At 40.8% G+C, this 144,179-nt stretch overlaps 1 protein-coding gene across 2 annotated transcripts; it reads right to left on the reverse strand.

Moving 5' to 3' along the window:
* Nucleotides 1–27,308: 27,308 nt before the first annotated feature.
* mrps30 (mitochondrial ribosomal protein S30) lies at nucleotides 27,309–85,045 on the reverse strand. Of its 2 annotated transcripts, XR_011960771.1 has the most exons (7): nucleotides 84,443–85,045; nucleotides 74,481–74,626; nucleotides 71,854–71,959; nucleotides 71,493–71,669; nucleotides 67,961–68,264; nucleotides 43,600–43,781; nucleotides 27,309–34,385 (listed from the first exon to the last, which is right to left on the reverse strand). XR_011960771.1 is itself a non-coding variant. In XM_072571645.1 (5 exons), the coding sequence occupies exons 1-5, from the start codon at nucleotides 85,008–85,010 to the stop codon at nucleotides 67,975–67,977; spliced, it is 1,287 nt and encodes a 428-aa protein (XP_072427746.1). In that variant the 5' UTR covers nucleotides 85,011–85,045; the 3' UTR covers nucleotides 64,260–67,974. The 2 variants fall into 2 exon arrangements, 1 of the variants encoding a protein (XP_072427746.1); XM_072571645.1 differs by lacking the exons at nucleotides 27,309–34,385; nucleotides 43,600–43,781 and having other exon boundaries at nucleotides 64,260–68,264.
* Between the last annotated feature and the right edge of the window lie 59,134 nt (nucleotides 85,046–144,179).

The raw sequence follows: 144,179 nt of genomic DNA on the forward strand, positions 1-144,179 counted from the left end.
AACCGGGCAGTGCGGGGTTCCCGGACTATGAGGTTGGAAGCTGTGGGTGGGAGATCTCCTGAGGTGATGAGGTTAACTTGTTGGAAGGAATCCTGAGGGACAGGCAAGGACTGATTAGGGATAGTCAATGTGGCTTTGTGTGTGGGAAATCATGTCTCACAAACTTGATTGCGTTTTTTGAAGAAGTAATAAAGAGAATTGATGAGGGCAGAGCGGTGGACATGATCTATATGGACTTCAGTAAGGCGTTCAACAAGTTCCCCATGTGAGACTGGTTAGCACAGTTAGGTCTCATGGAATAAAAGGAGAACTAGCCATTTGGATACAGAACTGGCTCAATGGTAGAAGACAGAGGGTGGTAGCGGAGGGTTGTTTTTCAGACTGGAGGCCCATGACCAGTGGGAGTACCACAAGGATTGCTGCTGGGTCCACTACTTTTCATCATTTATATAAATGATTTGGATATGAGCATAAGGGGTATAGTTAGTAAGTTTGCAGATGACACCAAAATTATAGGTGTAGTGGACAGTGAAGAAGGTTACCTCAGATTACAACAGGATCTTGATCAGATATGCCAACAGGCTGAGAAGTGGCAGATGGAGTTTAATTTAGCTAAATGTGAGGTGCTACATTTTGGGAAAGCAAATCTTAGCAGGACTTATACATTTAATGGTAAGGTCCTCGGGAGGGTTGCTGAACAAAGAGACATTGGAGTGCAGGTTCACAGCTCCTTGAAAGGAAAGTCACATGTTGATAGGGTAGTGAAGAAGGTGTTTAGTAAGCTTTTCTTTATTGGTCAGGGTATTGAGTACAGGAGTTGGCAGGTCATGTTGTGGCTGTACAGGATATTGGTTAGGCCAGTTTTGGAATATTGTATGCAATTCTGGTCTCCTCCCTATAGGAAGGATGTTATAAAACTTGATAGAGTTCAGAAAAGATTTACAATTATGTTGCCAGGGTTGGAGGATCTGAGCTACAGGGAGAGGTTGAATAGGCTGGGGCTGTTTTCCCTGGAACATCGGAGGCTGAGGGGTGACCTTATAGCAGTTTATAAAATCATGAGAGGCATGGTTTGGATAAATAGATAAAGTATTTTCCCTGGGGTGGGGGAGTCCAGAATTAGAGGGTATAGGCTTAGGGTAAGAGGGCAAAGCTATAGAAGAGGCCCAAGGGGCAAACTTTTCATGCAGAGGGTGGTACGTTTATGGAATGAGCTGTCAAAGGAAGTCGTGGAGGCTAGTACATTGGCAACTTTTAAAAGGCGTATAGATGGGTATATGGGATGAATGAGTTGGACCAAAGAGTCTGTTTCCATGCTGTACATCCCTATGACTCTGTGACTCTTTCATAAATGTTTCAGGCATAAGTTCCCTTTTTTGAAGCCATGGTGACTCTGCTTGATTATATTATTCATGTTTAAATGAACTATTATTACATCCTTTATAATTAACTCTAATATTTTCCCAATGACAGATGTTAAGCTAACTGGTTAATAGCTATCTGTTTTTTGTATCTCCACCTTTTTGAATGAGTGTTACCCTGACAGTTTTCCAAGTGTCTAGGACTTTTCCAGAATCCATGTATTCTTAGAAGATTACTACCAGTGCTACATCCTTTAAAATCCTCACAGGCAAGCCAGTTGATTCAGGGGACTTATCAATCTTTAACCCCATTCGCTTCTCTAGTATTTTGTGTGATGGATATTGCATTCATTCTGGTTTATTCACTTCCTAGAATCCTCTTTCCTCAGTGGGATATATCCTTGCTGTGTGTCATGAACAATTTTCTTAAATCTCTGCCATTGTTCCTCACCTGTCTTTTCTGTTGAACTCCTTTCCCACTCAACCTTGCCATCATCCCTAATTAATTACTCCTTATTTAGTTTTAGCAGAATGATTTCTAATCCAAGTAGCTACCTCCCAAACTGAATATCAAATTCTAGCTTGTTACAGTCACTGTTTTCAAGAGAACCTTTTAGTCTGAGATCATTTATTAAACATACCACATAAACTGCTCACTGTTTAGATCCAAAACATACTGTTCTTGGAAGCTCTGCACTCCAAGAATATTTCCTCTTAGTTATCTCTGCCAACTTTTTTCCAAAGCCTACATGAAGATTAATGTCATCAATGATTAATGCATTGTCTTTTTAATATGTCACAATTAACTCTCAATTTATCCTCTGTCCTTCAGAATAGCTACTGTTTGGAAGCCTATCATTATTCCCATCAGGGTCTTTTTCCCTTTCTATTTCTTACCTCCATGCATATGAATTCTCTTTCATCTGATCCAAGATAATTTCTTGCTGTTATATATATTTTATCTCATACTAACAAAGCTACCCCACCACACTTTCTCATCCTTTTGAAAAAATAACATACCCCTGAATACTTAGTTCCCAGTTTCAATCTTCTTGTAACCAGGATGCCATAATGGCTGTAGGATCAGATCTATTTACCTCAATTTGTGACATTAATTCATTTATTTTGTCCCAAATACAATATGCATTGAAGTAAAGAGCCATTAATTTTGCTTTATCATCATCTTTCTTATAAGGACCCTACTTGATTCTTTTTTTAAAAGAAAGTCTGTATACCCTGTCCCTTCCTAGTTAAAAATCACACAACACTAGGTTATAGTCCAACAAGTTTATTTGGAAGCATTACCTTTCAGAGCGCTGCTCCTTCATCAGGTGTTTGTGGAGAATAAGATTGTAAGACACAGAAATTATAGCAAAAGTTTATAGTATTACACAACTGAAATTATATTTGAAAAAGACCTGGATTGTTTGTTAAGTCTCTCATTTTTTGGAATGACCATATTGGTTTCAGAATGACCCCAGTCAAACACCGGCAATTCCAAATCATGACTGTCCCTTCCTGTCACACTCTGGGTATCATTATCAAAATCTTTGCCCTGCAATGATATCAAATCCTTTTGCTTCATAATATTATGTATTCCCTCTCCTAAAGCCTCACTCCTCCCTAATTAATTTAAAGACCTAGTTATTCAATTCAGTAGGATGCTGGTCACAGCATAGTTCAGGAAAAGCCTGCCCCACCAAAATAGCTCCTTTCTACCCTAGTTCCCAACACCTGAATGTCATGGGTAATGGCGAGAAAGTTGGGACAACCACATGGGATGTCCAGCAAGGAGCTTCCTGACATTGAGGTCAAAAAGTCCCAATTTCCAATGAACACTGAACAGCGAGACAAGTTTGTCATGAGTGAGCAACAAGGGACCTACCGTTTGAAGAGAAAACGTGACGGGACACAATTCCTGATTTGAACGTCAGTGCAGTAACCTGGTCACTCCAGCTCACCATTTGATCCTCTAGCCACCAACATTTCAGGGCACATTCATTGAGCAGTGACTGCCTGCACCTTCAACGTTCCAGAACCTCCGAGTCCCCGAATGGCAAAGCAAGGTCCTAAATTCCCTTTGCTTGACATGTCTGGGGCAATTGGCAGGAACCGTGCAGCGCAGCAGCAGGCCATTTTGAATGAGTGCACAGCTAGACTTCAAAGATGGCATTGGTGCCAGTAATCCTGGGACATCCCAGCAGTGGCCAATATATCCACTGTGGTGTCATACTGACGTGCTGTATAGGTAGTAAGTGAACTTCAGGAAATGAGCATCAGAAAACATTCTGGGGCTTGTAGGCTTCCATAAAACTCACCAAAACTGACACTGCCAATTTCTGATAAAATACAGTCCCAAGACATCACAATTTCATAAATCTTATCCTGATAACAGTACCCCGTGGAAGCTCATTGTGGAAGGTGCATTTTAGATGTAATTGATGTCAGGACCCTGAAGTGGTCCCAACCTCCAAGTGTTTTACAACTGATTCCACCCTGTAGCTCTGATTATTGCCTCTTATCAGCAGATCAGGAGAATTAGGTGGCAAGCATCATTAATTGAGATCATATTATTTGTTCAAATTAAGATGCTTATTTGTTTCTTTCTCACCACTGCACTGCATAACATAAGTGCACACTATGAGCCAGCCTTTTGTTTGAAACGATAGCTGTCTGAGTCAGAGAAATCCAATAATGGTGATGCAAAATCTTTACACAGCTGAAACATTTTGTGAAATCTCCTGCACACAAGTGAAGCTGTGCTCCTTATTTTATTTCACAGGCAGCAGATAGGAATGAAGACATGCAAATGTAAGTCTTCCCCTCAGCTTTCCTTCCCCTTTAATGATAGTGTTCAATGTGGAGAACCATTTATTTTGGCATTATTTGTACTACATAGCTTTTATTTCATTGCTTCATCACATCAACCATTTTAAATTTCCAAAACATGAATAAAGCAGAGAATAAATTATAGTAGAGCATATATATTCTCAGAATGCCTTACCATGTTTTAAGTGAACCGTGACCATTACGTTTGATAATCAAAATCTTTCCAAATAGTTGCAAACAGCAGAAAAAAAGAAATGGTTCTTGTAGTGATCATAATAAGGTCAGTCAGGTGTACTTCAGAGAGTATGAGTTCCCTAATCTGGGCTGTTAATCTGGTCCAAGCAGGGAGCCCTGGCTGACAGGTAAGAATAGGAGAGTCAGACATTCTGTTTGCTCTGAGAGCTGCTTCTGAGGGATCTGGATCAGTGTCAAGGACTCTCCACATGTAAATAAAGGGTGACTTGGTGATGGGATACTGGCCTCTGTGGAGTTATTTCAGTTCTGATCATCTTGGACCTGTGCTCCCTGCAATTGTTCCAGTATTGTACCTGCCAGGAAACTCTGCAGCTGACTCTGGGTGACTGTCTGATTTGGGGAAGTTGCTTATTTTGCATGAAATTGTGGAGTGCACATCTTCAACTACTTTATCCAATGCTATATCTAATTGATTCCTTTGTTGAGAATAAAGCATAAAGCTGGTTTCCAGGTGTCAAAACTGCAACACCATCAGTGAGCTAACAGCAATTTATCCTGATGTATTCAGACACAAGAACAGGAAATAGTGAGGTTGAAAAGAAGTACTGGATGCAGTACTGACCACAACTGAGTATGTGGGAAAGGGAAAATACAGATCTTAGTTGCTTGTATGGATAAATTAATATCTCCAGTGCATGAACAAATGTCTGCAATCCTACTCATTTAAAATGAAAATTTATTGAAGGTATCGCTCTGATAGAAGTTTAATTCAATGTCCCAGTGAGTTTCCTTCACTTTGGCTCCTAATCCTTCAGTTACATTATGGTTACTGTGTGATGAGCAACATCATGTAACTTGCAGCAAGTGGTTATAATATTGTACACCTTATATGCACCATCCAACAGAATCATACTGGGCCAGTCGAATGGATCATTGGTTCAGTCTATAGAATGTTAGCAAACATTCAGTCATTCTAAGGCCCTCTCTCCTTATACTCTACCACATTGTTGAAGTTTCCAACTAGAATCTCTGAAGGACAATCAATTCATTCTCTTGCTATCTTTAGATAACCCAGACAGTGCTATTTCACAACAGAAAAACCGATAATAAACACTAACATGTAGTGCTGACTCAATGGTCATAAATGTCATTTGTATTTCATATAGTAACCTCTATTGTTCATGCATGTCTGGGACTTAGCAGATGGATTTTGTCTATAATTTCCTAGACTTATGGAATCATGCCTATTGCCTCTCCAATTGGTGTCTCTTCTCTCACTGGACAAGAGACAAAGAGGTTTCATTTGGCGTACATCATACCATTCAATATTTCCTGCAGGAATTAACTTCAGGCTAGTTTATCAGGAAGATGGCCTGTTAGGTGGCCTAAAGGCTTAAAAGTTTACTTTCCACAGAAGATTTATGTTGTGGTGACCTTGACAACAACAGGAAAAAGCTTCCCCAACTCTATCTGAAAATCAGACTGCAGCAAATGGTAAACCTTAGTTGCAATAATTAAAGGATCCAAAAAACAGGTCTTTCCTCATCTATTTATCCAGGGTATGGTGGCTTTAGTACATAGGTACTGAGTAATATCAAAAATCTTCCAAGTGCTCAAGGCACCCAACAAGAATGATTTATGCTCATCCATGCCATTTTATAATTCGGACGTGAACAGTTCTACAACCTCATGTCTTTCTGCATTGCCCTTTTGACGGAGCTCGGTCCTGCTCTAAGTAGAGGTACACATTCCAAAAATAATGATGGCAGGAAATGGTAGCTCTAGAGAACAAAAAGCTTTGCAAATTATTCAATATTTCAGAATTGCACCCAGTCAAAAGCAAAAGATAATGGGCCTGATCTAACTCCACATAATTTCCCATGTGCTTCCATTCTAAGAAGCCACATACAGGAAAAAGGAACTTGGTGGGGTTCTGCCCAATCTGCTCCAATGCATCAGACATGCTCTTAATGCGCCTAGCAGGAGGCGGAGCTTAGAATTCCTGAAAGAAATGGCAGATACAAATCTTAATAGCCTAGAAACTGCTTTGATTCACAGAGGAACATTTTCTTCAAAGATACCAATTCAACGGGCAAGGATGAAGAAGCTTAGCTCGCCCCATCCCCCTCCATCATCACCGCCATTAATTCTGTCTATCAGCTCAGATTCAATGAAAAGTGTAAGAGAACATGAGACCATGAGAAAGAGTCAGAGTCTATGTATTCTTTTGTAAGTGATGGCAGTGTGCAGAAATACTCTCCACTCATCTTGGTGGGACAGCTGCAGGTTGACTGGATCAGCAATTCATCCACTCGGAAATACACAGTTCTGCGGTTAGACAAAACTGTGTTGTACTGCACATGTATTTTCTCAGGGGACAGATAGATGGATCGCCAATTGCATTGTAGCATTTCCATCAGCTAAAAAATTCATGTCACCAAAAATAGCTAGACATATGGTGCTTGCTTCAAGCATTAATAACAACGATTTTCTTTGTCTTTTTAGTATTTATTTGATTTAAAAATATCGCTACTCTTCTTAATACTAGAATAAAGAAGATCAGTTGTCATGATGCCAGTACTCCAGTACTCCTATAACAGCTGTGGAAAAGTTTGGGAGATAAAGCTGAAAATGTGAGGATGACAACCCCAGTACCTCATGACGCCATGAAAAATGTACATTAAAATCTCCATTGTAGAAGTGCCAAAGCGAAAGGTAACTGAATGGGTGAATGCATGCGTGAGTAGGTGAGTGAGTTGCTCTTCTTTAACATGTTTAAATTGTATTCCAATAATGCATTGAGAAACACATCAAACCCCAAGAATGTAGGTTAAAAGGTCTCTTAGCAGTGTCAGGGAGACAGGAACTGTTGACTCCAGAAGGTAAATGTCTTCTATAGCGTTGTGTGTGGGCCAGGAAGAGCAGGAATATTTCCTTACTGCCAAATCCATTGGCCCCTAGCCCTTCAAGGAATATTTTGACGTTCTCTCTGTCCATCACTGTCTCTTTTTCCAATTGTTATGATTAACACAACCACCATGTCCCCTCTGATCTTTGATTGTTGTTTCTACAAGCCCCATTCATGATTATCAAAACATTTGTGACTGACCAAGGAGAGGATGAGGAGGAAAACAGCTGAGAATTGGAATAATACTCAGAGGGCCTGTTTATCACCTGGTGCCCAGGCCCCATCAGCTTAAATTCAAGCTGCTGGCTAAATGGAGGAATGTCTAGCAGAGCCATCAAGGACTCCAAACACAAAGGGTGTTATGTCAAAAACACGTCAGCAGTTAGGGCAGGGATTTGAGTTGCCTGTCTCTACACCAACTGAACTCACAAAGGTGGAAGTGTATGTTCAAGAAACAGTAAATCACCAAGGGTACACACATATGAATTTATCAAAATGATCATAGAATCACACAGAACAGTTGAGGCTCATCAATCCATTCAGTCTGCAACGACAAAGAAATCTACTCTAGATCCACACTTGTTCCACTTTAAAGCACTCAGAATCATGTATCCCCACAACATGGAAGCAGGCAATTTGGTTCATCATCTACACTGAACTCCTGAAGAGCATTCCACTCAGACTCTGACCCTAATCCCAGAACTTCATGGTTCCCCGGCTAATCCACTAACCTGCACATCTTTGGACAGTGAGAAGAAACTGGAGCACCCAGAGGAAATCCATGCAGATACAGGGAGAATGTACACATTTCACACAGATGTGTCACCCAAGTCTGAAATTGAACCCGAATCCCTACCACTGTGAGGTACTGAGCCACCATGCCACCCATTGTTCTAGCATTGAAAGTGCTTGTCCAAGTACTTTTTAAAGATTGTGAGGTCACATGTCTCAAACAGAGTCGAACGTGTGGTGCTGCAAAAGCACAGCAGGTCAGGTAGCATCCGAGGAGCAGGAGAATCAATGTTTTGGGCATAAGCCCTTCATCAGGATGCTGCCTGACCTGCTGTATTTTTCCAGCACTACACCCTTGACTCTGATCTCCATCATCTGCAGTCCTCACTTTCTCCTACCAGCCTCTCGGGCAGTGCCTTCCAGATTCACATCTTCTGGGTGATAAAAATTGTTTCCCTCAATTCCCTTCAATCTTCCTGCCTTTCACCTTCATTATGACCCCCTCTCTTTATTGACACTTCAACTAAAGGGAACAGCTGCTTTCTATCCACTCTGTCCATACCCCTCATAATCTTATTCCCCTCTACCAGGTCCCCTCTCAACCTTCTCTGCACCAAAGAAAACAATGTGAGCTCATCCAACCTTTCTTCATAGCTAAACTGCTGCATCCTAGACAACATGCTGTGAATCTCCTTTGCACCTCCTCCAGTGCAATCACATTCTTCCTATAGTGTGATGACTAGAACTGCTCACAGTACTCCACCTAATCAAGGTCTTATAATCTAACCTCCCCGCTCTGATAAACTATATCATGACTGATAAAAACAAAGGTCCTGTATGCCTTCTTAACCATCTTTAACCTGCCCTGCTGCCTAAATGGATCTGTTGTCAATTATTCCAAGATCCCTATATTCCTCTGAGCTTCCTCGTGTCTTGCCATTCATTGAGTACTTCCTTGTCTTGTTACCTCTTCCAAAGTGTATCACCTCACACTTCTCAAGATTAAATTTCACCTGCCACTGATATGTCTGTCTGACCAATCTATTTATATCCTTCTTCTTAACTAATCTAATACTTTCTTCCTCACTGTCAACCACCCCAGCCAATCTTCGTGTCATCTACAAGCTTATTTATCATGCCCCCATATTTTCTTCTATATCATTTATATATATCATGAATGAGAACCAGTGTTGATCTCTGTGGTATGCCATTGGACACCAGCCTCCACTCACATAAGTAGTCTTTTACTTTTCTTTCTGCAGATGCTCCCAGGGATGCTGAGGTTCTCCAGCAATTACGGTTTTTGTTCAATTCTGCTACGACCTCCTGTCTCCTGCCTCTCAGCCAATTTTTGATCTAACTTGCCAAGTTACCCTGAATCCCACATGTTTTTATCTTCTTTGCTGAAATCCATATAAACTACCTCAACTGCCCTTCACTCATCTATACATCTAGTCACCTCCTCAAAAACTTAAATCAAATTCGTTAGGCATGACCGGCCTCTGACAAAGCCATGCTGATCACCTCTCCAAGTGGAGATTAATTATCTCCTTCATTGTTTTCCCCAATAGTTTCCTGATCACTGATTTGAACCTCATTTGTCTGTAATTCCCTGGTTTATCCCTACCAACCTTTTTGAAAGGTAGAACTACAATACCTGCCCTCTACTGCTTTGGTACCTTCCCTGTGGCGACAGAGAAATTAAAAATTGGACAGAACCCTTGCAATTTCCTCCCTCCCCTCCCGCAGCAGCCTGTGATACAACTCATCTAGACCTGATGATTTGACCAAGTGTAATCCTGGCGAAACAATTGGAGCAAATCAGAGATTGAAGAAAATTGATGGTGGAGATGGCAAGTGAGAACCACAATGAGTTGAAGGCCAAGCAGAAGAGCAGAGTTCAGGATAGCAGGAAGAGAAAACTACAAATAAATCTGAGACCAAAGTATAGTGGCATGGAATAAACAACATGGTGCACAATGAAACATAGAACATAAATGGACTCGTGAAAACTGAAGCAGAGCAAACATAACAGCTGGGTAGATGTGAAGGGATATGGATCAATTGCAGGCAAGCTGAATTAGATTAATTGTGAAAACTGGGTGGCATGGACAAATTGGGCCAACGAGTCAGGTTCTATACTGTAAACCTCTTTGACTCTATGAGCTGGAAAGCAGAGTCCGGAGCCAGGAAAGTAGTTTGATCGGGTATTCATTGTTATAATATAGGAGACACAACATTTACTTCACACACAGAAAGCATCCACAAACAATTATGGAATAATGATCCTACAATCATTTTTCAGTGATTATGGTTGTTAAATAAACTGTGTCAAAGAAAACTGAGACAAGTAATCGCTCTTTTATCTCTTCCCGAGAGGCTAGATAAGACCTTGGCTTAATGTTTTATCCAAAAGACAATAATTCTGGCCATGCAGCACCCACCCCCACCCCACCAACCCTCCCCCACCCCTCCCAATCCCCACCCCCTCCAATGCTGGACTGTCAGCCTAACTTTGAACTAAAGAGGCTCAAAGTGAAGCATTAGTTTGCAGTCACAGACACCCAAGGAGCAGACACGGTCTGGTGGTGAAACAAAAACTTGGACCAGCAATCTCCCACAATGCCATCTCCATATGCAGTTGCTGATTAGGTCATTGTGAACTCAATGCCAAACTTGTAGAAGCAGGAACTTATTGTTCAGCATCACCCTCAAACGTAGATGTTAGTCATGGCAACAGCTGCCACTGGCTTATAATAGATCAGAGGGCCAGCAAACACAATACATAGAGAAACAGCCAACCTGCCAATAAAAAGGTACTGAATGTACTTTAAGACAGGAGTTCTGATTTCTAACACACATTTTACAGAGAAAATCTTACTTCCTGTCGGAAGAATAACGCCTGAAGACATAATGTCTGAGATCTGAACAAGACTCATACCGAACTTAAAATAAGCAACTTATTTTTCCTTCTCCATAGATGGTGCCAGACCTGCTGAGTTTCTCCAGCATTCTTTGTATTTGTTTCAGATTTCCAGCATCCACAGTTTTTTGATTTCATTTTTACTTAATAACTCTCTGCAATGCACTTAGTTGTTCATGTTTGATGAACCATAATTTGAAAATTACTTTCTAGCCTTCCTCAACATGTTAACAAGCTCCTCAAGGAATTTTAAAGGCTGTTACTTAGAAACAAGTAGTTTCCTGGCTCTACCCTCACATGCTCACTTTACAACAGCAATTTATCACTGGCTGAGGTTATCATGAAGGGCTATCTTTCTTAACTTCTCCCCTCACCTGAAGCGTGGTGATCCAGTCATTTCTCACTCTCTAATGAGAGAACAGCACAATGTCTGGTAGGACCACAGCGATTTCAGCTTTACATCCTGAAGGCATTGGGATGCTGACACAGCATTTGAGTGCTATTTCCAAAATACGCTCCCTCTCATTCTCACTCCAATCAAAGAAGACCAAAAGACATAGAACCAGCATGAAACCATTCAGGTTACTGAATCTGCTCTGCCACTCAGTTAGTTCATTGCTGATCTAATAACCCTCAACTCCACTTTCCTGCCTTTACTCCTTAACCCTGCATTCCCATGATAATTAAAAATCTGCCAATCACAGATTGTATGTATTTAATGTATTAAATAGCCTTTATAGCCTTCTGTGGTAAAGAACTCCACCAGATGCACTAGACTTTAAGAGAAGAAATTCTGTAGTTTAATGGAAAGGTGGAGTAGACTCGATAGGGCAGAATGGCCTACTTCTACTCCTGCATCGTATAGTCTCACCTTTTGTGATTTGTGTGTAATGCATGAGTTGAAAAGCCGCAGATAAATTTAGATTTCTCAACTGGCTGCTGTCAGCTTCAGGTGCAGACCTCAGTTGGCACCTGAGACCAGTATGACAAACAATTAGCAGGTGCTTTATTCCACTGAGGAAGCAGTCCTGTGCTGATAAATTAAACCGCTGACACTGTCATGTTTTTCTGTGCTTGTTAAAACATGACCTAAAGGAAAGCATTTCTATTCCATGCAGGTGAAAAATGCTACCAAAGACTTTGATGTAAGGAATAGTAGAGTACAGGACATCAAGAGGTCCTGCCTGTTAAATACAGTTTGAACTGGCATTCACATTTAGTTGCCATCTTCAGCCAATTTTACTTTCTAGCATTGGACAGCTGTAGTTCTGCACATGGAAAATGAGATCATGTTAGCAAATGACTTGCCTCATTTTAAAGGCTGTAGAATTTGGAGAATTCAAAAGGACAGTTTGCCCTGATCTTGTAGAACAACACAAAGAGGCAAGGCATAAGAATAAGCAAATGAAGAAAATTGCTCCATCCTTTCTATTCTTCAAGTTTCATTCAAAAGATAGTTTGTCGATGATATTTGAACTAATATGTTCTTTAAAATAATGAAGAGTCAACCTTTGGATAAAAACATTCAGCTTTTATATCCTTTACCCCCGGCATAATTTTAAGATCGCAGACTTTCTCTTAATGATGCGCTACAGTAAGCTGTACATGTTAACTAATATTCCATTCACACAGAAAGAAAAAAGTGACAATTTACAATGAAATTAAAGGTTTATTAAAACAGTCGCAAACAAAGTTAAGCAAGCTAAAGGCAAGATTATATTTCTCAAGTGGGTTTCTGTTTCCTGTATTACATGATTGATTGTGTAAGCTGCAGTAAAGACATCCAGTTCCACCAGATTTAATGAAAATTGCCTTCATGCCTATGAATACAAAGATACAACAATCACTGAGTGGCACATCATTCAGTTGTATCTCAACACTGGAGGCTTATTGCAACCTTAATTTTTCCAGATTTAAAGAATAATGGTTAAAGCCACTAGCAAGTCTGTCTTGATAAAAGGCTTTAAGTAACAGTTGTATGGATGGATCAGAATTCCTCAAGAATTCCAATCAGAAAGCCATAAACAATCTCAATCATGTTTGACAAGGCAAAGCTGATTTTAAAATAAAGAAGCAGCCAGCCCAGCCACCAATCCAGCACCACAAAATAGAAAAGGTAACTTGGGCACTTGCCTTGTCTATTGGTAACTTTAAGGATTGACTGATAGCAAGTGTAAATTTATGTTCTGCACACAAAGGACACTTTTAGTGGTCTACTATTTTGATTTGGACTTAAGACAGTGATGTATTTATTCCTGAAACCACATTTTTATGTCGGGGTGGGGGGGTATTATGAGACAGTACTAACTGTGGTCACCCAGCCTATTTGTCTTGTCTGCCAAGCAGGGGAATCTTCTGGGTTCCAAGTATTAAATGGCCTGAAGGTGGACCAGCAATCCTTGGTGGTGACAGAGACAGAACAAAACTAGAACTCATAGGTTAAAAGGCCTCATCCCAAAGTCATCAGCTTGATGCCTCCAAACAGTCAGTGGTTCTGCTGCACCACATTTCATCACATCGCTCTCACAATTCTCACCTTCATCCTGTTATCATCCTTTCCCTCACCATTCCAGTCCAACAACCCATTTCCCCTGACCTACCTCATGCATACTTACTTAACTCACACCTGTTACATCCTCAAACTCTCATCCTCACTCTCACATATTATCCAAATTCTGGCACAAACAATCAGACTTTCCAAAACCACTGTGTACTCAGAAAGACATGTATAAAACAATGAGGAAAGTTGAAATCAGCTGACAGCCCATAAAACTCCTTTCGCAAACAAGCAGACTCCAGAACTACTATCTCAATGAATATATAGATCAAGTAAATGAATACATTGGAAAAAGATTAAATGTTTACACTTTGTTATCATTCTAGACTGTCCTTTCAATAGTGTAAAATACAGTTTACTTTGGGTTGTTGGGAAAATAAAAGATATATCTGTGAAACTCAGAAGTAGTGATTGAAACATATGTTATAAAGCAAAAACCTATGAGTTTAAAAACTTGTGGCAAATCAGTATCTAACTTTATAGTTAGTAAAGTTGAAGCAAACAAACAACTCTACTTTTCTCTTTGTTTGTTTTCCTTGAACAATTCAATAATATTGACTAAATTTAGCATGAATCCACTCCTGACAGCATTCTAATCCACCATTTGTTTCACTAGAAATTTAAAAAGTTTATCCTTTCTATACTTTTTCAGGGGTGGACCTGATGTTGATTATTGGAAAAACACACAAAAGTTTCTTTTGGTACTGTGTCCAATGGCATGTCGAGTTCTTTGACAAAACCATGATGGAAAAGTTCACTCATATGTTAACTTTCACTATCAACTTACCTCAGTGACCAGTCTCAGTTGCTTATGCTCATTCATCATTATTCATCCGTCCAACAGTCCAGCCTGTTTTCTTTACCATTCCAATGAATCATAGGACAAATCATTCTGTTCAAAAAGGTAGCACCTATTCTCCTGCAGATTAAGTTATGAATCCAACAAATCACTTTCATAAACAATGGTAAATTAAACTCCTAATATTGCTTTATATTATAGTTAGCGATTTATTCATTGACCCATTTATGGCCCCTCTCCTGTCACGATTCAATAAATTAGTTTTGAGTGAAGGAAGCAAAACTTGCAACATTACATACAATCAGTGTGGAATAGAATTATATATGGGAAACTAGTCATAATAGTCATTTGCAGGCATTGGATGAAAATATGAGCTTTGGTCCTTCAGAAATTTGGTTTATCAATCCCTTTTAGTAAAAGACTATAAGTTGCAAGAGAGAGAGAGGAAAGGGACTGAAATAACCTGCCTCAAATTGTGCAAGTTATGGACATCAGGAGTTTCTAAAAATAAAAATGGCACTTCTGTGTGTGTCTCTCTCTCAATCAGAGCTGGAGGTACTGGGTATTCCCAGGTGACTGGTGACAGAATTAAAAATAATTCTGACATACAAGTTGACTATATTTCATCATAGTTAAACGATTTGGAGACAAATTATAGTGTTGAAAAGATTGCTTTTTTCGTGACTAATATGTATTTTTTTCTCTTGTCTTGCATGGTCTTCATTCATAATTCATAACTGGAGAGGTATAAGAATGATTCTCAGATGAAGTCATTCCTTCTGAGGAAATCCATCATACGATGTACAGTCATTCACCAATACAACAAACTAGGTAGGGAATTGGTTTTCACCTCATGGTTCATAAAATAGAGTCGCAGGTAGGCAGAGTGGTGAAGAAGTTTGTAATGCTTGCCCTCATTGGTCAGAACATTGAAAATAGGAATTGGGAGGTCATGTTGCAGCTGTACAGGACATATGATGAAGCCACATTTAGAATACTGCATACAATTCTGGTCGCCCTTCTATAGAAAGGATATTGTTAAACTCGAGAGTGTCCAATAAAAGGTTTACAAGGGCATTACCAGAGTTGGAGGGTTTGAGTTATGTAGGGAGAGGCTGAATAGACTGAGGCCTTTTTCTCTCAAGTAGAGTCATAGAATCCCTACCGTGTGGAAACAGGCCATTTGGCCCAACAATTCCCAACAAGTCAGCTGAAGGGTGGCCCTATAGAGATTTATAAAATAATGAGGAGCACGGATAGGGTGAATATGCAAGGTTTTTTTTCCCTAGAATGGGAAAATCCAAAAATTGGAGGGTACCGGTTTAAGGTGAGAGGGGAAAGATTTAAAACGGACCTGAGGGGTAACGTTTTCACACTCAGGTCTGAAGTGAGCTGCCAGAGGAAGTGGTGGAGGTGGGTACAATTTCAACATTTAAAAGGCATCTGAATGGTTATATGAATGAGGGGTTTATAGGTATGTGGACCAAATGCTGGCAAATGGAACTAGGTTAGATTGAGATGTCTGATCAGCATGGATGAGTTGGACCGAAGGGTCTATTTCCATTCTGTATGACTCTATGATTCTTTGAACAACAGTGATGATAGGGAGAAATGTTGAAATTCGACACTGGAGCATGCAACTGTCTCCAAGCTGTGATTAGCTAGATACTGATGCTGAATTCTGGAGATAGTGATTGAGAAGGAAACTGATAGGTCAACATAACTATGCCTGCCATTCACAATCTCCACAATATGGCTAGGATGGAATAGCTCAACTTAAAATTAGTGCATTAATGGCTTAGGTAATTATGGCAATGGCGTCCAAGAAGACTGACTGTGTCTGTGTACCTTTACACACTACTTAGGCTTTGAAGGCAGCCAGACAGACTTTGGATGTCCTTTTCAAAGAAAATTGAAAGTTACAATATCCATGCATGTCATTGATCTTCACTGAGCTTTGGGGAACATGTTCTGTAGGCATTAAATCCAAAATAAAATTTCAATCAATTGAGAATCCCTCGATTTACATGTAATTATGATGTTAAATCCTTTGCTAATTGCTGAATCACCTCTGTAAATGATCATCCCAACTCCTGCAATCAAATTACTTACATGCAGCCAAGCATCATTTAAACCTAGAAGTGAGTGCATTGGAGCAGATTAACCCTTCCATTTTTTTCTCTTCTTGCTTCCCACCTGACCCTAATCTACCTGTCTTTAGATGTTATGCATCCTGCCCCTTCCAATGCTGACTTCTAAATTGTTATTTTCTACCTACAGTATTATATACATATTAATTTACATCAGGTAATTAGTTTATTTCCTTCTTAAAGTGATACAATTTGATAATTTAACATAAAGTCTTACTGGATGGTTTAACTTATAAATCATACATATTAAGAAAAGATTACTGTTGGTGAGTTAACAGCATCACTGCTGAACTTAGTAATTTCAACACATGATCCCCAGACCTTTAAGGAATTTTACTTGGTAGATATTAGTTGCAAAGTCAAGAAGACTAAGAAAGAGGTTATGTGCTCTTGCTACAGTACCTTTTACAATTTCATTTTATTATGTAATGTCCTTATAAGAAAACTTTGATTATTTTACAAGTTTGATCTTGACCATTAAGAGAGTTTTATTTTGTTTGTTTCAAAATTGAATAAACGAATTAATTAATAAGATAAATGTGTAAGATATAAAGAATGTGTCAGTCACCGACAGTAATTGCTCATTTTTGTAGCATTGAGTGTGATTTGTAATCTTTATCTTTGACTCTAAAGCACAAACTTCGCCATGGGTTGCCAGAGGAACGCAGCACACACCAGATTCAGAAAATTCTTATTTGATGAAATGTTCTTACCCTGGGACTTACACATATTAAATGTTTGTTGCAACTTTAGCCCATTTTTGATGATCACAATAGCAAGCTCCTTCTACATTAGAAATATTATGTTCTACATTTGCAAAACATTTATAAGATGCAGTGAATTTTCATTTTTCAACCTGTACTTCAAGGAACATTAACAAATATTTTTAAGTATTTTAAAATATTTTCAAATGTCCAGTGATATCCCTGTGCAAGCTTATTCCAACTCTTATACCATGTTATGTTCAAAACATATTTTGTACTTAAATCACAGTTATGAAACAAAATGAGATAAATTGAGTGCAAGTTATAAATGGCTCCAGTGTTCAGAAAGGTAGAAATAATAAAGTGTGCACTTTAACTTTTAGTCTAATCCTTCTGTTTTCATAGAAGAGGGATGAACAATGATTAGAGCAAATAATTTGATTCAGCTTAGGAACCAAAGAGAACTAATGTAACATATACCTTTCTCCTCTCATGTAATTTTCTGCCTGAGATAAACATTTTAGCATGAAAATCTTCAGCAAGAAATGAAATATTAAAGGACTTTGTCAATGTATGTGTGATAATGCATCATTTGGGGTGACACGGTGGCACAGTGGTTAGCACTGCTGCCTCACAGCACCAGAGACCTGGGTTCAATTCTCGCCTCGGGCAACTGTCTGTGTGGAGTTTGCACATTCTCCCCGTGTCTGCATGGGTTTCCTCCGGGTGTTCCGGTTTCCTCCCACAGTCCAAAGATGTGCAGGTCAGGTGAATTGGCCATGGTAAATTGCCCATAGTGTTAGGTGAAGGGGTAAATGTAGGGGAATGGGTCTGGGTGGGTTCCTCTTCGTAGGGTCGGTTGGACTTGATGGGCCGAAGGGCCTGTTTCCACACTGTAAGTAATCTAATCTAAATAACTTTCCCTAACCACCTGGAAAAAGCAAATATCAAGCCATCTGCACAAACTGATTTTCTCTTGGTACAATTACCAGATGGCTTAATTAAGAATGCTTGGCAGAGCTCCAAGACTGTATGCTTTATTCTCCCCTATGGAACAGCTGTTTATTAAATTAACTCCAAAGTGGAATGGTAACTAAGTTTGTTGGTATTTTATTACCATGCAATAATCTGATCTTTCCTTCAAAGTTTATTCTTCAATGCCTGAGTGTTTATCTGAACAAGACTAAGAATTGTGAAGAGATCCACAGGTCTCCTCAATGGGACATTCAATGTTTGTATTGCATTGACAGTTTTATGAGAAGGTAATAGAGGCATTGTTTTGTCAAAGGGAAATATGTATGTCTCCTTATTTTGAAGGTTCCTAACTACAAGTTAGAGCTCGGAGAAAGTGAGTTTGGCAGATGCTGGCGATCAGTGTCAAAAAGTGTGGTGCTGAAAAAGCACAGCTGATCAGATAGCATCCGAGGAACAGGATAGTGAACGCTTTGTGCATGAGTTCTTCATCAGGAATGAGGTGTTCTTTACAGCTAGAACTCCCTTATATTGCACAATTTCTCCGAGGAGTCATTACCCACATTTTCTACTAAAGTCAGCCCAACATCATGAAAGTAGTGGAGTCTGGAATTTCAACTCTTTCAATGAAGCCAGCAAAGAAGAGATGCACTGTGCAGGGTCGCTACCTGTAATGCAAAAAAAAAGCCTCTGGAAATGATATTAGGGACAGGAAGCCTGGAAGAGGCTCCTATCCATCATTTTAAAAACTCTTCTACCTTCACTTTGACACAGATGAAGGCATGAAAATCTGGATCTTGGTCTTTTGGAGATAGCAAGGAATTCATTCCCAATCATCACCAAAAGAAAAACCAACCAGTTTGTCATTTCACTCATGGTGTTTACAGAATTGAGCAGTGTCGAGATCAGTTGCCATCTTTCTCTACATAATAATGGTCAATTCCTGCTCTTTAATAAGAGATTAATTGTGAATGAATTCAAACAAGATAACACAGCAATGCAACATTTACTACCTGTTAGTTATCTAAATTAAACAAATGTGAGTGCTTCTGCAGAACAGAACAAAAGACAAACATGAACATGGGGAACTTTAGTGTTCCGGCCAAAACAGGTGCAAAGTCAGTGCCGCAAGCATTCTGTTCAACCAAAACCAGAATTTTGGATTTGAGGCACAAACTAATTTTGGTTTTGGACCTCCATTAAACAACACAAATAAGCCTTGGGCTCCAAATAGGCAACAACAACTGGAGCTCCCAGTTGTGAGACAGCAGGAAGCTGGTCAACTATTGTGCTGACTCAGTTAGTAAGTTCAGTCTAAGATGGTCACAGGCTGACTATATTTCTTTGGAAAGAGAAAAAGCAGCCCTTATCTTCTTGGCTGCCCGAAAACAAAAACAAGGAAAAATTTCCATGGCTGCTGGCAGCCTGTTTAAGGATCTCTGAATAGGCCTCCCAATCATCAGTGTAAATTAGTGTCCCATCCAATTATCTAAGAAGATTGCAAACAGCTTGGATTTGCAGCTGTCTTTTTAAAGCAACCTGCCACCAGAATCAGGCAGGTGTACTGCCAACCAGTCTGGAACAGCATCAGGCAGGCTTTGAGTATCAACAGGATGGCTTGACATTCACAACCCTCCCACAACCCTCAAAGTCTTGACTGACAGTCATCTGTTTATAGAAATAGACAACAGCAGGTGAACGATTCTCCATAACTCACCCAACGCACCATGTCAGAGACATTTCATTTGTTACTTGCAGGGATTATCTTAAAATTTTATTTTTAATCCCTCCTGGCTATGTGGTTGTCACTGGCTGGGCCAGCACTGTTTCCCAATCCTTATTGCCCTTGAACTGAGTGGTTTGCCAGGCCATTTCAGAAGGCAATTGAGAGTCAACCACATTGATGTGGCTCTGGATATACATGTAGGCCAGACATAAAGTGAATTAGTCAGTCAGAGGAGCACTTATTATAAATGGCAGCCGTTACCATTAGAGTAGCTTTTAATAGCAGATTTTTATTGAATTTAACTTTCACCATCTGCTGTGCGGGCATTCAAATTCACATTCCCAGATGCACATTAGTTAAAGCCTCTGGATTATCTTAATAGTGACATTACCACTATTCCAAAGTCTCCCTAATATAGGAGATCAAGAAATATATAAGTTAAACTTTGCATTCGAGTTGTAAGGGCAATACAGACAGGATTGAGTGACATATAAATGCACAGGCAGTACGGTGGCTCAGTGCCAGGGACCTGGGTTTGATTCCAGCATCAGGTAATTGTCTGTGTGGAGTTTACACATTCTCCCTGTGTCTGTGTGGGTTTCCTCCCACAATCCAAAGATGTGCACATTAGGTGAATAGGCCTTGCTAAATTGCCCACAGTGTTCAGGGATGTGTAGGCTAGGTGCATTAGTCAGGGGTAAATGCTGAGTATTAGGAGAATGGGTCTGGGGAGGTTACTCTTCGGAGGTTCGGTGTGGACATGTTGGGCTGAAAGGTCTGTTTCCACACTGTAGGAATTCTAATAAACACAAAACAATTGCCATGGTAATTCAGAGAGACTACAGATCTTTACAAATTTGTCTTTAAATCTAGCAAGTCAATAATCCTTTGGAAAGATTCTATGAAATCACCACAATTTCCATAAAAGTTGAGGATAAACAGTTCAGAGAAAAAGGCTGAACTGGCATTTTTTTAATTTGGAAGGAGTTGTTTGCCTGGTTCACCTTTTTACATTGAAGAAAATCTGAGATTCCAGCATCTCCAGATAGCTGGATTAATCTATACTTTTCTCTCTTTCTATCTGTTTACATGCTTTTTAAGGGTACTGTACAAGTGGGAAAAACAGTAATTGTGCAGATTACAATATATCCAGCTGACATAGAAAGGAAAAGGTCAAGTCAGCAAAAGTAGCTTCCTGCAAAAGAGGAACAAGATGAAAATCCATTTTTCTGTAAAGATTGGAGAGACCAGAATACTCAGATATTTTAAGTCATCTGTTGAAATGTAATACAGAATAATTTGTCAGGAAGTAATAAGTGCGTAAGGATTTATGGATTTAATTTGTCCCAACTGAATTTAAATCTCAGGAAATCTCACAAAATCCAGTAGGTAAAGAGTACCAGATGTTATGGCTCAAAGGTAAGGGAGAATATCATGTGGCTCCTATTTTCTGCTCCAATGGTGCTCTGATGTAAATGACTAAAGATTCTAAAGTTATGATAAATATTAACATTGTAGGGAATTAACATTTGGGCCCCTTTTCATATCAGAAACATCATCTTCAGTCTCTTTGAATTGATTATTTTTGGAGATGATTTTTTTGGATCTCCAACATTGTCCTGAACATCATTGAAAACTACCTTTTGATCCTGCTGGTACTAGCAGAGGCACATATGGCATATTTCCAAGTTTAAGAAATATATTGGTGTATTGTTAGACAAGCCCAAATAGCAGGCTGTTGATTAAGAACTCTTGTACTTTACTATAACTGCAAGATCCAGCAGTCTTAATGAGATAGTGCCCATGTGCATTAACAATCAAACTTGGTTCTACCTTAACTATGTAAGAATGGAATCAGAAACAGGTGTTCATTGTCAAAACAATATATTTATGGAGAGAGACAGGTGTGCACAACAAGGTAGATTTTACAATTGGGGGAAGGGAAATTACGATGCTGTAAGACAGGATTTGAGGAGCATACGTTGGGAGCATTGGCTGTCAGGGAAGGATGTGGTGGAAATGTGGAACTTTTTCAAAGAGCAGATACAACGTGTCCATGATATGTATGTACCTATCAGGCAGGAAAGAAATGGTCGTGTGAGGGAGCCTTGGTTGACGAGGGACGTTGAATGTCTAGTAAAGAGGAAGAAGGAGGCTTACATAAGGTTGAGGAAACAGGGTTCAGACAGAGCAGTGGAGGGATACAGGATAGCCAGAAGGGACCTGAAGAAAGGGATTAGGAGAGCTAAGAGAGGGCATGAAAAATCCTTGGCGGATAGGATCAAGGATAACCCCAAGGCATTTTATGCGTATGTGAGAAACCTGAGAATGACGAGAACGAGGGTAGGTCCGATCAAGGACAGTAGTGGGAGACTGTGTATTGAGTCGGAAGAGAAAGGAGAGGTCTTGAACAAGTACTTCTCTTCAGTATTTACGAACGAGAGGGACCGTATTGTTGAAGAGGAGAGTGTGAAACAGACTGTTAAGCTAGAAGAGATACCTGTTAGGAAGGAAGATGTGTTGGACATTTTGAACAACTTGAGGATAGACAAGTCCCCCGGGCCTGACGGGATATATCCTAGGATTATGTGGGAAGCAAGAGAGGAAATTGCAGTACCGTTGGCAATGATCTTCTCGTCTTCACTGGCAACGGCGGTGGTACCAGGGGACTGGAGAGTAGCGAATGTTGTGCACCTGTTCAAAAAAGGGAATAGGGATAACCCCAGTAATTACAGGCCAGTTAGTCTTACTTCTGTGGTAGGCAAAGTAATGGAAAGGGTACTGAGGGATAGGATTTACGAGTATCTGGAAAGACACTGCTTGATTAGGGACAGCCAGCACGGATTTGTGAAGGGTAGGTCTTGCCTTACAAGTCTTATTGAATTCTTCGAGGAGGTGACCAAGCATGTGGATGAGGGTAGAGCAGTGGATGTAGTGTACATGGATTTTAGTAAGGCATTTGATAAGGTTCCCCATGGTAGGCTTATGCGGAAAGTCAGGAGGCATGGGATAGAGGGAAATTTGGCCAATTGGATAGAAAACTGGCTAACCGGTCGAAGGCAGAGAGTGGTGGTAGATGGTAAATATTCAGCCTGGAGCCCAGTTACAAGTGGAGTTCCGCAGGGATCAGTTCTGGGTCCTCTGCTGTTTGTAATTTTTATTAATGACTTAGATGAGGGAGTCGAAGGGTGGGTCAGTAAATTTGCAGATGATACGAAGATAGGTGGAGTTGTGGACAGTGAGGAGGGCTGTTGTCGGCTGCAGAGGGACTTAGATATGATGCAGAGCTGGGCTGAGGAGTGGCAGATGGAGTTCAACCCTGCCAAGTGTGAGGTTGTCCATTTTGGAAGAACAAATAAGAATGCGGAATACAGGGTTAATGGTAGGGTTCTTAGTCAGGTGGAGGAACAGAGGGATCTTGGGGTCTATGTACATAGATCTTTGAAGGTTGCCACTCAGGTGGATAGAGTTTGTAAGAAGGCCTATGGAGTATTATCGTTCATTAGCAGAGGGATTGAATTCAAGAGTCGTGAAGTGATGTTGCAGCTGTACAGGACTTTGGTTAGGCCACAGTTGGAGTACTGTGTGCAGTTCTGGTCGCCTCACTTTAGGAAAGATGTGGAAGCTTTGGAGAGGGTGCAGAGAAGATTTACCAGGATGTTGCCTGGAATGGAGAGTAGGTCATACGAGGATAGGTTGAGAGTTCTCGGCCTTTTCTCGTTGGAACAGCGAAGGATGAGGAGTAACTTGATAGAGGTTTATAAGATGATCAGAGGAATAGATAGAGTAGACAGTCAGAAACTTTTTCCCCGGGTACAACAGAGTGTTACAAGGGGACATAAATTTAAGGTGAAAGGTGGAAGGTATAGGGGAGATGTCAGGGGTGGGTTCTTTACCCAGAGAGTGGTGGGGGCATGGAATGCGCTGCCCGTGGGAGTGGTAGAGTCAGAATCATTGGCGACCTTTAAGCGGCAATTGGATAGGTACATGGATAGGTGCTTAATCTAAGTTAGAAGTTCGGCACAACATTGTGGGCCGAAGGGCCTGTTCTGTGCTGTATTGTTCTATGTTCTATGTTCTATTTTAGTTTGAAGCAGTAGGGGAATGTGGAACTGGCTTGAAGGGTACTCATGAGCAATATGAGACCATTAATGTAATAATTGGAACCAAATGTAAAAACGGTTGGGCAAGCTTAGAACAAATGAACACTGAAACTGTTGTGTTATCACTGTTTTCCAAATACTATCGAAAGATTTTTCTTTATGCATTAATTATGCAATACTGTTAATAAAGCTATTGTCGGCAATTTATTTCAGTGAAGTTGATTATTTAATGTCAAAAGTGAGGAGATTATTTTCCTTGGAGTCAGCAGAGGTATTCTGGAACATCTTCCTCAGTTGGCTCCAAGTGACTGTGGGGATGGATTACAACTTACACCGCATATTCTGGTGCCTCAGCAAATGTTGAATTTCTGGGTTTATGTGGATGAATCCCAAGTTTCTCTGTTGAATCACACTCTTCAGCATCCACCATTGTTTGTTCTCCTGGTTCCTCTTGAAAAGCATTATCTCTAATTCTGCATATCCCATTTTCTTAACTGGTTTTCCTGAAATCTATTACAGTCTTCTATCATTTTCCAAAACCTTACTTCTATATAGACATCAGAAATCTAAATCATAAACAGAAATCCACTAATTATACAGGAAGCGAAAGAATACCTAGTACTGATCCTCCAGATCCATCACATTCAACCTGAACTATTGGAAAATGGGTGGTTGATGTGGAAAAATATGTAGTTTTGAGGTTTAGTTCTGCATGGGCTTAGAAAAAGCACCTCAAATGGTAAAGGCAAAAAGAAGGATGAATAGACTACTTAAATTATTGTCAAATGCATAAATGTAAAATTGAACATATGATGGTGAACATACATGATCAACATACTTACAGCACAATTTAGGCTGAGTGCACTAGGAAAGAGTTTGAGGAACTAGAGAGTCATACAAGGATACACTAGGATGTTGTCTTGCGTGAAAGAATGCAAATAAAAATATCTTGAAAATTCTAACTTTTTTCATTAGATCAGGAGAAAATTTGATAGGATTTGTTAGAAAGAAATAGAATCTAGCCAGAGGTTTAGAAGTCATGAAAAAGAGTACCTTGATACAAAGCTAATATAAAAATACACGTTAACAGATGGGGTCATAGAATCCTACAGCGTGGAGATAGGCCCTTTGGCCCAAACTGGCCCATGCCAACCAAAATGTTCATCCATGCTAACCCCATTTCCTTCTATTTGGCCCATCTCCTTCTGAACCTTTCCTAACCATGCATTTGTGCAAATATCTTTCAAAAGTTGTTAATGTACCCAATTCAACCACTTCCACTGGCAGCTCATTCCATTTGCGTACCATCCTCTGTGTAAAAAAGTTGGTCCTCAGGTTCACTTTTATTCTTGCCCCTCTAATGTTAAACTGATGGCCTCTAGTCCTTGATTCCCTAATTCGAGGAAAAAGACTGCCTGCATTCACCCTAACCATGCTTCTCATGATCTTATACACCTCTATCAGGTCCCTCCCTCAGTCTCCCACACACTAAAGAAAAATGTCCTAGCTTGTCCAACTTCTCCCTATAACTCAGGCAACGTGTTTATATGTCACTCGTAATCGTGTCTGTATTGCCCTTACACCTCGAAGGTAAAGTTTAACTTATATATTTCTTGATGTCCTATATTAGGGAGACTTTGGAATAGTGATAATGTCACTATTAAGATAATCCAGAGTCTTTAACTAATGTGCATCTGGGAATGTGAATTTGAATGCCTGCACGAGGCAAAAATATCAGCCAGGGAACCAGCAATTTCTTCTCTTGCAGGACTCTTTGATATATCTGGTCAGGACCATGAGATTTATCCACCTTCATACACTCTAATGCATCCAACATGTCCTCTACTGTGATACGGATTGTGATAGTGAAAGAAAACCTTTTTACGGCAGAAGATTATGGCTGTGTACTGCTCTGTCTGAATTAATGATTGAAGCAGAGACTGTGGATTTATGGTGGGCTTGGAGGCAGTGTAATGATAGAAGAATAACCCTGAAAAACATTGGAAAGACTATTTGTCATATTCGTGCCACTGAGTGCCTTTCCCAGGGTGACTTGGGAAATGGATCAGTTTGCTCACAGCACTGTGGGACAATTGTGTATTTATGAGCTTGGCTGGAAGCAATTTAAAAGGCACATCAGCATTTTTCTGGTGGACTAGTCCATTACAGCATGCAGAGGCCACTAGCTTAATGGCTCCCAAGCAACAATTACAGGTGGTGGAGGGATTGGAGGCAGAGATTGAATATGGGGCTGGAGAGGATGGGTGCCAATGGTGTCAGAGACTCCATTCAATAGGCAAGTTACCATATCACTAAACATCCGTATTAATGTCAGTGACTGTTACTGGGATGTATCTCCCTCTCCTGTCTGGTGACCTTTATCCTTCCACCTTTCTTATAAACCCTACTTGTGGCCAAGGGCCAAGAGTGGATGTGCATTCCTGTGTGCTTCAGCAGCACCCATCTCTGAGAGTGAGACTGCTAACTTTTCTGGGACTGTCAGGCTCCATATGACCTTCCTGACTCAGAAGCTCCCCGATCACCCATGCAAGAATGAAGTGTGTCAAGGTGACCGATTAGGATGCCACCTTCAGAAAAATAACTTGGCTGGTTTGGTTCCCTCTTCTAGGCTTTCATTTGGCCTCGAGGTGTTGCCCAATTTCATGGAAAAACAGTTGAGGCCAAAATATTGAATACTTTCAAGATCAAGTTAAATTTGGCTCTTAAGATGAAAAAGATCAAAATGTATGGGGAGAACATGGGAAGAGGGTATTGAGTTGGATGATCAATTGTGATTATATTGAATCAGGAAGCAAGAACGAGCAGCTAAATGGCCTACTCCTGCCGTTTCCTATATTTCTATACTTCTAAATTAAAGGTACAAGAAATGGGAAGGCACTTTTGATCAAGATTAGGGTGAGACGTTGACACACTGGCGTGTACTACCGTCTGAGAAAAAAAAGGTATGGCTTCAAGTTCTAGTCCAAGGGTTTAGACAATAAACTGACAATTTAGTGTGATAATGAAGAAATATCAAATGGGTTTTTCTTTGGATGAGATTTTAAAACTGTGGACTGACTTCTCCTTTAAGTGGATGTAAAAATGGCACCAACGTGAAGAAGATCAGGGAAAATACCCTTGGTCAATACTTATCCCTCAAGTATCATAACAAAAACACACAATACAGATTGATTGGATCAAACTGTTTCTTCACCTACTGTAATTCCACATGATTCTGAAAAACAAATATCTTAATTTACTGACTACTTTGGATAAAGCTAATCTTATTGGAGTTTATAAAGAAAAGAGGTGAAACATCAAAGGGTTAGTAAATATTTTAATACTACGGTCAATTCAATTACATAAATTATTAATACAAGAATACAACATTTGAGCAAATAAAATCCCCAATGCACAAATCCTTCCCGACATTTTCCAATGATAGCATTCCTCGTCAAATGGGTAACATATTCAAATAAATTTGAAAGCCTGGATTCATCTACTTAAATGCTGTCTCACTAAAGCCATGTTAAGCTGCTTTGGAAATGAATGTGTTTTGCCAATCAAGTTGCAACAAGCTGTGTAAAGTGTGAAAAGAATCTCCTCGGCTACTGATGCTTAAATCTTCTAATGCTTGTGACTTAACCTTGTTCTGGCCTTTGATGAAAAACTATCAGAGAGTCTGAATGAGTAGTGGAAAAGCCAGTTTTAAAGAAGGTGAACGTAACTGCAATGCTGAATAGACTGCGTGTTTTGCAGATTTCCAGAGTGAAATTGCTAAACAGCTCGGTATACCAAAATCTCTTACTGAAGCAAACAAAACAAATAGATTTTCAGTTATCTATCAAGAATGTGACTCTTTTTATCGTATAGTAATTGAAATCCAGCTTGCATACTGTTCTTGGCTTCTTGCTAAAATAGAATACATTTAAAAGAGTGATTGAAGAGAATGAAGTGTGTTATGGACAACGTTAAACTGTTCAAAACGGAGATAGCCTAGATCCTAACTTTTATTTTATTTAAAGGCAAGTATAAAGTGCTGTGTTTCAGATGTAATTTGATTGGTCACACTATTTAGCTTTAAACAAAACACACTTTATTCTTACACTACAATTAAAATATAAACAAAGCAAAGAGGAAATTTTATAACTTTAACTCTATTAGAAAACTTAACAGAATATCAAGTTATTTAACTACTAAACAGCAACTGTTCCAATCTAGTAACATCCCATAAACACACCCTTGGCAAAAGCAAAGTCATCAAAACAGATTGTCTCACATGCAGTTCTGGCAGCAGAGTGAGAATTCAAGCTTTTTTGCTGTGGCAGAGAGAGATGTATAACAGCTTACACAGCCAACTTCAAAATCCCAACAAATACTGAAAGCTAAATTAAAACACTGGTGTTGTGTTAGCCTGGTCCCACTCAGGCTGCTTCTATTGTTCCATTTTTTAAAAAAAACTAAAGCCTCATAAGCTGTTTATTGGCTTGAGGAGGCAGCTCTGCATCACAAAACCTCTCTTCAAAAAAAAATCCAGGACAATCACACTGCTTAAAACCATAGTATTGTCACACATGAATAACATTATTTAGCATAATTATTATTTTTGTGAAACTTTTCCACTATGGAAAATAATTTGCTTTAAGAGAAATACACATAACTTGGAAAACAATACTTTCCATTGGGTTATGATAGTGAATGACAATATTACCTGCATCAACATTTGGAATTAGTGCATTGGAGTAATCAGAACTAAATCTACTGAACCTTAGTACCAAATGAAAAACTATAGATTAAACACATTTTGTGTTTGCAGCTTTTCTTTTATCTTTTGGAAATAAACTCTATTTTTTAATCTGATGAATTTATTTAAAAAAAAGGAACAGGAGTATGCTATTCAGCCCCTTGAGCATGATCTGCCATTTAATAAGTTCCTGTCGCAGATCTGATCATAACCACAAATCCATATTCCTGCCTGTTAATAACCTTTTAACCCTTTGCTTCACCATTGCCTTAAAAATATTCAAGAAGTCTGCTTCCACCACCTTTTCAGGAAGTGAGTTCTAAACAGTCATGACATTGTGTGAGAAAAGAAATGCCTAATAATTGTTTAAATTATGGAGTCAAGTTAGGTAAAGGGGCAGTACAAAGAGATTTGGGTGTTCTTGTACACCAGTCAATGAAGGCAAGCATGCAGGTACAGCAGGTAGTGAAGAAAGCTAATAGCATGCTGGCCTTCATAGCAAGAGGGATTGAGTATAGAAGCAAAGAGGTCCTTCTGCAGCTGTACAGGGCCCTGGTGAGACCACACCTGGAAAATTGTGTGCAGTTCTGGTCTCCAAATTTGAGGAAAGACATTCTGGCTATTGAGGGAGTGCAGTGTAGGTTCACAAGGTCAATTCCTGGAATGGCGGGACTATCTTATGTCGAAAGATTGGAGCGACTGGGCTTGTATACCCTTGAGTTTAGAAGACTGAGAGGGGATCTGATTGAGACGTATAAGATTATTAAAGGATTGGACACTCTGGAGGCAGGAAACATGTTGATGGTTGAGTTCCGAACCAGAGGACACAGCTTAAAAATAAGGGGTAGGCCAATTAGGACAGAGATGAGGAGAAACCTCTTCACCCAAAGAGTGGTGGGTGTGTGGAATGCTCTGCCCCAGAAGGCAGTGGAGGCCCAGTCTCTGGATTCGTTTAAGAAAGAGTTGGATAGTGCTCTCAAGGATAGTGGAATCAAGGGTTATGGAGATAAGGCAGGAACAGGATACTGATTGAGGATGATCAGCCATGATCATAATGAATGGTGATGCAGGCTTGAAGGGCAGAATGGCCTACTCCTGCACCTATTGTCTATTGTCTAAATAGGCAACCCTTGATTTTAAACTGTCACCCTTAGATCCACACAGTATTCTCCGAGAGGAAATATCTTCTCCATATCCACCCTATCAAGAACCATCAATTGGCTCTTACTTTTCTAAATTAAGGGAATGTTATACCAAATTACCCTGCATACCCATGTTTACAAGCCTACTTTTAAGCAACTGAGTAAGCAATACCTTAACTTTAAACTTTGTTTCATGGTTTTGCTCCTCCCTATCTCTGTAATCTCTTCAATCCCACAGCCCTCTGACAAGGCACCAAGCTTTAGAATATACTCCCTCCAGCTCACTGTGAAAGGATGAGAATGGAATAGAAAGTCGGACTCTGAGCATTTAATTCCCACTTGGAGATATTTCTGATTTCAGTCAAGGCAGCAGTTGAGAGAGTGCATTTTGGCTTTAGTACCATGGACTAAGAGGGGAAAAATAACTTAGATTTCATGGGATGAAGACAATTTTTGGATCAAAGGAAAATCTTCATTGGTAAATAGTCTGTCATCCATCGGGGTTTATATGAAGAATGTTGAAGGAATTGAATGGCATATGAAACTACATTTCAAAATGGCACAGCACCAAAGATGCAAAGAAAAGTAACAGAACAAAAAATGCAAAGATAAATGTTGTATGTAAACACTAGTATTTATATTAAAATATACACCAGAGATGACAAAGTACTGCACAGTTGTCACAAATTGCAGCTTTTCTTGACACAATGACACTAAATTACATTATCAACAGGTTCCACAGAGTAGGATAATAATGGAACAGTGTAGGTTAGATGGGCATCAGATTAGTTCCACAGGTTGGCGCAACATCGAGGGCCGTACTGCACTGTAACATTCTATATTCTATGTACAGTTGGACATCATCCATGTTAAAAAACATGCTGTAATAATAATAAATGCACAAAATAGAGTTTCTGGATTGAAGATGATTTATTGGTTTGAATCAGAAATTGGCTAGCTGAAAGAAGACAGAGGGCGTTGGCTGATGGGAAATGTTCATCCTGGAACTCAGTTACCTGTGGTATGCCGCAAGGATCTGTTTTGGGGCCACTGCTGTTTGTCATTTTTATAAATGATCGAGATGTGGGGGGTAGAAGGATGGGTTAGTAAATTTGCAGATGACACTAAGGCAGGCAGAGTTGTGGATAGTGCCGAAGGATGCAGAGATAAGATGGAGAGCTGGGCTGAGAAGTGGCAAATGGATTTTAATGTGGAAAAGTGTGAGGTAGTTCACTTCTGAAGAAATAACAGGAATGCAGAGTATTAGACTAATGTTAAAATTCTTGGCAGTGTAAATGAACAGAAGAGATCTTGGTGTCCAGGCGCATAAATCCCTGAAAGTTGCCACTTAGGTTGATAAGAAGTTGTTAAGAAGGCATATGGTGTGTTGGCTTTTATTGGTAGGGGGATTGAGTTTTGGAGCCACGAGGTCATGCTTCAGCTGTCCAAAAAGACACTGGTAAGGCCGCACCTGGAGTACTGCATGCAGTTCTGGTCACCGCATTATAGGAAGGATGTGGAAGCTTTGGAAAGGGTTCAGATGAGATTTACTAGGATGTTGCGTGGTATGGAGGGAAGGTCTTACAAGGGAAGGCTGAGGGAACTGAGGCTGTTTTCATTGGAGAGAAGAAGGTTGCGAGGTGACTTAATCGAGATGTAGAAGATAATCAGAGAGTTAGATAAGGTGGACAATGAGAGCCTTTTTCCTCAGATGGTGAAGGCTAACACAAGGGGACAAAGCTTTAAATTGAGGGGTGATAGATTTAGGACAGATATCAGGGGTAGGTTCTTTACTCAGAGAGTAGTAGGGGTGTGGAACAGCCTGCCTGCAACAGTAGTATACTCGACAATGTTAAGGGCATTTAAATGGGCATTGGATATGCATATGGATAATAATGGAACAGTGTAGGTTAGATGGGCATCAGATTAGTTCCACAGGTTGGCGCAACATCGAGGGCCGTACTGCACTGTAACATTCTATATTCTATGTCCAGTTGGACATCATCCATGTTAAAAAACCTGCTGTGATACTAATAAATGCATTCATCCATTCATAACAAAATTCCTTTACCTACCACTTTAAAGCTGTTGTTGTTAATTCATAATTTAAGGGGTCAATTATTTTACTAAAATAGTTCTTGTTACTAATAAATAACAATATAACTTCAAACTGTGGTGATACTGTCACAAGGATACTAGACATGTCCTCAGCGTGGTCAGTAAACTGCAAATTTGCTTAGTTCATTTAGTCCTCTTTCAGTTTGTGAATGCTTCAATTTAAAAATAACCAACAAAGATCTAGTCTTAAGCAAGGTAAAGGTTAGTTTATTACAGAAATTTTACCGAAAGTTAGTCAGCAAAAACTGATGCAGTCCTCGGCTAAAATATAGATGCAAAGATTAAGATGGATATGGATAAAAGATATTTATAAAGATGAAATCAAGATCAGTCTATTGTCATTTCAGGCTTGGTTTCCTTCAAGATTTTTGTCATGGCCTGTGCAAGTTATCTTGTGCAATCAGATGCTTCCCACCTCTTTACTTATACAAGCTTTGGGCACAATACACAGCAAATGGCTTGACAAATGAGACCTAAGTGCTTGCCACTGCCGGGGCCTTCTGACTATGAAGACTCTGATGCCATATTTAAAGCCCAGTTCGACACTATTTCAGATGCTACAAGCTAGGAACCACTGTCGGGTATCCCTCTAAATTCTCAACATATATGATGGAAGAAAAATAAAGTTGCTTCTCGTGTCATAGAGAACTACTTCAAGGTGTTGGTGGTTGGGATGATAAAGAGGTTAGTCCTCTTTAGATGACTGCAATAATGGATCATGCTACCTGACCTGGCTAACCTGGACAAAGGTGGCAGCCTAGGTCAGTGCTGTCTCCCATGTAAAGAGGAATATCCAGCAGTACAGCAAGAAGACCAATGAAGGTCAAAGCAGACCAGAATTACTAGGAAGTCGAATAATCCAGTGAGCTCTTTTGTGATGTGCTGCTCTCAAATTATAACTCGTGCTAAATTAATTCTTGATCTACGCAAGCTCTTATCTATTTTCTCCAACGAAATATTTCTCTTTTTTTTATAAAGGCATCAGCAGCATCCAGGAAACATCCACAAAGAAGAGGATACAGCTTAAACCCCAAATAGATTGGTTAAACATTATTTCACAAATTCACATTGACTCTAACTGATTAACTTGAATTTTTCTTCATGCCCTGCAATAACATTTTTAATAACAGGTTCCAAAATTTTCTCTCTGATAGATGTTAAGCTAATTGGTGAGTATTTTCTGGCTTTTTGTCCCTCTTCCTTTTTAAATGAAATAGCTCCATTCAATATCTTCCAATCAGTCTCTGCATCATGGAAAATTTGGAAAATTAAAACCAATGCTACAACTATCTCATAGCTTCTCCTTTTTAGACTCTAGGTTGAAATTAGAACCTGGGTACTTGTCAACTGCAGTTCAAACAATTTACTCGGTACCATGTCTCTGATGTTTATGGATTTCCTGAGATCCCCTTCCCTTCCATTTCCCGATTTATTGCTGCTTCGAGGATGTTACTTTTATCCTCTACAGTAAAGGTGAATGGTCAATATCTAACCAATTCACCTGCCATTTCCACATTTTCCATTATTAATTCTCCAATTTCACTTTTTATTGGACCAATGCTCACTATTTTATTATTTTCTTCTTTAAATGTTTATATAAATGCTTGCTTTCTTTTATATTTATGGCTAGCTTTCACCTCCTTATTAATGTTTGGTCATTCTTTGTTTTTTTTAAAACATTCCATCAAACTTTCCGCACTGCCACATGTCTTTGCTCAATTAAAGCATTTTCTCTTAGTTGATTGTACCTTTAACATTTCTAGTTAATTGCATATAGTGGATGCATCCATTAGAATTATTGCGACTTTTTTTAAAAAATGCATTCTGTGCATTCTGAAATATCTCCTTAAATATCTGCCACTACATCTCTATTGACCTTTAACCTAATTTACCAATTTACATTCGTCAGTTCTGCTTTCATGCCCTCATAATTCACTTTACTTCAATATATAAAAATAGCCTCACTCCTCCCTTCCTCAAGCTGAATATAAAATTCAATTAAATCATATCACTGCCATCTAAAGGCATCTTCACTATGAGTTCATTAATGAATCCTCTCTCATTATACAACTTCTCCTAAGCTCAGCCTGAAATAGCCTGCTGTGCATGCTGAGACCATTTGGTCGGGACCACTCTAGCCAGCGGAAACATCATCTGAGCATCCAATTGACATAACCTCTCCTTATACAATGAACATGCCAACCAGAAATCATTCTGGTGAACCTCATTGCACTCCACGTACACTGAAAAATCCAACTCTAATCAGCTTCAGTGAATCTATCTCTGACTGCCTGTCACCACACCTGCTCCTCTGGATGATACAGACTGCCTGTCTCGAGATCCTTCTCTTGGTTGCTTCTTCTGTCAGTTGCTTCTTTTGTCAGTTGCTTCTTCTGTCAGTTGCTCCTCTAGCTGCTGCTGTCTGCCATGAGAGAAGTAGGCATAACATCAGACATTTCATCTCCGTTAGAAGATAAATTTGTTGGGCATTGTTACTGAAGTGTGCATGAACCTTAGCAATCAAGCTAAATGTTACATCTTCAAACAGAGTGGCATGAGTGCTTCACAACAAGTGAGACATTGTGATCTTACTAAAGGCACAATGGCGAATCAAAAGCACTCTTAAGGAGTGTAGTGGAACAGAGGGACCTTGGAGTTCAGGCACACAGTTCTATGAACGTGGAGTCACAGTTAGATGGGGCAGTGAAGAAGGCTTTTGGCACATTGGCCTTCATCAATCAGGGCATTGAGTATAGAAGTCGAGAAGTTCTGTTGCAATTGTACAGCACGTTGTTGAGGCTGCACTTGGAGTATTGTGTTCAGTTTTCAACACCTTGATATAGGAAGGAAACTGGAAAGAATGCAGAAGAAAGTTACAAGGATGCTGTTGGGACTCAAGGGTCTGAGTTATAGGGAGAGGTTGGTCAAGATAAGACTTAGGGGATGCAGGTTTTGATTGATTAATGTGTAAATCCCAGAACTTCTTTCAAGTCACAATCCCGAGATAACTTAAGGTTTTGTGAAAAAGATGACATCTCAGATTCCTGATGAAGGGCTTTTGTCCGAAACGTCAATTTTCTTGTTCCTCGGATGCTGCCTGACTTGCTGTGTTTTTCCAGCACAGCACTCTTGACTCAAATCTCCAGCATTTCGCTTAGATATCTCAGCTCAGACAATGCTCGTTCCTCAAGATGGAGTAAATATTGCAATATTTATTCCTCAGTGCTCCCACTGAGGAATTGCCTGCCTTTCCCCCTGCACCAAAAAGCATGTTAAACCACAGTGGCTGCCTCTCTCTAATGAGTGCTAAAAACGTTTCCTGGTGCTGTTGAGAGGCTGCTGCTTGTTACGTTGTGTGGATGAAGAGTCCAGGAAGAATGCAACCACTGACCATGGATGTATTTTGTGCAGAAGAAGAGATTCCCTGTAAGAGAAGCCTGATTACCAATTTAGCATCCGACAAACTACAAGGGGACCTGATGAGACCAGTCACCAAGTATCCCCTGTCCGATGAGTTTTTGCACCACGGAGTTAATCAATTGGGAAATTAGAAGTACAAAGTGAATACAGTGAATTGAGTTAATACTGTATTGGGATGCAAATGCATGAAGAAAACTTCAAAACACCCGATGGTGTGCCTCTGAACTTTCCACCTGAACCATGTAGAGTTAGATTAGATTAGATTAGATTAGATTACTTACAGTGTGGAAACAGGCCCTTCGGCCCAACAAGTCCACACCGCCCCGCCGAAGCGTAACCCACCCATACCCCTACATCTACATCTACCCCTTACCTAACACTACGGACAATTTAGCATGGCCAATTCACCTGACCTGCACATCTTTGGAGTGTGGGAGGAATCAGGAAAGGTTTTTTCGCCTGAGAGAATCTGATTTTTAGATTCTCACCTGATTAAGTCATAGATACTACAGTACAGAAAAAAGCCATTCGGCCTATCTTGCCTGTGCAAGTCAAAAACCTAATCATTTTGCCGCCATCATTCTTGCCACATGAGAGAAGGGAAAATTCCATTCAATTTCCATAGCAAAGCAGTTAATTATATTGAACTAGGCTCTGCCAAAGTCCCTCTCCCCCACCCCCACCCCCACCACTACAGTGAAACAGAAATTTATCTGCTGTAACTTCCATCTTGAAAGTTCTTTTTAAACTTAGAGGGTTTTCTTTTTAACGTACAGATATTGAAGCAGAAGTATTTTTTTATATAGCTTTTTCTTAAAGTATGCAATTTCCTATATAACCATACAGTCATGACAATTCAGAAGGAATTTGAAACATTTTATATTATGGCTGATCCTTTTGGCAGATCCTACAAAGTTGAATGTTGCTCACATATATCAGAAAGTGCTTGTGTGATAAATACACAGTGGTTATTATGCAAGGCCATTTCTCCAAAAATACATTTTTAATAGTGTAAGGCATAACACATCAGTTGGGGGCATTTGCTGAAGATTTACTATGTTATCAAATAAAATCAATCTCCACAAGCCAAGTGCTCTGTACAGGATTGTCTTAATTGAAACTCATCCATCATATTCTTACATGAACTGCAACTGAAAACTGTGACTCCTGCAAAGTAAAATGAATCCCAAGAAATTTACAGTAGGTCAATAAATGAAGCACACTGTGACAGATGGGGAAGTACAACAGCATGAATGTTGACTCAAAAGGCAGTTACAGACATATTCAATTTAAGCCTCTTTTCTGCTTTCTCACAAAAAAGGTGACATAAACATCAATGCTGTTTATGGGCATTAGAAATTGGTTGCTGCTTTTTCTGCATTTTACAACACTCTATATATTCCAAAAGTAATTTCTTGCTTTAAACTATCCAGGATCATAAAAGATACTTTATCTTTTCCTTTTTCTTTTACTTTCTCTCTGCTACAATTTTGTTGGTCATCAATGAAATGTATTCACTACATGGTGGGACACTTGCACTATGAAGAGGAAAATCAGACACTCCGTTTGAAGAAATGCATTTGTGAGTATGTTGCATTTCCAGTAGTCATGTGCACTTTGAGTGAAATGTTTTTGATTTAGAGGGAAAGCAAGGTGTGAAACAAGGGATCAGAAAAGTGCAGCTGAAATTGAGTGGGTTTTCGGAATGGTAAGACAGCCAACTAGTACAAGAAAGGAACATTTTATCACCTTTAGACCTGACAATGCAACTCTGGTGTGGAGTGATTAATCAGAATCATCATCCAGCATCTTTCCAGCAGTCATGATTTGCCTTGCTCTGCTTCTTTCTAGACAAACACATGCACTTAAAGTCAGTGAACTTTTTGCAGTTACAGATTGCAGTTACAGCAAGGAAGGAGTAGAATAACGGTTTGCAAATTGAAATACTGGGTAAGTGAGAATAGCTGTGGATTTGCAAGTCCCAAGTGCTGTGAAAGTAAAGGTTTAAATGAGTTAGAATTGCAACTTATTACAATCACAATAGCAGAATTAGGAGGTAGTGACAGAATTAAGAAAACCCAAACAAATGAGAATAGAAACTCAGTTCTTAGCGCTAGGAGAGAAAGCACTAAAATTGGCTACATTTCCCATAACTCAATGAGAAGTAGAATAGCCAGATGTGAGAAATATTGAAGGTTTTGATGACATATTTTGAACCTTTTAATAATATTGTTTATGAATGGTATGTCTTCAACATCAGAGATTGGGCTAGAGGGTGAATATTGTTCACAATATGATGACACTGGCATATCTAACTGAATCCTGTGAGTTTGGACAATTGAAAGAAGATTTCATCAGAGACACTTTGTCTTAGGCTCTAGAGATGCCACTGTGACAGCACATCTGTCGAGGGAGGAGACATTTACTCTCAAGAAATTTATCTGCTTGTGTAGAAACTCTGAGATTGTCAATCATCAGCTAGACTGTATTAATGAGAGAACAGATAAAGGTTTGCATTATGCTTAGAGACAGTCTAAGCCTATACAGAACCACATTTGAAAACGTGGAAGAAATATTTGCAGAAGCAGAAAGATAAAGGCCAGAGGACAGGATATAGATTCAAGATGATGCTAAGCTCTGTTTAACAATTCTTACAGTCATTCTGCAGTTTTAAACCTCAATTCGAAGTTGGCAACCTTCTTCGCAGCCATAACTTTGTATTCCTCACTCTGTTCAATCACCCATTGATCTTTGTATATTATGATCCACCTGTACTGCATGCAAAACAAACTTTTCACTGTACTTAGGTGTATGTGACATTAATAAATCAAATCAAGTAGATATTATGGAGGGCATCACACAAAAGAAAATGAAGTATGTCCAGCATGAAAAAATCTGTAACTGCAAAAAGTTCACTGACTTTAAGTGCATGTGTTTGTCTAGAAAGAAGCAGAGCAAGGCAAATCATGACTGCTGGAAAGATGCTGGATGATGATTCTGATTAATCACTCCACACCAGAGTTGCATTGTCAGGTCTAAAGGTGATAAAATGTTTGTGACCGTTAGAAGGATTTCAGAAGGAGACCATCAAGTGAATGGACAGCTTCAGATAGACACTGCTGGTAAATAGAAATTCAGGAGCTGCACCTATGTGAAGGAGGTTCAGGATGGTGACCAGAAGGAGAAGCTTGAATCTGAAATTGACACTATGGTGGATCGATATTCATCCCAAGAGGTAAAAACAATGACTGCAGATGCTGAAAATCAAATACTGGATTAGTGGTGCTGGAAGAGCACAGCAGTTCAGGCAGCATCCAACGAGCAGCGAAATCAACGTTTCGGGCAAAGGGCTTTTGCCCGAAACGTTGATTTCGCTGCTCGTTGGATGCTGCCTGAACTGCTGTGCTCTTCCAGCACCACTAATCCAGTATTCATCCCAAGAGGACAAGTGCAACAGAAAGAGCAGAAATCTACAGTGGCAGATAGCAAACATTAAGCAATTATCTATTCATTGCAACTAAAGCAAGTCTAAAGTTTGAACTAGTAACTTTACACATGACAGATGGGATCTGCAGGATTTTGCAGGTGTGATGTAAGGTTGTATACAGATTTTATTATTTATTTTGAATTTGGGTTTTTGAATTTTGAGTTGCACTAGTACACTGTGTGTCTGAAGAAGTTTAATGTAGTTTTTTGCAGACATGGTCTTTGAAAACAGTGTCAGAGGGATAGTCTCCAAGAACATACAGATTTTTGTTGACTTTATGAAAGTTTGCAAGCAAATAAAACATGTAATCTAGTACTTCAGGCTTTCCGATGTAAGATTCTGGATTTTCTTTAAGCATAGGGTAAACACCCATAGCTTGAATAGAAGAACATGAAGCAAGATTGTGCAATTCAGCCCCTCAAGCTTTCCCTGTTATTTAATATGATCATAGCTAATTGCATCTGGGCCTCAAATCTACTTTCCTGCCTGTTCCTCTTCAACCTTTACTAATTAATCATTAACTTGGAGAGAAACCTTTCAGTTTTAGTTTCAGTTTGGGGCGGTTGTGCACAGCTCTTAGCTGAAGACAGATGTGTAAAACACAATCCTGAGAAAGGAAGAAGATAGTTCAGGTGCAATCAAAAATAGAGTACCTCAGAATTAAGAGTTTAGTAATAGTTTCAGACCAGATTCATTTGAATAAACTTCTGTTTTGTCGCTGAAACCAAATCTGTAATATGACATATTTATGTTTCAGTGATAGACTACCATGTTAAACAAAAAAAAACTATCATGCCAGATATCAGTCTGCAATCTGACTCATCTAGTTGTAATATTAATTGTGATCATAACAGGGCACAAACCCAATGTTTGCGGCTGTACAAGACTTTGGTTAGGTCACTTTTGAAACAGTGTGTGCAGTTCTGGTCTCCCTCCTATAGGAAGGATGTTGTGAAACTTGAAAGAGATCAGAAAAGAATGTTGCCAAGGTTCGAGAATTTGAGCTAGAGGGAGAGGTTGAATCGGTTGGGGCTGGTTTCCTTGGAGTATTAGAGGCTGAGGGCTGAGTTTATAGGTTTATAAAATTATGAGGGGTATGCATAGGGTAAATAGGCAAGGTCTTTTCCCTGGAGTGGGGGAGTCCAGAACTAGAGGGCATAGGTTTAGAGTGAAAGGGGAATGATTTAAAAGGGATCTAAGAGGTAACGTTTTCATGCAGAGGGTGATATGTGTATGGAATGAGTTGCCAGAGGAACTGGTGGAAACTGGCATACTTACAGCATTTCAAAGGCATCAGAATGGGTATATGAATGGAAAGGGTTTAGAGGGATATGGGCCAAGTGCTGGCAAATGGGACTAGATTAGGTTGGGATATCTGGTCGGCATGGATGAGTTGGACCAAAGCATCTGTTTCCATGCTGTGCATCTCTGTGACTGTACGACTGCTGAACAAATCCTGAAAGACAACAAAGATGTATTTACAGGTCTTCCAGGTGAATATCATATTGTTGTAAGTTAGAGTACAAACCAACTCAGCATCTTTTGAGAACAGATCCAGCTCTGCTCAAAACCAGCCTGAAAGAAAAAACAGAAAACCTGAGAAAAAGAGGTTGTACTCATCAAAGTCACAGCTCCTACAGACTGGAATAGCAGCACAGTAACAGTGAAAAAGCCTGAAAAACAAAGTGTTTGGCATTCCAGACATTGTGATCAGAGACAATACTTTCAGTATAACATGAAGAATTTAGGTGCTTCACAAATAATTGAGAAAATCAACTCCTCACAGTATCAAATCTCTGTATCCCCAGTCAAATGGAAAAGCTGGGGGAGTAGTGAGAATTTCTAAAAGGATCATAAAAAACTGAACAAATCCAGCAAAAATTTGTACGAGCCAATCCTAGAGTGTAGAAACTCACTGACTGAAGGTTAGGAAAGTAATCCAGGCCAACGACTAATGTCATGCTGCACAAAAACTAATCTTCCAATAGGTAAAAATTCACTAATGCCACAGAAATAAGAGACACAGCAAAGTGAAATGGCAGAAACTAAGAGTTTCCTTTGATAAAATTATAGCTGGAACTCAGTTTTGGAGATCAGTCAGAATGCAAACATACAAAGGTCTCAGGACAACTCAGCCCACATTGCAGCTTGGGACATGTGCTGGACCATTGTTACCACATCGTGCACAATGAATTTGAATGACCAGCTACATTGTTACAACCGTGCACATATCAATACCACTAGAGAAGCCACTCCCTCACTGCAGACAGCTGACCAAGAAGATGTGATGTTAACAACTGCACGGAATACAAAATATTCAGTCTCATAGGTCAACAGTTCCCGATCAACAGTTGCCATGACAACACTACTCATAAGTATTACAAGAATTATGATCCTAAGAACAAGCAGGTACCAGGTGAACAGCCACACCACCATATAAGCGTACCATTAGAAGAACTATATCATTTCAAGTCCATTTATTTCCCCAGCAATTTTTCTTTAGTGATAGTTATTGTACTTATTTCCTTTCTTACTCTTGCCCTTGAGCTACTGAGTAATTTTAGTCCTGCAGCCTCTAGATTATGAATATCTTTACGTCCCATATTCTTGTCTGAAGTTCCTTGTGTCTGCTTGTGCATATGCACAACATCACTAAATACTGACACCAGAGGGTCTTTTCCTATCTGAGCTGAGCTGGTGCCTGGTCTTCAGCAGTCCTCCGAGTGTCAGCAGACACTGGAATGATTTTTCCTCAGCCAACTGTGGAGATTTGGCAGTGATGTACTCACCAGCTATAGCCCCAAATATAATCAAACTAAAGTTCCTCCTAAAGTGTCAGTGTCTGGCCTGGTGTAGGATACAGGAGGCAGCCTTGCTGATGTTTCTTCTGAAGCCTTCATACTCTCATCATCAGAGGCACTGACAGAATTTTTTTTGCAGGCAGATTGCTTGATGGTGGAATCTTCTTGAACATTCAAGACTCAAAACAGAAAAGGTACCGTGATCAAGGATTATGCGTCATATGCAACGAAATACACTGACAACAGGGTCAATCTGAGAGTTATATTGGAATGAAGAGTGGTACTGACTTAGTTGGCAGGACATGAATATCTTGGCAAACCCACAGGAACAGTCCCAGTTTTCCCTGTGAGGTCCAAGATTATCTCTTCATGGGGAGGTGAGGTGGCTAATGCCAGGCACACTACCACCTGTACAGGGCCCTAAAGTGGGCTGTCTTCTCCTACAATGAAAAAAGGGAAGGAATTGTGTGAGATAAAAGTGGGTGATGCAGCTGTTAATGTTGGTGCAGGTGGGTGCAGTACTGAGGTGCCCTGATTGACTGGGTAGATGGCATAGAGAGGAAGTAGCATTAGTCAGTCTTAGAATTAACAGTTGCCAATTTAAGACTGAGATAAGGAAGATTTTCTTCTCTCAGAGTGTTGAGAGTCTTTGGAATTCCTTGCCTCAGAAAACTGTGGGGCAGAGTTCTTATGTTTGTTTAAGGCTGAGATAGATGGATTCCTGATCCTTGTTCTTATTTCTTGCAATCTTATGGTTTTATAGTAGTGTAGGAAAAATGAGAAGTAACAGATGTTGTATGTAACAAACTAACCAATACAGTTAAAAGCCATTATGTCCCTTGGACCTGGTGGGATGTATTAAAAGATATTAAAGGAAGTAGTGACAGAGGTTGTGAATGTATTGGTAGTAAATCCTAGACTACGGAAAAGTTGCAAACAATTAGAAAGCTGGTGATGTAACACCCTTATTTGAAAAGGGAAGGAAACAAAAACACAGGTAAACATAGGCCAGCTAGCTGAACATCTGTTACTGGGGAAATGTTAGAGTCTATTATACAGGACATAATAGTAGGGCATAGAGAAATACTTAACATAATCAAGCAGAGTCAGCAATATTTCTTGAAGGAGAAATTATCCCTGACATATTTATTAGAATTCTTTGAGGAGGTAACATGCAGGATAGATAAAGAGGAAGCAGAGGAAGCAATAAATCTGCATTTCAAAAGGCATTTGATAAGGTACCACACAGCAGGATACTTAATGAAATAATGTTAGAGGTAGTAAATTAGCAAGTATTGATGATTAGCTAACTAACAGAACAGAGTTGGGTTAAATGGGACCTTTTCAGGATGGAAATCTGGAGTGTCACTGGGATCAATGCTGGGCCACACTTACCTACAATATATATTAATGACCATAGTGTGTTTGTGGATGTAGCAAAAATAGTTTGGAAGATGAATGATGAGGATGGAAAATGGAGTTCACAGAGGGATATGGACAGGTTATGTAAGTGGGCAAAAACTTGACAGCTGGAATATAATGTGGAAAAATATGAGATAATGCACTTTGGCAGGATGAAAAGAGGTGTTGAATGTTATTTAAATGGAGAAAGTCTGCAGTAAGTTGCGGCACAGTGTGATTTGAAGTCTTTCTGCATAAATCATTGAAAGCTAGCATCCAAGATCTGCAGGGAGCAGGCAAGGTCGAATGTCAAGGTCAAGGGTTACGGGGATATGGAAGAATAGTGGAATTGAGGATTACTAGATCAGCTATGTTCTCATTGACTGGTGCAGCAGACTTGCTTGTCTGAATGGCCTTTTCTCTGCTGATATTTCTTCTGGAGAGTGATATTGATCTTGGAGGGACGTGAGGACAGTAACAGTGATAGAGATGGTTTGAAATGGCAGGGAGAAAATGATGGTACTTACCCTTGTGGAGCAGAGAAGGTCTTGACCATCTTATGGCATTGTTGTGCATTCTTTCACAATGTGGAGACTGTACTAACCCTGGTGGCACCATCGGCACAGATTGACAGGGTCTAATGGCATGATCTCCATTTCCAGTCCAGATGAACGAGGTCACCCCTCCTCCAGGACATCAAGGTCCCTGTCTGCAAAGTGAATGCCAAGTTTCTTCTTATCCATTTCATCTAAGCCATTCATAATCTTATACATCACAGTTAAAAGTCTCCTCGGCGTTCTTTTTCAAAAAGAAAGAAACCAATCTTTCCCTTTAACTAAAATACTCCACTTCAATCAATACTCTTGATAACCTCTCAAATGTGATGTTTCTGTGTTCAAAAGCACAGAGTGATTATTTTTTATATGTAACATTATGGCCCTGACAATCTGCAGACTTTGGTATCAGTGTACATGCATGACGGGTCTACTGATGACTATTGGTATTGGTTATTCCTAAATTTGCATAACTTACATAAACTTGTCAGGATACTATTGCCTTAAGTTGTATCTTGGGCTATACATGTGGAGATTTATGGGATTTTCCATTAATATACCTCTTGGCCCCACAATAAATCCCTTTTTATTTCTTTGGCTTTGTTCTGTAATGTTCAATTTAAGGAACATTGGTTAAGCCAATTGACACCAATTAACAATAGTTCCCTATTTACACGGGCTAATGACGTCCCAGCTTGTCACTGGCAGTCACCCAGACTGGCCTGGGTTTGGAATTGCAGTTTATCATTACTGAGCTCCACAACAATGATAAACTGGTTTTTATAATGGCAACGTTTGAACTCAGGTATAGTATTTTTAAGTATTAATTGTCATCTTGTTATTTTGACACATAAAGTAAAATTGGTGCCACTAAGATAAATTGAGCTCACCTGGCAATTAGAATCCTGCTATTAATTTGTATTCAGCGTCAATAAGGTGTCTCTCATCGCATTTTTAATGCTTCAAGTAGATAGCTAAGTCCTTTTGTGGCACAGTGATTGTGTTCCTACCCTGAACCTAGAAGCCTGGGTTCAAATCTCACCTATAGAACATAGAACATAGAACAATACAGCACAGAACAGGCCCTTCGGCCCATGATGTTGTGCCGAACTTCTAACCTAGATTAAGCACCCATCCATGTACCTATCCAAATGCCGCTTAAAGGTCGCCAATGATTCTGACTCTACTACTCCCACGGGCAGCGCATTCCATGCCCCCACTACTCTCTGGGTAAAGAACCCACCCCTGACATCTCCCCTATACCTTCCACCCTTCACCTTAAATTTATGTCCCCTTGTAACACTGTTGTACCCGGGGAAAAAGTTTCTGACTGTCTACTCTATCTATTCCTCTGATCATCTTATAAACCTCTATCAAGTCACCCCTCATCCTTCGCCGTTCCAACGAGAAAAGGCTGAGAACTCTCAACCTATCCTCGTACGACCTACTCTCCATTCCAGGCAACATCCTGGTAAATCTTCTCTGCACCCTCTCCAAAGCTTCCACATCTTTCCTAAAGTGAGGTGACCAGAACTGCACACAGTACTCCAACTGTGGCCTAACCAAAGGCCTGTACAGCTGCAACATCACTTCACGACTCTTGAATTCAATCCCTCTGCTGATGAACGATAATACTCCATAGGCCTTCTTACAAACTCTATCCACCTGAGTGGCAACCTTCAAAGATCTATGTACATAGACCCCAAGATCCCTCTGTTCCTCCACCTGACTAAGAACCCTACCATTAACCCTGTATTCCGCATTCTTATTTGTCCTTCCAAAATGGACAACCTCACACTTGGCAGGGTTGAACTCTATCTGCCACTCCTCAGCCCAGCTCTGCATCATATCTAAGTCCCTCTGCAGCCGACAACAGCCCTCCTCACTGTCCACAACTCCACCTATCTTCGTATCATCTGCAAATTTACTGACCCACCCTTCGACTCCCTCATCTAAGTCATTAATAAAAATTACAAACAGCAGAGGACCCAGAACTGAACCCTGCGGAACTCCACTTGTAACTGGGCTCCAGGCTGAATATTTACCATCTACCACCACTCTCTGCCTTCGACCGGTTAGCCAGTTTTCTATCCAATTGGCCAAATTTCCCTCTATCCCATGCCTCCTGACTTTCCGCATAAGCCTACCATGGGGAAACTTATCAAATGCCTTACTAAAATCCATATACACTACATCCACTGCTCTACCCTCATCCACATGCTTGGTCACCTCCTCGAAGAATTCAATAAGACTTGTAAGGCAAGACCTATCCTTCACAAATCCGTGCTGGCTGTCCCTAATCAAGCAGTGTCTTTCCAGATACTCGTAAATCCTATCCCTCAGTACCCTTTCCATTACTTTGCCTACCACAGAAGTAAGACTAACTGGCCTGTAATTACTGGGGTTATCCCTATTCCCTTTTTTGAACAGGGGCACAACATTCGCTACTCTCCAGTCCCCTGGTACCACCCCCGTTGCCAGTGAAGACGAGAAGATCATTGCCAACGGTATTGCAATTTCCTCTCTTGCTTCCCACATAATCCTAGGATATATCCTGTCAGGCCCGGGGGACTTGTCTATCCTCAAGTTGTTCAAAATGTCCAACACATCTTCCTTCCTAACAGGTATCTCTTCTAGCTTAACAGTCCGTTTCACACTCTCCTCTTCAACAATACGGTCCCTTTCGTTCGTAAATACTGAAGAGAAGTACTTGTTCAAGACCTCTCCTATCTCTTCCGACTCAATACACAGTCTCCCACTACTGTCCTTGATCGGACCTACCCTCGTTCTCGTCATTCTCAGGTTTCTCACATACGCATAAAATGCCTTGGGGTTATCCTTGATCCTATCCACCAAGGATTTTTCATGCCCTACTTCACAGGGATGTAGTACGTTGCTGAACAGGTTGATTAGGGGAAATAGATATTTGCTCATGAGGCAGAGGGAGCTTCTATGTTGTTGTTTAAACAATAGTTATCTGGTAAAATTCCATCAAGTCAAACAAATAGCAGTTTATGCATTTATGCCTATTCAAATGCAACAATGACATTCCAGTGTACCAATGACAGAGAAATCATCTTTTGGGTGAGAAGTTAAAGGGAAGTTCTATCTGTCCTCTCTGCTGGACATGAGAAATTAGAGCCTTGGACTTCTGTTTGCAATCCTGGTCAATATGTTCCTCTCCATTAACATCATCAAAACATATTAGCCAGCCATTTACCCATTGTTGGTTATGAGAACTTGGTGAATACAAACTGGCATGCATTTTCCTATAATTCAATAGTAATAATACTATTGGTAATATTCTACACTATGGCCTAGAGGTTATTTCCAAGCTTTCTCAACAAAACATTGATCTCATATGTTCATAGAACTTATTCCACTAGTAACAGTGGCTTTGCCAATTATGAGATCTTCCTCACCAGTAAAAGAATGGAGTGTCTCTTTGTAGATACTTTATTAATCAAGTTCAGTTTGGAGTCCTAACCTTGCAAAATAAAAACCTGTGGTATCCTTTGTTCCCAAGTCCATGTTTAATGCTCGAAACTTGCAATCTATTAAAAGTTTCTTTTTTTTTCAAGAAGAAAATAAGGTCACAATGCATTCTGTCTGTAATCTGTTTTCCAGTGAGTTAAGCAGCTGATGTTTCTGTTTGTGTGGGAATGTTGGCACTGACATTGCTGACTGTGCAAAATTCTACAACAAAACTTCTATAACAAAAACAGAAAATGCTGAAAATACTCAGAACGTCAGGCAGCATCTATGGAAAGCAGAACAGAGATAATGAGTGAAATTTAATTCAGTCAAAAACCTGTCCACTTAGAGTTAAAATCAAGTTAAAGAAAGCCAAAATCTTTTGTAACAAGCACTATATTTTTATGTTGTGGATAGATAGACATTTATCAGACTGGACAATCAAGGGTATGGTAGAATCAAGATAGATGGGAATGTAGAATTTGAAGGACAGACAGATCAGACATTATCTTATTGAATAGTGGAACACACTGGTGGGGATAAGTGGCCTACGTCTGCTCTTACTTCATTTGTAGGCTTCAAGCATATATGGAAATAGTAGGTTTGAGGGGAGGAGAAGAAAGAAAAACATCTGTGATGAGGAAAGTCAGGAGTAATTAAATGACAAGTAGATTGATGGTGTAAAATAAAAGGAAATGGTAATGGGGTTTAAAAAAAAGAGACAAAAACATGAACCAAGAGATGATTTAAGTGTGAGACACAGAATCACAGAATGTTATGAAGCAGAAATTGATATAAAGCAATTTATACACTGGCTCTCCAAATGAGTGTCATGTCTTAGTGTCAACCTCCAACTCTTCCCTATAACTCCATACATTATTTCTAGTTAAATGATGATCCAGTGCCCTCTTGAATGCCTTCCATGCAATACATTCCAAACCTGAATCACTCACAGTGAGAAAAAGTTCCTTCACAAATCATATTTACTTTGTTTGCAAATCACTGAAAATCTGTGCCCTCTTCTTTGTGATCCATTTCTGAGTGGTATCGTTTCTCCCTATCTACTCTGTCCATTCCTCTCACGATATTGAGAACAAGTAACAATCGAACCACAGTACCAACCAATGGTCACCTGTGAAAATGAGAATCTAACTAGGGAAGGTGATGGCCTAGTGGTATTATCGCTGGAGTGTTAATCCAGAGATGACAGTGTGGTGCTGGAAAAGCACAACAGGTCAGGCATCATCCGAGGAGCAGGAGAATCGACGTTTCAGGCAAAAACCCTTCATCAATAATGAGCACTGTTAATCTAGAGACCAAGGTAATGCTTGGAGACCAGGGTTTGAATTTTGCCATGGCAGATTATGGAATTCAAATTCAATAAGTATCTGGAATTAAGAGTCTAATGATGACCATGAATTCATTTTCAATTATTAGGAAAACCCATCTGATTCATCAATGTCCTTTATGGAAAGAAAGTGCGTCTTTACCTGATCTGGCCTATGTGTGACTCCAGACCCAGAGCAATGTGGCCTACTCTTAACTGGTGTCTGGGTAATTAGGGAAGGGCAATAAATGCTGACCTAGCTAGTGACACCTTCAAAAAAACCCACATTGCATTGATATTCAATGGCATTGCCATCACTGAATCCTGAACTATCAAAATCCTGGTGACTATCATCAACAAAAACTATTTAAGTATTCTTGCTATAAAATCAAATAAGGGTCTTGGAAATCTGCAGTAAGTAACTCATTTCCTGACTTTTCAAAGCCTGTCCACCATCTACAAGACACAAATCAGCAATGTGATGGAATATTCCGCACTTGTTTGGATGAATACAATTCCAACAATCCTCAAGAAGCTTAACATCAAAAACAACAAACAAAACTCATGTCATTTACAAAATACCTTACAAGAACTGTAACAAACACTACATTGGACAAACAGGCAGAAAACTAGCCACCAGGATACATGAACATCAACTAGCCACAAAAAGACATGACCCACTCTCACTAGCATCCTTACACACAGATGGGGAAGGACAACACATCCATCCTAGGACAGCGACACTCATGAGAAATCCTAGAAGCATAGCATCCCAACCGGAACTCTATCAACAAACACATTGACTTGAATCCCATTTACCACCCCCCTATAAAAAGAACAGGATCTGACATCACCACAGGAAATGACATCACCAACCCAAGGAAACCTAAACACAAAAATAGAAAGTGGGCCACGCCACCAGTGCTTCATCTGGAAACTCACTGAAGATGTTACCTAGTATGGTGATGAAATGTCTGAAAACCAATCTTCAAACTTCGTGAGCAAACTTACAACCAGAAGCTCAACATCATCAAGGACAATCATCCCACTTAATTGGCATCACATCCACTGCCTTTATTGTTCACTCTCCACCACCAATGCATTGTGGCAATAGTCTGTTTTATTTCCCAGATGCACTGCAGCAACTAGAAAAAAACACCTATATATACAAACTGTACCACATATAAAGACATGAAGCAGGTACATCACCACCTCCATGTCTGACACACCATCATGACTTGGTACTTTATCACTTTATTTAATGGTTCCTGCATGAAAATCCTGGTACTCCCTTCTGAACAACATGATGGGTGTAGCTATACTCCAAGGACTGGAGTAGTTCAAAAAGATGATGCATTGGAGGTCTAGTAGGGGAAGGGTTTACACAATGAATGGTAGGTGCCTAGGGATTATTGAGGGACAACATGACCTTGCTGTACAAGTCTATAGATTTGTAAAGTGTCAGCCCATATTGTTAAGATGATGAAGAAGGCGTACAGGATGTTTGTCTTCTTTAGCCAGGACATAGCATATAGAAATAGGGAAGTCTTATTGCAACTTTATAGAGTGCTAGTTAGATCACAGATGGAATTTGCAGTTCTAGTTGCCACATTATCAGAAGGTTAAGACTGTACTAGAAAGGGTGCACAGGAGATTCACCAGAATATCAGTTATAAGGAGAAAATGGATTGCCTAGATTTGTTTCCCTGGAGCAGAGGAAGCTGGAGGAGATCTGATTGAGGTATACAAAATTGAAAGGCATAGATAGGGGAGCTCCTGAAAATCTTTTCCGCATAGAAGACATGTGTAAGGCCAGAGGCCATATGTTTAAGGTGAGAGTAAGTGGTTTAGAGATTATGTGAGGGAACATTTTTTCACCTGGGGTGGAGTAGAAAAATGGAACGCTCTGCCTGAGAAGATGGTGGGGATGTACTGTCACAATGTGTAAGAAACATCTGGATGAGTACTTAAAATGCCATGGCATAGTGAAGAGGAAGTGCAGGTCAATGGGATTAGAATAGTTAGGTATTTATTGGTCAGCATGGACATGATGGGCCGATACTATACATGATGATACTATATAAACCCTCGAAAATGTAAGATTGATAAAGAAGACATTTGATACTCTCATAACTAAAACTAAATATGGTCAAAACGGAAATGCTGTTTAATGAATGTACAAAACATTTGCATAATACTTTTGCAATGTGAAAGATAATATCATGAATTGGTCCACAATGTTCACAGAATGTGATAATCATAAATGAGCCTCCACTGAAATTGACACTGAATAGACCTGCTCTTATTTTAATTAGGGATTTAACTTTTTTAATCTTTCATAGGATTGGATATTGATAGCTTGGCTATCATTTATTGCCCATCCCTAATTGCCCTTCAGATGCTGGTGGTGAATTGCTACACTTCAGGGATGGTAGGTGCGCCTACAGAGTTGTGGGGGGAGGGAGTTCCAGCACTTCAATAAACAACAGTTGATATACTTCCAAGTTAGAATGGTGAGTGAGAAATGAAAGGGAACTGTTGACGGAAGGTCCTTTGATGAATTACAGAGCATCTTGCAGATGGAACAGACCGCTGTCATTGTGGGCTACTGGGAATGATTATTGAAAGTGCTGGATTTGATGTCAATCAAGTGGGATGATTGTCCTTGACAATGTTGGACTTCTTGAGTGTAGATGAGCTACACCCATCCAGGCAAGTGTGGAATATTCCTTCACACTCCTGACTTGTGCCTTGTACATGGTGGACAGGCTCTGAAAAGTCAGGAGGCGAGTACTTGCTGTAGGATAACTGGCCTCAAGCCTGTTCTTACTGCCATTGTATTTACATGGCTATTCTAGTTCAGTTTTTGGTTGGTGATAACTCCCTGGATATTGACAGTGTGAGTTGAGGGATGATGAATGGATTATCTCTTGGTGAAAATGGTCATTTCACGGCACCTGTGTGGCACAAATATTACTTGCCTCTTATTAGTCCAAACCTGAACACTGTCCAATTCTTGTTGTACTTGGGCATGGACTGCCTCAGTATCTGAGGAGTCATGAGTGGTGCTAAATATTATACAAACATCAGTGAACAATCTCACCTCTGGTCTCATGATGGAGAGGAGGTCACCGATGAAGCAGCTGAAGTTGAGCTTTAGGCACTACCCTAAGGAACCCATGAGCTGCCCTGGAGCTGAGATGAATGATCTCCAACAACGCAACCATCTTTCTTCATTATAGGTATGAGTCTAACAATTGGAGTTTTCCCTGATTCCAATGACTTTAGTTTTTGTTAGGATACTTTGATGCCAGATTCAGTCAAACAGGGATGAGTTGTCAAGGAAGGCTTCTCTAATTTCCCAACTTAAGGATAGCTCTTTTCTCTACATTGGACCAAGGCAGTAATAAGGTGAAAAGCTGAGTGAGTTAGGCAGAACTAGGAGGAGCTGAAAATGTGTTGCTGGAAAAGCGCAGCAGGTCAGGCAGCATCCAAAGAACAGGAGAATCGACGTTTCGGGCATCAGCCCTTCTTCAGGAATGAGGAAAGTGTGTCCAGCAGGCTAAGATAAAAGGTAGGGAGGAGGGACTTGGGGGAGGAGCGTTGGGAATGCGATAGGTGGAGGGAGGTCAAGATGAGGGTGATAGACCGGAGTGGGTTGGGGCGGACAGGTCAGGAAGAAGATTGCAGGTTAGGAAGGCGGTGCTGAGTTCGAGGAATTTGACTGAGACAAGGTGAGGGGAGGGGAAATGAGGAAACTGGAGAAATCTGAGTTCATCCCTTGTGGTTGGAGGGTTCCCAGGCGGAAGATGAGGCGCTCTTCCTCCAACCGTTGTGTTGCCATGGAGGCGATGGAGGACTCCAAGGACCTGCATGTCCTTTGTGGAGTGGGAGGGGGAGTTGAAGTGTTGGGCTACGGGGTGGTTGGGGTGGTTGGGTTGGTTGTCCGGGTGTCCCAGAGGTGTTCTCTGAAACGTTCTGCAAGTAGGCGGCCTGTCTCCCCAATATAGAGGAGGCCACATCGGGTGCAGCGGATGCAATAGATGATGTGTGTGGAGGTGCAGGTAAATTTGTGGCGGATATGGAAGTGTCCCTTGGGGCCTTGGAGGGAGGTAAGGGGGGAGGTGTGGGCGAAAGTTTTGCATTTCTTGCGGTTGCAGGGGAAGGTGCCGGGAGTGGAGGTTGGGTTGGTGGGGGGTGTGGACCTGATGAGGGAGTCACGGAGGGAGTGGTCTTTTCAGAACGCTGATAGGGGAGGGGAGGGAAATATGTCCCTACTGGTGGGGTCCGTTTGGAGGTGGCGGAAATGACGACGGATGATATGTTGGACATGGAGGTTGGTGGGGTGGTGGGTGAGGACCATTGGGGTTCTGTCCTGGTGGCGGTTGAAGGGCCGGGGCTCAAGGGGGGAGGAACGGGAAGTGGAAGAGATGCGGTGGAGGGCATTGTTGACTACGTCTGGGGGGAAATTGTGGTCCTTGAAGAAGCTGTCTGCGAGCTGGCGTTTAGCCTCAGCGTTGTAAAGGTCGGTGCGCCAAACTACTACTGCGCCTCCCTTGGTTTGATGGTGAGGTTGGGGTTGGAACAGAGGGAGTGGAGGGCTGCACGTTCCGAGGGTGAGCGGTTGGAGTGGGTGAGAGGGGTGGAGAAGTTGAGGCGGTTCATGTCGCGGCGACATCTCAGCCCAAACTTGGCACACCAGCCTCATTCCTGAAGAAGGGCTTATGCCCAAAACGTCGATTCTCCTGCTCCTCGGATGCTGCCTGGCCTGCTGTGTTTTTCCAGCACCATATTTTTCAACTGAGTTAGGCAGAACCCAATCTGAGCAAGTTTCTGTTGAGTAAGCACTGCTTTCTAATATTATTATTGAGACCATTCATCATTTAGTTAATGTTTGTTGGGGTGCAATTGACTGCATTGGAGTTTTGTGGACAGGACGTTCTTGGGCAATTTTACACATCTACACAGAAGTAGACAGCTTTTTGTTGGGAAGGAAATCAAAGGTTAGCGGGATAGATGGAAATGTGGAATTTGAAACACAATCAGATCAACCATGACCTTATTGAATGGTAAGATTGGCTGTGGGGCTGGATGGTTACTTCTGCTCTAAATTCATATGTTCATATTGCTAGATAGATGCCAGTATTATAACTGTACTGAAACAGCTTGGCTATGGGCCCAGCTACTTCAAGAGCACAAATCTTCAGGATTATGAACATTCAAAAATGGCAGGCAAATAAGACTCAATGGTTCATCAGGTTTCTCCCACAGCGTTAAATGTTCAAGATCATTGGAATTTTGCAGAATTCCAGAAGACTACTGTTATGTAAAAAATCACACTTTGGTCTCTGGGAAGGAACGGGCTGACTGACATGTTTGCGGCTAGATCCTGAGCATTGATGGGGCATTGAAGGCTTCTGGGGTCTAATAGCACTGACTGAGAGCAGCTAAGTGCTAGAAACTAAGGAACCATGATGAGAAGCGAAAACATCTGACAGCAGGCAAGAGACTGAAATATTCTAAAGTCTGAGATGAAGAGAAGAATAAAGTAATTAAGTTATGGAAACTAAATTTCAATGGAGGAGCCAGGATAAAAATTATTTACCATTCATTTCCTTCAAGTAAAATTCTGAAACTTTAAGGAACTATTTTTAAGACATCTTTATTTTATAAATAATTGGAGCCACATATCCATCTACCCTTGACAATGGACAATACAGAAAATAATAGGTTAATTTTTGACAAACAGAAATGATGTTGGAGAGAGAAAAATAGCAAAGGTGAAGGACATGAAGTAATAAAAGGGAACAGAAGGTAAACACATGCAGGTGCGAGTGAAGAGAAAAGTGAAGGAGTTAAGAGAGTATAGCTTTTTTTGGCAGAATTGTATCTTTCAGCAACCTGAACCTTAGCGGAATCAAAAGTTGTTGTTGGGGCTCATACTGATTAAAAAATTGGAAGTTATTAAATTAGAACTTCTTTGTCAATGTTCTTGTCAAAAACAGCAATTGGCTTGAGTGAGAGCATGTGGCCGAAGAGTTGTACGAATATGGTATGTGCGAGTAAGTCTGACCACATAAATTCAAATCTATATTTCTTCCTGACATCCCTGCCATTACTTGCTGGATGTTCAAGTCTTTGTGCTGACGGCAAAGATTCAGTGATGCTTATGACTGCACATGTGGTTATTCTACAATTCAACATTGCTTTTATGAAGCTTGCAATGTACACACTGCCCCCTGCTGCTAACAGCTGGATTATTCTAGATATTCACAAAAAGTAAATTCAAACACATCCAATTGATAGTGAAAGTAAATGGAAAATCTCCACATTTAAATTATAAAAAATCGTGACAGCTAACTGATGAAACCCACAAGATATCCCACTTAGCTTCTAAACGCTATAACTTACAAAATGTTTTTGTTTCTTTATTTTGTTTTTTGCTGTTGTTGTTTCTTTAATGAATCTTTCTCATCTGCTCACAAGTTTTGTGCTCTATATGTGAAATAAATACTGATAGATTATTAGTAGCACTATAATTCTCAAATTTTGATGAAAAATGATGGTCTCACAATGGTGCATATAAATACACATAGAATACAGAGGAAAAAGTAGACCATTCAAGCCTGCTCAGCCATTCAATAAAATGATGGCTGAACTGCTGTGTGTCAAGTTCCACATTCTCTCTGCCCTCAATAACCTTTGATTCTCTTGCTGAGCAAGAATCTATTTACTTCCACCTTAAAATTATTCAATATCACTATTGCTACTTTCTGATGCAGAGAATTCCGAAGATTCACAACTCATCGACTGAAGAAATTTCTTACTTCAGTCTGAAATGACCAGCCCTTTATTGAGACTGTGTATCATGTTTTAGATTCTCTGATAAGGGGAAAACAACCTCTTGTTATCTATCCTGGGTAGCAGAGCAATCTTGGGGTCTGTGTTGTCTATTCCTGGTTTTATCATTTAAATTCTTTAAAAACCCAGTAAAAGCTGAAAGAAACTGACTAAGATATTTATATCTTATTCAAACAATGATGTATAAGTGGGTAGATTTTCAAGATGCATTGCAAAAGTTCACAGAGATTCCTTAACAGCACTTTCCAAACACCCAACCACTGCAATCTAGAAGGCCAAGGCAGCAGACCGGAACACCGCCATCTCCCCTCCAAGCCATGTATTCTTCTAATATGTGTTCCTTCCATGTGACTGGGTCAAAATCCTGGAAATTTTTCCCTAACATCATTGTCAACACACCCACATAAATGGACTCCAGTGATTCAAGAAGGTAGCTCACCCTCAAACACACTCATGAGGGCTGGGCTTTCAATGCTGACCCAGCCAGCAATGCCCATATGCTCATGATGAAAAAATAATACTTAATCAAGAATGATTCTAGGTAATCAAAGATGGAGGATGGGAAAAATTTCTGGCTGTGGAAGCTGCTCCTTTTTTTTGAGGTATTTTAGGTGCTGGAGGTGATTTCCTCAAATTCCAGGAGCAGCAATTACTGTTTTATATGCTGTTGCACTGTTTTGGAATTTTGGAAAAAAGAGTCAAAACAACAGCAGTTTTAAAAGAGAGAAGAACAGACAAAGGAAGCACATGGTGAGGACAGTGTAGGAGAGAGAGATATCGCTGGACAGCGGAGTGCAACTGGGAAAATGAACAGAGAATTTCACAACTAATCTTGGAGGAACCGGTTTTGGCGAAGTTCACAACACAGAATCAGATAAGTTAATTGTTGTTTTAAGTCTGTCCAAGAGAAAGGCTGTATTAGTGAGTACAGTAGGTTCTTTCTTGATTATATGTTTTTGGAGAAAAGTCTCTTGATTAAACTTAAAATATAAGCCATAGCTATTAATTTAACCTTCCTTTTGTAAAGGAAGAAGACGGTATCATTTTCTGGGTCTGTAGATTGTGAAGGAGCAAAAATGGCCTTTGCAGTGATATGTACTTCTTGTCAGATATGGGAGTTTAGAGAGACTTTAAGGGTTACTGCGGATTATATCTGCCATAGATGCTGTTGGATGCAAATCTTACCAGACCGAGTGGATTGGTTGGAGAGACAGATAGAAGCGATGAGGAATTTGCAACAGCAACAGTATGTGATGGATGGCAGTGATAGGAAGGGGGGAAAGTCTCAGATACAGTCACATAGATGGGTTACCTTCAGGAAGGGAAGAGAGGTAGGCAGCTAGTGCAGGAGTCTTTTGTGGATATACCCATTTCAAACAGGTATGCTGTTTTGGAAAATGTAGGGGTGATGGATTCTCAGGGGAACGGAGCACGAACAGCCAAGTTTCTGGTATTGAGACTGGCTCTAATGCAACGAGGAGTACGTCAGCTCCAAGAGATCTATTGTGTTCGGGGATTCTGTAGTCCGAGGTACAGACAGACATTTCTGTGGCCAGCAGAGAAAAAGCAGAATGGTGTATTGTTTCCTTGGTGCCAGGATCAAGGATGTCTCAGAGACGATGCAGAATGTTCTCAAAGGGGAGAGGGGCCAGCAAGAGGTCATTGTCCACATTGGAATCAATGACATAGGAAGGGAAAAGGTTGAGATTCTGAAGGGAGATTACAGAGAGTTAGGCAGAAATTTAAAAAGGAGGTCCTCAAGGGTAGTAATATCTGGATTACTCCCAGTGCTATGAGCGAGTGAGGGCAGGAATAGGAGGATACAGCATGCATGGCTGAGGATCTGGTGTATGGGAGGATTCACATTTTTGGATCATTGGAATCTCTTTTGGGGTAGAAGTGACCTGTACAAGAAGGACGGCTTGCACCTAAATTGGAAGGGGACTAAAACACTGGCAGGGAAATCTGCTAGAACTGCTCAGGAGGATGTAAACTAGTAAGGTGGGGTGGTGGCGGGACCCAGGGAGATAATGAGGAAAGAGATCGATCTGAGACAGGTACAGCTGAGAACAGAAGTGAGTCAAACAGTCAGGGCAGGCAGAGACGAGGTATGACTAATAAATTAAACTGCATTTATTTCAATGCAAGAGTCCAAACAGGGAAGGCAGATGAACTCAGGGCATGGTTAGGAACATGGGACTGGGATATCATAGCAATTACAGAAACATGGCTCAGGGACGGGCAGGACTGGCAGCTTAATGTTCCAGGATACAAATGCTACAGGCAGAATAGAAAGAGAGGCAGGAGAGGAGGGGGAGTGGCATTATTGATAAGGGATAGCATTACAACCGTGCTGAGGGAGGATGTTCCCGGAAATACATCCAGGGAAGTTATTTGGGTGGAACTGAGAAATAAGAAAGGGATGATCACCTTATTGGGATTGTATTATAGACCCCCTAATAACCAGAGGGAAATTGAGAAACAAAGTTGTAAGGAGATCTCAGCTATCTGTAAGCTGAATAAGGTAGTTATGGTAGGGGATTTTAACTTTCCAAACATAGGCTGAGACTGCCATAATGTTAAGGGTTTAGATGGAGAGGAATTTCTTAAGTGCACACAAGACAATTTTCTGATTCAGTATGTGGATGTACCTACTAGAGAAGGTGCAAAATGTGACCTACTCTTGGGAAATAAGGCAGGGCAGGTGACTGAGGTGTCAGTGGGGGAGCACTTGGGGCCAGTGACCATAATTCTATTTGTTTTAAAATACTGATGGAAAAGGATAGACCAGATCTAAAAGTTGAAGTTCTAAATTGGAGAAGGGCCAATTTTGACGGTATTAGGTAAGAACTTTCGAAAGCTGATTAGAGGCAGACGTTCGCAGGTAAAGGGACGGCTGGAAAATGGGAAGCCTTCAGAAATGAGACAACAAGAATCCAGAGAAAGTATATTCCTGTCGGGATGAAAGGGAAGGCTGGTAGGTATAGGGAATGCTGGATGACTAAAGAAATCGAGGGTTTGATTAAGAAAAAGAAGCAAGCATATGTCAGGAAGAGTATAAAGGAAGTAGGAGTACACTTAAGAGGGAAATCAGGAGAGCAAAAAGGGGACATGAGATAGCTTTGGCAAACAGAATTAAGGGTTTTTACAAATATATTAAGGACAAAAGGGTAACTAGGGAGAGAATAGGGCCCCTCAAAGATCAGCAAAGTGGCCTTTGTGTGGAGCTGCAGAAAATGGGGAGATACTAAATTAATATTTTGCATCGGTATTTACTGTGGAAAAGGATATGGAAGATCCTTTAGGGAAATAGATGGTGACATCTTGCAAAATGTCCAGATTACAGAGGAGGAAATGCTGGATGTCTTGAAATAGTTAAAGGTGGATAAATCCCCAGGATATGATCAGGTGTACCTGAGAACTAGGGGGGAAGCTAGAGAATTGATTGCTGGGCCTCTTGCTGAGATATTTGTATCAATAGTCACAGGTGAGGTGCCGGAAGACTGGAGGTTGGCAAACGTGGTGCCACGGTTTAAGAAGGGCGGTAAAGACAAGCCAGAGAACTATAGACCGGTGAGTCTGACCTCAGTGGTGGGCAAGTTGTTGGAGGGAATCCTGAGGGACAGGATGTACATGTATTTGGAAAGGTAAGGACTGATTAGGGATAGTCAACATGGCTTTGTGCGTGGGAAATCATGTCTCACAAACTTGTTTGAGTTTTTTGAAGAAGTAACAAAGATTTATGAGGGTAGAGCAGTAGATATGATCCATATGGACTTCAGTAAGGCGTTCGACAAGGTTCCCCATGGGAGACTGATTAGCAAGGTTAGAGCTCATGGAATACAGGGAGAACTAGCCATTTGGATACAGAATTGGCTCAAAGGTAGAAGACAAAGGGTGGTGGTGGAGAGTTGTTTTTCAGTTGGAGGCCTGTGACCAATGGAGTGCCACAGGATCGGTGCTGGGTCCTCTACGTTTTGTCAATTACATAAATGATTTGGATGCAATCATAAGAGGTACAAGTAGTAAGTTTGCAGATGACACCAAAATTGGAGGTGTAGTGGACAGGGAAGAGGGTTACCTCACATTACAACAGGATCTGGACCAGATGGGCCAATGGGCTGAGAAGTGGCAGATGGAGTTTAATTCAAATAAAAGCAAGGTGCTGCATTTTGGGAAAGCAAATCTTAGCAGAACTTATACACTTAATGGTAAGGTACTAGGGAGTGTTGCTGAACAAAGAGACTTTGGAGTGCAGGTTCATAGCTCCTTGAAAGTGGAGTTGCAGGTAGACAGGATAGTGAAGGCTGCATTTGGTATGCTTTCCTTTATTGGTCAGAGTATTGAGTATAGGAGTTAGGAGGTTGTGTTGCAGCTGTACAGGACATTGATTAGGCCACTGTTGGAATATTGTGTGCATTTCTGGTCTCCTTCCTATTGGAAAGATGTTGTGAAACTTGAAAGGGTTCAGAAAAGATTTACAAGGATGTTGCCAGGGTTAGAGGATTTGAGCTATAGGGAGAGGCTGTATAGGCTGGGGCTGTTTTCCCTGGAGCGTCAGAGGCTGACGGGTGACTTTATAGAGGTTTACAAAATTATGAGGGGCATGGAGAGGGTAAATAGACAAAGTCTTTTCCCTGGGGTTGGGGAGTCGAGAACTAGAGGGCATAGGTTTTAAGGGAAAGATATAAAAGAGACCTAATGGGCAACTTTTTCACGCAGAGGGTGGTACGTGTAAGGAATGAGGTGCCAGAGGATGTGGTGGAGGCTGGTACAATTGCAACATTTAAGAGGCATTTGGATGGGTATATGAATAGGAAGGGTTTGGAGGGATATGGGCCGGGTATTGGCACGTGGGACTAGATTGGGTTGGGATATCTGGTCGGCATGGACAGGTTGGACCGAAGGGTCGGTTTCTATGCTGTACATCTCTATGACTCTAAGTCTAATCACGAGAGGTATTGAACATAAAATAACGATGCTTGAAAGCATACATTTTGGCATTATTAAACATCAAATGGTTACTCGGTTTAGAAAGTTGTGATGCTAAAAAACAAAGTTTTACTGTAGCAAATTACTTTAAGCTTATGCTGCTTCATCACCAAAAGATTTTCAAAGAAATAAGTGTCTTGATTGTAATTCTATTTGTAGTTCAAATTTTTGAAGCATCATCTGTCATGAATAGAATTTTGATTCCTAATGAGTTTTTTTTTCTTAAGCTTTCCTCTAGATAAAATTCTTTTGATTGCTTGCCAATTTCTTAGTTACTTTCAATTCTTGATCTTCGAACAAGTAAACTTGCTGTCCCCAATTCGATTACATTTAACCGATTTCTCTCTTCAGATTTCAAAGATAAATAAGTACACTCAGAAGCTGAAGTATATAGTTTTAATGGGGATTGTGATCAATGAACTGCCCGTGACATAGAACAGGCATTTTGTTTCTAGTTGCAGTTACAATCAGTTTTGCAGAACTGATCTAGTAATTTATTCTACAATGCAAATTAGTTTTATTTCGCATTAAATGCTCAGAAGTTGGGCAGAATTATACTCCATGTTAAGCTATATTGCAGCAATGAATGTTAACTAGTTATTTACTCGTTGATGCAAAGAGCAATTATCAGGAGTGCAGTACAGTATATCTGTTGTAGTAAGTCAGGTTAAAATAACTACAATATGAAAGCCACAATAGCCTGGTAACGAATGAGTAAGTTGGACTTTCTAATACTCTTCCAATGACTTAACGACACTGCAGCACTCTTTCCTGTCACTGTATCTTCCATTACTTTATATCTTTAGTTAAGTATATGGCATCAGCTTTGAAGTAGTAATTATATTAGAACAGCAACTAATAGATCTGTTACTTTAGCTGTTTGCTGCAGGAAGCAGTACCAGCAACAGCTTTTCTGGCTCCATGCTACATGTCATGCATTTAATATATGTGAAATCATCAGTTTCGATTTGGAGTCAAGATGATAAGGCAGTTATAAACCATAAGACCACAAGACCAAAAGACCAAAAGCCATAAGTAGGAGGAAGGCCGTTGAGCCCTTTGAGGCTATTTAACTTTCAATTAGATAATGGCTGATCAGATAATCCTCATATCCACTTTCCTGTATTTTCTCCGGAACCCTCAATCACCCTATTGATCAAGAATTTATCTGTCTCAGCTTTAAACATGCACAAGGACTCTACCCCACAGCTGTATGTATCAAGGAGTTCCAAAGTCTGAATCCTCAGAGAAAAGAAATGTTTCTTCAAGTTTTAAATTGATATCCCTTTATTCTGAGATGATGCCCTCTAGTCCTAGACTCGCCCCATGAGGTGAAACATCCTCTGATTATTTACCATCAAGCCCCTTAAGAATCAATGTTTCAATGCGCCCCAATCTACTGAGCCTTTGCTCATAAGACAATCCTTCCATACCAGAAATCATACGAATAATTTTCTCTGAAATAGATCAGATGAAATGGTATCTTTCCTTAAATACGTGGACCAAGATGTAGTACTCCAGATGTAGTCTCACCAGCACCTTGTAGAGTTGCAGAAAGACGTCCCAATTCTTATATCCAATGTCCTTGAAATAAAGGCCATCATTCCATTAGCCTTCCTAAGCTGTACCTGTGTCCTAGCTTTGTGTTTTGTGCACAAGTCTCTTAATGTTGTAGCTTTCTGAATTTTTTATATTTAAATATGTTCTTTTGATCTCCCTTCCAACATGAACATCTTCACATTTCCTCACAATGTACTCCATTTACCCAACTTTTTTTACCTCAATTACTTGCTGTATCAAAATGAGTTTAACAGATTTAAAAATCAGGATTTTACGTTTAATTTAGATTCAAATTGCAAGATAACGCAGTGAGAAGTGCATAAGTGCATCTGGTGTAGGATTTAAGGAGAATGTTGTGACCAACACTTGAATAACTAACAGTTGAGAAGACAGGCTCCACATTAGCATGAGTCACAAATACCAATGCTTTTGGGAGACAGTGATGAATTCAATAGATCGGTAAACCCACAGCCCAGACTAATGCTCGGACACATGGATTCAATTCTCACCACAGCAATGGGGTGGAATTCAAATTCAATTAAAAAATCTGAAATTGAAAGCTACTGTCAGTGAAGGTAACAGTGAAAATATTCATTTATTGTCATAAAAACCCATCTTGTTCACTATTGTCTTTTATGTAGAGACATTTGCTGTCCTTACCCAGTCTGGTCTATGTGTGAATCCAGACCTATAGTAATGTAAATATTCTCGGTAATGGTGCAGCAAACCACTCAGTTCAAATAGATTATAGGCACAATATTTGGCCTTGTCAACAACACCTACAACCCATGTAAGAATAAAAAAAAGCGGATCAGACAGCAGTTATTTCATTGGACATTTGATCATTTTGGACAATCAAGCTGATGAAAGATTTAAAAAGATCATTATTTCCGTTAGAGATGCTGCCTGACTTCAAATTTCTGTTTCTATTTCAGATTTCCAACCTATGCAGTATTTGGTTTTAAAGCAGATTAGAATACTCCCAAGACATTATGAAATCACACTGGAAATCTGCACAATTGCGTTATAAAATCAATTTAAAAATTGTGGTATAATCATACCTAAGGGTTAAGATTCAAAGCCAAGTATCCCTTTACAAATTTTGATTTTAATCACTGGCTTTAGAATCAAGAAGAATGAATTACTGTTACCAAAAGTTTTGATGACTGACCAGACACCTTGATGTCAGCCAGAAAATCTGATCATGGGCACTCATTGGTAGCCACCAGTATTCCTCCCTTCCACAATTTTATGGGTGTCAGCCAATTATGTAACTAAACACCAGGGTTACTGTCCTATTTAAAATGGCACCTGCCTCAGCAGTGCCAATAGAAACAGTGGTCACTTGAGGCTGCAAACCTCCTCTATGATTTCAAAAATAATTATCTCATAGCTGTTGGAAAAGAAATCCCCACTCTGGGAATTGCTATTTTGGTGCTCGACCAGAAGCTATTTCCACAAGGAGGGACTCAATCTTAGTGGCAGCCAGGGCACCCAGAAGAGTAGCAACTCAGTTTTAGTTTAGGCTGAAGGAATACAAAGAAAGTCACATATTTACCTGTTGTCTTCACTTCAGCTCACACTGGCTTGTACTATCCTAGAATTGTAAATAAGGTATTGCCTACATTTTCCATGACCTATATTTAATATCTTAACTACCTACAGGGCAGCATGCTGGCTCAGTGGTCAACACTGCTGCCTCAGTACCAGCCTCCCAGGTTCAGTTCCAGCCTTTGGTTACTGTCTGTGTGGAGCTTGTATATTCTCCCCCATATCTGTGTGGGTTTCTGCTGGGTGCTCTGGTTTCCTCCCACTGTCAAGCACATGTAAATTAAGTGGGTTGGCCATGCTAAATTATCCATAATGTCCAGGGATATACAGACTAGATGGATTAGCCACAGCATGAGAGAGATGACAGGGATAGGGTAGATATCTGGGTGAGAGGTCTTTGGAGGGTCAGGGATGGACCAATGGCCTCTTTCTGCACTATGGGGATTCTGGGCCTACTGCCTGAATATGACAGCAAATTGCTGCACTCGAACACAGCAATGACTGAACATTAAATTACAATGCACTATTTTAGAGGTGAGTCAACAGACCTTAACACTGACCCAAATATGTTGGATTTAAAAAAAATGTCCAGCTGTTTCAGAACTGTATTTGGATTAATGTATCCAGTGGAATTAGAAAAAGGTGAATGTCAGTCTCCACAGTAAAAATAAAAGCCTTTTCATAGATTTCATTCACCTGTGTAGTGGAAATTAGTACAGTATTACAATTGTGAAAAATGAATTAGCAAAACAAAAGGAAAGGAATTTCAATTTCGAATGACATGAAATTGAAAATGCATTTTTCTGCTTAAGTGCCAAACCATTCTAATAAATACCAACCATAAGGTCAGCAAATAAAAGTTCTCAACTTGCATTAAAATGATTTTTTTTTAATCAAGTTGACAAATAAACCATGCATATTCTCATTGTATTGTAAAATACAATTTGCAATTTTTTTCCACCAATGCAACTGATTGTACCTTGCCCTACAACACAATTGATCAACGATAAGCAAATATATACAGAAAGTAAAGCCAGCACAGTCTAATTGAATAGTCATGCTTTAGTCACCAAATCAATGTTGTTATATTCCTACGGCATAAACATGAAGAATGTGGTTTGACATCAAAATCAGGTGGCACCTGCATTTTCTAATGCAGTGGTACATTCATTGCTTTTGCAAGTTTGCATACTTGCAGCTGCTTATTTGCTTGCTTTTCAATTATCAAACAAAACTAATATTCCCCTTTGTAAACCGAACAACTTAAGGTAATTTATCTGTTATCATCATTTCACAAGTGCAATTTTAAGAATTATTGCATCGGAGGAAAAACTCTTGAACAGTTCTTAATCTTTCAAGGCTCTGGATGATATGGACTAGAGAAATAATTTGGTAGAATTGAGAGATGTCGAGCAAGGCCTTTCTCGATATTAAGAGCAAGTCACATTTTCGAGCGAAGACCAGATGTTGAGACAAGACTCTTGACATAACAGGAGCAAAGGTAGGCCTTTCAACTCTGTTCTGCCATATAGGTAAGGTAAGGTGATAGCCTAGTGGTAATATTGCTAGACTACTAATCCAGAAACTCGTTCAATATTCTGGGGAATCAAGGTCAAATCCCACCACGGTAAATGGTAGAATTTGAATTTTGAAAAGAATCTGGAATTAAGAATCTACTGATGACCATGAAACCATTCACTGCCAATTCGCCCATGCAAACCAGGTTTCCAAAACGAAACTACTCTCATTTCCCTGTGTTTGGCCCATTTCCTTCTACGTTTCCTACCAAAGAGTGCAACCCCTTATTCTGAGATTATGTCCTCTGGTCCTAGATTCTCCCACGAGGAAACAACCTTTCTTCATCTACCCTATGAAGCCCTTAAAGAATTTTGTATGTTTTAATAAGATCAACTCTCATTCTTGTAGCTCCAAACAAGTACTGGCCCAATCTTCTCGACTTCTTTGCATAAAATAGTCCGTCCATACTTGGTATCAGCATACTGATCCTTCTCTGGACTGCCACCAATACCAGTTTATCTTTTCTTAGATACAGGGCCCAAAACTGTTCACAGTATCACAGCAAAGTTGACTAGCGCCTTGTATAGTTTTAGCAAAACCTCCTTACTTTCATACTTAATTAGCTTTGAAATAAAGCCCAGATTCCATTTGTCTTCCCTATTACCCACTGAACCTGGATGCTAGCATGGACTTGGTGTCCCGAATCCCTATTCCATAGTTTTTTGCAGTCTTTCTCAGTTAAAACAATATCCAGATCCTCTTCCTGCCAACATATATAACCTCACATTTCCCCACATTCTATTCCATCTGCCATGTTTACTAACGAGCGGCCGATTAACAGGGACTTTTGCTCATTATCACCCTCATTTTTGTCCTCACCTCATGAAATTCAGGCTCCCATTCTCACATCTTCTGGATAGACATTAGAAACCAAAAACTCATGACACCAGCTGACCGTTTATTCCTTCAGACCTTCTTGTTGAACACCAAGTATCAACATCCTTTGGCAAGAGTTGCACACACAGGACTATCAGGCGACCCTACCAAATTTATATTTCAGTCCCCATCCCTATCAAGCATTCTGCAAAGACCATTTGCTCTGTAACTCCCTTGTTAGCACGCATTCACTTCACATCTACCTCATGCTCACCACATCCATCTTGCCTTACATTTTAACACTTTATCTCCTCAGCCACATCTTAAAGGCTCACACAGCTTTTGGCTGGTCTTGCAGTTTGACACGCAAAGCCGAGTAGCTTGCCAGAAATCATCAGTCCAGGGGGTGGTCTTTTTGCAGAATGTCAGAGTTGTTTGGTCAATCTCACATCTGAACCATGTATGCACCAAACACTGCATGTACATCAATCAAATGGCCATTTCCCACCATACTGATGACACAATTAAGTCAAGGCCAGCCTCTAAATTTATTCTGGGGCAAAAGCACAGTCAGTAGGTCACTTGGGTGGTCAGGGTCAAAGAGTCTCTTTCTACAGTTTGGGGAGGGTGCCATTACCATACCTGTGGGTCCAGTGCAACTCGTCTGCAGAATTACAGGAAGTCAGTCAGGGAGCTGAACAGCTACCAGTTCAGGGTCACCGGACCTAAAACGTTAACTCTCATTTCTCTTCACTGATCTACCAGACCTGCTGAGCTCTTCCAGCAACTTGATTTTGTTTTCAAGTTGCTCAAGAGAATGGACCATAATCAGTCCTAGGAGTCAAACCATAAAAAGTTGAGGGATTATCAGGCTCCAATTGCTGTAGGAAGAGAGACTGGAAATAACGTACACATTGGAATCAGAAAGCTAGAATGCAGAGGGGATCACTGAAGTGGGGACAACTTAATAATATAATGCAAGGATATGATAGAACACAGGAGGGAAAGAAATCACACAGGAGGTGGTTCATCATCTGTAAGCAGCACACTAGTTTCCACAGAGAAGTGAACAATGAGATCTAGCACATTTACTTCATATGCCTGCACTGGGGCTGTAAAATCGGCAGATGAAAACTTCAGTGGACAGGTTGGGTTGGGACTGGGACTGGGAGAAGTGCAAAGACTCTGCTTCAGGAGCAACCACTGTTGCCTTCCATTATACTGTAAATAATGTGCACAATGGATGAAAATGTTTTGACCACAGCTAGAGTGGGTGACCATGTTCTGAAGACGTGGGGCTCAGAGTTCAAGCAGTGAGGCTCTTCAAATGGCAATGCATTTCATAGGCATCCATATAATGAAGCTGAAACAGCTGTTGCATGTGCTGCATTTCCATTTACAGGTTTTGAAAGCTTTCCTTATTTCACTTCATATTCTCATTTGTTCATTACAAGTTGAAATGCTCGTCTGATTCTTTTCTTGAATATTCAAAAATCTCATATCAAAAGCATCTGATTCTTCGAGGTTTACTGTACTCATTATTACTTATTACCCAACAGTCCCTCATGCATCTCCACTAGGTCAATTTGTTTAAACGTTTTCCTATGAAATTAATCCTTCTAAAGATAACTGGATGTTGGTTTAATAATTTTACTGGCCACTTGCCACTACATTTATTCCCAATGTTTTCTTGACTACTTCTCATTTTTTGATACAGGTTAGGCAAGAATACGTGCAAGTTTACATTAGATTAACATGATTTGTTTACACACACCTTCCTTACACTTTAGAAGTTGCTCAGTTATTTTGATGCTTTGCCCTAGGGACTATTTACTTTATATTTCAGATGCCTGAACATCTCCATTTCCTTTCCTATTTAGCACATCCTGATTGTAACCAATCATGCAAATAATATAGTTTTATTAGTCCCCATCAAATCTGACCTAACTATCGCAAGTCTTCTATTCAATTATCTTAACACTTAAAATGCGTGGTTAACAAGTTGGAATGGACTTTAAACAAACATTAGGGATACAGAAGATTCCCAATCATTTCATAAAAAACTTCACAAGAAAAAAATGCTGGGGCTTTTCTGAATAATGTATTTTAAGCACTTAAAACTGAAATGCTTACATATATGTACTTTCAACATGTTACAATTTTTAAAGTACTTACAAACGTTCAAAATGTTACATTCCACTTAGGTTACTTTCCACTGATTCTGGTCTATTGAGTAAGAAGCGAACAAGTAGGCTCAGGACTTCATCGTTGAACCCTATCACATTGTCGCCTTCAACAGCCTCATACAGGCGCATACTTTCTGTCCCCCAGCAAATGTTTTTGCGGTTGTTATGCTGGTCTGCACTGACAGTCAGAGCTAGGGTGTTCAATTGATAGCAAAAGAAGGAGAAATAAATTCCATCTGTAATCACAGCTTGAGAAACAAATGGTCGGGTTACATCTGCCTCACTCCAGAATCCTGAAATAACAAAAATACATCAATTTTAGAAGACTCATTTTGAACGTTAAATTTTTTATTACCTTCAGTAAAAGCTCAACTGAAAATATTTTTCACTGTTCAAAGTTATTTATGTTTTAAGATATAAGAACTAGAATATGAAACTGTTTGAACATTCTGGATTTAAAAAAGTGTACCAATTAATTACTGAATTCAATTAACTTTGGAAAGAAGCTTTTACAATACAAAACTAAATCTTTTGGTAAATTCTGTCACATACCAAAGGAGCTGTGAACATGATCAGACAGGAGCACGCCTGGGCTAGCTTCACTTGGAGATATAGTGGTGTTGTCACTCAATGGGAATCCTATTGCTCGTTAAACTGATTTTTTTTGCGACTTTCTAAATGAACAGATCAAACTGCTTTATTCCTGAAAAGTATTTTTGCAATCACATCTAGGATATTTTGCTTCTTTATAAATCTTCAATAATCATGACCAAATTAGAGATATAATTTAACTATTTAGAAGCATAATTTAATCATAACTTTGTTATTTGAGAGAGGGCCTGTTGAAAGCACACGATCAGTAAGCTTTGCACAGTCAGGAAGAAGAGATCCAGAGAGAGAGACAGCCTGACATGTAAAGTTTCTTAAAAAAAACGATAAATGTGAAAAACTTGCCCATTAGGTCCCTTTTAAACCTTTCCCCTCTCAGCCTAAACATATGCCATCTAGTTTTGGACTCCCCCACTCCAGGGAAAAGACCTGTCTATTTACCCCTCATGATTTTATAAATCTCTATGAAGGTCACCCTTCGACCTCTGACGCTCCCAGGAAAATAGCTCCAGTCTAGTCAGCCTCTCCCTTTGGCTCAAACCCTCCAACCCTGGCAACATGCTTGTAAATCTTTTCTGAACCCTTCCAAGTTCCATAACATCCTTCCTATAGCAGAGAGACCAGCGTTGCATACAATATTCCAACAGTGGCCTAACCAATGACATGTACAGCCAGAAAATCACCGAACTACTCCTATACTCAATCACTGACCAATAAAGGCAAGAACACCAAATGTTGTCTTCACTATCCTAGCTACCTGTGACTCCACTTTCAAGAAATTATAAACCTGCATGCCAATAATTCATTCGTTCACGGATACATTCATTCAATGAATCAATCTTTAGATTCATTCCTCATCAGTTCTTCTTATATTGTTCCTTAATAGTTAGAAAAGACCTGGAGCACCAGACTGCTTTTTTGAATGAAATACAAAATGTGAGGAAAGAGTGAAGTAAATGAATGTGGGTTCGGAGAGAACAAATTAAGGAAACATAATTCAAAAACAAAGCACAAAGTCATTCTGCTATAATATGTTTCGTTAATGCAAATTTGCTAGAACATGACTGACAAATTGGGAACACTGTTTCTAAAGCGCAAACTCTTTGATAAGTAACACTCCCAAAGATCTTAAAGTGTATAAGTCTTGCCCTGATTTGCCTTTCCAAAATGCAGCACCTCACATCAAAATTAAACTCCATCTGTCACTCCTTGACCCATTGGCCCATCTAATCAAGATCCCATTGTACTCTGAGGTAACCTCCTTCGCTGTCCACTATACCTCCAACTTTGGTGCCTTCTGCAAACTTACTAACCATATGTCTTATGTTCACATTCAAATTATTTATACAAATAACAAAAAGCAGTGGACCCAGCACCAATCCTTGTGGGGCACTACTAATCACAGGCCTCCAGTCTGAAAAACAACCCTCCACCATCACCCTCTGTCTTCTACCTTCAAGCCAGTTCTCTCTCTATTCCGTGTGACCTAAACTTGTTAGCCAGTCTACTATGAGGAACCTTGTTGAGCACCTTACTAAAGTCCATACAGATCATGTCCACTGCTCTGCCTTCATCAATCCTTTTTGTTAGTTCTTCAAAAAACTCAAGTTAGTGAGATATGATTTCCCAGGCTCAAAGCCACGTTAATGGTCCCTAAACAGTCCCTGCCTGTTTAAATACATGTAAATCCTGTCCCACAAGATTCCCTCCAACAACCTGACCACCAGCAATGTCAGGCTTGTTTCCACTAATACAAGACTAGGACCTGAGGGCGCAGCCTCAGAGTGAAGGGACAATTCTTTATAAATGAGATGAGAAATTACTTCAGCAAAAGGGTTGTGAATCTATAGAACTCATTGCTGCAGAAGGCTGTGGAGGCCAAGTATTGAGGGTATTTAATACAGTAATAAGTAGATTCTCCATTCGCAAGGGGATCGAGGGTAATGGGGAAAAGGCAGCAGAATAAAGTTAAGAAACATATCAGCCATGTTTAAATGACAAATAGACTCGGTTGACAGAATAGTCAAATTCTCTGGTGGTTAATTTAAAATTAGTTTCAAAATTATTAAATGAATACTAAGCATAATATCAGGCTTGCAATGACTCAGTTCACTGACTGAATTTCCTCAATAAGACAATTTATCATATTTGAAAAACCCTCTAGTAGTGAAATGCTAGCCATTAAAATTATTTAGATATCATATTGTCGTACTGAAGCATTTCAGACATTTGATGTACATTAAACATCAATTAAATGAATTGCTTGAATAGCAACATTATACTATCAAAGCTTCAGATAATGGAACAAAGATGTGCATTTGTTTCTACACCTAATTTATTAAAATGTTAAAACTACAGCCATAACTTATTCTTATCCTAACACTGAGCCTCTCCCACCAATGCCTTTCTGAAACAAAACTCCTGCAAGTGACAATAAAGCTGACTTTAAAGCAGTAAATTGGCCTGCCCAGTTGTTTTTCAATGAGGGAGTACACAAATTGAAAGGGGCAATTCTTCATCAGTTCTTCTTATATCGTTCCTTAATAGTCAAAAAAGACCCGGAGCAATCAGACTGCTTCTTCAAATAAAATACAAAATGAGAGGAATGAGTGAAGTAAATGAAGGTGGGTTCAGAGAGAACAAATTAAGGCAACATAATTCAAAAACAAGGTAAAGTCATTCTGCTATAACACGTGTTTCGTTAATGCCAATTCGCTATGACACGACTGATGAATTGAGAACACTTTCTAAAGCACAAACCTTTAAATGTGTGTTGGTTATAACGCGATTCCAGCCCTATTAGTTCTGCTATTACGTGATTTTCTTACAACACAAGGTTGCACAAGAACAGGACTACCACGTTATAGCAGAACTGACTGTATTTAATCTTTGATGAATTAGCACACTCTAACCTTGATACATTGCCTGTGCTCCAGTCCAAGCAAACAAACTTGCAATACCATTGGCACGCAAACGCACTTCAATCTGGTCAGGTAGGTTGTCTTTTATTAGTTTTTCTCTCCTCAATTTCTCAGAAGCAAAATGAAATTGGGTGTGTCCATAACAGGAAGAATCAGAAATCTTTGAACCTGTTAACAGAATACATGCAAGTGCAATTCCAGATCAGTTAGACGGGGAATGCAACACAACATAACAATTCAGTTAAATTCTATTTTCCAGTACCTTATCAAACAACCATGGTTTGGTATATAGTTTAATAAAATATTGAATTATTCAAATATGCAATGCATCCACAAATCCATTTTCACTTACCAATGAAAATATTGTTGTCATACTGCCGCTGAAATAATGGAAGTCGGCATGGTTCGACATGAATAACAGGAACATCTTCAAGAACTGAATGTTCTAAGGGCACAAACTAGGAAAAAAAGGCTTAATTTTAAAATTGCTTATTTTAAGGTTACTGCTAACTTTCAGGCATTAATAAAAAAATTTAGCATTGGCCAGATGCCAAGTTACAACATTAATTTCTTGGTGTCGGACCTAAGACAGTCTGACAATAAAGCATTGAAAAAAATAAACTAGTTTAATAGCAATAATTTAAGTTAGCATTTTAGCAATGAATAACTACGCAACTTTAAAGGCTGTGTAAATATTAATAAAATCAGAAAACAGTTTAAAGATATCAGCACCAATGAATTTTCTGATTCTGGAGCTATAAATAGAAAAACTAAAGGATAACAGGCTAAAGAATATTTTAAAAGAGTTCCTCAGTTTTTGTTATATTTGTTCACAGGATATGGGCGACATTGGCAAGGGCAGCATTTATTTCCCATACCTAACCACCCTGGAGGTGATGGGTTGCCCTGTTGAACCACTGCAACCTCTGGAGTGTAGGAATATCCAGTGCTGTAAGGACAGGAGTTCCAGGATACTGAGACATGAAAAGTATTGGAATCAGGATGGTGTGGATCTTGGAGAGAAATGTGTAGGTGGTTGTCATTTTGGATGGCAAAGATCACAGGTTTGGAAAGTGCTGTCAAAGATAGAGTCATAGGGATGCACAGCATGGAAACAGACCCTTTGGTCCAACCTGTGCACGCCGATCATATATCCCAACCCAATCTAGTCCCATCTGCCAGCACCTGGCCCATATCCCTCCAAACCATTCCTATTCATATACCCATCCAAATGCCTCTTAAATGTTGCAATTGTACCAGCCTCCACCACATTGTCTGGCAGCTCATTCCATACTCGTACTACCCTCTGCATGAAAAAGTTGCCCCTTAGGTCTCTTTTATATCTTTCCCCAAAACCTATGCCCTCTAGTTCTGGACTCCCCAACCCCAGGGAAAAGACTTTGTCTATTCATCCTATCTATGCCCCTCATAATTTTGTAAACCTCTATAAGGTCACCCGTCAGCCTCCAACACTCCAGGGAAAACAGCCCCAGCCTGTTCAGCTTCTCCCTATAGCTCAAATCCTCCAACCCTGGCAAAATCCTTGTAACTGTTTTCTGAACCATTTCAAGTTTCACAACATCTTTCCGATAGGAAGGAGACCAGAATCGCACGCAATATTCCAACAGTGGTTTAACCAATGTCCTGTACAGCTGCAACATGACCTCCTAACTCCTGTACTCAATACTCTGACGATTAACTACTTTGGTGATGTACTGCACTAATCACACTGTGCCATGGTGCATGAATGGAGTCAATGTTGGAGATAGTGGATGGAGTCCAATCAAGTAGGCTGCTGTGTCTTGGATAATGTAAAACTGAGCTTTGTTGAAGCTGCATTCATCCAAACTAGTGGAGGATATTACATCCTGACTTGTGCATTTTCAGTGACATACAGGCTGAGAGAAGGGAGGAGAGTTGATCACCACAGAACTCCCAGCCTCTAACCTGTTCTTGCAATCACAGTATTTACAGGCAGATCCTGGTCAACAGTATATTCAAGGTATTGATGAAAGGGGATTCAATAGTAATACCATTCAATCACATGGACAAATGATTGGATTTTCTCATGGCATGAACTACATTCTCGCACAAATGTCAGGCAATGTTACTTCCTGTTTATCTGCCCAAACCTGGATGTACTCCAGGTCTTGCTTTATTTGGACATTGACTATTTCAGGTTATTCTCATGGTCAATGTGCCTGCTCTTAATATGCAATAGATAAAAATTCCATATCCATTTCTCATTTGGGTGGCTTTAAGCAACAAACATAACCTCTGGTATCTGGTTCACCAATGTCCTTTCAGGAAAGAAAACTTCCATCCTTACCTGATTGGCCTGCATGCGACACAGCAATGCTGTTGACTCAATGACCTCTGAAATGGCCCCACAAAACCACATGGTTCAAGGGAAATTAAGGATGGGCAACAAATGCAAGCCTTGCCAACAATATCGACATTCCATGAAAAAACTGAAGAAAAACTTAACTCCTTAATTACAATTTTCCAAAAAAAACTCATATTAATGATCATAAATCAAAAGAAAATGAAGTGGCCTGTTAAGTTACAAAGGTACATTATTAGAACAAAATAGAAGGAACTTTACCTATACTTTGTATCAGTTAACTCATAAGTGCGTGATGCCAACATCAGTTAACTAAAGCACAGGAAACTTCCAGTTAAAACCAAACTGGAGAAGCCTTCAAGACCCTGTGAAACCTTAACTGAACTATTACCTCAGACATTAACTTGTTGGAAAAGCTCAGCAGGTCTGGCAGCATCTGTGGAGAGAAATCAGAGTTAACACTTCCAGTTCAATGACCCTTCCGCTGAGTTCTGAGGAAGGGTCACTCTGGATCCAGAACGTTAACTCTGATTTCTCTCCAAAGATTCTTCCAGACCTGCTGAGCTTTTCCAGCAATTTAAGTTTCTTGTTTCTGACTTCCAGTATCCACAGTTCTTTCAGTTTTTATTTATTACCTCAGGGAGTTGTTTAGGAACTCGAATTTGGCAGTAAGGCTGGTCATCAATCTGGAAACGAATAGGATCTACTCGCCCTTTCCGATGACCCCGAGGAACAGTTCGTTCACCCCGCAACCAGTAAAAGTTAACATCCGGTTGAAAATCTGCAAGAATAAAAATTCTTAACCTTAGCACAAACTGAGCATTACGTATTTACAATAATGCTTAGGACTTAATTGTTGTTTAAAGACAATTTGTCAAAGCTTTTTAGCTTGCAGTCATCAGAACACTGCGTAGAAATTACCAACATAAAGGGAAAACAACTTTCTACAGTACAAAAAGAATGCTGATTAGTTGATAAGTGGACACAACTTGGTAGAGATCTTGCCATATAGAACACACCAATTAGGTGCTGGATCGTGTTGTCAATGTCAGGGCTGAGGAGAATACAGAAGCAGTTAACCAGGAGTTAGACTAGTATTTTTTAAAAAAACATTTCCTGGGTAAGTCAGAACATTTTAACAGATTTTCCAAGGAATGGTAATTGCATTCAAATGCCACTCCACTGTTTTTTTTATGACTGGCAGGTCCCTTGTTTTGCAGAATTTATAGGGGTTGCAAAGGTAAATGACACTCCTTTTAAAACAGCAGTTACCATATTCTGCAATTTAAATATCTAGCATGACAAACTACTTTGACAGCTCCTGTGAAAGTGTAAGTATGTAAGCTATATGAGATGGGGTGCCAGGGCAAGAAGGTGAAGAAAGCAGAAAGGGGCTAGGAAGGTGGGGCCAGCGAGGAGGGTCAGGAGGGGGAGGGAAGAGTGAGGGGGGTGTCAGGGCTGACAGGGGAGTTGGAGGGTGGGGATCAGGGCCAGCAGGTGGATTGGGGTGACAGTCACCGCCGATTTGGGGGGGCAGTCCAGCAGGAGGGAGTTGGGGGAGGGGTGGGCTCAGGGCTGGCAGGGAGAGTGAGAGATGATTCAGGGCTGGCGGGGAGAGTGTGGGCATGGGGGTAGGGCTAGCTGGGAGAACGAGAGGGTGGGGTCAGGGATGGCAGGGAGAGTGAGGGGGGTGGTCAGGCTGGCAGGGAGTTTGAGGGTGATGGTGTCACAAAGCTAGTTCCCTTTTTCTAAAAGCTGTTCATTGTCTCAAGGAGACTCTGTCCTTGATTTTTTTTCAGAGGGGCAATAAACCAGCCAGACACCGATCAGTCTGGTTTGGCACAGAGATGAAAAAGATTTTGAGAGGCTTTGTGTTTATATGTAAACAGATGAGACTTCAGGCTAAAGTGGTCATGCTTTGGAAGGGACCTGTATGAAGAGGGGAAAGTGGTCAGCTCTTTAGCTGAGCTGAGCTGTTTTTAGTTGTCTTGAACTGCAAAGTTCAACAGGGAGCTCACTCGCTCTTTCTGCCCTTCAACCTGTAAGCATGTGTTCTATTTATACTGGGTTTTAAAAGGAGTTTGCTTGTTGGGAGTGTTGAGTGTATTCGGAAAAACATAATTAAGTCAAGTTGAATAGGCTGAGCTCTGTAGGGATTCTGTGTGTTTCATTGTGTAATGTTTGTGAATAAATTTTTTTCTGTTTTAAAATCTAGTAGTCAACCTAGCTATCTTACTCCAGGTAATTTTCATTGTACACTTACCAAAACAAATTGCAAAGTTAGGTCTAGGGCTGCCTGCTTAAGAATGTTTTAAGTGGTCTGGCCTAGTCTAGAACAGACTGGGGGCTCTTTGTGAGATTTTAAACAGCAAGTGGTAGATGCTAAGGTCTATATTTCAGGTGTTGGTTTGGTTAGGTAGACAAAGCTTGAGATAGTAATGGCTCTTTCAGTCGCCAAAAGTTTTCTGGATGTGGATGCAGTGACTTGAGGTTTTGCAAAAAGACCAACTTGCAAGAATTAGCAGAGTAATTGGAACCAGAACTGCCTGCTTCTGTGAGGAAAGGAGAGATAATTACAGCAATCGGTCAGCATTTAAATTTGCTGGAGAAACCATAAGAATCTATAGAGATGGCAAGAATTCAATTGCAAATGAAGCAGCTTGAATTCGAAGAGACCTATGGGGCAACTTTTTCACACAGAGGGTGGTAGATGTATGGAATGAGCTGCCAGAGGAAGTGGAGGAGGCTGGTACAATTGCAACATTTAACAGCATTTGGATTGGTATATGAATAAGGAGGGCTTGGAGGGAAATGGGCCAGGTGCTGGTAAGTGGGACTAGATTGGGTTGGGATATCTGGTCGGCATGGACGGGTTAGATCGAAGGGTCTGTTTCCAGGCTGTACATCTCTAGGACTCTATAAGGTAAGAGAAGCAGAAATGAAACAGTTTTATGATTAGAAGCAGAAGAGGGGGAGAAAGAGAGCGCTTTTGAACTTCAAATGCTGACACTTAAAATAGAAAGGCAGCTTAAAAAGGCTGGAGATAAAGGCTGACGGTAGGCTCAGTGAGGAATTCAAAAATTCACTGCCTGAAGTAGTGAAAACTCAGGTGGAAGAGCGGAGAGTTAAAACAGCAAGGTTAGTAGCTGAAGTGGCTGATGATTATGAGCTGACCCATAAACACAGTTTGACTTCCAGTTTCGGTCCGTGAGGGATAGAAATTGGGATAAAGAGAAATCCTTTCATGGAAAGGGAAAGGTAGATCTCAGTGAAGATCATAAGGATAATTTACCACCTGGTAAAAATGAAACCCTTGAGGGTGACAAAGAAATTAAAAAGCTCTGATGTTTTCTTTGTAATAAAGTGGGCCACACAAAATCACACTGTTGGACTAGGAGAAAGCCAGATACAGGAAAACCAGACAAGCCTGGAAGTTTTGTTGGACTAGAAACAAAAAATACAAGGGAAGTTAGACAATTGCCTCAGAGTGTACAAGATGATCAGAGGTTGATTAAGGAGCAAGTCCCTCATCTGCTTAAAAAATATACATGCAAAGGTAAAGTTTATTCACATAGGCCAGGAGTAATAGGTAAGGAAGTTACAATATTAAGGACATAGGATCCTCTCAGTGTGTAATGCTGAGGGATGAGGAGATACATACTCCTGAGACTATTGCCATAGAAGGTACTGGTAACAGGAATTCATGGTGAGACAAAAAATACTCAATTATGTAAAGTGAGGCTAGAGAGTCCAGGGAAGAGTGGAGAATTTGTGGTAGGAGTAGTGGACAAACTCTCAGCTCCAAGAATACAATCTGTCCTTGCAAATGATACAGCTGTTTCACCAGTACGCATTCTGCCTACTCTAATTGAAAAGCCTGTGGAGACACAGGTAACTGAGAAATGAAAGACCTTTATCGAGGAATTTTCCCTGATTGTGTGCTCACAAGATCACAGAGGCACAAGTTAAATGAGGAGAAATCAAAAGGCACAGATAAGGAAGTTGACGTAGTGTTATCCAAAACTTTCTTTGATCGGGTAAGTGGAACAGAGAAGGAGCAAATAGGTAAACATGCAAGTATTGTTAGCTCTGCTAAGCTGACTGAAATACAGCAGAAAGATAGAGTTAAAACAGTTATATCAAAAGGCATTTACAAAGAAAATGAATGCATTCCTGTGTGTTATTACGTAACAAATGATGTCTTAATGAGGAAATGAAGATCATCACACATTCAAGCAGATGAAAAATGGGCAGAGATTCAGCAAATTGTTGTGCCAGTAGGGTATAGAAAGGTGATGCTACTACTTGGAGGTCATTTAGAAGTGAGGAAAACACAAGCTAAAATACAAAGACATTTTTACTGGTCTGGACTACATAAAGATGTAACTGAATTTTGCCAGACGCATCATATATGTCAGCTAATTGGAAAACTACAGACAGTAATAAAACCTGTACCTTTAATACCTATTCCAATATTGGAGGAACCTTTCACAAGAGTCGTGATTGATTGCGTAGGTCCCCTACCTCAAACAAAACGTGGGAATAAGTATTTATTAACAATAATGGATGTGTCAACTAGATTTTCAGAGACAACCCCATTACATATCACCGCTAAAAGGGTTGTAGAAATATACTTAAATTTTATTTACTAGACACAGACTTCCAATAGAGAGCCACTCAGATCAAGGATCAAACTTCACATCCAAACTATTCAAAGAGATGATGGATAACTTGGGAATAAAGCAATTCAAATCTCAGGGAGCGCTAGAGAGATGGCATCAAACACTGAAGAATCATCTTGAGGACTTATGGTAGGAATTATCCAGATGATTGGGATAAGGGAATTCCATTTGCACTTTTTGCAATCGGAGATGCACCAATGAATTAACCAAATTCAGTCATTTGAATTAATGTTTGGGTAAGATTAAAGAGAAATTAGTAAGTCAGAATTCAGAGACCACCCATTTGGACTATGTGTCAAATTTTAGAGAACGATTAAATAGAGCTGGAGAGTTGAGTTGACAGCATGCAATGAAACAAGAAGCAGATAAGGAATCTCAAATTCACAATTTTGCAATTGGGGATAAGGTATTGGTGTTACTTCCAGTGACAGGTGAGCCTTTAAAAGTAAGGTTTAGTGGACCATATCAAATTGAGAGGAAATTGAATGAGGTGAACTACTTGATAAGGATTCCAGACAGGAAGAAATCTCAGTGTATCATGTGAATATGCTCAAAAGATATTTTGATAAGGAAGGAAAGCAAGAGGAGGTGTCAATGATTACAGCACAGAAGGAAGAACCAGGTTCAGAGGATTCTGAATTGGACATTCCTCAAGTCAAATTGGATAATGAGGAAGTTGTCAAAAAATTGGGGTAAATATTTGAGTTACCATCCACAAGAAAATCGAAATGACCTGAAAGAATTATCATCACATGGGGAGATATGCGGAAATAAACTGGGAGTACTAACCTAATTCTGCATGATGCAGAGATAGGAGATGCTGTTCCGATTAAGCAACATCCTTATAGACATAACCCTCTAAAGTTGGCACAGGTTCAGAAAGATATAGAGCACATGCCCCAGGATGGCATAATCAAAGTGAGTTACAGTGACTAGAGCTGACCCATAGAAATTGCTAATTAGAAATGGTATAACGGCTGCAGAAAGGCAGTTCGAGGGGGATCTGCCTTTGGAGTCAGAAATAGGAAAGGAGCAGTCACCTTGTTGGGTGTTTACTATAGGCCCCCCAATAGCAGCAGAGATGTGGAGAAACAGATTGGGAAACAGATTTTGGAAAGGTGCAGAAGCCACAGGGTAATACTCATGGGCGATTTCAACTTCCCAAATATTGATTGGAAGCTCTTTAGATCAAGTAGATTGGATGGGGCGGTGTTTGTGCAGTGTGTCCAGGAAGCTTTTCTAACTCAGTATGTAGATTGTCCGACCAGCAGGGAGACCATATTGGATTTGGGACTTGGTAACGAACCGGGACAAGTGATGGGCTTGTTAGTGGGTGAGCATTTTGGTGATGGTGACCACAATTCTGGTTATGGAGAGAGATAGGTGCATGCAACAGGGCAGGTTTCACAACTGGGGGAAGGGTAAATATGATGCTGCAAGACAGGATCTAAGGAGCATAAATTGGGAGCATAGGCTGTCAGGGAAAGATATCGTTGAAATACGGAACTTTTTCAAGGAACAGATATGACATGTCCTTGATATGTATGCACCTGTCAGGCAGGAAAGAAATGGTCGTGTGAGGGAACCTTGGTTGACGAGGGAGGTTGAATGTCTTGTAAGGAGGAAGAAGGAGGCTTGCATAAGGTTGAGGAAACAAGGTTCAGACAGAGCCTTGGAGGGATACAGGATAGCCAGGAGGCAGCTGAAGAAAGGGATTAGGAGAACTAAGAGAGGGCATGAAAAATCTTTGGCGGGTAGGATCAGGATAACCGCAAGGCCTTTTATGCGTATGTGAGAAACATGAGAGTGACGAGAACGAGGGTAGGTCCGATCAAGGCAGTAGCGAGAGACTGTGTATTGAGTCGGAAGAGATAGGAGAGGTCTTGAATGAGTACTTTTCTTCAGTATTTACAAATGAGAGGGACCGTATAGTTGAAGAGGAGAGTATGAAACGGACTGGTAAGCTAGAGGAGATACTTGTTAGGAAGGAAGATGTGTTGGGCATTTTGAAAAACCTGAGGACAGACAAGTCCCCTGGGCCTGACGGGATATATCCTAGGATTATGTGGGAAGTAAGAGAACCGTTGGCAATGATCTTTTCGTCTTCACTGTCAATGGGGGTGGTGCCAAGGGACTGGAGAGTGGCGAATGTTGTGCCCCTGTTCAAAAAAGAGAATAGGGAAAGTCCCGGAAATTACAGGCCAGTTAGTCTTACTTCGGTGGTAGACAAAGTAATGGAAAGGGTACTGAGGGATAGGATTTATGAGTATCTGGAAAGACACTGCTTGATTAAGGACAGCCAGCACGGATTTGTGAGGGGTAGGTCTTGCCTTACAAGTCTTATTGAATTCTTTGAGGAGGTGACCAAACATGTGGATGAGGGTAGAGCAGTGGATGTAGTGTACATGGATTTTAGTAAGGCATTTGATAAGGTTTCCCATGGTAGGCTTATGCAGAAAGTCAGGAGGCATGGGATAGTGGGAGGTTTGGCCAGTTGGATAGAGAACTGGCGAACCGGTCGAAGTCAGAGTGTGGTGGTAGATGGTAAATATTCAGCCTGGAGTCCAGGTACAATTGGAGTTCCGCAGGGATCAGTTCTGGGTCCTCTGCTGTTTGTAATTTTTATTAATGACTTGGAAGACGGAGTCGAAGGGTGGGTCAGTAAATTTGCAGACGATACGAAGATTGGTGGAGTTGTGGATAGTGAGGAGGGCTGTTGTCGGCTGCAAAGGGACTTAGATATGATGCAGAGCTGGGCTGAGGAGTGGCAGATGGAGTTCAACCCTGTCAAGTGTGAGGTTGTCCATTTTGGAAGGACAAATAAGAATGCGGAATACAGGGTTAACGGTAGGGTTCTTAGTAAGGTGGAGGAGCAGAGAGATCTTGGGGTCTATGTTCATAGATCTTTGAAAGTTGCCACTCAGGTGGATAGAGTTTGTAAGAAGGCTTATGGTGTATTAGCGCTCATTAGCAGAGGGATTGAATTCAAGAGTCGTGAGGTGATGTTGCAGCTGTATAGGACCTTGGTAAGGCCACATTTGGAGTACTGTGTGCAGTTCTGGTCGCCTCATTTTAGGAAAAATGTGGAAGCTTTGGAGAGGGTGCAGAGATTTACTAGGATGTTGTCTGGAATGGAGAATAGGTCGTACGAGGATAGGTTGAGAGTGCTAGGCCTTTTCTCATTGAAACGGAGAAGGATGAGGGGTGACTTGATAGAGGTTTATAAGATGATCAGGGGAATAAATAGAGTAGACAGTCAGAGACTTTTTCTCCGGGTACAACAGAGTGTTACAAAGAGACATAAATTGAAGGGAGGAAGGTATGGGGGGGGGGGGGGGGGGGGGGTGTCAGCGTTAGGTTCTTTACCCAGAGAGTAGTGGGGGCATGGATGCACTGCCTGTGGGAGTGGCAGAGTCAGAATCATTGGTGACCTTTAAGCGGCAATTGGATAGGTACATGGATAGGTGCTTAAGCTCGGACAAATGCTTGGCACAACATAGTGGGCCGAAGGGCCTGTTCTGTGCTGTATTGTTCTATGTTCTATGGACATGGTGCCAAAGCCAGATGATACCCAACTGTTATGTGTGGGCTGTTGCAAGTCAACACCGTTACAAAGACTGATATGTAGCCAATTCTACAGTTAGAGGACTGTGACGAAAAAGTGGGACAAGCAACTTACATTTCTAAGTTGGACTTACTCAGAGGCTACTGGCAAGTACCTCTGTCAGAGAAAGCAAAGACGATTTCAGCTTTCGTAATGCCAAATGGACTATATCAGTTCAAAGTCATGTTATTTGGTATGAAAAATGCTCCAGCCACATTTCAGAGACTGACTAATAAGGTCATTGCCAGATTACCCAACAGTGTGGTGTATTACTGATGACCTATTGATTTTTAGTCACTCATGGAAGATACATTTACAGCATCGATTGGACTTGTTCAATTGATTTCGGAAGGCAGGCTTGGTGGTAAACCTAGGTAAATGTGAATTTGCCAAAGCCCAAGTCACCTTCCTGGGCCATGTTATCGGACATGGACAAATGGCCCCACGAGATGCGAAAAGGAAAGTAATTTGGAAACTTTCCACACCATAGACAGAAAACACAGTACTACGGTTCCTGGGGTTGAGTAGATTCTATTGAAAGTTTGTGCTAAACTTTAGCAGTGTGGCTGCACCAATCACAATTGTTAAAAAAGGGCAAGAAGTTTCAGTGGACAGCGGACTGTCAAAAGGCATTTGACTGCCTAAAAACTGTTAACTACTGCCCCAGTATTAACCACACTGGATTATATGAAGCCTTTCAAGGTGGCTATCAATGCCAGTGACGTGGGTGTTAGTGAGGTACTCCTGCTGGAGGATGAAAAAGGAATAGAAAGACCCACCGGGTACTTTTCCAGGAAGTATAACATTCATCAACAGAAATATTCAATGGTGGAGAAAGAGACACCAAATGTTGGGGTTGACATTACATTACAGTATTTATATTGCCAGCAAAGCATCTGAGACAATCATACACACTGATCACAACCCATTGACGTTTGTGGAAAAATTTACAGACACAAACACCATACTATTTAGATGGTGCTTGTTGTTGCAACTACTCAATTTGACAATTGTGCATGTGACACGTCACGAAAACATGATAGCCGATGAGTTATCGAGACTCAAATGAGATACGGAGGTGTTCAGTGGTGGGAGTACCGTAGCCTGAATTTGCATGTGGTTGTGCACGTTTATAGTTAGTATAGTGGTGTTTAGACTACTAACTGGGTTTTGAAGGATGAAAAATGAAGTCATCTTTTGGTATCGATGGTTCTTCTTTTTTTTTTGGGGGGGGGTGGGTGGAGGGAGAGGTGTCACAAAGCTTATCCTTTTTTCTAAAAGCTGTCCCTTGACTCAAGGAGACGCTGTCCTTGATTTTTTCAGAGGGACAATAAACTGGGCCATCTCCGATCAGTCTGGTTTGGCACAGAGATGAAAAGGATTTGGAGAGGCTTTTTGGTTATATGTAAACAGATGAGACTTCAGGCCAAAGTGATCATGCTTTAGAAGTGACCTGTATAAAAGAGGGGAGTGTTCTGCTCTTTAACTGAGCTGAGCTGTTTTCAGTTCAGTCATGAACTGGAAAGTCCAACAGAGTTGTGTGAAAATTCTCTCTCTTTGTCCTTCAACTTCAACCTGTAAGCATGTGTTCCATTTATACTGGGTTTTAAAGGGAGTTTGCTTATTGGGAATGTTGTGTGTATTCAGAACAGCATAATTAAGTCTGGTTGGATAAGCTGAGTTCTGTAGGGGTTCTTTATTCTGTCCTATGTGTTTCATTGTTTTAAAATCTAGTAGTCAACCTAGCAATATTACTCTGGGTAATTTTCACTGTACACTTACCAAAACAAATTGCAAAGTTAAGTCTAGGGCTGCCTGCTTACGAATGATGTGAGCGATCTGGCCTTGTGGTAAGGGCTGGAAGGAAGGAAGGAAGGAAGGAGGGAGGGAGGGGTGGGTATAGGCAGGGCTGGCGGGGAGGGGGGGGGGGAGGCCTCGCGGCTGGCGGGGAGAGTGAGGCCGGGGGAGTGGGGGGGCTCAGGGCTGGCGGGGAGAGTGAGGGGGGGGTGCTCAGGGCTGGCGGGGAGGCACTCCGAGCTGACGGGCGTGAAGGGGAGTCAGTGACATCGTCGGATGGCGCAGCCGGGCCATTTCTCTCCTTAGAGGAGAAAGTGAGGACTGCAGATGCTGGAGACCAGAGCTGAAAATGTGTTGCTGGAAAAGCACAACAGGTCAGGCAGCATCCAAGGAGCAGGAGGATCGACGTCCTGAAGAAGGGGTCATGCCCGAAACGTCGATTCTCCTGCTCCTTGGATGCTGCCTGACCTGCTGTGCTTTTCCAGCAACACATTTTCAGCATTTTTCTCCTTACCCAGGGAGGAGACTCCGAGCAACGGGTTTTCCGCGGTCAAGGCGCTGATGATCCGCGGCACCAGGCTCCCGAGGAGCGGCAGCACCGTCTGCTCTCTTTCCCGGTACAGGAATGGCCGCCGCCTCTTCACATAGAAGTTCTCCTGCGACACCGCCTCGCACACCAGGGACCTGAGACGGCCGAGATCAGGCTCGGCACCGGGCTCGGGGCCGCTCAGGCGGCCGGGCAGTCCCGGCATAAAGACGGTCTTGGTGAAGCTCTGGTACCAGCGGTCCGCCTCCAGAGACAGCGTCTGCGGATACACGACGTACTTGAGCCGCTGGATCCGGGTCAGGAGCCGGATCTTCTCGGCCACCGAGGGGGCCCCGTGAACCCGCTGGAAAAGCTCGTCCAGCCTCCGCCTTTGAGCTGACTTACTTTTGGCGGTACGGGACGGTAGGACGGGCGGGTACCGGGGAGTCGGGTTTGGGGCCGCTTCAGTGACCAGCCCCGCGCGACCCACTCGCAACTGCTGCCCGCCATTCAAACCCAGCGCGCGCACTAACCGCCACCGAGTGCACGCCGCCATCTTTCCTCAGCGCCGTATGGGGAGAAGGGCAGAGTGACATCTCCGTCAGAAACAGAGCTATCCAATGGGAATTCGGACGGTGACAGAACTATCCAATGAAAGTTCACAGAGGAACAGTATTATCCAATAAAGAGTCACATGGGAACAGGACTGTTCAATGGAAATTCACACGGAAACACAGCCATCCAATGAAAATAAAGGACTTTGGTTGTTAAAGATGGCAGGTTGTTAAAGAGCTTTTGCTGATTTTGTATATTTCTAAAGGGTTGACAAATGCAATTGTCTTTTTATCGCTATATTTATTTTTCCGTACAAAAAGAAGAATTTAAAACAAATATTGTATGTTCTGGATATTGATGGTAAAGCTGCATTTGTGACCATCCTAGTTGTTCTCATTACTGGTGGTTGTTGAACCTTCTTAAAGTTACAGTGAGCACAGGTGATGAAGGAGCAACGCTCCGAAAGCTAGTGCTTCCAATTAAACCTGTTGGACTATAATCTGGTGTTGTGTGACTTTTAACTTTGTACACCCCAGTCCAACAGCATCTCCAAATCATAAATTACAGTGAAGGTGTGTTCCTTATTGCAGTAAAGTCATTACCGTTGGATTGTTAATCCAGAAACCCACGTGTTGTTCTGGGGACCCGGGGTCAAATCTCACCATGGAAGATGGTGGAATTTGAATTTTTTTTAAAAACTGGAATTAAGAGTCTAATGATGACCACAAAACTTATTGTTGATTGTCAGAAAAACCCATCTGGTTCACTGATGTCCCTTAGGGAAGGAAACTGCCATCCTTACCTGGTCTAGCCTACACGTGACTCCAGACCCATAGTAATGTGGTTGACTCTTGACTACCTTCAGGGCAATTAGGGATGGGCACTGGTTTAGCCAGTGACACCCTTGTTACGGTAATGAATCAAAAAAGTAACCTCATGTGATAGAGGTACATATTCACACTTGAACATTATAGCCACACATGTCTACAACACAAACACAAATGGTTAGTGAAACTCAGCAGTTCTAGCAACATCTGTCGATAGAAAAGAGAACTAATGTTTCAAGTCCAGCGACCTTCCATCGGTACTGTGTGCAGTTTTGATCTCTACCTGTGGAAATGCATACAGAATTATTAAGAAATGTGAGACACTGCATTTTAGAAAGACCAATCAGGGCAGGACTTACACGCTTAATGGTAAGGCCCTGGGGAGTGTTGCTGACAGAGACCTTAGAGTACAGGTTCATAGTTCATTGAAGGAGGAGTCGCAAGTAGAAAGGACAGAGAAGAAGGCATTTGGTATGGTTGCCTTTATTGATCAGTGCATTGAGTATAGGAGTTGGGAGGTTGTGTTGCCACTTTTCAACATATTGGTTCAACCACTATCGGAATACTTTGTGCAATTCTGGGCTCCCTGCTGTAGGAAGGATATTGTGAAAATTGAAAGGGTTCAGAAAAGAATAATAAGATGTCGCAGGGTTTGAAATATAGGGAGAGGCTGAATAGACTGGTGCTGTATTCCCTGGAGCGTTAGAGGCTCAGAGGTGACCTTATCAAGGTTTATCAAATCATGAAGGACACGGATATGGTAAATAGACAAGAGCTGTTCCCTGGGGTTAGAGAGTCCAAAACTGGAGGGCATAGGTTTAAGGTGAGAGGAGAAAGATTTAAAAGGGACCTAAGTGACAACTTTTTCATGCAGAGGATAGTAAGTGCCAGAGGAAGTGGTATAACTACAACATTTGAAAGGCACCTGGATGGGTATATGAATAGGAAAGGTTTAGGGGGATATGCGCCAAATAGGACTAGATTTATTGGGGCTATCTGGTTGGCATAGACTGGTTGGACCAAAAGGTCTGTGTCCGTGCTGTATATCTCCATGACTGTATAATAGAAGTTGGCCAATTGGCCCAATGTGCCTGCACCAGTCTGTTATGTAGTGTCAATTTCCGGTCTTTTTCTCATTTTCCTGCACACCATCACTGTCCAAATAACCATCCAATGCCTTCTTGGATGCCTCAATTGAACCATATTTACAGACAGTGCATTCCACATTTCAGGCAGAGCAACACAGTGGTTCAGTGGTTAGCACTGCTGCCCCATGGCACCAGGGACCCAGGTTTAATTCCACCCTTGGTAACTGTCTATGCAGAATTTGCAGATTCTCCCCATACCTGCATGGGTTTCCACCATGGACCACAGGAAATGCAGGGTTACAGGGAGACGGTAGAAGCGTAGGTCTGGGTGGGATGCTTTTCGAAGCATAGAAATGGACTTAGTGTGCTGATTGGCCTACTTCCACACTGCAGAGATTTTGTGATATCCCAATTAATCGTGAGAATAAGTTTTCCTTAACATCACCTTTGCTTCATTTGCATATTGCTTTAAATATATTCCCTCCCATTCTGGTTTCTTTTGCAAACAAAACAGCTTCATCCTAGGTGCTCTGCCCCTCTTAAATAAATCTTCTCTCTGTTTTCTCTGCAGGGAGAATAGTACTAACATCTTCAACATGTCCTCATGCCTGAAGGTTCTCATTCCTGGAATCATTCTTGTTAATGACTTTTGCACTCTCAAATGCATTTGCATCTTTCCGATAATGGGATGCTCACATATGTACCCAATGCTCCAGCTAAAGTTAAAAAGGTGTTCATCATCACCTCCTTACTCTTGAACACTATAACCCTGTTAACAAAACCAAAAACAATGTACGCTTTATTTCCTGCTGTCTCCACTTGTCTTGCCACTTTCAATGATCTGTGCACACATACACCCAGATCCTGCTGTTCCTCTAGCCCTTTTAAAATTGTATCACCTAATTTATGTTGACTTTCAGAATTCTTATGACTAAAAGGCATCACCTCACACTTCCACCGGCACCTCTGCATTGAACCTCACTCACTATCTATGTGCACACACCACCAACGTTTGGAATTGCATGTTATATTCACAGTTTACAATCTTTTCAAGCTTCATGTCAGCTGAAAACTTGGGAAATTGTCCCTGCACACCAAAACACAGATAATTAGGATATATCAGGAAAAGCATTGGTCTCAATTACCAAATCTGTGGAGGTCCACTACAAACTTTTCACCAACCTAAAAAATATCCAATGGGCATTGTTCCCTGGTTTCTACAACTCAGCCAATTTTGTATTCATGTTGCTGATGTCCCTTTTGTATCATGACCAAGGTGAAAGGTAAAGTTGCCACAGTGTTAGCAGTCTAGAGGGCCGCTCTCTCATGAGAGGGAGCCAATTGGTGGTTGTCTAACCTGAGGCTCACCACGTCTCGGGCACAGGGAGAAGTTAGTGGGAGCTGTTCATAGTAACCTTAGCCAGATTGGGAATTGAGCCCAAGCTGTGAATATCATTCTGCATTGCAAACCCCCAGATCATCTCCTCTGCCCTGAAGCTCTTCAACCATGTCTTGAAACAGACTCACTACCACAGCCATATCTGCTTTCTCAGAGCTTGCCTCCGCAACCAACTGATCACACATGGACTCTGGACTACATTCAAACCAGCACAGTTTGGATCCCAACAGGACAACCAGTACAGACAACAAATTCAAAACCACCAGCTACGGTTCTCCTTCAGGATCCTCCTCTCCATGCTCGCAGCCAAGCAGCGCCACCTAACCTCTTTACAGTCAGCTATGCCTCAACTGAGGGCCACATCCTCTCAGAGCTGCAAAGGACCCCTTCTGTACTATATCCTAAGAAGAATTCATACTCTCAACAAACAGTATTTCTACACCATCTCAAACCTCAAAAACTGTAAGTACAACAAACTTTTATATACCTACCTCCATAACCAGCACTCTTCAAACATTCCAGAAGCTTCCCCGCTCTCTGGAACTGCTTGGCCGCCATTAGCCACGAAGCTGGTACAGTCACCATCCCCACGGTGATCAATGACGTCACTTCTGCCCCCATCACGCCTGCTTCTGCAGCCACTTCCGCCACTAACAATTTCACATGCACCACGTGTGATATCACTTCTGCTCCTCACATCATCGCTGATGTCACGCATTCAGCGACTTCCGCCCCTTCCCCCCCACTGCTGTCATCGCCACCACTTCCGCCCCCACCAACCCCACTCACCTGCATACTGCTAAAACACCCCCCACAGATTGCACTGTTACCATCACAGCCCCCCAGAGCCCTGAGGGGAACATCAGCCCTGCTAATGAATCCACCCCCATTCCACCTACCACCACTCCCACTCCAATTAGAGGCTCCGCCCCCACTCCCAGCTCCACACCTATACCAGGTCCTAGCTCCCAGACCTGCCGAGTTTTCACCAGTCCCCCAGACCTCCTGCTCACTGAGGACAAATGATCAGTCCTCAGCAAAGGCCTTACCTTCATCCCCCTTCATCCACGCATCAACGAATTCAATACGCGTCGTGACGTGTATAAATAAAAGGCCTCATTCCTGATGAAGGGCTTTTGCCCGAAACGCCGATTTTCGTGCTCCTCCATTGCTGCCTGACTGCTCTGCTTTCTCAGCACCGCTCTAATCTTAACTATCTGACCAACTGAGGTAACTGACACAAGTTTCTCCTTGAACGAGAAGTCTCCTTAATGTTGTATTTCTATGTTCTGTACAATTTAATTTTGTTTATTCTCTTCATTTAATCTTCCATCGTCCAGTTATCAATATTTAAATTTATTGCATATTCTTGGCCCTGACTGCACACACCTTTGTCTTTTTCTCACGTGACATCCGAAAAAATGTCATCTAAATGCATGCACATCACATTCACACTGTAAACATGTGAATGATTATGAAAATGATAATTAGTGTTTTCAAAGACTTCAATAAAGTTGATTGAAAATGGTCTTCCTGGTAAAATTCCATTCTATTTTTGTTATATTACAAATATACAAAGATCACAAGTACACCATTTGGCCCATTAACCTTGCTCTGCTATTTTATAAGATCTTGGCTATTCTGATTTTAATCTCAGATTCACATTCCATTGACAACCTTTCAACCCCTTACTTACCAACAATTTATTCAAATTTGCTTTAAAACTATTTAAGGACTCCGCTTCTACCTCCTTTTGAGGAAGAGAGTTCCAAAGACAATCTTTTGAACGAAAAAAGATTCACCTCACTTCTATTATAAGTGGACATCCCTTCATTTTTAAACCATAACCCCAAATTCTAGATTTTCTCTTAAAAAGAAACAACCTCTCCACGTTACCCCATGAAGATCCCTCAGGATTTTAAATGTTTCAAAACAGTCACCTCTGACCTGACAGATACAAGCCAAATCGGTCCAAAATTTCCTCAAGTTTTCTGACTGGCAGACAAAATTCTGGCAAAGCTTCTCTGAATTGCTCCCAGTGCATTTATATCCTTCATTTGTAAGGTGACCAATACAGTACGCACTCCTCCAGATGTGATTTCACCTGTGCTCTGCACAACTGAAGTACAACCTCTGTGTTTAGTTCCTTCACAACTGATGACAATATGGTATTAGTTTTCTAATTATATTCTGCTTCTCCATGCTAGTCTTTGGCAACTTGTGCACTAGGATTCCTATGTCTCTCTGCACCTCAGAGCTCTGCAATCATCACTATTTAGATAACATGCCTCTTTTTAATTCTTCTTGCCAAATGGACAATTTCACCTTTTCCCACATTATACTCCATTCTCCAATCTTTCACCGCTCACTTAACTATATGTTTTTTTTTGTAGTTTTCTTCCGTCCTTTTCATAATTTACTTTCCTATCTTTATATCAACAGATAATTTGGCAACCATACCTTCCATTCTAATGTCCAAGTGATTTAATTAAATTGTGAATAGTTGAGGAGTTACTGGCTCCTTTAGAAGTAAAATATTCTGTAGACATATTAACAACTAAATAAAGGTCTGTAATTTTTGGTTTTCCGTCTCTGCCCAGTTTTGAATATAGGAGTTACATTTTCTATGTTCCAAACTAATAGGACCTTCCCCAAATCTAGGACAATTTTGGACTATTAAGAACAATGCATCAAATATCTCACAATCCACTTCTTTAACAACACTGGGATGTATTCATCAGAAACCAGGCACTTGTTAATAAAGTTCCAACAATTTACTCAGTACCATTTATCTAGTAATTGCCATTTTCCCAAGTCCATCCCTGTTTTATAATTCCCAATTACTCCTGGGGTGTTACTGTTGTCCTCTGTATTGATGACTGATCCAAAATACCTGTTCAATTCATTTGCTATTGTTTTAATTTCCATTATCAATTCTCAGACTCACTTTTTGTTAGCCGAGCAGTCATATTGTTAACTTTTCTCATTAAATATTTATAGAAACTCTCACTATTCCAGTTTGATATTTCTGGCGAGCATTGTCTTGTGCCTCTAACACCAGCCTTCTTATTAATGTTTATGTCATTCTATACTGTTGTTACACCTTGTCCAATCTTCTGACCTGCCACCTGCCTTTGCACAAAAATATGCTATTTCTTTATATTTGATATTACTTTCTACTTTTCTAGTTAACCACTTCCTACATGTCTGTAGGTTATGTTATGTTATCTTTGAGCAAAGATTCTATTTTTCTACTACCATTGTGTTGAGCTGACTGCTCCATATCAATATACAATACAATAACACAATAATTTAGACTCAGCATTTATTGCTCATGCACAGTTTCTACCCATCTGTTTGCCTCCTGTTCATGTGTCTATCAACATACACCTTAAACGTTGCTAAAGTACCTGCTTCCACCACCCCCACTGGCAGTGTGTTCCAGGCGCCCACCACCCTTTGTGTGAATAAGTTCCCTGCACTTCTCCCCTAAAATCTCCCCCCCTCACCTTGAACCTGTACCATCTTGTAATTGACCTTTCCACTCTATGAAAAAGTCTAACCACCCTATGTACACGTCTCTGTATCAGGTTTCCCCTCAGCCTCCATCTTTCCAGTGAAAACAATCCAAGTTTATCCAACCTCTCTTCTTACCTAAAATCCTCCAGACTAGGCAACTTTCTGGTAAACCTTATCTGCACCCTCTCCAAAGCATCCGTAATCCTCTGCTGGTGTGGTGACCAGAAAAGAATGCAATATTCCTAATGTGACCCAACTAAAGTTTTGTACAGATGTAAAATAACCTGCCAACTTTTATATTTGATGCCCCTTCCAAAGAAGGCAAGCATGTCGTATGCCTTCTTGACCACCTTATCCACCTCTGTTGCCACTTCCAGGGATCTATGGACCTGGACACCCAGATCTCTCTGCTTGCCAATGCTCCTAACAGTTCTGCGATTTATTACTTTCTTCGCACCTGAGTTTGATCTTCTAAAAAGCATCACCTTGCATTTGTATGAAATAAACTCTATCTGCCATTTCTCTGCCCAAATCTATAATCTATCTATATCCTGCTGCATCCTTTGACAATCCTTCTCGCCAATTTTGTTGTCATCCACAAACTTACTAATCAAACCACCTGTATTTTCATCCAGATCATTTATGTGTACAAAAAACAGCACTGATCCCTGCAGTTACAACTATTTACTGTTCTTCATTCTGAAAAGCACCCTTCTCTCTCTGTCCTCCATGATCAAGTCAATTCTATAACCATCTAGCCAGCTCATTCCGTATCCTATGAGAATCTATCTTTTGTATCAACCTGTCAAGAGGTACCTTATCAAGTGCCTTACTAAAACCCATTTACGCAACATCCAGGGCTTTTCCCTCATCAATCTTTCTGGCACTTCCTCAAAAAACTCAATCAAGTTGGTGAGACATGACCTTCACTGCACAAACCCCTGCTGCCTATCACTATCAAGTCCATTGTCTTCCAAATGTAAATAACTCCTATCTCAAAGTATCATCTCCAATAGCTTCCTCACCACTGACGAATGTGTCAGTGTTTACCGCAACAAGAGCTAATAAATTACTTTAAATAACGATTCTTGAGTTTTGCTTCCACAGCTTTAGCTGAAAGTTACTCCTGACATTGGTGATTCAGTGAATAGTAGAATTTCCAGGAATCAATCCAATTTCCTGCCTTTCTAGTTTAAAACTATTCTTCTATCGCCACTTATAAGTAATTTTAAGAGATCACTTTTATGTTCACTTTAAAATCACTTTTGAATTTTTTTTCTGTCAGAGCTGAAGATTCCATGTTTCTCTATTTGTTTGTATTAACTCACTAGCCCTTGTACTATCGAAGCTTCCTTCTTCAATAAAATCTGAGGCAAAGTAACTATTCAGTATCACCTGTTGATTTGCCTTCTGAAGCCCAATCTTTTCTCAATTTTCCTTTTATTGTTGACAGGCCTGCAGAATATTTTATATTTTTAACTTTAATATATTCTTTCTTGGCTTTTCTAATCAATTATTGTATCTATTTCATGAGTTTTTTCCATAAACATTTCATTGCAATATTTATACCATTTTTTTACTTTACACCTATCTTGAATCAAAGTTATGGTGGATAATCTGAGAGAAATGACTTTCTCAGTTGTATATTAATGCTAAACATCAGCTTTGGCTCAGTTAGTAAATCTCAGATCTCTAAGTCAGACACAAAGTAAGTGAAAAAAAAAATTATGAAAGTATCAAACAGACACACTGTTCAGTATGACTACAACTCTCTAGCAGATTAGTCAACATTTGAAAAGAAAATTAAGACAGAATGTAAATCTTTCGTCAGAAGTTTCTGAATATAAAAATGGCACTACACCTTTGGTATTTCCTTCATGCTTTGCTTAAGAAAAGCAGTTGAGAAAAGTTCATTACCAGTTCACAATTCCATATGTTAGGTATCTGTTTATGAGCTTCCATAAGAATTTTTCTGATCATAATGTTCTATTGAAGGGCCAACTGAAATCAATAACCTGTAATTTTGTTTTGTATTCTGTGTATTCCCAATATTTTATGGCTTTATTAGTAACATAGTTTGTTTCATAAGCCTCGTTCCATTTTGTGGTCAGATGCTCAAATGGCCATTAAATCTCTGTGGAGCATGTATCTAAATTATTTTTTTCTTCATTTACCAACATAATTCATCATTCTACCTCTAGAGGTCACTCTCTGACTACCTAGTGCTTCACTATATTCCAGAAAAATTCAGCGTGGGAGTTAAAATAAACAACCCATCTGGTCTGACGAATTGTGTCAGTGTTTACCACAACAAGAGCAAATAAATTACTTTAAATGGCAATTGTTGGGCTTTGCTTCCACAGCTTTAGTTCGAAGTTATTCCTGACATTAGTGATTCCGTGAACAGTAGAATTTCCAGGAATCAATCCTTATTTCATGCCGTTATAGTTTGGAACTGTTCTTCTATCACCACTTTCAGTAATATTAAGTGATCACTTTTATGTTCACTTTAGCATCACTTCTGAAATCTTTTCTGTCAGGGCTGAAAATCCCACGTTTCTCTATTTGTTCCTTGTAACGCAGGTGCCTGACAGTGGAGTTGAGCCTTGTGAGTCCTGTTTGCTGGAGCTCACGTATACCCTGGCAATGCAAAGTGCATTCAGGCACAGCACTATACTAGAGTGCTGTAGTATAGTGTTCTCAAGCCTACATCACATGTTCTCTTTCTATGATTTACTGATTTCTGTCCGAGTAACATCACTATTTACATGGACATCACTAATCGACGCTGTAATTGGTGATGTATAAACTTTCCACTACAGTCATTGTACATACGTGACAATAAAGGTTATTCTATACTTGTATCTCAATACGCTATAACTAATGCTTATGGACCATCCCTAATTGCTTTTGAGTACTATGGCTACCCTGCTTTTGTCACACTCCATTGTAGTTATGGGTATGTTTGCTGAGCTGGGAAAATGATTTACAGACATTTTGTCCCCTGTCTAGGTGACATCTTCAGAAGCTCTGCTGTACTGCGTCTTCTGAAATTTATTTGATTTCATTTCTGCTATTTCCAGTTGCCAGCTCCGGTTGTTCGTTGTAATGGGCGATATATTGGATCTTGGTCCATCAACAAGCACATAGACCTAGACCCAATATACCGACCACTACAACAAACAACCAGAACCAGCAACCAGAAGTAGCAGGAACAAAACCAAATACATTTCAGAAGACACAGTACAGCAGCATTTCACAGGAGGCTCCTAAGCACTGAAGGTGTCACCTAGAGAGGAGATGAAACATCTGCAAATCAACTTCCCATCTCGGTGAACATGCCCACAACTTTGACAACTGGCACCCGAGTTACAAATCTTTACGCAAACCTTTGGCACACCCTTCCACACTTTCCATTGAACCAGAATCAAGCTTTTGTAATATTAACAGTTGGGAAATTATGTGCTGCCTACCACAGGTGAAATTTGCAAAATTACTCTTTGTGTGTCTTACTGCAAGTTGGCAATGACACTCTTCTTTTTGGCTTACTCTCTTTGCTTGAGTTAAGAGACATCTCTGAGAAAAAGTAATTCAAAGATACCAATGCATTTCTTTCAGCCCAAATGATCCACAATAATGCTTGAGCTTTTGTTATTTTGATGTTTGATAGTTCATTATTTAATTATTTGGTTATGTTAAGATTGTACCACTTCTTATTCAGTTCTTTTGAGATGAGGTACTGTGCAACACAGTGTTTGTCTGGCAAGTAAAACTAATATCTTCTGCATTAAAGTATATATTGTGGATAAATAAATCAGCATGAATGTTTGATCAGAATATATTTACGTGATTATCTCTCACCAATGTTTTATCAGTTAGTAGTAATTTGTTCTGGATATTAAGTATAATAATTAATATTCTAGGGGAATAGATTTTTAAATCTAGTGAGATAATTGGTGATTTGAATGTATTTCCAGTAAACTGAAACTAACAATCTTAAATGTGTCAAGTGTGGCAAAAACCCAGAATTTGCTGGAATGGAAATTTATAGCAAACTCCAAGAGTTGGAAATTTTCCTGACCGGGCAGTGGAAAATGTTTTTACAATGCAAATTGCTGGATGTGTAAGTTGATAATGATATGAATGTGGACTGTCTGGATCTTTGATGAACTAGAAGGGCTGACAGTTTATTTCCTTGACTACTGAAATTCAACGATACAGAGAAAACAGGAATGATGGGAAAGGGAACAATGTCAGGTGTCATTGAGGTACCACACTGGAAATCAAGCTCCACTATTCCCAGAGTTGTCTCAAAAGTTAAAGCATTTTTTTTTAAAATGCATAAATATTCCCTAATATACCTGATTTTTAGACCCATGTTGATAGAAAGCATGGATCAGGTTTCTGTACTTTAACAAGAATTGTTATCTATTACAAGTAATAAGATTCTAGCTACAGGTAAACCATCATAAATTGTCAACGTATAACAATACTAATTAAAACTCTAATCCACTATAAACATACCATTTTACACAAACACATACACACATGAAAGTATGAAGGGAAAAACTGGGAATCAGTTCAGTACTTCTTTATTCTCAAGATCTGTTGAGCAGGCTCGTGCTAATCAGGACACTTCTCAGCTTTCATTTTCCAAATTGGTTTGCAAGAGGCACAGAGTGGTTAGTTGAATTTAAAAAGTTCTCTGATTTAACGATAAAAATTTACAGTTTACAGTAACTACTTCAGGAAAGAAAAACTTTTTTTTTTCAGGTTTAAAGTGGCTTATTGCAAAGGACAGAGAGATAGCTCTGAAACTGATAGAGATCCGATCACTTCTCTGTATCTTCTTTCCAGCCCTTGGCTGTTAAGGTACCTGAGAACTAATCACATGAGAAGTCTATGAGGGGGCAAGTGGAACAGTATGGTTGAATCTGGGAGGGGAGTGATTAAGAATGATCATCATAGTGGCCTCCACGGAGGGATTGTAAAAGAGCAGGGTGGGCAGCATTAAGTATAATGTGTGATGAGGCTGCTCATTCTGACAAGGTTATGTTGTCCTTGATTTTTTTTCAGTGAGGTTGCAAATGGCCAAGACCCTGAAAAGTCTGAGAGTTGGATAGATTTTAAGGCCCAGTTGTTTACAGCTAACAGATAGTGCATCAGCAGAAAGCTTTCACGTTGAAAAGAAAACTTGGGTAATGAAAGGCAAGTGGCCAGTTCACCAGCTCTCACAGTTCAGCAGCAGTGTGTGTGTGTGAAGAAGCTGCCACTCTCCTTCCTCTCTAACTTCAAACCTTTTGTGCAAGGGGTGTTTACTGGGATTGTTGCAGGTATTTTGGAACAGCATCATTAAGTTGGGATAGCCTGTCGTGTTCGGTAGGATAAGTTATTTCAGTGTTCTATTTTCCATTCTTTGTGTTTCATTCAGTAATCTTGTAAATAAATTCTGTTTTGTTTAAAACTATGTAGTTTCTCCAGCTGATTCTCTCCTGGAATATCTACTGTACACATGCTTAAATCAAATAGAAAAGTTAGGGTCTGGGCTACCTTCTTGAAGTATTTTGAGGGGACTGGCTTGGTCCATAACAAATGTCAGAACTCAAGAGACAAGGAGGAAAGTTAAGGAAAGGATCAATGTGATAAGTCTCTACCCAAGAGCAATGGGTGGTAATGGGTTGCTGGGTTAGAGTGATGTGAAAGGGCCAATGGCGACTCTGTGGGGCAGGAGTGAGATGAGAGGTTAGTACCTCAAGGACCTGGCACAGCCTAGTGTTGATTGTGTCCACAGCAAGCTGTGTTCCCTACCATCACTTACCATTCTCTAATTACAAAATGCAAGTGGAAAATAACTGGAACAATGACCAAGATGGGTGAACTTAGTGTCAACTTTATGGGTGAAAGCGCAGAATCTATGTCTGTTGGACTGTAGGATACCGAAGGAGCAAATACATGAAGCACACGTTTGCATAATTTCAGCTACATTTCATTTATAATTTTTTCTTCACCCATTTGCAATGCATGTAGAACGAACTAGCTTCGGGTTCAGATGGACTCCACCGAATGCAGTGATAAGTTGAATGTTTGATGTGAGTCAGGGATGGGAATGGGTCAGTGTGCAGCAGACTCCCTTTTCAATGTAAGCTGTTGGTCACTCAGCCAGCACAGTGCCTTCATCAAGTTGGTGCACATGCTGTAACCGGTGCTTTGGTGGAGAAGGTTGCTGAAGGTCCAGTTCCACTGCTTGGAAGGGTCTCTCCAGTGTAGTCTGGACAGAAAGGGCTGCATCATCATGGTACACTGTGTTCTACACATCAAAACCAGGCAATGAGGTGATGTGATAGATGCTGTGGAGCTGGGTAAATGGGAGCAGTTGTCCGAAGAGGAGAACAAAGACATTTGGAAGGAGAAAGTTCTTGCTCAGTTTGTTGGTTGTTAGAAGCTGGACAGGTCTGGATTGACACCTAGTTCCAATAAATGAGAGCTGGGTACAGCAAACCATTGCAGACTGGTAAATAGTTGATAGTCCTCATATCACCATTTTATTTGCATTGTGGGAGTGAACTGCAGACTTTATTTGTTTGTGTTGACTTTTTCTGATTGTAAATAAAAGCTCATTTTGGAATTGTCCAATTGCTTGCCTGTGATGTGAGTACCCCTCCTGGATAATGACTCGAAATGGATCTATAGTGGGCACTGGGGACAGATTAGAGAGGGCTGTAGCTAAGGACAGATCAGTTGTGTGCCTGGGTGGTTAAACAGCAAGTTGAGTGAGGGAATGGGATTACATTTGCAAGAGAGTGTCAGCCATACTGGTCACATGCTGTGAGCAATGTGACTTTGTGGCCACTTTGCCAGTGAGGGAAAGTGCCAATTGGTTCTTGGGTGCACAGTGGTCTTTTTAAAGATGGCATAGACACAAGGGATACCTGACTTGTTGAGTGACAAGTTGGTCTGGATGTGGCACGTGGGTAAGTTGGGCCATTAGAGGAATGCCATAGGGGCAGAGTGAGCAGTTGATGAGATGAGTTTGGTAGGAAACACAAAAAATACTTGTTAGACCGCATGGTGAAAAACCTTTAAAAAAAAGTTAGCCAAGACAATGTCGGATTCGGCACAATCAGTCTTACAAAATGGCTCCTGAATGCCCCATGATCTATCTTGTAGTTTCAACTGCAGCCAAAAGCAGTGTTATCTTAAGTGTCAATTACAGAGTCAGAATATCCCTTGTACTGTCGTGCTTCAATCATGTAACTTCACTGGAAGTCCCATTTACACATGGGCAGAATTCCAGCTTTTGTCAAACCTAACAAGATTATTTTTAAACTAATTCGCTTGGCAGGAAATTGATAGAGTCAGGTTGCATGGCATTTTGATACATGACTCTATATAACTGTCCATTCAGGTCAGCAGAGAGTGTAATTCTGTGTGAGGGGAATGCTGTCAAATTGGCTTTTGATCCATTGCTATCAGTTTCTCAATAAGTGGAATAGGTTAAAATTTCTTCCTTCCAATTCATTTCCCGCCATCACGGCTATCTCAACATTCTGGGAATGGTCTGGCCTAACCTGAAATTGAAGAGACATACAATGGGAAATACTGTCTGTGATATCACCCTCACAAGGAATTCATAATATCAAAGTGAACAAATCGGATCAGGTGCATAATTCAGTTACTCATTGGAGAAAGAGATTTCACAAATATCCCCGTCCTCAATGATGGGGGAACCCAGCACATCACTACAAAAAACAAGGCAGAACGACTCACAACAGTCCATATCATGAGGTGCCTCGCATTAGAGGTGTCTTCAGCAAATTCAATTCACTCCACGTGATATCAAGAAGTGGCTGGATGCACTGGATACTGCAAAAGTGGTGGGCCCTGATAACATCCCAGTCTTGAAGATCTGCGTTCCAGAACATACCACACACCCAAAAAGTGCCCAGGTATATCCTGTGAACAAAAAAAAGGACAAATTAACCCCATTTGCCTGGATGAGTGCAACTATACAACACTAAAGAAGCTTGACAGCATTTAGTACAGTGTAGCCCATTTGATAGGCACCGCATCCACAAGCATTCACTCCCTTCACCACAGATGCTCAATAGCAGTAGTGTGTATCATGAAATGGACTGCAACAGTTCAAAAGGCAGCTCATCACCACCTTCTCAAGGGCAACTACAGACAGGTAATAAATGCTGACCCAGCCAGTTACACCTACAAATGAATTTTAAAAATGAAACATAGGCACACTCAAGCCCCAGGATTTTGGGACCAAAATATGGTGATGATTTATAACACCCACCCATTCACTAATTGAACATGTAGAATATTTAGTGGGGAGAGATGGACGGACAGACGGGCGGATGGAAAGGGAGGCTTTAGCGTTATTGTGCCTTCTGTTAACCTTGAATCACCTAAACACCTTAATCTTTTGTGACTATAGGAATTATCACTCATTTCTGGAGTCAGAACATGTTCAATTAGTGAATGGGTGGGTGTTATAAATCATCACCATATTTTGGTCCCAAAGTCCTGGGGCTTGAGTGAGCCTATGTTTCATTTTTTAAATTCATTTGTAGGTGTAACTGGCTGGGTCAGCATTTATTACCTGTCTGTAGTTGCCCTTGAGAAGGTGGTGTTGAGCTGCCTTTTGAACTGTTGCAGTCCATTTGATGCATGAGAAAGCATTTTGAGTCTGAGAAGAAATAAGCTAATCGTTTGATGTATTCAGTGCCAGAGTGTGGCAGTGGATGGCAGATTGGTAATGTTGTTTCACCAGATGTTACAGATGACTTTGCAGACTCAAGTCAATTGGAACAACTCAAACATTCCAAACAGCAGATGGCACAGCAGCTGTAAACATTAAATGAGTAGCTGCAGAAACAGGCTGAATGAATACAAAAATAGGGTCCAGAAAATTAGAATCTGTCTCTGAGCTACACTAGTAGTGACAGTGGCAAATAATTAATAAACACAAGGGCCTGAATGCTCCGGAGGATGCCAAAGAACAATTAGTTAACACAAAAGAAGGTTAGCTAAACACATTAATTACTATTGAGTCAATCTATTTTTTGTATTTGTAAGATCATTATGCATATGTGTTACTGATTAAATAATGTCAAGCCCAAAGAAATTATACATGCAACTTCATTATCTGCACTGATCAACACAAAATTTATTAAAATGGGTACAGATATCATGATACACATCTAGCCCATGCTTACTGCTTTTAATGCATGTAGAATACAAATTATGTGCCACCTATTCATTTCAATTACTTCAGGTTGCAGCCAAAACTAGCTGAATTGTTGAGTAACTGAACCACAGTGCAAAATTAGGAGAGATTAGTACCACTTAAAGCTAACGTCTGCAGGTTAAAGTCATACTACATCCCTTCAAGCAGTAATGAATCCTGACTGCAGCAGGTACAAGAATTGGTTGTAAGTTTGTAGATGACACCAAAACTGGAGGTGTCGTGGACGGCGAAGAGGGTTTCCTCAGATTACAACAGGATCTGGACCAGACGGTCCAATGGGCTGAGAAGTGGCAGATGGAGTTTAATTCAGATAAATGCGAGGTGCTGCATTTTGGGAAAGCAAATCTTAGCAGGACTTATACACTTAATGGTAAGGTCCTAGGGAGTGTCGCTGAACAAAGAGACCTTGGAGTGCAGGTTCATAGCTCCTTGAAAGTGGAGTCGCAGGTCGATAGGATAGTGAAGAAGGAGTTTGGTATGCTTTCCTTTATTGGTTAGAGTATTGAGTACAGGAGTTGGGAGGTCATGTTGTGGCTGTACAGGACATTGGTTAGGCCACTGTTGGAAAATTGTGTGCAATTCTGGTCTCCTTCCTATCAGAAAGATGTTGTGAAACTTGAAAGGGTTCAGAAAAGATTTACAAGGATGTTGCCAGGGTTGGAGGATTTGAACTTTAGAGAGAGACTGAACAGTCTGGGGCTGTTTTCCCTGGAGTGTTGGAGGCTGAGGGGTGACCTTACAGAGGTTTACAAAATTATGAGGGGAATGGATAGGATAAATAGAGAAAGTCTTTTCCTTGGGGTCGGGGAGTCCAGAACTAGAGGGCATAGGTTTAGGGTGAGAGGGGAAAGATATAAAAGAGATCTAAGGGGCAACGTTTTCATACAGAGGGTGGTACGTGTATGGAATGAGTTGCCAGAGGATGTGGTGGAGGCTGTACAATTGCAATATTTAAGAGGGATTTGGATGGGTATATAAATAGGAAGGGTTTGGAGGGATATGGGCCATGTGCTGGCAGGTGGGACTAGATTGGGTTGGGATATCAAGTTGGCATGGACAGGTTGGACCGAAGGGTCTGTTTCCATGCTGTACATCTCTATGACTCTATGACTCTAAGAGAGTGTGATTAAGGAAAATATGAAATTATGTCACAGCAAGGTAAATACTGGACTCTAAGAGTTTTTGAAGCTACACTGAATGCTGTGGCTAAAGATTTGTAGAGGAGTATAGATGTCATTTAACTTTTAACTGGGTATGTATACCTTCCAGACAAACTCAGAAGGTAGTGAGAGCAGGTCGCTATGATGGACAGTGACTAGAATGTGATCCTAAGGCCTTGGATTTTCTTTTGTGTTCATGTCCTGTGTGTATTATTAGCAAAACCAGCATTTATTTCCTATCCTTAATTGTCCATGATTTGCAAGTGGTGAGTTGCATTTTGAGTTGCTGCAGCCCCTGTTTGGTGGTTGTATACCCATCGTGCTGTTTGGGAGGGAGTTCAGGATTTTGACCAAGCAATTCAAGTTAGGATGGTGTATGACTTTGGGATGGTCCACTTGAAGGAGCCTTGCAGTATATTTTATAAATGGCATACACTTGGTGGTGGTGTAAGTCGAAGTGAAGGTAGTGGGTGGGATGCTGATCAAGTTAGCTGCCTTGTCCATGATGGTATTGAGTTTGTTCTTGGAGCTACACACATCACAGGGTGTATTCCATTACACTCCTAACTTGTCTTTGTAGTTGGAGGACAGGCTTTTGGAGGGTAGGAAGTGAGTTACTTGCAGCAGAATTCCCAAACTTTTACCTGTTCTTCAGATCATAAGAATTGTAGAATTTTACACCACAGAGGGAGGCCATTTGACCCATCATATCTGTACCAGCTCCTGAAATAACTTCCCAGCTAGTCCCATACTCTAACTCAATCTTGTTAGCCCTCTAAATTCATCACTTTAAAATGTGATGAATTCATTCAGTTCTCTTTCAAAACCTTCACAACTCTCCCTGTGCCAATCCAAATCCAAGCAAGTCTCCTCATCTCACTCTTAGCTTTGTTGATGATCTTGGCAACCTCCAGTTTCTGACATACTGAGTGGACACAGAATATCCTTCTTTACCGGTCAAAATTGTTCATAATTTTGAATACCTCAAAAAGTCTGCTCCAAGGAGAATAAGCCCAATTTATCTCATCTTTCTTTGTATCTAGAATTCCTCATTCCTGGTATCATTCTCATTAATCTTCAATGCACTCTCTCCAGGGTTTAAACATCCTTCCTTAAATCAGGTGCTCAGAACTGAATACCATACTCCAAATGTGCTCTGGCCAATGATGTGTAGAGGTGTAATGTCAGTTAGAATCATAGAATCCCTACAGTGTGGAAGCAGGCCCTTCAGCTCAACAAGTCTACCCATAGAGTATCCCACCCAAACCCATTTTCCATTACTCTACATTTACCCCTGACTAATGCACCTAACCTACACATCCCTGAACACTACGGGCAATTTAGCATGGCCAATTCACCTAACCTGCACATCCCTGAACACTATGGGCAATTTAGCATGGCAAATTCACCTAAACTACATATTTTTGGACTGTGGGAGAAAACTGGAGCACCCAGAGGAAACCCACACAGACACGGGGAGAACGTGCAAGCTCCACACAGACAGTCACCCGAGGCTGGAATTGAACCTGGGTTCCTGGTACTGTGAGGCAGCAGTGCTAACCACTCAGCCACTCTGCCACCCACTTCCTTGCTTTTATACTCTGCACCTCTATTTATAAACCCAATGACCCTATAAGTCTTCTTAACAACTGTTTCATCTTGTCTGGCAACCTTCCAAGAATTATGCATGTGAACTCTGAAGTCCATCTGCTCCTGTACTCCCCTGAAAGTTGTAGCATTGAGCCTGTATTGTATCTCAATGTTTCTTCCACCACAACGCATTTCTCTGCATTGAAATTCATCTAATTGGTGTTTTCTCATTTGGCCAACTCGTCAATGTCCCTCTGAAGTTGCTCACCATTATCCTTGTAATTCACTATTCTGCCTAGCTTAGTATCTTCTGCAAATTTAAGGATTTTGCTCTCAATATCCATCTCCATATTATTCATATAAATCAAAAAAAGCAAGGGTCCCAACACAGATCCATGGGGAATACCACTTTCAGACAGGCCTTCCAGCCATAAGATTGTGCGGCAGGTATAATTACATTCCTGGACAATAGTTACTTTAAGATGTTGATAGTGGGGGATTCAGTGAAGGTAACATTATTGACTGTTAAGGGATGATGGTTGGCTAATTTTGGATGGTCACTGCTAGGCACTTATGCACTGCAACCTTTCCTTATCATTTGTTAGTCAAGTGTGAATATTGTCCAGATCTCATGTAATTCAGGCAAGGAGTGCTTCATCATTTGAAGATTTGAAAATGGGACTGAGCACTGCAACCATCATTGTACATCCCCACTTCCAGCATTACCATGGAAGGAATATTACTGATGGTAATGCCACCTTCTGTCCTAAACCCATGCAACTATGTCCTTGGGTTGAGATGATTGACATTCAACAGTTGAGATAATTGAGACCAAAAGCCATCACCATCTTTCTTTGTGCTGGTATGACTCCAATCATTGGAGAGCTTTGTCTCTGAATCCCACAGTCTTCAAATTAACTAGGACTTCTTGATGCTACACTTGGTCAAATATTGCTTTGATGTCAAACAGAATCACATTCACTTCACCTCTGGAATTCAGTTCTGTCATTCATATTTGCGTCATGGCTGTATATGGTCAGCAACCAATTAGTCCTGGTGGTCCCAAACCAAAAACTGGTTTATTGGTGAGTAAAAGCCACTTGATAACATTGTCAACAACACTATTCATCTTCCCTAATGATTGATAGTAAACTGATGGGTCAGTAATAGTCTGGATTCAAATGGTTTTGCTTTTTGTGCGAAAAAGAAATGCCATAGTACAAAAGCAAGGAAGGAATTGTAAATCTTTATTATTCATTAGTTAGGCCTGCGTCTAGTTCTGGATGCTACACTTTAAGAAGGATGTGAAGGTCTTGGTGATAGTATAGAGGAAAGTTTCTAGAATGATACCAGGCCTGAGGAGCCTCAGTTAAGATCATAAGAACTAGGAGCAGGCCTCAATTCCACTTTCCTGCTCACTCTCCTTAATCTTTCAAACTATTCAAAACTAAAAATCTCCTTCTTAAACTTACTTAATGTCTAAGCATTCACTACACTTTGGAGTAATGAATTCCACAGTTCAACTAGTTTTTGAGAGAAGTAATTTCTCCACATCTCTGTTTTTGTCAATCCCCTTTAGCATCATATGTACCTCAACTAGATCTCCTCTCATTCTTTTAAATACTAGACAGTGAAGGCCTAAGCCACTCAATCTCTCTTCATCAGACAAGGCCTTCATTTCTGGAATCAATCTAGAGAAAGTCTGGTGGGTATTCTCTTCTTAGAGAAGAGAAAATTAAATGGAACTTCAATAGAAATGATCAAAGTTTTATGCGGCTTTGAAAGGATATGTAGCAACCAGTTGATTCCATTAGCAGGGGGGTCAATACCAACAGTATGCACATTTGCCATTGTATTCTCACCTTCACTGAGTGGGATAATCACTGAGTGAACTAAATAAGTACAATATGCAGATTTGAGATAATTGGCAAAATAGTGTGTGAAGAAATGAGGGAATTTTTTTTATTGCAATGGCACAAAAGGATGGTAGAAACAGATTCAAAGGTAACTTTGCAAAGCAAAATTGAAATTTAATTGAACTAGCTATGAGCAAACAACTGGGGAATGATATGAGCCAAATAACATTTATAAAGAGACAACAGAGACATGATGATCCAAATGACCTTCTATGCTGTCTCAATCTTTAAAATTGTCATAGAATGGATAACCTGACAGATAATCCACAGACTAGATAACCTAAACTGATGAGAAAACTTGGCGATACAGTCTAAAGCAGAGAACATTGACAGGCACATAATAGAAGCACTGAAAGTATTTGGAACAATAATAATGAAAAATCACTTTCACAAGTTGCTAAACGGATAATTAAAAACCATGAATTTAAGAGTAATGTAGATAAGTAAAGGAGGATTAGAAGATTTTCTTTTCACTTGAAAGGCTGTTAGATCATGGAGTTTATTTTCCATTGTTAACAACTAAAGTTGAGCCAACTCTAATAGATTTGGATAAAGTTTGGAAAAAATAAAAGATATGGACAAAGAACAAGGAAAGCAACTGAAATACATAGCCGTGAAGCACAGCAAGTACACTTATAATGGACTGTTATCAAATTTCATTGAAAAAAACATCAGACACCTATCTCCCTTACTGCAATGGCATGTTTGTGGACTGCTATACCTTAGCCTGTGGTTTTCCATGCTTTTCCTTGATTTGTTGCTCTGCTCATCCAAGTTAGTTGTAATACCTTAGGCTTTGATATTATTATGCGGTTACGATTTTGGTAACTTTCACTGGTATTGTTAATGTCACATAGAAAATAAAGCAAAGGGTCAGGCCATAAAGAATCAGTTTACTTTGATATTTCACTAAAAGCAATATGTCCTTAAACGGCTGGGCAGGAACTGTTCCAGAAAATAAGAGGGTAAATTACAGCATTCACCATCATTCATAAGCATTTTGCACATATGAATATCTGCCGGATCCAGCTCACAACTGGATGCAGTCATGCAACATCAAAGAAACTCATTCTTAGAATACAAGCTAATTAAGTTTGTTAGGGATAAGTCTATAGCTTTCATTTCTTATTATCATTACTCAAACAACTCTACCATAAAGCATTAAAGGATCACTTTTGCATGACAAAGGAGGATCAAAAGGCTACTAGAAAAATCCTCTTTAGCCAGTATCTTGAATCTGATCCAACAGTGAACAATTTTTATCCAATGACAGATTGTAGGTGAAGGTGACTGTGACTGATGCTTTCACAGTGATGATGATGCAATTTAGTTGCTGACATTTGCTGAGATCTATAAACCACTGTAATTTGTCACTCTTTTAAATAAATGCCTTCAAGCCATTTCTTGCAATCCTTTGTCCACCCATTTTTCCAGACTTTGGTGTATTGAGAACACAATACCAGAAAAATATATTATCGAGAAACCTTAAATGAGAAAGTTAGAAGAACAAAGCTGCTCTCTTTTATAAAATAGGATCAGATATATTTAATGATTCACTCTGCAGGTTCTTCTAAAACCAACATCTGGTTTCTCAGCCCGATGAAGGTAATTCTTTGAACATTACAAATGCCTCAAACTCAACATCATCATCAAAGCAAAGGATTAGCACAGGTGGTGAATTGATAAGTTTGTGGACGGTTGAATCACCTGATTTGAGCAGTGCAATACTATTGACTGGTGCCTGAAATATAATCATTATTCCCATGTCGTAACTTGTACCATGGGAGTAAAAATAGATTCAAGCTTTTGAACCTGACATGTAAAAATGTTTGCATTTGAACAGTAAAACAGCTGAACAATTATAGTTTCACCACATTTTTTGGATTAATGAAAGAAGAGCATGAAACATTGTTGACAAAAAGGACTTGTAGCTGTAGCCGTGTGAGAGTGTCCAATGTATTAATCTGTGCATCTTCAAATTTATACACTAACAGCAACAAAGGGCTGCAAGAACATCTTTAAATTTCCTCATCTGAAATATAATCTTCTTGTATCTAGGAAATATGTCCTTCAAGTCTCATGTATCATGAAATTATAAATTAATTGTGCAACTTAGTTGGACTATGGTGAAAGATCTACGGTACAGGTCTCAATTTGGACCAAATGTATTGTTGTTACAAAGAAACGTCAAAGGCAAGTTGGGCAAAATGGCTTCCTTTGATGTTCTAAACTTCTGTGATGCAATTTTGCTACATGTTGCTCTCAGGATCCTTCTCCCATTGTGTATTTGTTTAGTACTTCAATCAAGCTACAGTCTCTTAGTATTGCCACAGAAACAAACATCTGTTGACCTGCAATTTGGTGGTTATTGGTAACAGTTTTATTTTATTGCAACATTTCTGTGTAAATCTGATTTTAAAAGTAGACGGTTGAAATATGGGATCCAGCAGACTCCCAAAGGAAACTAAAGAGTAGAACATCAATATCAGTCATTTCTGGACTACTCCCAGTACCACATGGACTGAAGAGAGAGAGAGGATCAATGCATGGCTTGAAGCAGAAGGGAGGGATTCTGATTCTTAGGCCACTGGGACTAGTTCTGGGACAGAGGCACCTGTTAAAAACTTCAATAGGACTGGGACTAATGGCTTGTGGCATGGTTCACTAATGTGGTCAGGAAGAGTTTAAACTAAATTGATAGGCACAGCATATAGAATTAGAATAAGAATTAGGTTTATTTTCACATGTACTCAAGAACAGAAGTACAATGAAACGTGTACAAAGTTGCCATTCCCAGTGTTATCTTAGGTACAAAGGTACCTACATACAAAATCTTATGTACAAAATAGGAAAATAAAAAAAGAAGTTAAAAGTTTAACATTACAATTCTTCTATAGCCATGGGCCTGCAGTCACTCCATGCTGGGCTTTCTAATGAGGGCTGGCTCTCCCCATGCTGGGCTCAGTCCCTCACTACTGACTGCCAACCAGACTCACCATCTAATTTGCCAGTGACCATCATCCAGGCTCACCAGCCGCTCCTCTGCTGATCATCAAAGGTCCCGCTGGCCCCAGCCACTGCCATGCTCCTTACTCCTGACTCGAATGCTGTCCCCATCTACCTAACTAAGCTCTCTCTAGGAGGTAAAGGGAAAAGAACAAGCTATTAACAAGAGGGATAAAAGGTGAATAAAGATGAAAACAAAAGGAAGAGCAGACAGAATGGGCAACCTCTGGGCTCAAGAGCCCAATGCTGCGTAGAAAGAGGAATATGGTACTTAAAGACCATAAGACATAGGAGTGGAAGCAAGGCATTCGGCCCATTGAGTCTACTCTACCATTTAATCATGGCTGATTGGCGTTTCAATTCCACTATCCCACTCTCCCCGTAGCGCTTAATTCCTTGCGAGATCAAGAATTTATTAATCTCTGCCTTGAAGGCACCCAACGTTCCGACCTCCACTGTGCTCCGTGGCAATGAATTCCACAGGCCCATCATATTCTGGCTGAAGAAATGTCTCCTCCTTTCCATTCTAAATTGACCCCCCTCTAATTTTAAGGCTGTTCTCACGGGTCCTAGTCTCCCCACCTAATGGAAACAACTTCCCAGCGTCCACCCTTTCTAAGCCACGAATTATCTTGTAAGTTTCTATTAGAACTCCCCTCAATCTTTTAAACTGTAATGAATACCAACCCAGGATCCTCAGCCAATCATCATATATTCGGCCTACCATTCCAGGGATCATCCTTGTGAACCTCTGCTGGACACGCTCCAGTGCCAGTATGTCCTTCCTGAGGTGTGGGCCCAAAATTGGATACAGTATTCTAAATGGGGCCTAACTAGAGCTTTATAAAGTCTCAGAAGCACATCACTGCTTTTATATTCCAACCCTCTTGAGATAAATGACAACATTATCTTTGCTTTCTTAATCATGGACTCAACCTGCAAATCAACTTTTAGAGAATCCTGGACTAGCACTCGCAGATCCCTTTGTACTTTGGCTTTATGAATTTTCTCACAGTTTAAAAAATAGTCCATGCCTGTGTTCTTTTTTTCCAAAGTGTATGACCTCACACTTGCTCACGTTGAATGTCATCAGCCATTTCCTGGACCACTGTCCTAAACTGTCTAAATCTTTCTGCAGCCTCCCCACCTCCTCAGTACTACCTGCCTGTCCACCTAACTTTGTATCATCGGCAAACTTCACCAGACTGTCCCCAGTCCCTTTGTCCAGATCATTAATATATAACGTGAACAGCTGCAGCCCAAACCTGAATCCTGCAGGACCCTACTTGTCACCAGCTGCTCTGAAAAAGAACCTTTTATTCCAAGTCTATGCCTTCTGTCAGACTAGCCAGTCCGCAATCCATGTCAGTAGCTCACCTCGAACACCATAGGCTCTCACCTTACTCAGCAACCTCCCATGAGGCATCTTATCAAAGGTCTTTTGAAAGTCTTCATAGATAACATCTACTGGGTTTCCTAACCTACTTGTTACCTCTTCAAAGAATTCCAACAGGTTTATCAGGCACAACCTCCCTTTACTAAATTCATGCTGCCTGGTTCTCATCCAAGCCTGCACTTTCAATAGTTTAGAAATCTCATCATTAATGATGGATTCTAGAATTTTACCTACAACTGAGGTTAGACTAAAGTGAAATTGTTGGACAATACTACAGAAAGGAGTAATACAATATTAGATAGGAGCTGATTAAGAAAGAGTATGAGAAATGCAAAGAGAGGTTGACAATGCATTTATGAAAATGCATTCAGTTTGGTGAATAAGGTTGGTGAGCTACAAGCGCAAACAGAAGTTTGGAAATACAGTGCAGTAGTTATAATGGAAACATTGCTTAAAACTGTTGAGGGCTTTGTGCTTAATAGACAAATTTACAAAGTGTTCAAAAAATGGAGGAAGCAAAAAGGCAAGTGGCAAGCTTCAGAAGGAAATTAAAAAGTAAGATCTTGAGGGTAGTCGTCTCTGGATTACTCCGAGTGCTACATGCAATCCAGCGTGGAAGTGGGAAGATAGAGAGGATCAAGGGATTGTTAGCAGCATGGTGCAGATGTTAGAAATGACAGAAAAAGGTAAAAAGTGAAGTGGATGTCAGTACTAATTAAGCAAGACATTTCAGTGTTGAAAATAGGGGCAAGGACAGAATCTATTTGGTTAGAGTTACGAAGTGAAACGTACGACATGACTTGGGATATTCTTTAGGTCTCTAAGTAGTAAGAGAAATAATAGGAGTAACAGAAGAACAAATCTTCAGGGAAATTACTGAGATATATAAAAAAAAGTAGCATAGTGATACTAAAACTGTAATTGCTCAAATATCAATTGAGTTAATTTAGATTAAAGGGGAAGGAAGGGAGAGATTTCTGTTCTCAGTCCATCCAGGAAGGGTGCTTTGTTGGATCAGATTTTGTAAAAGCAAGTAGATCAATTGGGCCAAGGGCTGATTTTTGGCCTTGAGTTAGATGCTCAGAGCTCCTGGAGCTGTAAACTTGACTTTTAAGATATCTGTCCAGATGTTGGTTTTTGGTGACCACAGACTGAGATCTCAGAGCAGAGGCTGCTTAGTGCAGAGACAGACTGGTTGGAAAGTGTGCTCCCATTCATAGGCATTATATTGGAGTATCAATACAAGAAATAAGAAATCAAACAGCCCCAAGGAACCATGCAGAGATGAGATAATACAAAGTTACCTGAATAAAGTTCTAAGTCTATACTGCAGACTTCACTACAATAAAAAAAACTCTCACTCATAAACAACAATTTACTACATTTACACTATTCAACTTCCTAATGCCTTATGAGAAAAGGAACATCTCACTCAACTGCATAATCTTTAAAGACAACAAGCACTTCAAAGAAACTACCAATCAAACTGAGATGGCAGACACAGTACCATAATAATGGATGATTGTGAAATCATTTTGCAGCAGCAAGTCAGTAAAGGAAGCTCGGACATGCTTTTAGGGTTTGAAAGGATAGGACTTTTAAATGTTTCAGCTGCTTGGCAACTCTCTTTAAAATTTGCTTGGCAGGTTCTCTTGGCACCTATTTCAGCTGCATCTGATTATTTCATGGTTGATTTGACAGGTCTATTGACAGATTCAGTGAGCTGAGTTAGAAACAAAAAAACTGCAGATGTTGGAATCCAAGCAGGAGGCTGGAAGAACACAGCAAGCCAGGCAGCATCAGGAGGTGGAGAAGTCAATGTTTCAGGTATAACCCTTCTTCAGGAGTGGAGGTGGGGGGTAAGGCAAGCTGTAGATAAAGAAGGGGGTGGGAGAGGGTTTTGGGTGGGGAGAGAGGCGAAATAGTGAGGTACTGATAGCTGGACACAGGTAGAGGATACGGTCTGGTTGGTCAATGGGAGGGATGAATCTTGTTGTTAACTGGAAGGAAGGGTCGGTCAGATGGATGGAAGGGAGGGGGAGGAGCTGGAAAAGGAGTCAGGGGATGGGAAGGGAGGTTATTTGGAATTTCTAAAAGAAGGGTCTGAATATGGATATCTACAGGTCTTCCCTGCCCTCAATGATCATTCACATTATGAGAAATCGTCCATTTCATCACAAGATAGTTTTGGTAGAGTTTAACATTATCCTATGTTGCTTACTCAAATGAAAGATTGTTAGCTTTATGAGAATTTAGATTTGAAAGGTATTGGCCAGGACTTTATAAGTAAACAGGTGAGAGCTGGGTGTCATTTCTGAGCCAGAAACTGACCCACTTTAAATGCACAGAGACCCATAATGTGCCAAGGCCGGGCCTGCCCAGGAATTGGGGCAGATATCCCAGCACTAAGAGCTGCTGGTAATGCTCTGAGGTATACCCAGACAGTTGATGCTGGATGCACGGGTCACAGATGGAATTGTGGGGAACATTCCACAGAGAGAGTGAGTAGGAAGCCAGAAGCCAAGTATGGGATTTGGCTTTCAGTGGGCAACATACCCTTTGTCTTCCTGATGGTGAGTACCCTCATTGAGTACTGAATGCATAGACATGTACATGGGACCACCACCCTCTTCCATTCAAGCTCATGAAACCTGCAGCAGTGTCATGCAAATTCTACTAAATCCTGCATTAAATTCCAATAGACTCAGGAATAATTGATTTCAAGTGGCTAAAGTATAAGCTTAAATTATACCATCTTAAACCGTCTATGAGATTCCTGTGTTGTTCTCTAACAACTGGGGAAAATGCTTCCGATGGCAGGACTTGGTTGGAAGAGTTCTCCTACCTAATTCTCCTCAGCTCTGCCACTGGCATGAGGCCTATTCCAGTGGACTCAAATAAATTCTGCACCAATCTGATTTAAAACCAACTAAAGCCAAACAGCTCCTCAAGGATAAGAGCAAAAGAAAAGTACTGCATGTGATGGACATTTGAAATCAAACCAAATTGCTGAAGAACCTCAACAAGCCTGGCAGCACCTGTCAAGAAAGAAGAACAGAGTTAACATTTCAAATTCACTGTTACTCTATGTGTTTGAGTTAACTTGCTCTTTTGCATACATGATGTAGTCCTGGAACTATGACAAATAATTGTAGAGGCTCCAATTTTCTTTCCATCACATTGCTACTCAGGAATCTTCCCTGGTCTTATCAGCTGTGAAAGGAGGATAAATAGGATCACGTACAATTTGTTTGGCCACATTCTATGTTCAGTCTCTACCAATTTATATGTAACGAAGGCTTTCTACATTTATTTGAAGAAAATGGGCATTGGTCCAAACAGTGATCGTAAAATGTTAATAATATATAGTTCTGTAAATTGTTAATTTACAATGAATAACAGTTTAGTTTCGATCATACCTTTCCTTAAGGATTACTTCTACATTTGTCACATGTTTAAATATTTTCTTCAAATAAGCTTTGATCAATAAATGTCTGTGTGCCTTTAAATTTACGACATAAAGATATTAGGAGCACCATATAAAATTAAAATGACCATGCAAATGCTTCATAATTATAAGTGCCATCTCACTTTAATGTTCCATTTATTTTACACACAAACTCTGAATTAGTCTGTTGGAAGCAACTCTGTAAATGATTACGGAGGGTTTGATTATCTTTTAGCACAAACCACTTAATTAACTTAAGAATAACAGGGAGTGGAATATCTGCACAAGTACACTGTCTGTACAAGTTAAAATGTACAAAATCTAGAAAACCCCCAATTTTCTTTTAGTTTCTTTTATGAACGATTGTTTTCAAAGTTTCCCTGGCCTAGAATTTCAGTGTAGACACCACAACACATTAAATTAAGGAGTGACTGCTTGTTCGTCTCAACAGCATCTGAAGAGCTGAATGGATGTGTTGTAGGTTTTTTTTGTTCTATGTTACAACCACATGAAAGCTCATGAAGTTCAAATCCTATAAATCAGATAGCACCTGCAAATTTCGAACCTTCTGAAGAAAGCAGGTGTAAATATCATCTCAAGAAACAGCTCAGCACAAATATGAAGACCTTTTAACAGCAAAATCTTCTTTCAAAAGGATGAAACATTTTAAAGAATAACACTATCATATTTATTTTCCTACAGTAAAAATCCATTCCACTGAAATTGTTTAAAGTTGGCAGTCTTTTGCATTTCTGCGATTAAACCAGTAAAGGTCTTTCATAGACTTGAGGTTGGATTAACATTTGGAATATTTTACTGCCTATTTTCACATGTTGTGAGGCAGCAGAATGAATAGACTGAATCTGCTGAGGCCAACAGCAATAAATGTTGAGACGTTCGCTACGATTATGCATCTTGATTCTTCAGCAGTCCTGACGCATGCAATGCGCAACAATTGCCTGATCTGCTTAAAAGTCTAATGGGTGTACTTGTGTTGCCAGAGCAATTTGTCTAGTAATGATCAATGATCACAGGGCTAACCCCCTGACCTGACTCCACACAAGCCTTCAGCCTGACTACCTGCTCTGCATAACAGCCTCCCTATGCACCCACCCCTGACCTGAATACATACTCTGAGTACCTGCCCGATCGTACCATTTTATCCCTTGGCTTACAGTTTCAGGAACAGTGCCTGGTAAGATGAGCCAAAAACAGACACCTTAGGGGTTTGTTAGGTAATTGATAAGGTGAGTTCGGTCAGCTATGGCAATAAAACTACCTAGACCTCAGGGTGGAGGTTTCTCCAAAAAATGAAACACAACTTGGACTTAGCAAATAAATGATAAGATTGTGCCCATGCAATTGATTTGGGTAGAGTCAAGGAGTGGTAGGAAAAGAAGTCACGAGTAGAGGCATTTACAGGACTCCTAACAGTAGCCACAATGCAGGACAAAGATTACAACACGCAGTTTCGGTCCCCTTTTTTAAGGAAATTTATTTTTTCATTGGAGGATGGTCACCGGTATCAATGGATTGTCTCATGAAGAAAGGCTAAACAGATTGGGACTCTACTCACTGGAGTTTAGAAGAATGAGAAGTGATCCCATTGAAATATATAGGATTCATGGAGTCATCGAGATGTACAGCACGGAAACAGACCCTTCGGTCTAACTCGGCCATGCTGATCAGATATCCTAACCTAATCTCGTCCCATTTGCCAGCACTCTCTTTTCTGCTTTCTTTTTATTCCACAAAGGCCTTATCTGAATTTAAATTCCTAAACCTTGCATACACTTTCTTTTCCTTTTTGACTAAACATTCAATATCTCTTGTCACTGAGAGTTCCTGGATCTTGCCCTCCTGATCGTTCATCCTCATAGGAACATAATGGTCCTGAATTCTGCTCAACTGCCCTGATAAGACTCCCACATGTCAGTTGTGGATTTACTCTCAAACAGCTGCTCCCAATTCATTTCTCAAGTTCTTGTCTAATACTGTCAGAATCATTATTCCCCCAGTCTTGCACTTTCACTCAAGGAGCAATCTTATCCTGATCCATAACTATCGTAAAACCTACAGAATTATGATAACTGTTTCTAAATGGCTCCTCTACTGAAATTGATTCTTATGGGGCTTGACAGGTAAATGCTGAGAGGATGTTTTCCCTCATGGGAGAATCCAGGATAAGAGGGCATCTTTTCAGAATAAATGAGTGCCGATTTAAGACTGAGATGAGAGGTATTTCTTCTCTCAGAGGATTGTTAATTAATGTCATCATGATTACGACCATCATTTTATCACAAGTACCCTGTGTTTAAGTCCATAAGAAATAGGAGCAGGAATAGGCCACTTGGCCCCTTAAGCCTGCTTTGCAATTCAGTAGGATCATGGCTGATCCAACATTCTTCATATTCACTTTCCGGGCTTTTCCCATAATCCTGGATTCCCTTTCTGGTCAAGAATCTATTTCAACCTTGAATATACACAAGGACTCTGTGCCCACAAGTTTCTGTGGCAAGGGGTTCCAAAGACATAGACAGCTTACGTCAATGGGGTAAAGATTTGGCAAATGAAGTTTAATGTGGGAAAATATGAAATTGTCCATTTTGGATGTAAGTTTGCTTGCTGAGCGGAAAGGTTCACTTTCAGATGTTTTGTCACCATATGAGGTAACCTATGAGGTAAGCCTCTGGTGAAGCACTGGTGTTAGTGACCCGCTTTCCTATTATGTGTTTAGGTTTCCTTTGGCTGGTGATGTCATTTCCTAAGATGATGTCCTTTCCTGCTCATTTTCTCAGGAATGGTAAATGGTTTCTGAGTCAATGTGTTTGTTGATAGAGTTCTGGTTGGAATGCCATGCTTCTAGGAATTCTTCTGTGTGTCTCTGCTTGGCTTGTCCTAGGATGGATGTGTTGTCCCAGTCGAAGTAGTGTCCTACTTCATCTGTGCATAAAGATACTAGTGAGAGTGGGTCATGTCTTTTTGTGGCTAGTTGATGTTCATGTATCCTGGTAGCTAGTTTTCTGACTGTTTGTCCAATGTAGTGTTTGTTCTTGCAAGGTATTTTGTAAATGACATTATTTTTGCTTGTTGTCTATATGGGGACTCGCTAATTGTCCAATTTGGCAGGAAAATAAAGAATAAACATATTATCCAAATCTTTATTACAAAGCTCTAAGATGCAGAGGGATCTGAATATCCTACTGCATCAATTAGAGAAGGCTGGCATTAAGTTACAAGAAGTAATCAGGCAAACTAGTAGTGTATTGTGACACTACATATGAAGTTACGAATGGAAGCAGAAGTAGCCATTCAATCCCTTGAGTCTGGAGTGCAGTTTACAGTGTTGATCACTATACTTATGGAAAAATGTTAATGCATTGAAAACAGTTCAGAAAAAGTTTTCAAGACTAATATCTGGAATGAACCCCTGATAAGGAAAGGCTAGACAGGCTAGACTTAAATCCTCGAGAGTTTAGAAGAATCAGAGACAATTAAATTGAAACACGCAAGATCTTGGGTGCACATGGACAAGTAAATGTGGAAAGGAAGTTTCGTCTTGTGGGAGAAATGTAGAGTTGAGGTTAAAATCAGATCAGCCATGACTTTATTCAATGACAGAGCAGTGTCAAAGGACTGAGTGACTGACTCTTGTTCTTTGTATGTTCATGTCTTTAATTCTGTTGTGCCATTCAGTAGAATAGAGTAGTAATTTATTATCACTTGTATTTTTACAAAATATTTTAAGTGCTTAAGTGTAGTGCCTATATTAATAACAGAAATCACATACAATAAAAATTATCACAAAGTTCATCTTTGTTCAATTCATGGGTCCTGGGTTGCCAAAGTCAAGGAAAATATAGGAAAGACATCCTTCACCCATGCAGAAAGATGACATTGAAGCCGTTGAGTTTCGGGTCATTGGAATCCCAAGTTGGACCACCATACCACCGCAAAAGTGCCTCAAGGACCCAACTTGTCACCGAAGCTGCCATTGAAGCAAATCACCTCTCCATGCCATTGGAATCAGGGCCAGAAGATTATGCAGACAGCATAATCTTGTAGTCCATTGGAATCCTAGGCAGCACCCACTTCAATAAGATCAGGGTGGCATGGTGGCTCAGTGGTTCACACTGCTACCTCACAGAGCCAGGGACCCGGGTTTGATTCCCACCTCAGGCGACTGTCTGTATGGAGTTTTCACATTGTCTCCTCGTATCTGCGTGGTTTCCTTTGGATGCTCCGGTTTCCTCTCACAGTCCAAAGATATGCAGGTCAGGTGAATTGGCCATGCTAAATTGCCCACAGAGCTAGGTGCATTAGTAAATATAGGGTAGGGGAATGGGTCTGGGTGGGCTACTCTTCAGAGGGCCCTTGTGGACTTGTTGGGCTGAAGGGTCAAGATTAGAATGGAGCTGTAAAAGCACAGCAGGTCAGGCAGCATCCGAGGAGCAGGAAAATAAAAGCTTCAGGCAAAAACCCTTCATCAGAAAATTTCCTTATGAAGGGCTTTTGCCCAAAACGTCGATTTTCCTGCTCCTCAGATGCTGCCTGACCTGCTGTGCTTTTCCAGCACCATTCTAATCTTGACCCTAATCTCCAGCATCTGCAGTACCCACTTCTGCTTTGTTGGGCTGAAGGGCCTGTTTCCATACTCTAGGGAATCTAATCTAATGTGATCTGTTTGAGTTTTGAATTCCACATTCCTATTTTATCTAAACTGAGCTGGGACAAGAGTCCTAGCGAATCACATAACTAGGACTGTAGACAGGGCTTTAAACTAAATGGGTGGGGGGGGGCAGGTGGTTCAGTTATAGGGGAAATTATAAAACCCGAATTAAGAAAAGGAGGTAAGAGTGCAGAACTCAGGAGAGGGTATTAAAATCTCCAGTACAAACACATATAGGACAAAGTGTGTGGAAAGTGTTAGAAATCAAACTTCAAGCACCCGAGACAAATGAATGAGAATGAGATGAGGGACGGTTAATACAGGACTGAAGATGTTATATCTGAATCCACACAGTATAAGGAATAAGGTCAATGAGCTTGTGGCGCAGATCGAAATTGGCAGGTATGACATGGTGGGTGGAGGCATGACTGCCAGCGGATCAGGATTAGGATTGAATATTCAAGGACATACCTCCTATTGAAAAGATAGGTAGGTGGGAAATGAAGTAAAAAGGGGTAAAAACAATGACTGCAGATGCTGGAAACCAGATTCTGGATTAGTGGTGCTGGAAGAGCACAGCAGTTCAGGCAGCATCCAAGGAGCTTCAAAATCGACGTTTCGGGCAAAAGCCCTTCATCAGGAATAAAGGCAGTGAGCCTGAAGCGTGGAGAGATAAGCTAGAGGAGGGTGGGGGGTGGGGAGAAAGTAGCGTAGAGTACAATAGGTGAGTGGGGGAGGGGATGAAGGTGATAGGTCAGGGAGGAGAGGGTGGAGTGGATAGGTGGAAAAGGAGATAGGCAGGTAGGACAAGTCCGGACAAGTCATGGGGACAGTGCTGAGCTGGAAGTTTGGAACTAGGGTGAGGTGGGGGAAGGGGAAATGAGGAAACTGTTGAAGTCCACATTGATGCCCTGGGGTTGAAGTGTTCCGAGGCGGAAGATGAGGCGTTCTTCCTCCAGGCGTCTGGTGGTGAGGGAGCGATGGTGAAGGAGGCCCAGGACCTCCATATCCTCGGCAGAGTGGGAGGGGGAGTTGAAATGTTGGGGTTTAGAACTAGGGTGAGGTGGGGGAAGGGGAAATGAGGAAACTGTTGAAGTCCACATTGATGCCCTGGGGTTGAAGTGTTCCGAGGGTTTAGAACTAGGGTGAGGTGGGGGAAGGTGAAGTTAAATCAGTAGTAAGAAATGAAGTAGGGTGTAAAATCAGTGGGAGTAGGATTGAGGAACCGCAAAGGTAAAATAACCAACAGTTGGAGTTACGTACAAGCCTCTGTCCAGTAGTCAGGAGCTAGGGCACAAGGTACACCAGGAAATAAAAAAGATGTGGAAGAAAGTCAAAGTCACAGTGATCATGGGAGATTTTAGTATGTAGGTGGACTGGCAAAGTCAGGTTGGTAGTGGATTGCAAGAAAAGGAATTTGGAGAATGTCATTGTGATGGCTTTTTGGAGCAGCTCGTGGTGGAGCCGACCGGGGAACAGGCAGTACAGCATTTAGTGTTGTACAATGAGGCAGACTTGATAAGGAAGCATAAGATGAAGGAACCCTTAGGAGGCAATGATCATAATATGATTGAATTAATCTGCAATTTGAGAAGGAGAAAGTAGAAGCAGAGGTAACAGTATTACTGTTGAATAAAGGCAACTGCAGAGGCATGTGGGAGAAGCTGGGTAAGTTCATTGTACCAGGACCCTAGCGGAAAAGACAGTGGAACAGCAATGGCAGGAATTTCTGAGAGTAATTCAGGAGACACGGCAGAGATTCATCCTGAAGAAAAAGAAGCATTGTACAGGAAGGATGAGGGATAGTGGAGGCGTTCGTGGTGAATTGCTAGAATCAGGGAGGGTTCCAGAGGACTGGAAAATTACTAACATGACACCCCTCTTCAAAAAGGGAGTAAGACAAAATTTGGGAAATTACAGACTGATTTTCCTAACTTCAGTCATGGGTAAGATCATGAAATCTATTGTGAAGGATGAGATTTCTGAATACTTTGAAATGTTTGGTAAAATAGGGCAAAGTCAGCATGGTTTCATCAAGGGGAGGTCATGTCTGACAAATCTGCTAGGAATTCTTTGAGGAAGCACCAAGCAGGTTAGACCCAGGAGAACCAATGGATGTTATCTCCCTGGATTTCAATACCTTTGACAACGTGCCACACAGGAGGCTGCTGAGAAAGATAAGGGCCCATGGTGTCAGAGCCAAGGTGCTAGCATAGACAGAAGCTGGGCTACAAGGGGATAAAAGGATCCTTCTCAGGATGGCAGCTGGTGACAAGTGGTGTTCTGCAAAGCTCAGTGTTGAGACCACAACCTTTTACTTAATACATTAACGGTTCATATGAAAGAACTGAGGGCATTCTGGCTAAGTTTGCAGATGATACATGGGTAGGTCGAAGGACAGGTAGTTTTGAGGATGCGGGAAAGCTGCAGAAAGATTTGGACAGATTAGGAGAGTGGGCAAAGAAGTGGCAGATGTGAGGTCATGCACTTTAGAAGGAAGAATTGAGGCATGGACTATTTTCTAAATGGGGAGAAAATTCAGAAGTCTGAAGTGCAAAGAGACTTGGGAGTTCTAGACCAGGATTCTCCCAAGGTAAACTTGCAGAATGAATCGGTAGTTAGGAAGGTAAATGCAATGATTGTATTTATTTTGAGAAGACTTGAATATAAAAGCAGATATGTTTTTCTGAGGCTTTATAAGGCTCTGGTCAGACCACATTGAGAATTCTATATGCAGTTTTGAGCCCCATATCTCACAACAGATGTGTTGGCCCTGGAGCGTGTTCAGAGGAAGTTCATGAGAATGGTCCCAGGAATGAAAAGCTTAACATATGAGGAACCCCCGTTGAGGACTCTAGGTCTCTACTTGATGGACTTTAGAAGGATGAGGGGGCATCTAATTGAAACATACAGAATACTGAATGACTTGAACAGAGTAGATGTTGGGAAGATATTTCCATTGTAGGAGAGGCTAGGGCAGAAGGCACAGCCTTAGACTAAAGGAAAGACCTTTTAGATTAGAGATAAAGAGTAACTTCTTCAGCCAGAGAGTAGTGAATCTATGGAATTCATTGCCACAGAAGGCTGTGGAGGCCAGGTCATTGCATATATTTAAGACTGAGATTGAAGAGGTTCTTGAGTATCAAGGGGATCAAGAGTTATGGGGAAAAAGCAGGAGAATGGGGTTGAGAAACGTATCAGCCGTGATTGGATGGCAGAGCAGACCCAATGGGCTGTGTGACCTAATTTCTGTTCCGATGTTTTATGGTATTATGGTTATATTTCTCCTTAATAACCTTATCTAACAATAATTTTTCCACCTCTGTCTTAGTAATGTTCATTGAGCCAGCCTCAACTGCTTTGTGAGGCAGTGAGCTCTCTAGTTGCATAATACGGCAAGAGAAAAAAAAATCATCTCTGTCCTAATTTTAAACAGTGCCTTCTAGCTCCGGACTCCCCCAGAAGACATTGCATTCTTTCCATGTTCATGTTGTTGAGACTATTCAGGTTCTTGTACACTTTAATCAACTCAAATTTCTCTCGTCTCAACTTTAGTGGAAATAAGTCCACCCACTATCTGGCTGAACCCTCACTGATTCTAGCGATTCACCATAAGTGCTTCCACTATCTCTTCAGCTATCTCCCTCAGAATTCTGGGTTGTAGTCTATCCAGTCTAGATAATTTATCCACCTTCAGGCCATTCAGTATTTCTAGCATCTTCTCCTTGGTGATAGCTACCATACTCAGCTCTGCACAAAAGACAACCCACTCATTCCAGGTACTAATCCATTACCTCATGCTAATCTCTTGCTTTTTCCCCATACTTTTACTGATTATTTTTATTCAATCACCCAATGTCCCCTTGAATGCCTCAATTGACCTGCCTCCACCACATTTCCAAACATTGCATTCCATACCCTAACTACACGCTGTGTGAAAAACATATTTCTTACATCACACTTGCTTTGTTAAAAAAATTACTTTCAATCTATACCCTCACTTTTTTTTTTACAAACAAGAATAGTGTCTCCCTAGCAACTCTGTCCAGCCCACTCATTTTTACTGAAAATCTAAATCCGGTGTCTTCATAGCCTTTTTCTCTCAAAGGAGACCTATCCCAACTCCTCCAATCGATTTCATAGCTGTAATTTCTCATTCCTGGAACTATTCTTGTTAATTGCTTTTGCACTGTCTTTAATGTGGGCACAAGTTTTCTATAGTTTGCAAACCAGAACTGTACACAATACTCCAGCTGAAGCCTAACAAGCATCCTATACAAGTTCAAATCACCTCCTTGCTCTTGTACTCTTATTTCCCTGTTAAAAAGAAAGCCAAGGATACTACATACTTTACTAACTGCTCTCTCCAGCTGTCCTGTCACCTTGAATGATCTGCATACTTGTGCACCCAAGGTCTTCTGCTCCTGAGCCTACTTTAAAATAGTACCCCTGTTTTATATTGGTTTTCTGTAGTCTTCTGACCAAAATGCATCACCTCACCTTCTCTACATTGAAAATCATCTGCCACCTATCCTCCTCCTCCATTAACTTGTTGATATTCTTTGGAGTTTTACACAATCCTCACAGCTTACAATTCTTTCAAGGTTCAGGACACCCTTTCTGATCTATACTACAAGGCCCCACCTGAGTGGTCCAGACGTCAAAACCTCTGTTTAAGGACGCCTGTAATCTATCCCATGATGACCCTGGTGGAAAATCTTGATGACGACCAGAATGTGATTTTCACCCTGTCCGTCCAGGTGGGAGTCCTTCTCCAGCAGATGACAGTTTGGAAATAATGAGGAAGGACATTTTTAATCAGCATCTGCACTGCTTTTCCAACAGATGTAAGAAAATGGCAATGAGGACTGTAGATCCAGATCTTGTTATTCCCCTCTGCACTTGATGTTTCTCCCTCTGGAGGCTGTGTACCAAGAAAACAATGTTTACAATTCTGTAAGTTAGTGCTGAAGTCAGTCAGTAGGCAGGGTTTGGCAACTGCTAAGTAAACAGTAAAATGAATGAGTGCATTACAAGCCACCCAACAGCAAACTAAGCCAATGTCCATGTGAGTGCAAAAGCATGCTGTGCAGGTCATTGAGATGCAATTTGTCCTTGCACACAAAGCAACCTGACAGAAGCATGCAAGTAATAGGTGTCCCTGACTGTAGGGGTGAAGTGATATCTGAATAGGTTCAATGCTGGTCTAATGATGGGGTGAGGCTGGTGGTTGACCAAATATGGCATCCATGGAAAATGCAGGAATACTCTATTGAAGAAGCATTGTTAAGATCGTATCCAGGAAAAGCATTCAACAAGCTACGGTTGCCAGGTATCTGCTCTGGTTTACATGTCAGGAATTTGCATCATTGGGTGAGCTGAAAATTGGAAGTGTGTAAAAATAAGATAAATTGAGTTTTAATGAGATGCAAAAGTATGAAAATAAGATAGTTGCCACTTAACAGTGAAATTTTGAAATCTGAGGTTTGAGGGACGCATCAGATACAATTTTCTCAACATTAAGAATCTGATTTAACCATTTTTCCTGTATTTTCTTACTTTTTTCATTATTACTCAAGTTTCATCAGGGAGAGAATAATCCACACTAAATCTCCCACTGAACAATGCCTTTTTTTGATCTTCTGGGTAAATATAGATACTTTTAGTTGTAAAGATTGCATTCATAGTCAGGATTAAGGGCAGAAACTTTTGTTTACATTGCCAGCAGTGTGTCTCATCAACAAGATACATTGTATCAACTTACCAAGATCCTTCAACATGACATTTCAATCTCATTTCCTGTCTCATTCAAAAGAACAAGGGCAGAAAATGCATAACAAAAGCAGCACTGCAAACTTTTCTAAAAGTCGTACAACATCCTGACTTGGAAATGTATCACAATTCTTTCACTGTCACTGGGTCAAAATCCTGAAACTCCATTCCTAATTGCAGCAGTTCAAGAAGCCAGCTCATTGTCAGCTTTTCAAGAGCACTAGGGATGGACAATAAGCTGCCCTAGCCAATAATTTCCACATCCCATGAAAGGATTTTAAAAATTGCAGGAGTTGAACAGAACCTGTAGTGACTATGTGATTTGTGCAGAAGTGCCAGGGCTGGTGCTGGGTGGAACATAGGTAAGAACATGCTGCTGAGACTGGTCCATGTGGCTTCTGAAGAAGTGCTTCAGATCTTCCTGTCCCACAAAGGATCATTGGATAAGATCAATAAAAATACTGAGCCCAGCCTCTTCTGAACTGATAAGTTTCAACTGCTACCAGATAGATCATACTACTGAATGATTCTTAGCCCACTGTGTTGTATTAAACCAATTACAACATGTACACATAAAATTTCCTGCTTTTATAATACTTTCATGCCAGTAAAATGTATGTTTTCTTTCTGCAACCCTCATGCTAGGCACTATATAAGCCATAAGGTACGATAATGTATCCCAGGATTTGACATTGTACAAGGATGCTGATTTCTGAAGTTAAAATTATGCTGTGTGGCATCATCAGGCCTTGACTTTTGAATGTAAATGTAAATGGAATTGCTGAGAGGGCACATTGCTGTGGTTCTAGACTCATCAGTAATGATGGTAGAATTCCTTCCCTGAAGGAGGGAGAATTAGCCATTTGGATACAGATCTGGCTCAAAGGTAGAAGACAGAGGGTGGTGGTGGAGGGTTGTTTTTCAGACTGGAGGCCTGTGACCAGTGGAGTGCCACAAGGATCGGTGCTGGGTCCTCTACTTTTTGTCATTTACATAAATGATTTGGAAGCGAGCATAAGAGGTACAGTTAGTAAATTTGCAGATTATACCAAAATTGGTGGTGTAGTGGAAAGTGAAGAGGGTAACCTCAGATTACAACAGAATCTGGACCAGAGGGGCCAATGGGCTGAGAAGTGGCAGATGGAGTTTAATTCAGATAAATGCAAAGTGCTGCATTTTGGGAAAGCAAATCTTAGCAGGACATATACATTTAATGGTAAGGTCCTAGGGAGTGTCGCTGAACAAAGAGACCTTGGAGTGCACGTTCATAGCTCCTTGAAAGTGGAGTTGCAGGTAGATAGGATAGTGAAGAAGGCATTTGGTATGCTTTCCTTTATTGGTCAGAGTGTTGAGTACAGGGGTTGGGAGGTCATGTTGCAGCTGTACAGGACATTGGTTAGGCCACTGTTGGAATTTTGTGTGCAATTCTGGTCTCCTTCCTATTGGAAAGATGTTGTGAAACTTGAAAGGGTTCAGAAAAGATTTACAAGGATGTTGCCAGGGTTGGAGGATTTGAGCTATAGGGAGAGGCTTAACAGGCTGAGGCTGTTCCCCTGGAGCGTCGGAGGCTGAGGGGTGACCTTACAGAGGTTTACAAAATTATGAGGGGCATGAATAGGATAAATAGAGAAAGTCTTTTCCTTGGGGTCGGGGAGTCCAGAACTAGAGGGCATAGGTTTAGGGTGAGAGGGGAAAGATATAAAAGAGACCTAAGGGGCAACTTTTTCATGCAGAGGGTGATACTTGTGTGGAATGACCTGCCAGGGGAGATGGTGAAGGCTGGTACAATTGCAAAATTTAAGAGGCAGTTGGATGGGTACATGAATAGGAAGGGTTTGGAGGGATATGGGCCGTGTGCTGAAAGGTGGGACTAGATTTGGTTGGGATATCTGGTCGGCATGGACAGGTTGGACTGAAGAGTCTGTTTCCATGCTGTACATTTCTATGACTCTATGACATTAATGAACAAGATAGGTTTTCATGATAATTGTCAGTGGTTACATAAGCATGACTGGATAAGGTTTTCAGTCCAGATTTTAAAATCACGCTTTTACTTGTGGATCTAACCCCATCCACTGAACAACAGGGACACTTTGTCAAACAAACTCATTGAAGCAATATAAGAAGAAATTGGGTGGTGCAAGAATATTTATCAGCACTAATAACCAGCATAAAGATCCATCATAGTGTTACAATCAGATGAGGAGGGTGAATTGTATTCCCTCTTTTTAACACGCCTCAGCTGGCCACAACAAAGCTTTTCAGCATGCAGCAATACCATACTTCAATTATAATTTAGTCTATAAATCGAATTTAAGGATCTAATTGCAGTGTTTCCTTGAGTGAAAGAAAAAGGAATTTTATTGCTTGCTAACCCTAAGAAAATAATAAAATGTGGGATCAAACACACACACACACAAATACAAGTATAAAATCTAAAAAGGGGATATTTTTCAGTACAGTAGAAAGAGAGAAAATATGTAATATAAAATATTCTTAAAGTCCTTGTTATTAGAGTTGAACTTGACAACACAGTTATTTGTTGATGATTTGTAGCATTAGCAGAGTGAAATTTGTAGAATCTTTGAGTTCTTGCTGAATGGGTGTTTCTCTGACATGTTTTACCACCAATGCTGGCTTTTGAGATGATGAGAACAAAAAAAGGAGAGAAAGATAGATTTGTCCAGTCCTTGCTGGTACAAATGGATTTTTTTCTCTTTGCTGCTCTTCTAAGCAGCTACTGAAATATGTTTTATTTATGTGTTCACCAGTCTGGCTCCATTGTATCTCCAGATGGATAGTTGTGACCAATCTTTCACATCCAATATGTGCAATTTATGTTAAACCAGAAACCTTTGAATATTTCTTAAGGAAGAAGTGGATAGATTATTTGTAATCAAAGAGTAAAAATAGATTTGAGGTTATAGCCATTAAGTTCATTATTTTATTATATGGAGAGACAGACACAGGAGGATAAATGGCCAACTCCTGCTCCCTGTTCATATATAAGTATTTGGCGTGGGTTTCTAGATGACTGACTCAGTTGACCGGTTTCATTCAATTTCTTTAGATAAAATGAGATTTCAGTTCAGAAAACTTTGCTTATTCCACAGCAAAATTGTTTGCATTGACAGGTGACTTTGTTATTCAAGCAAAATCTGCAGTCCTGTAATATAAGTCATTGTTAAAGGATTTCAGGAAGGCCATTGAAATGGATATCAAACAGAAAAATTATGATTCTTTTATTTGCTTTTTTAATTTATCCCTTAAATGTATCTGTCTGTAGGTGTATCAATGTATCACTATGCTGTCAGTAGGAAGCTATATTCACAAAAGATTGGGCTTAGATCATAAGTATTAATTAGATTGCCTTCCTATTCATTAGAGTTCTGCTAAAGTCGCATTATTATAAAATGTTAACTTTTTCATAAGTTATAAACTTGATGTCCAAGATTTGTTTGTTTTGTAAAGTCTGGTTAGGAACAATTGAGCAATTTTGAGAGTGATTGACATTTTAAGATCACTGGGTTGTGAATCCAGTGAGAGTAAGTCTGATTTGGCTTGTTGTAACAGTGACAATAATACCATATTACAGATGAACCAAAAAATTTTCATTCAAAAAAATCTGCATGATAATATTTGCTGACACACATATTAGATTAGATTCCCTACAGTGTGGAAACAGGCCCTTCGGCCCAACAAGTCCACACCGACCCTCTGAAAAGTAACTCACCCAGACCTATTCCCCTACCCTATATTTACCCCTGACTAATGCACCTACCTACACATCCCTGAACACTGTGGGCAATTTTGCATGGCCAGTTCACCTTACCAGTACATCTTTGGACTGTGGAGGAAACCCACGCAGAAACGGGGAGAATGTACAAACTCCACACAGACAGTTGCCTGAGGCTGGAATTGAACCCGGGTCCCTAGTGCTGTGAGGCAACAGTGCTAACCACTGAGCCACTGTGCCATCCTAACAGCATATGAGAGCAAAGAATGATTAAAAACACAGACTTAGTAAATTTCTTTGGACTGCTGACTTCATTCAATTTATTTATCCCTAAGACCTGATTCTTAATATTCTTCTACTCCTCGAATATTTTGAAACAAAATTGCAGCTCTGGCTAACATCTAATGAGGGCATTTGTCCCTTCTGCTCATTTTTCTCACATCATTGCAAATAACAGAGCAGATCATGCGGTTTATGCCAAGACCAAACAGAAAATTGTGTTGGTCACCATGCATACATCAGGCACAAGGGTAAAGACAGCCCTTGTGATTTTCCTATTTGTACAGCCACAAAATTAGTCTTGAACCTTCATTGGTCCATTCTATCTTAATCTAAACATGGGCATCCACTCTATAGAATTACTCTGTGGCAGATTAATATTTTCTAAACCAAGTGTATAATGTGGCTTGTGAACTGAATGCAGACTTTATTAACAGCAACATTGTTCATTTTGAAAGGAACAGATTAATAACAGAATATTAATCAGTGGAGAGAAAGTGAAGAAAGCTGCAACTCAAGGGACTTGGAGGTACTTATGCATGAATCATAAAAAGTTAATATATAGGTACAGCAGGTAATCAGAAAAGTTAGTGGAATATTGGCCCTTATTTCAAAGGGGTTGGAGTATAAGAGTAGGGAAGTCAAACTACAGCTGTAAAAGGTGCTGGAGTATGTGAGAAGTTTTGATCTCGTTATTTAAGGAAAGATATCATTTGATTGGAGGCAGTTCAGAGAAGGTTGATTAGGATGATCCCTGATATGGAGGGATTGTTTTATGAGCAAAGATTAACAGTTGGGGTCTCTAGTCACTGTCATTTGGAAGAATAAGAGGTGATCTCATTGAAAAATGTAGGATTCTTAAGGGGCTCAGCAGGGTACATATTGAGAGGATGTTTACCATCATGGGCGAGTCTTGGACCAGAGGGCATAAAATCATGGATTCGTTCGCTGAGCTGGTGTGTTTTTCTGCAAGTATAGCATCTCTTCCTAGGTGACATCATCAGTGTGTTCTTCATATGGTGTCAGTGCTCTGTCCCGCCTGGTATTTATATGTCACTGTCTGTTGGTACTTCTGGTTCTGTCTAGTCTCAAAATAAAGGGGTGCTAATTTAAAACTAAGGTGAGGAGGAATTTCTTCTCTGAAACTTGTGAATCTTTGGAACTTCTTGCTACGAGAGCTGTGAGGCAGAGTCATTATATATATTTAAGGTTGGGGTAAATAGGTTCTTGAACAGTAAGGGGATCAAGGGTTGTTGGGGAAAGGGCAGGAAAGTGAACATTTGGAATGTCGGATCAGCCATGATCATATTTAATGGCAGGCTAGACTCAAGGCCTACTCCCATTCCTTTTTCTTATAGTTTATGGTCAACATAATGCTAAAGCAGCTTCGTGAAATGTGCAACATTTGACTTCTGTAGAGACAGGTTACAAATGTATCCTTGTTGATAGAAGGTCTCCTGATAGAAAACCCCTGACAGAAGTTTACAAGATCATGACACACGTGGTTAGAATGGATAGTCAGAGTTTTTTTTTCCCCTGGGGTTTAAATGTCAATTTTAAAAAAACTAAAGAACTGTGAATGCTGGAAAATTTCAGCAGATCTGGCAGCATCTGTGTAGAGAAATCAGAATGAATGTTCTGGAGATGGGGCACTGCACCTGAGGCATCGATTCTGATTTGTCTCTACAAATGCTGCCAGAACTGCTGAATTTTTCTCGTAATGCCTGTTCTTGTTACATATGTGGATTACCAGGGGAAATACATTTAAGGTAAAAGGGGTAAGCTTAAAGGAGATGTGAAAGGCAGGTTTTTCTAAGCAATTTTGGTAAGTATCTGGATTATGCTGCCAGAGGAGGTGGTGTAGGTGGATACTATACTAAGGTTTAAGATGCGTCTTGACAGATACATGAATATACAGGGAATATAGGGATATGGATCTTATGGAAGCAACATTTTTTAGTTTGGAAAGGCATCATGAGTCGACATGGTTTTATGGGCTGAATGGTCTGTTTCTATGTGCTGTAGTGCACTTTGTTCTTCTTTGTTCTTTGTTAACTATATTCTATATTGTGTTTGTGGCATGTTTTGATGTAAATCCTCTACTGCTAAAGAGACAATCTGACTAATTCTAATCTAAGTGCTAATGCTGGACAGGGGAGGGGAAGTTGATGAACAAAGGGTCCAGGTGCACAAACCATTAAAAGCTCACTTGCAGGTGCAAAAATTTGATCAAAAAGGCTTATATGATATGGAACTTCACTAAAAGATATTTGGAAGATAAAAGTGAAAGGATACTACCTCAACTTTCAAAGTTTAGTTATCTGCAGCCAATCCTCAGAAATATATTATGATGACCTTAAATAAAATCCAGCCATGAGTCACAAATGACATCTAGGATGAAGCATTTGATTTACGATGGGAAAGTGGGTAAACTCGGATTATACTCCCTGCAGAGATATATTGATATCGTTGAAGCATTTCTAATAACAAAGTGATTTGCCAAGGTTCATCAAAAATAATTCTTCCCTTTAGTACAATGTAAACGAAAAAAGAATGTAATGGGTAAATAGTAAAATCATTGCTGTAAAATGTATTATGATGCTTGAATTGCAGGAATCCCCTTTTATCTGACTTCAAAGTTTGAAGTTTGTTCAACATTACATGAGCACAGCTCAGAATAATGCATAATATAACCATTTCTTGTGTGGTGTAGCTGTGTAATTATTAATCAAACTCATTAGGTTCAAAGCAAAGAGTTATTATGAAACAGAGAAACATAGAAAATAGATGCAGGAGTAGGCCATTCAGCCCTTCAAGCATGCACCACCATTCAATATGATCATGACTGATCATGCAATCTCAGTATCCCATTCCCACTTTCTCTCCATATCCCTTGATCCCTTTAGCCATAAGGGTCATGTCCAATTCCCTCTTCAATATATCTAACTGGCTCCAACAGCTTCCTGCTGTAGAGAATTCCACAGGTTCATAAATCTCTGAGTGAAAAACTTCTTCCTCACCTCAGTCCTGAATGCTTTATCACTTATTCTAGACTGTGACCCCTAGTTCTGGACTTCCCCAACATCAGTAACCTTCTTCCCGCATCTAGGCTTTCCAGTCTCATCAGGGTTTAGTACGTTTCTATGAGATCCCCTTCGTTCTTCTAAATCCCCGCAAGTACAAACCCGGTGATCCAGTCTTTTTTAATATGTCAGTCTGTCATTCCCAGGAATCAGTCTGGTGAACCTTTGCTGGACTTCCTCAGGAAGCAAAGGTGGTACAGCAACAAATGCTTCCAGTCATTTAGTAACCTTTCCTGAAGTTCATTTTCTTCAAACTGTTGAGACAATATTTGAGACTCTTCCTTGTTTTATGCAAGTTCAGGATCCATGCAGTGCAAAAAGGGATTTTTTAGCACATCAATGCTGCGCTGACCCTCCAAAGAGTATCCCACCCTTTACTTCTCAACCCCCATTGTACCATGGCCAATTCACCTAACCTGCAATCTTTAGACCCTGGGAGAAAATTGAGGCATCCACAGAAGTCCGTGCAGACTCCATACAGACAGTCACCCAAGGCTGGAATCGAACCTGGGTTTCTGGCACTGTGAGGCAGCAATGCTCACGACTGAGCCACCTTGACACCCAAATTGATCCATCAGAGGAGCAATCATACCACAGATCATTTTGGGTACCAAAATGTTATACGATCTCATTGACAGTTAGTTGCCACTTAGTCATGGCAGTCTCACCTCTGAAGCACACGATCAATTCTCACTCTAAGGAGTTCTGTTATCTACCAGTACCACTACAGTTTAAGACTGATAAGGTGCCTCATGGGAGGCTGCTGAGTAAGGTGAGGGCCCATGGTGTTCAAGGTGAGCTAGTGGCATGGATTGAGGATCGGCTATCTGACAGAAGGCAAAGAGTTGCAATAAAAGGTTCTTTTTCGGAATGACAGCTAGTGACAAGTGGTGTCCACAGGGTTCAGTGTTGGGGCTGCAGCTGTTCACTTTAAGTATTAATGATCTGGATGAAGGGACTGGGGGCATTCTGGCGAAGTTAAGCAGGCAGACAGGCAGGTAGTACTGAGGAGGTGGGGAGGCTGCAGAAAGATTTAGACAGTTTAGGAGAGTGATCAGGAAATGGCTGATGAAATTTAACGAGAGTAAGTGTGAGGTCTTGCATGGACTATTTTCTAAATGGTAATAAAATTCATAAAGCCAAAGTACAAAGGAGTGCTAGTCTAGGATTCTCTAAAGGTTGACTTGCAGGTTGAGTCAATGGTTAAGAAAGCAAATGTACTGTTGTCATTTATCTCAAGAAGGATGGAATATAAAAGCAGCCATGTGGCTCTGATATTTATAAAGCTCTAGTTAGGTCCAATTTTGGGCCCCACATCTCAGGAAGGACATCCTGGCACTGGAGCGTTTCCAGCGGAGATTCACACGGATGATCCCTGGAATGGTAGGTCCAACATACAATGAACCTGGATCCTGGGATTGTAAGGTGAGAGGTGAGAGGAGATCTAATAGAAACGTGCAAGATAATGCATGGCTTAGAAAGGGTGGACTCTGGGAATTTGTTTCTGTCAGGCAGGGACACTAGGATCCGTGGGCACAGTCTCAGAATTAGGGGGGGTCAATTTAGAACAGAAATTAGAACAGAGTGGTGGGCTTGTGGAATTCATTGCCACAGAGTGCAGTTGAGGCTGGCTCGTTAAATGTCTTCAAGGCATTTGATAAATTCTTAATCTCGCAAGGAATTCAGGGATATGGGGAGAGTGAGGGTAAGTGGCGTTGAAATGCCCATCAGCCATGATTGAATGGCGGAGCGGACTCGATGAGCCAAATGGCCTTACTTCCACTCCTATGTCTTATTGTCTTATTTCAAACCAAATGTTAAACTGAAGCCCTGTCTGATTTCATCTTGTGACACAATTTTGAAGAGGAGAGCAGTTTTCTTGATGTCCTGATCTTCTTAAACCCTCAATCAACATTATTAATGAACAGACTATTTGCTCATTGTCTTATTGTTGTTTGTTGGACAGTGCTGTGCAAATGGAACTTTCATTTTTTAAAGAGACCAGGCTACAAGTGTGCCTCATTTGTTGTAAAGCTCTTCAGATATCCTGGAGTAATGAAAGTGCTGTACATCAATACAAGTCCTTTTTTGCCTTTAGTTTTTATGGGGAGGTGATAGCCTAGCGGTATGATCGCTAGACTATTAATCCAGAAAATCAGCTAATGTTCTGAGAATGCAGATTCGAATCTCACCACAGCAGATGGTTGAATTTGAACTTAATACAAAAACAAGTCAATAGTTAAGATTCTACTGATGAGCATGAAACCATTGTAGATTGTCAGGAAAGACCCATCTGGCTCACTAATGTCTTTCAGGAAGGAAATCTGCCATCCTCACTTGGTCTGACCTCCATGTGACTCCAGACCAATTGTAATATGGCTGACTCTCAACTGCCCTCTGAAATGACTTGGGAAGCCACTCATTTCAAGGCCAGCCAGCAACCCCATGACCACAATTGTATAAAATGGACTTGATGTCCTAGTCCCTGACACATCATATTCTAAATGAGTCCTTGTCCAACTCAGCTTGTTTTAACCCACATCAAAATGCTTTCCTAATGACTCACCTTTTACCTACCTTTTCTTTCATTGGTCTAAATTTTCTTTACTCTGACCAAATTTGCTGATGCAATCATACATTTCTGGACATTGTCCCTTCCTGTCACACTCTGGTTTCCATTGTCCATATCACTGAGCAAAATTATTATCTTCTTCTTTCTCCTTAACTTTTGAAAACCACCTCTTCCATGACTCCTTTCTCTCCAATACCTCAGCAACAAGCAGCCTTTCTAAAACTGGAAACTATATGATCCCATCAAAACTGAATCGCTGTCCACAAAGGGAATTAAGGTGTTAGAAATTGACATATATACTCGGAATGTGTACTTATGCATTTTTAAAATTCATTCATAGGGTATGGGAATGGCTGGTCTCACACTTATTTCCTGTCTCCAGCTGCACTTGCGAAGGTGGTGATGAGCTGCCTTCTTTAACTACTGCCATTCATTTGGTCTCAGTTGATTCACAATGTTGTGAGGGAGTTTGTGTATTTGTTCCAGCAAAACTGAAGGAATGTTAGCATGCTGAATGGCTTGGAAAGGAACTTGCAAGTTGTGGCATTCCCATGTGATTACTCCCATTACCCTTTGAGATGGAAATAACTGCGAGCTTGGAAGGTGCTGCCTAAGAATCTTTGGCAAATCCCTTCAATGCTTCTTGTAATAGTACACACTGCTGCCACTGAATGTCAGTGATGGAGATAGTGGATACCTGCGGATCTGGTGCCAATCCAGATAAACGCTGAGGAACGGGGCTCAGAATGAACTCAGTTGGAGCAGCAATAGCGGGAGAGGGGTGGATCGAACTCAGTTGGAAGTACAGGGGGAAAGGAGCATGTGGATGAGCATTTAAATGCTGGGGCATGGTAGGCTATAGACCAAGTGCAGGTTAATGGGATTAGAGTAGTTCGATATTTGTTGGTTAGTGTAGGCATTGTGGACCATAGGGCCTGTTTCTATCCTGTATGACTCATGACTCAAAGTGGCTGCTTTGTCCTGGATGAAGCTTCTTGATTGTTGTTAGAGCTGCACTCATCCAGGAAGGTGGGGAGTTTTCCATCACACTCCTAACTTGTAATGATGGATGGTAGGAGAAAGTGAGGACTACAGACGCTGGAATCAGAGTCAAAAAGTGTGGTGCTGGAAAATCATAGCCGGTCAGACAGCATCCAAGGGGCAGGAGAATCAACATTTTGAGCATAAATTCTTTGTCAGGAAATCTATGCTTTTTGTCACTTATGGATGATGGACAGCTTTGAGGAGTCAGGAAATGAATTGCTACCTGTAAGATTCTTAGCCTCTGACCTGCTCTTGTAGCCACTGTATTTATATCTGTAGTGCAGTTGAATTTCTGATCAATGATAACCCCGGGATGTTGATAGTGGGCAATTCAATGATGTTAGCATGACTGAATGTCAAGGAGTGGTGGTTTCTCTTGTGCCTTGCATTTGTATGGCACAAATATTACTTGCCATTTCAGCCAAATCATGGAAATTGATTATGTTTTCCTACATTTGGAGTGTTTCAGTGCCTGAGGAATTGTGAATGGTGCTGAACATTGTACAGCCATCAGTGACCATCCCAATTTCCAGCCTAATGATGGAGAGAATGTCATTGATGAAGCAGCTGAAAAGTATTGGGCCTAGGACTGTACCCTGAAGAATTCCTGCAGAGATGTCTTAGAACAAAGATGAAAGACCTCCAACAACCGCACAATTTTTGACTTGTTGATGAGAATACCGAGATACAGGCTACTAGACTAGACAGGATTGAGGTTCACAAGAAGGAGGTGTTAGCAATTCTGGAAAGTGTAAAAATTGATAAGTCCCTTGGGCCAGATGGAATTTATCCTAAGATTCTCTGGGAAGCCAGGGAGGAGATTGCAGAGCCTATGGCATCGTTGTCTACAGGAATAGTGGAAGATAGCAAATATTGTTCCCTTGTTCAAGAAGGGGAGTAGAGACAATCCTGATAACTATAGACCAGCGAGCCTTACTTCAGTTGTCGGTAAAGTGGTAGAAAAGGATATAAGAGATTGGATTTATAGTCATCTAGAAAGGAATAAGTTGATTAGGGATAGTCAACACAGTTTTGTGAAGGGTAGGTCATGCCTCACAAACCTTACTGAGTTTGTTGAGGAGGTGACCAAACAGGTGGATGAGGGAAAAGCAGTTGATGTGGTGTATATGGATTTCAGTAAAGCGTTTGGTAAAGTTTCCCACGGTAGGCTATTGCATAAAATACAGAGGCATCGGATTGAGCATCATTTTGCAATGGATCAGAAATTGGCTAGCTGAAAAAAGACAGAGGGTGGTAGTTGATGGGAAATGTTCATCCTGGAGTTCAGTAACTAGTGGTGTACTGCAAGGATCTGTGTTGGGTCCACTGCTGTTTGTCAGTTTTATAAATGACCTGGAAGAGAGCGTAGAAGGATGGGTTAGTAAATGTGCAGGTCACTCTAAGGTCAGTGGAGTTGTGGACGCAGGATGTTACAGGTTACAGAGGGACATAGGTAAGCTGCAGAACTGGGCTGTGAGGTGGCAAATGGAGTTTAATATGGAAAAATGTGAGTTGATTCACTTTGGAAGGAGCAACAGGAATAAAGAGTACTGGATTAATGGTAAGATTCTTGGCAGTATAGATAAGCAGAGTGTCCATGTACATAGATCCCTGAAAGTTGCCACCCAGGCTAATAGGGTTGTTAAGAAGGCATATGATGTATTAGCTTTTATTGGTAAGAGGGATTGAATTTTGGAGCCACAAGATCATGTTGCAGCTGTACAAAACTCTGGTGTGGCCGCACATGGAATATTGCATACTGTTCCTGGTTATAATAAGGATGTGGAAGCTTTGGAAAGGGTTCAGAGGCAATTTACTAGGCTGTTGCCTGGATTGGAGAGAAAGTCTAATGAGGAAAAGCTGAGGGAATTGAGGCTGTTTTCATTAGAGAGAAGAAGGTTGAGAGGTGACTTAATTGATACATATAAGATAATCAGAGGGTTAGATAGGGTGGACAGTGAGAGCCTTTTTCCTTAGATGGTGATGGCTAGCATGAGGGCACATAGTTTTAAATTGAGCGATGTTAGATATAGGACAGATGTCAGAGGTAGTTTCTTTACTCAGAGAGTATTTAGGGGCATGGAACATCCTGCCTGCAACAGTAGTAGACTCATCAACTTTGAGGGCAGTTAAATGATCATTAGATAAACATTTGTATGAAAATGGAATAGTGTAGGATAGATCAGCTTCAGATTGGTTTCACAGGTCGGTGCAACATCGAGGGCTGAAGGGCCTGTACTGCACTGTAATGTTCTATGTTCTATTTTCCTATGTACAGGTATGACTCCAACCAGCGGAGAGTTTCATCCCTGATTCCCACCTACTCTGGTTTTGCTCAGGTTTCTCAATGCCACACTTGTTCATATGTGGCCCCAACGTCAAGGGCAGTCACTGTCAACTCATATATGGAAAGATTTTGTAGGAAACTGGTATTTCAAAGATAAAACTGTCAGACCGCTCATAGGACAGAACATTCTACTCCTGTTCCTATAACTGATTATCAAGCAGGCCGATAGAAAGATTTTAACTAAATGTGCAACTTTAGAATCCAGCCACATTGAAGTTCTTATCTTCAGGAAAATACTTAGCATCTTGTTCCCAGCCTCCAATAGCAACCTATTTTCTCAGTGTTCCTAAGAGTACAGAAACCAAGGAGCAAACTAACTGGTATGAGTCATACTGAAAGAAATACTATGATGTTGTACTGAAGTTACTTTGTAACTGAGCTCAGATTCTGAGTAACACTACATAGGTTGGAAAATCAGATATCTTATAACAACCTTTTACCATTACACCATGAAAGAGCTGGAAATATAAACCCATAATATCAGAACACTGCAAGACTTTGAACTTGTCTGCAGCACATGCAGGTAGTTTGATTGTGGAGGGGCAGGGAGGGGGACATGTAAGGAATAGAGAGTGGGAAAAGATGCATGTTCTTACTGAAGCCTAAGATGATCTTTTTATTTTTTGCAGTGATATTTACAGCTGCCAGGCACAAGACAAAAAAAATCTGATTTGTATCCAAAATGGCTTCAGCTATTTCTCATCCAGCTACAACAACAAAAGAAAGAACTGACAGGTGTATTCAATAGTGTTAATATGATACCTGAGACGATGGTCCATCTCACTGATATCTATAGTTTAATCAGCAAGGGGGATTTTTTTTTGCGTGTGTGCATAGGTTCATGGGTAGCACATCAAGCAGAGACAAGTCTCTTCAATTTTGACTGAGATAAAGCAGTAAACTGATACCACATAAGTGTGAAACTTCACACAAAATTTATGATTCAAAGGTAGGAGTAAAAATTTGTATCAAATATCTTAAGATGATCAAATTTTACAAGAGGTATCTAATTGGCAACACTGGACAAACTATTTTTCAATGTAAATATACTTACGTGAAAAGTATTGACCAGAAGCCAGATATTTCCTTCTCCATTTTATAGTCTATAATGTAAGGGATGATAGTGTAAAAGAATGCAACGATTTCAATTTTAGTCGCCTATTGTTAACATCAGGTGTTATCAGAGGTCAGATATGAAATGGTCAAATACAAAATAACCTGCTTTCGAAGTAGGAATATTCCTCACTGCCTCATAAGACCCTAACCCTGGACCTACCTTCCCCCACACCCCATACAAACTCACTACCATCATATTGATAAGGATTTCTTTCAAATGTTCTTGAATGACCTATGCTGGGAGCCATTCACACAGGTCCCCAGAGGACACCTTTGCAACTGAATCTGCAGTGAATTCGACTGGGTGTACAGCCTTGCATATGTGCATGAGTCTGCATAGCCAAAATGTTTCCAAAGTTTAGCATGCAAAATCATTTGTCTTACTACCCTCACACACTAATTCTGTCCCATGTTAAAATTGAGGCCATAAGGATTACACTTGGACACCAATGTTTTTCCATTGATGTTCAAAAGGTCTGAATGTTGGATGTTAAACGTGAAGCCTAGGAGTAGTCAACACTGAGAGAGATACGCCAGCTGAACCCAACTTCTGAATCCAGCCACTTGGGAAAATTTGCCCCAGGTGCGGCCCAGTCAGACAATCATCCTGAAAACTGACTTCATTGGAACATTGCCTTTACACACTTCCCCGAAAGCAAACAAGGCTATTGCTTTATTCAGAGCCATCAGGACAACCCAATTCCTATTAAGAGGGAGAGTTCTAAATCTTGTCCCCATCACTAATTCTGCTCTGTTAGCAAGTCCCAGACTAGGAGAGTGGGATGAGAGCTCATGTCTGTTTGCCTCCATCAGGTTCCACTCCCATAGTAACAGGAAATGTCCCTGAGCTCGTCATGGCAGGGATAAGCTTTCTATTTGGAGTGACCTGACTGTCTGACTCTATGACCTGTTAAATGTTCAAGTCATAAACTCAAAGATACCTGGCAGTCATGCATTCCAAGGGAGAATGAGTAGTTACTAAAACTGAGGAGGCCAAAGAACATAGAACATAGAAAGGTACAGCACAGAACAGGCACTTTGGCCCACAATGTTGTGCCGAGGTTTAATCCTAATGTAAAATATAATAACTTAACCTACGCACCCCTCAACTCACTGCTATCCATGTGCATGTCCAGCAGTCACTTAAATGTCCCCAATGACTCTGCTTCCACCACCACAGCTGGCAACGCATTCCATGCATTCACAACTCTCTGTGTAAAGAACCCACCCCTAATGTCTCCTCTATACCTTTTTCCGAATATCTTAAAACTATGAACCCCTCGTACCAGTCAATCCTGCCCTGGGGAAAAGTCTCCGTCTATTGATTCTATTCCTCTTATTATCTTGTACACCTCAATCAGGTCTCCTCTCTTCCTCTTTCTCTCCAGAGAGAAAGGTCCAAGCTTATTCAACCTTTCTTCATAAGACAAGCCCTGCAGTCCAGGCAGCATCCTGGTAAACCTTCTTTCCAACTTCTCCAAAGCCTCTGTATCTTTCCTATAGTAGGGTGACTAGAACTGGACACAATATTCCAAGTGTGGTCTCACCAGGGACTTGTAGAGCTGTAGCAAAATCTCGCAGCTCTTAAACTTGATCCCCCTGTTAATGAAAGCCAAAACACCACATGCGTTCTTAACAACCCTATCCACTTGGGTGGCAACTTTGAGGGATCTATGAACTTGCACACCCAGATCCCTCTGTTCCTTCACACTGCCAAGAATCCTGTCTTTAATCCTATATTCGGTATTCAAGTTCGACCTTCCAAAATGCATCACTTCACATTTATCCAGGTTGAACTCCATCTGCCATTTCTCAGCTCAGCTCTGCATCCTGTCTATGTTGCGCTGCAACCTGCAATAGCCCTTGATAGTATTGATGGCACCTCCAACCTTTGTGTCATCTGCAAATTTATTAACCTACCCCTCAACCTCCTCATCCAAGTCATTTATAAAAACTACAAAGAGCAGAGGCCCAAGAACAGAGCTCTGCAGGATACCACTCAACACTGACCACCAAACAGAATACTTTCCATCTACAATCACTCTCTGCCTTCTGTCAGCCAGCCAATTCTGAATCCAGATAGCCAAATCTCCCTGTATCCTATACTTCCTGACTTTATGAATGAGCCTACCATGGGGAACCTTATCAAATGACTTGCTGAAGTCCATATACACCACATCCACTGCTCGACCTTCGTCGACCTGTCTTGTCACCTCCTCAAAGAACTCAATAAGTTTGTGAAAAGATTTGTAGCTCGGGTGCTCGTTGTTGTGGTTCTGTTCGCTGAGCTGGGAATTTGTGTTGCAGACATTTCGTCCCCTGTCTAGGTGACATCCTCAGTGCTTGGGAGCCTCCTGGGAAGCGCTTCTGTGATCTTTCCTCTGGCATTTGTAGTGGTTTGAATCTGCCACTTCCGGTTGTCAGTTCCAGCTGTCCGTTGCAGTGGTCGGTATATTGGGTCCAGGTCAATGTGCTTATTGATTGAATCTGTGGATGAGTGCCATGCCTCTAGGCATTCCCTGGCTGTTCTCTGTTTGGCTTGCCCTATAATAGTAGTGTTGTCCCAGTCGAATTCATGTTGCTTGTCATCTACATGTGTTGCTACTAAGGATAGCTGGTCGTGTCGTTTCGTGGCTAGTTGGTGTTCATGGATGCGGATTGTTAGCTGTCTTCCTGTTTGTCCTATGTAGTGTTTTGTGTAGTCCTTGCATGGGATTTTGTACACTACATTGGTTTTGCTCATGCTGGGTATCGGGTCCTTCATTCTGGTGAGTTGTCCTGGACAGGGGACGAAACATCTGCAACACAAATTCCCAGCTTGGCGAACAGAACCACAACTCAATAAGATTTGTGAGGCATAACCTGCCCCTCACAAAGTCATGCTGACTGCCTATAATCACACTATGCTTTGCCAAATAGTCATAAATCCTATCACTCAGAATTCTTTCCACAACTTTGCTGACCACAAACGTAAGACTGATTGGTCTGTAATTGCCAGGGATTTCCCTATTACCCCTCTTGAAAAGAGAAACCACATCCACTTACTTCTAATCCTTTGGTATGAATCCCGTGGAGAGTGAGGAGGCAAAGATCTTCGCCACTTCTTTTCTCGCTTCCCGGAGTAGCCTAGGATAAATCTGGTCTGGCCCTGAGGACTTATCAATCTTAATGTTTTCCAAGATTTCCAACAAATCAACTTCATCAATCTTGATCTGGTCAAGCCTGTGTCTTAGTTCCTCAAAGTTCTCATTCACAACAAGGTCCCTTTCCTTAGTGAAAACCGAAACAAAAAATTCATTTAGGGCTTCCCCTATCTGCTCAGACCCCACGCACAAGTTCCCTCCGCTATTCCTGATCGGCACTACCTTCTCCCTGATTAATCTCTTATTCCTCACGTATGAGTAAAAAGCCTTTGGGTTCTCCCTAATCCTTCTGGCCAAGCCTTTCTCGTGCCCCTCCTGGCTCTCCTCAGCCCATTTCTGAGCTCCTTTCTTGCAAGCCTGTAATCCTCTAAAGCTATGCTCGATCTTTGCTTCCTCCACCTTACATAAGGTGCCTTCTTCCCTTTGACGAGAAGTTCCTCTGTTCTCATCATCCAAGATTCCTTAATCTTACCCCTTCTTACGTGTCTCAGAGGAACAAATTTGTGCATCACTCGCAACAGCTGCTCCATAAATAGTCTCCCTTTCTGTGGAACAATTGCTCCCAGTCTGTACTTCCCAACTCCTGTCTGATAGCGTCATAATTTCCTTTTCCCCAATTAAATATATTCCCTCGATAACTGCTTCTTTCCCTTTCCAAGGCTATGGTAAATGTGAGGCAGTTGTGATCACTGTCACCAAAGTGTTCTCCCGCCATAAGATCTAACGCCTGTCCTGGCTCATCGCCAAGCACCAAATCCAAAATGGCCTCTTCCCTCGTCGGCCTGTCTACATACTGAGTACGGAAACCCTCCTGAATACACCTGACAAAAATGGCCCCATCAAAACCATCTGCACTGAGGAGGTTCCAGTCAATATTGGGAAAGTTGAAATCACCCATAACGACAACCCTGCTACATCTGCGTTTTTTCAGAATCTGCCCACCTGTGCGTTCTTCAATCTCTCTCCTGCTATTAGGTTGTCTATAGAAAACCCCCAATGTGGTGGCTGTTCCCTTGCTGTACCTAACTTCCACCCATACTGACTCAGTAGACAAACCTTCCTCACAACCTTCATTTCTGTAGCTGCGATGCACTCTCTGATTAGCAATGCTACACCCCGTCCTCTTTTTCCACCCTCCCTGTTCTTTTTAAACATTCTAACCCTGAAACATCAAGCAACCATTCCTACCCCTGTGAAACCCACGTCTCCGTTATGGCCACAACATCATAGCCCCAAGTACTGATCCATGCTTTAAGTTCGTCACTCTTACTTCTGACACTCCTTGCGTTAAAGCAGACGCAGTTTAACCGATCCCTTTGTTTCATCACGTGAGAAACCTTCCCGACAGATTCACTACATCCTGTCACTGCCCCATTTGCAATTGTCCCCCTCTCAGATATGTGGCTGTGATTTCCCCCCCCCCCCCAAACTAGTTTAAACCCTCCCGAACCACACAAGCAAATCTCCGACCCAGGACATTTGTGCCCCTCCAGTTCAGGTGCAACCCATCCTTCATGTACAGGTCCCACCTTTCCCAGAAGGTATCCTAATGGTCTAGGTATCTGAAGACCTCCCTCCTGCACCAGCCTCGCAGCCGCATGTTAAGCTGCATTCGTTGATTGTTCCTCACCTCACTGTCTCGTAGCACTGGTAGCAAACCTGAGATCACTACTCTACTCATCCTGCTGTTCAGCTTCCAACCTAACGCTCTGTAGTCACTTTTTAGATCCTCAATCCCTTTCCTTGTTTTATCATTGGTGCCAATATGTACCACGATTTCTGGCTGCTCACCCTCCCCCGATCGGCGACATCCTGGACCCTGGCACAGGGGAGGCAACATACCTTCCGGGAGTCCTGTTCCTGACCACAAAATCTCCTCTCAATCCGTCTAACTATTGAGTCCCCTACCACTAGCGCTTTTCTATTCTCCCCCCTTCCCTTCTGAGCCACAGTGCCAGGCTTAATTCCAGAGACCTGACAACTATGGGTTTCCCCTAGTAGGCCATCCCCACCAGCAGTATCCAAAACGGTATACTTATTGCTGAGGGGAACGGCCACAGGGGATCCCTGCTGTGACCATCAATTCCCTTTCCTCCCCCTGACAGTAACCCAGCTGTCCTTATTCTGTGACCACCTCCCTGTATATCCTCTCACTTTCTCCCTCAGCCTCCCGGATGATCCGTAGTTCATCCAGTTCCATCTATAGCCTTCCCAAGGAAATAGGATAGAGAACATCCTGGGGAAGTAAATGAAGGTAAAAGGGATCCATTGAGCAAAATTGGTTCTATTTGTTTCTGAGGGAGTGGAAGAGAGCACTTCAAAATGAACCATTTCTGCAAGATTTTGCAAAGGTGGAGAAAGCTGATTTCAATTCATTTGTCCTGCAGAGGCAGTAGAATCCAAAAGGGGCCCTCCATACATGTGGATTTCTCTGCCCTGTCACAGGCTGTCTTCTCCTGTAAAAACAGCAAGGGTTTGGGCACTCACTGAAAGTAGAGTCAGTGATACAGTTGTTAGTCTTGGTACATCTGGGGACAAGGTGTTGAAGAAGATTGAAGGACTGAGGAGGCAGCAGAGGGGGAATGCAGGGTTAATGATGTGGGTGTTTGAAGGTAAGAGGAAGAAGGAGTGAGGAGAGTCGCTGTATATAATACTGAGAATGGCAAAGCATGAGTGTTGGGGGGAGATGGGATCTTCTTGCTGCATCGCTGGCTATTCCTTTGCATTCTGGAGATGGTCCTGACGCACATGGGGACCTCAGAGCAGGCTGGCTGGATCTAGGAATGCGGCCTTCTCTGTTG

The sequence above is a fragment of the Chiloscyllium punctatum genome, chromosome 1, assembly GCF_047496795.1.
Source record: "Chiloscyllium punctatum isolate Juve2018m chromosome 1, sChiPun1.3, whole genome shotgun sequence".
In the NCBI taxonomy this organism is placed as follows: Eukaryota; Metazoa; Chordata; class Chondrichthyes; order Orectolobiformes; family Hemiscylliidae; genus Chiloscyllium; species Chiloscyllium punctatum.

Excerpts from the sequence above, each read along its gene's own strand:
- mrps30 (XM_072571645.1), bottom strand. The coding sequence starts at position 85,010 with ATGGCGGCGTGCACTCGGTGGCGGTTAGTGCGCGCGCTGGGTTTGAAT. Across the intron at positions 74,627-84,442 it reads GCTCGGAGTCTCCTCCCTGG|ATTTTCAACCGGATGTTAAC; the intron begins GTAAGGAGAAAA and ends TTATTCTTGCAG. Across the intron at positions 71,670-71,853 it reads TGACAACAATATTTTCATTG|GTTCAAAGATTTCTGATTCT; the intron begins GTAAGTGAAAAT and ends TTCTGTTAACAG.